The sequence below is a fragment of the Eutrema salsugineum genome, unplaced genomic scaffold (assembly GCF_000478725.1).
Source record: "Eutrema salsugineum unplaced genomic scaffold, Eutsalg1_0 scaffold_7, whole genome shotgun sequence".
NCBI classification, from domain to species: domain Eukaryota; kingdom Viridiplantae; phylum Streptophyta; class Magnoliopsida; order Brassicales; family Brassicaceae; genus Eutrema; species Eutrema salsugineum.
Window position 1 is genome coordinate 10,016,561 of NW_006256486.1, and position 123,811 is coordinate 10,140,371.

The 123,811-nt window shown below is 38.7% G+C and overlaps 5 protein-coding genes, 1 long non-coding RNA gene, 1 other non-coding gene and 2 pseudogenes across 7 annotated transcripts; 3 read left to right on the forward strand and 6 right to left on the reverse strand.

The window, feature by feature from the left end:
* The first annotated feature begins 4,609 nt into the window (after window positions 1-4,609).
* On the forward strand, window positions 4,610-7,884 carry LOC18010953. The gene is made up of 5 exons (XM_024150807.1): window positions 4,610-5,452; window positions 5,684-6,180; window positions 6,383-6,836; window positions 6,954-6,992; window positions 7,168-7,884. Exons 1-5 carry the CDS (start codon window positions 4,610-4,612, stop codon window positions 7,882-7,884), a joined length of 2,550 nt encoding a protein of 849 aa, XP_024006575.1.
* A 2,036-nt stretch (window positions 7,885-9,920) lies between these two features.
* Window positions 9,921-11,736, reverse strand: LOC112083081. The gene is made up of 4 exons (XM_024150808.1): window positions 11,518-11,736; window positions 11,158-11,367; window positions 10,584-11,112; window positions 9,921-10,453 (listed from the first exon to the last, which is right to left on the reverse strand). Exons 1-4 carry the CDS (start codon window positions 11,734-11,736, stop codon window positions 9,921-9,923), a joined length of 1,491 nt encoding a protein of 496 aa, XP_024006576.1.
* Window positions 11,737-19,151: 7,415 nt separating this feature from the next.
* LOC112083082 (formin-like protein 2) lies at window positions 19,152-20,577 on the forward strand. Its single transcript, XM_024150809.1, has 4 exons — window positions 19,152-19,453; window positions 19,545-19,671; window positions 19,772-20,029; window positions 20,470-20,577. Exons 1-4 carry the CDS (start codon window positions 19,152-19,154, stop codon window positions 20,575-20,577), a joined length of 795 nt encoding a protein of 264 aa, XP_024006577.1.
* Window positions 20,578-28,992: 8,415 nt separating this feature from the next.
* LOC18010799 lies at window positions 28,993-32,254 on the forward strand. Its single transcript, XM_024150393.1, has 7 exons — window positions 28,993-29,634; window positions 30,020-30,098; window positions 30,211-30,300; window positions 30,377-31,009; window positions 31,126-31,453; window positions 31,542-31,623; window positions 31,765-32,254. The coding sequence occupies exons 1-7, from the start codon at window positions 29,437-29,439 to the stop codon at window positions 31,972-31,974; spliced, it is 1,620 nt and encodes a 539-aa protein (XP_024006161.1). The 5' UTR covers window positions 28,993-29,436; the 3' UTR covers window positions 31,975-32,254.
* Window positions 32,255-32,736: 482 nt separating this feature from the next.
* On the reverse strand, window positions 32,737-80,414 carry LOC112083083 (annotated as a pseudogene).
* A 4,296-nt stretch (window positions 80,415-84,710) lies between these two features.
* On the reverse strand, window positions 84,711-86,560 carry LOC112082876. The gene is made up of 5 exons (XR_002897400.1): window positions 86,390-86,560; window positions 86,236-86,305; window positions 85,269-85,346; window positions 85,119-85,176; window positions 84,711-85,027 (listed from the first exon to the last, which is right to left on the reverse strand). It is a non-coding gene; the product is annotated as an uncharacterized LOC112082876 (long non-coding RNA).
* A 4,176-nt stretch (window positions 86,561-90,736) lies between these two features.
* Window positions 90,737-90,843, reverse strand: LOC112083268. Its single transcript, XR_002897557.1, has one exon. It is a non-coding gene; the product is annotated as a small nucleolar RNA R71 (small nucleolar RNA).
* Window positions 90,844-104,958: 14,115 nt separating this feature from the next.
* Window positions 104,959-109,643, reverse strand: LOC18010687 (annotated as a pseudogene).
* Window positions 109,644-111,689: 2,046 nt separating this feature from the next.
* On the reverse strand, window positions 111,690-116,745 carry LOC18010688. The gene is made up of 6 exons (XM_006393595.2): window positions 116,364-116,745; window positions 115,779-115,972; window positions 115,415-115,448; window positions 113,363-113,498; window positions 112,807-113,278; window positions 111,690-112,267 (listed from the first exon to the last, which is right to left on the reverse strand). The coding sequence occupies exons 1-6, from the start codon at window positions 116,680-116,682 to the stop codon at window positions 111,983-111,985; spliced, it is 1,440 nt and encodes a 479-aa protein (XP_006393657.1). The 5' UTR covers window positions 116,683-116,745; the 3' UTR covers window positions 111,690-111,982.
* Between the last annotated feature and the right edge of the window lie 7,066 nt (window positions 116,746-123,811).

The window sequence follows — 123,811 nt, forward strand, 5'->3', positions numbered from 1 at the left end:
ATAGCACGATAGGTGAGTTGATCACTCATGGGATAATTACCGTAGGATTTGTTTAGTCTCAACAAAATCTAGCTGATCACTTGACAAAAGTATAACCTAGGGACTTCGTGATCAAGTCGGTTAAAGGGATGAGATTAAAGCCCATTTAAAATCTTCAATGATAGGATTCCTAATTCTCTTTTGATACAACGTTAGAGGCTGAATTCAATGTGGAAAGCAAATATCATCCCAAAATAAGTGCTTAGACCTGCAAGAAAGAATTATGATGAAGGTTTCTTATTAAAAGATCGTTTGAAAAACTGCATTTTTTAAGGTGCAAGATTAAAAGTATCTACCTATATAAGTGTGAAGTGTTGCCACTTCAAGAAGTAAGTTAGGACTTGGCTTTGTATATGCTCATCAATGGATATGGACATATGACTTATAATAGTGTCAAGTATAAACACTTAGAGTAGTGTGGAAATTTGTTTGTGTAATATCATCGTGTGTCCAAAATGGGTTGAAAGGATTCAATCCATAGGAATCCTGATTCTCGGGCATTTGGAATGTGTAATATCCACTAAGATGAATTCAATCATAACGACATTTTCATTTATGCATGAATTTGTTATATGTGTTGTTTATTTAGTGAATCTATGATTATACTTAAACGAGGAAGGAATGTTGGAGTTTTAAGTGATACACTTATTTTAGTAAATCATTCTAACTCTTGATATTATAGTTATTTTACTAAACATTGCAATTTTTTAGATTATGTTTATTTTACCAACCATTGCAACTCTTGAATTTATGGTTATTTACTAAACATTGCAAACTCTTGAGTTTATGGTTATTTTACCAACCATTGCAAGTCTTGAATTTATGGTTATTAAACCATTGCAACTATTGGGATTATGGTTATTCTAAACCATTGCAACTATTTTTTTGTACCCCTTGGAATTCTATAAAAGGTTGAAAAATCTTTGGAAAGAAAAAAAATATAAGAGAAAGTAATTGCAAACAACAACCAGAAAAAAAAACATAATAACAAACACAGAAAACTCAATTTGTATTTTTTGTATTTTAGCATTTAACAAGAGGTAAACTTTGATTGTATTATCATACAATTATCATACAAGAGATTTCTTATAACCAAATGCTTCATAAAAGTTAAACTACTCTTTAAGGAAAGTGTCTCGTTACATGATTCAATCATTATCCAATTTCACAATTTATTAAGATCTTGGTTCAGCCACAACATTTTTTATTAATAATAACAATAGGAAAAATAGATAAACGATTGAGAAATTCTATAAAACAATAACAAACACAAAAAACTCTATTTGTATCTAAGTTATATTAGCCTAGAACAAGAGAAAATTTTTGATTTCTTATCCTACAAGGGATTTTCTGTAACCCAAGGCTTCATAAGGTCAAAATACTCTTTAAGGTAAATGTTTTGTAGACGATTCAATCATTATCCAAGTTCACATTTTTTTTTTAAATCTCGGTACAACCACAACATTTTCTATTTCCATTTGTTCATTCATTAATTTTAATTATATTTAGCACACAAATTCTAAGTCTCCATAATGTACTATTAATATCACACAATTAAGAATAATATGTTAAATGCTATATAATATTATAATTTTATGACAATTTTAAGTTTTTGAAAGATAATGTTGACTTTAAATGTATCAAAACTAATTCTAATAGTTTAAAATCCAAGTATTTTCCAAAATTTTTACAGATCATAACAACTTTGATTTTTGTTTCTCTACAAAATTTTTCACTAGAATTTTACTCTCTTTATTTGGAGATTCTAACATTTCATATCATGATAATTTTTTTTAACTTCTCATTGTAAAAATATATCTATCAATGATTGAGTTCTATCAATAAAATTGATCATGTTGGTTATAATTGTTGTTTAACTTTTTCTCAAGATTAATTATATAGTTATCTTTTATATGGATGCATATGTTGAGTTATACATTGTTACATTAATTGTAAACAATGAACTCAATTAGAAATGTGTATTAATTTTTTTGTACGACTTCATTCATCTTTGTATTATTATATTTTTGAAAGTCATATTTATTTATTTTTTATAATAGTAGTTGTTTTTTAAAGAAACTGAAGATTCACATCTAGATATCATCACCTTTTGTTATATATATATTTAAAATAATCAAGAGTTTCAAATACTTGATTTCTCCTGCGATTTCGCGGAGGTTTGAGATCCAGTATATATAGAACTAGTTAAAATCTGTGTGATACATGGATAGAAAATAAAATATTTAAATTCAGAAATTTTATAATTTGTGCTATTCTGAGACACATATTTAGTTCTTATATCAAGACCTGCATTTAGTTGTTAAGAAACTGGTTTTGTTAACCTCAGTTGAAAAAAAAAATACAAAATATATACAAGTTACCCATAAACCCAAGAAATAATGCCTCTAAATAAAAGAGAGAGTTTAAAAAATATGTTTGAAATCTTATATAATTTAAAACTGAATATAATTGAAAATTAATTATCAGATTTTTTCAAAAAAAAAAAGATAATATCTTCTAAAACTAAATCTGAATTGTTATGACATGTTTGATATTTTTTTATGTATAATTTAATTGTGAAAATTCAGACATGTAAACTTCAAATTTGAATTCTTAACATATGATAACAAATTGATATTATTCTAATATCATATACCATAAATCTTATATAGATTTTAGATTTTTTTTTTTTTTTATAGTTTCTATTTTTTCTTACTTTATGTTTTTTAGATTTTATTGTTTTTGTTGGGGTAGACATTTCCCCTTAGAAAAGGTGAATCACGTCACAGATTAGAATGCAGCCACTAGACCTAAAGATATACCACTAAGAAGGAATGCATTTATCAGGCTAAGTAGTCGAAACATAGGACATCTTAGGACATGTTATATGCGGCCATCTTTTCTCAAATCTAGTGGCTTTAACCGAAAGAGTGAAAAATATATAAGAGATGAGTGCTCCAGGAGCGCTTTGTGCTAATTGTTCTGTCTTTGTATTTTTTTTTAGTGTAAATAGAAAATAAAAAGAAAACTTATTTGCTCCTCTTGATTTCTTTCAAAGGGGTTTTTGCTAAAAATAACCCAAAACTTGACTTTGAATACAAAAGTAAACCCCTGAAAAAACATTTGGCAGAAATAACCTAAAGGGGTAGTGAAAAGACCATTTAATCATGTATGAGTAAACAAAAAACGGATGTCCTAATTACCGTTTACTTCCTGACGAAGTCTACTAAAGTGAAAATGAAGTCTATTAGTAGACTTTATTTTATCGAAATGAAGTCTACTAAGTAATTAAATCTGTAAATTTAATTTTAAAATTTTTAAAAAATTATTTTGGTATCAAAGTTACCATCATAAATTCCGTAATCGTAACCCAAATGTACAGAAATTATTTTTTCATATTGGTAAATGGAAATATATGTTTTTAAATTAAGTAAAAGTAAATTTATTATTTAGGTTTTAAAAGTTGTAGACTTCAATATAGAAGTCTACTAAACCGAATAAATTAATCTAACGGAAATTTAAACCGAAATTAAACCGGGAATAACTTCCCTTAACCAAGAGAAACTGCCTTTAACCGGGTAAATTTACCTAGACCCTGGAAAATTAGTAACCTTAACCGAAAAAAACTTACCCGAACCGTACGGAATTACCAGACTATATATACGAATTTAACAGATCCCGTTAAAAAAAAACCGTCGAAAGTTCGTGTAAAAAAAAAAGTCGAAGGCGATTTCTGTTTCTCTGCTCCGGCGCTGCTAACATACAGAACCGCCACCGATAAACTCGTTCAGGCAAGTTTTCTTTCTCCAACCACACCCCCATGCTTCCCTACTCCTCCGTATTCATCACCTTTCCGTTTTCGTAACCCCCAGTTTCCAGATCGGAGATTAGGGTTTTGTTTTTTTTTTTTTGCAGATCTGCTTTCGCCGTTGGAGGTTAACGTCATTTCCTGCCTCAAAACGGTTAGTAGATGTTGTTCCGAAGTTATATACTTAGCAATTCTTAAATTTCTTCTATCTTCCTGTAATTTTTTCCGTCAGGTTTGACTTAGGTTTTTTTCCCAGATCTGGTTGTATTTTCTCGATGCCAGCTTCATCTAATAAAGGCGGTTAACACTATAAACTTTGTAGATTCCATTTCGATGATTTGTTTTAGTAGACTTCATATACAGTATTTATCATGTATTGATTGCTTCGGTTGGGTTCTGTAGACTTCAGATGCAGTATTTATGATGTTTTGATTGCTTCATATACTGTTTTTTTGATGTTAAGATTGCTTCGGTTGGCTTCAGTAGACTTCTCGACTCGGATTGTACTTAGAATGTGAAAGTAGACTTCATTTTGTGAAAGTAGACTTCTTTTTGTGAAAGTAGACTTCATTTTGGGAAAGTAGACTTCATTTTGATAAAGTAAACTTCATTTTGATAAAGTAGACTTCACTTTGATAAAGTAGACTTCATTTTGATAAAGTAGACTTCATTTTGAAAATGTAGACTTCATTCGTGTATAGTTTCAAACCGTTTTTCTCATTAGAGCTTTGTTACCGTTGATGCAGGAATCTTTGTTGGATAATGGTGGCCTCTGAATTCCCCAGAAGACTTTACACCAAAGGGTTTGAGCCAGCCCCGGATAAAAGCATCGGCTATTACGCTGATGATTATAGGCTGGTCCCTGCACTAAAGTCAGCTCTAGAAGAGGATGAATGGGAAGAGATTTACGAGTCACCGTTGGGTGTCTTTTTAAAGTTCCACGAGTTGGATTTTGGTTGGGCTTCTAGGCTGGTGCACCACATGCTGACCTTTCAGATAGTTTGCAAGCAGAGGTACGAGATATGGAGCCTGATTGGTACCACTCCAGTTCGGTTTTCATTGCATGAGTTTGAGGAGATCACCGGACTCAACTGCGGGTACGTGGATGACTTGGCTTTAACTGATCTTGCGCTTGTCGATGACATGCGTGCATTTTGGGAGCTAATGGGGGTCGATGCCGAGTCGGGCCCAAGCACTACCAAAATTATCGAAGCCTGTTCCAACTGCTCATCATGGTCTCGTGATGATAGGCTGCGGTTGGGTTATCTTGGGATCTACGCTGGTTTCATAGTGGCAACGAGACCCGGCTCATCCACAAATGTCAACCATGCCAGACTAGTGATGGATCTCGAAGGTTTTAAGGAGTTTCCATGGGGAAGAATTGCTTTTCAGCATTTGATCAAGTCTGCTAAGGAGAAAGATCTCAGCAAAAACATTCATATAGAAGGATTTGTGCAAGCTCTTCAAGTGTGGGTGTACTATGCTCTACCGGATTTTGCTGCTGAATTTGGCAAACCATTGCCAAATGTTACTGAAGAACCTCTTTTGCTGGCTTACAAAGGATCCAGAGGACGAAAGAACGTCAAAGCCAACATGCTAAAACAGGTACTGTATTAGTGTAGTAGACTTTTATGTAGTAATGAGTTTTCAATGTAGACTTCAGAAGTAGACTTCATGTGTAGACTTCTATATGTATCATTAATGACATTCAGGAGTAGACTTCTGTGTTAGACTTCAGGAGTAGACTTCTATGTTAGACTTCAGGAGTAGACTTCATACGCAGTTTTCCGAGGCTTCATATGGCTCTAAATCCATTTTTTAATTGTGTTTTTCCAGGCTCGCATACAGTCCTGCATGGCTAAGGACTTGGAGGATATGTTTCCCGTGTGGGATGATGACAAACAGGATCCAGATATTGTCAAGATTGTCAATGCACTCCATGACCCCAATTTCAAGTTCTCAAAAAATCATTGGCCTTTGGAAGGTGTTTTGGGTGCACACATCGTCAAGTCAGAAGCCGGAAAGAGGAGCCTTCCCTCAGATGAATCAAGTCGCAAGAGACCCTGCACAGCCTCTGCATCTGCCGCATCATTCGTTGGTGATGAAGGGGTCGGAGTTGTCGCTACTATGAAAGCGCACTTCGACCAATGCTTCAAAAGCTTTTCAACCAAGATGCTGAATGGTCTTGGTAGCTGTGAAAAGCAGATCAAACGTCTCACCGAGAAGGTTGAATCTGTAGAGCGTGCGGTAGAAGAGTTGACTACAGGGTCGGCGAAGCACACTGAGAAGAGCCAACCCAGCAGCAGGGCACTGGATCCAAGAAACATGAAGGGGTTAGTACCAAAAACCCTCCGCATATACGAAAACATTACATGCGAACAAGATCACACAAAGTTAGGAACACTTAATACTAATGTCATTTGAATTTGAACATGTTTACTACTGTTATGTACCATGTGAGATTATTTACTTATGTTTTCAAAACTAGTTGTTTACAATTTTCAGACTATGATAAAACATGTTACTAAATTACAGCATTGGTGTGCTCATTTGTATATTCATGTCTGTTTCTGACAATAAACTGCAGAGTAATTCAGACAAAGATGATGCTCCGATGAAAGATAATGTCAACATTGGTGCATGTGAGAGTGTTAACGCCCCCGGGGATGCAAAAAGAAAGAAGGCTGCCGTGAAGGAAGAAGAGACCCCAGAGATGAAGGAAGAAGAGGCCCCAGAGCCTAGTTTTTGTGAAATTGACTCGAAGACGTGTGATGTTGACTTCGACGCGGTTGCACTAGCCAAAAATGCCAAAGCCAGAGAAGCGGCTCAGATAGTTTCCCGAGCAACGAGTGCCAGACACCGCCAGCTGGCTGCGACACAGAAGAGTCCGTTCTTAGGAAACAGCACCGCAAAGGCCATCATTCCATCGTCGGCATCTCACTCCGGCCGTGTCCGTGGATATGATCCTTTTGATCAAACCGGTGTCAAGGTGAAGCATACCGCTCTAATGAACTTTATCAGATCAAACCCGTAAGTAGACTTCTATACGTATGTAAGTAGACTTCCTCATAGTATTATTTCTTATCTAACTCTTTCACTTATACAGTGCCTATCCAAAACGCCCAAGACACTCTTCGATCGAGTGGTATTACATTCTCCGGACACCGACGAAATGGCTAGCTGATACGATTAGTGTTTTACTTTCTTATATTAGACTTCATTTTTAGACTTCATACGTAGACTTCTATAATAGACTTCGTTTACAGGATTTAGACTTCGTTTGCAGACTTCACTCATGTCTTATTTTCACCAATGTGCAGCACATGGAAGCTTACATCAACCTACTCAGGCTGCGATTATCCAAGCATCCGGAGTGGTTTGTATCCGACCGGATTTGCTTCCTCAACTCCATGTTTGCTACTGTTTGGAGGCGTGACTACAAAGACTTCAAAAAGTCTGAGCGGAATGCAGATGGATCTGGAAAACTTCTGCCGCCTGGAGCATATTCGTACTACACTGGCGAATTACCTATCTACTGCCAGACTAAGAAGACGTGGGCATATGATGTCGACTATTTGTACTCCATGTTGCACATTAGGGAGGACCATTGGGTAGCAATATGGGTCTCATTTGTGACGAAGCATATCACGATATGGGATAGCCATGCGGCCACCAAATATGCATCTGACGAGCAAATTGCCGAAGCTGTGGAGCCTCTTGCGCTTATGATACCCTACCTTCTTCAGACCTGTGCACCTGACGATGACAAGTGGAGATTCCCCTACACGTCGTTCACCCATTCGCGAGTACCAGGTACGGAGATACCTCAAAACATTCAGAGTGGTGATTGTGGAGTGTATTGTCTGAAGTACATCGAGTGTCATGCATTGGATTTGCCATTTCCTCCGGAACTTTGCGATAAAAACATTCAAAAAATCAGGGAGAAAATGGCTGCAGAGCTCTTTGACGAAACAGGTTGTAGGGGTCATGATAAGCTAGATGCAATCGGGCTGGATGTCTATGATAGGAAAGCTTAGTGTTTCCGTTCTTAAAACTAACTTTAATTTTTTTGACAACTTTTGGGCTACTTGCACAAATGACCTTCAATGTGATTGGAGGTCATTTTAGCAATTGGTAGATGATGGGTGTGGAAGTTTTTTGGCCACCTATCTTATAATTAACTTGCCAAATATGTTGTATTTTCGTTTAGGATATTGTACTCAAACTGAAGTCTATGACTGAAGTCTTTGACTGAAGTCTACTAATTTGTAATCGTAATTGTACTGAAGTCTACTAAGTCTATTAACATGTTAGTATTTCTAATTTTCGATTTCACCCTTACAACTGATTAAGTTCTGTAAAATATCATTGAGCATGTGGAAAAGAGTATACGGAAAAGTGTATACGGAAAAAGTGTACACCGATAGTGTACACGGAAAAAGATTTACAAACGAAGTGTACACGGAAAAGTGTACACGGAAAAAGATTTATTAAAATAAGAATTATTAGTCTACAAACGAAGTCTACAAACGAAGTCTACCATAGTCATGTAAACATATAAGTAAACCCAAAAAACATAAAACATGGAGTCAAATAATTTCACCGCGGCCATTCATTTGCAAATCCAGGAATTATTTTCCAGAATAAGGCACAATTCCAACTTCCAGAAGCAAGGACTGCAGAGTTTGTCACCATATGAGTCCACGAGGCGTTCATCATCCATCCAGTGCTGGTTTGGCAGATTCATACAGGCACAACTCCTTGATTGTGCATTATCAAAAACATGGAAGACCGGTTCGTGAAACGCGTCAGGCTTCTTATAAGTGGTCGGACACCTGTTTATGTGCTGCATAGTCTTCCTCATCTTCGTTGCCTCTGCCGGAACTATACCTCGAATGTGGTTAAATACATCATGGCTACCATCCATGGTTAAAGAGAACATAACCATGGAGTAAGTAGCCATGAGGCATCCTCCATTTGATGACACCTTTATTAACTCAAATCCTTCTTGGATGCTATCTTCATAGAAGATTAGAGAAACGGCTCGTAGGTATTGCGCTGTAGGATTTCTACACTCCAAACAGCGCCGAAAGAAAGCGTCAACCCTCCCATGTTGATCCCAGACCCATGGAATCGTCAAAGTTATTAGATCACCGGCTCTTAAAAAACCCTCTTCATTAGAAATCTCATTTAGATGTTTGGAGGAAACCCTTGCTCTACAGAGCCCACCGTAGGAACGAGAAGTGATTTTTAAGAGGATATCCCACAGAATGTCGGAAGGGAGAGAGTTGAAGTTTATCTTGTTCGACATCTTCAAGGGGTCTGGAATGAAACTGTAATTCGTCTAAACCCGAGAATTTATAAGCAAAAATACAGTACACAAACAGGTACAACGGTTATAGGCACCGTTAAAGTCGTTAAAGCAGCTACATATATGAAGTCGTTTCAAACATAACCGTCAACAAAATATCACATACACAGTAGACTTCGACAGTAGACTTCCCCAATAGACTTCTATAGTTGACTTCCTTGGCAGACTTCGTTGAGAACAATAGATGCTTTGTCTTCCTATTCCGGAGCCTTCTTGTTATTTTCTTGGTGAATCTTCGACGGCTAAGTATATTAAAAAAAAATTTCAACTTTGTTAGATGAGTTTAGCTCAACTTACACAATTCGGTAGGGTATGACCAGGTTGCTTGCATTGGGAGCAGCTTTATACTTTGTGCAGCTTCCTTGGCGTCTTGCTTTTCCTCCTAGCAATTTCTAGCCATGATTGCCACCGAGACTTCTTCCGTCTGCCTGGTGCACGGCGAATGTCTGGTGGCAGACATATTGATGTTGGGCCTCCTTGGACCTCTGCAATTTGGGGATATATGTTGGCAGAGTATGCGGCAAACAAGTAGTTTTTTGAGTAAGTCAGACATACTAGGGAATCCACAGCTATCCCACCGGCTAATGCAGCTGCAATAGCATGTGAACATGGGATCTTCTCGATATAAAACACACCACATTCACACATTCTATGTTCCAAATCAACAATACAATTCCTGGTTCCTCCTTTCACATAGTATCTCTAAGTGTCAATTCGGTCCACCTCCATTGCATCTGCATAATGTCCACGAATCGCCAGCAAATACTCCACTCCCCGAGTATTATGTGTTGTGAGACTCAAAGCATCCTCTCTGCTTTTTAAAAACCACCGACCGAGCTTCTCTCGTATGAAATCCAAGAGGAATGAAATGGGATAGCCACGGGCCTTCTTAAGTGCAGCATTTATAAACTCTGCAACATTGCTAGTCTTAATATTGTATCTGTCTCCAACAAAATGAACTCGGGACCAAAGAGAGACATCGGCTTCTTCCAAATAGTCAGCAAGGTCAGGCTTGATCTGTCTCAGCTCCGCCATGTACCGGTTGTAGTCATAGAGGTTGTAAGCATAAGCCACACGTTTAACCAAGTACAGCAACTGCTTCCCCCTAAACTTTGTTACTATGTTATGTTGTAGATGGTAGTAGCAGATCCCTCGTTTTGCCCATGGGAAAATAGTTTCACAAGCTTTCTTAATAGAAATATGTCTGTCAGAAACTATCACCAAAGGATAACCATCTGGGACACATTCACACAGTTTAGAAAAAAAACCATTCCCATGAAGCATCATCTTCACCATCAACAATTTCAAATGCCAAAGGAAAAATCTGAAAATTTCCATCTTGTGCGGTGGCAACCAACAAAGTACCCTCGTATTTCCCTGTTAGATGACATCCATCAACCACAATAACTCTTCTCATGTACTGAAAACCAGCAATCGATGCTCCAAATGCGAGAAATAGATATTTGAATTTGTTATTCGAATCTACATGAAGAGCTGATACAGTTCCCGGATTGGCTTTGTTCACTGAATGTAGGTAAGCTGGGAGACTCGCATATCCATCTTCAGCTGTTCCCCTGACCAATTGTTGGGCATATATCAAAGATCTGTAAGAGGTAGTGTAATCCATCTTGATGCCAAACATATGCTTCATTGAAACCCTGACATGTTCTGGTGTAAGTCCATCAATGATGCCGAAATGGCTTATAAACAGCTTGCCAATATACTTAGGAGTAGACTTCCCACGGTGAGCCATTCGATGGGCTATTGAACATGTGTGGTCTTTCACATATTTTGTCACCCAAAAAGTGGATGCATCATTCTTCACGCTTGCTCTAACCATCCATGCACATCCTTCCACTCGACATTTAGCCACAAACAGGGTCTTGGTAGACTTCTGTGTTTTGAAAGCAAATTTTAACATTATGGCAGTCAGTCTAACCTCTGATAACAGCTTCTCTTTTGTAGGGAAACTTGCCCTAACATATATATTATCAGACCATGACATGGGCGTGCTCCCTGTTTCACCATATCGGTTTCTGACCTTTTCAATACAGACTTCATCTTCATCATCATCTTCATCTTTCACTTTACCGTAGACACTGTAATCTTCTCCGTCAGAGTAAGCTGCATCGTCGACATCTTCTCCATCCTAGTTCACATCAGAACTGTCTGCCTCATCATCGGTAGAATGTTCTGAATTTTCCTCAGACTCCTCACCTAAATCTTCATCTGATCCTTCTTGGTTCTCCTCAGTATCCATCTCCACTCGACAGGACACACAAAGGCATAACATATGTACTCTGCTTAACGAAATCAAACTTGAAACTTGTCTATCATTGGTGACATGCATTGGAGGTGTATCTGGAGCCATAGATTGCAACATTGAGACTGGTAGTGCGTAGGTTAACTCGATGATCTCAGTCTTCTTGCCCAAGTTATAATCATCTCGCACCATTTCAGTAAGCTGCCCAAAGGTGCAACCATCGTTCAAAAACCAAATTCTTCCACCTTTGCCCATGTCAACAACAAAATGCCATGAATTCTCCTTAATCTTCCACTCACCGTACACAACTGGAATTTGAGCTATTCTCTGAAAAATAACCACATAAACCGTATTAGCAAACACTGCATAGAGACTTTTTGTATCAAAGTAGACTTCACGCCGATGTCTACTTTGATAAGCTAAGTACCTTAAAAATCTAAACTTCTGATTTAACAATAAATATCCAATGAAACAAAATAAAAATCACTAGGTATTTCAATCACTAACTAAGAAAAAAATATAAACCAAAAAAATTGAAAAATATTTTACGAATTTCCTTAAAACGCGTTTTTACAAAAACGTCAAAACGTAGACTTCTAATGCAGACGTCGATTGTAGACTTCACGACGAAGTCTACTTTTATAAGCTAAGTACCTTAAAAATCGAAACCTCTGATTCAACAATAAATATCCAAATGAGATAAAATTCACTGGGTAGTTCAATCACTTACTAAGAAGCAATTCTGAACCAAAAAATTTGAAAAATAGTTTATACATTTGCTTAAAACGCGTTTTTAATAAAACATAGTAAAGTAGACTTCTAAATTAGACTTCAAATGTAGACTGGAGGAGAAGTCTACTTTTTCATTGAGAAGTCTACTAATGAAGTCTACTAAAAAAAAGGTCATTTTTGCCATTGACCAATCTGTTGACTTTTCCTTCAGTAGACATCAGGAGTAGACTTCAGGCAAAAAAGGTTACTTTAGCATTTGACCAATGCATTGACTAACATAGTAGACTTCTATTGTAGACTTCATGTAAGAGTAGACTTCTCTGACAGTCTACTTTTGAAGTCTACTTTTTAAATAGAAGTCTACGGATCAAAATAGGTTATTTTTGCAATTGAATTTTTTTAGTAGACTTCACAATGAACTCTACTCAAAAAAAGATTCCTTCTAAGTTTGACCGAACACAATAAGTAGACTTCACAAAGAAGTCTACCAACTGTAGACGTCTTTGTGAAGTCTACTGAAGCTTTTTGGAATTTTTTAAATTTCTTAATTTTTGAAAAACAGAAGTCAAACACAAAAATGACCTATACGTTTTTGGTCAAACTACAAAAGTAACTTGAAAGTAGACTTCGTATGCAGACGTAAACAGTAGACTTCAGACGGAAGTCTAAATTCAAAAGTCAAAATACGGTCAACTACAAAAATAGCCTCTTTTTCGTAGACTTCTTAAGCCTTCAAATGAAGTCTACTATGCTTTTTTTTGTTTTCAAAGGATATCGAGTAGACTTCTCGTGAGGTTTAATGAAGTCTACTTTTTAAAAGTCAATTGCAAAAATAACCTTTTGTTGACTCATAGACTTCAGTATAGTTCACGAGAAGTCTACTTTCGCGATATAAAAACTGAAATGTGGAGAAATTGAAGTGCGAGGATTACCTTAACAAAATTGAACTCCCCTAAGTTTCTCTTATCCACCCAGAACTTAGGATTTCACCGAAATTAAACAACCCAGGTGTCGAGTAACCAGAATTCACCGAAAAAGCATGGTGCGAAGCATTGTAATTGTGCCCAGATGTTTTGGAGAAGAATTATGGTAGAATGAGCAAGGTTATGAGTGAATGAGCTCAGATATTTGTTTTATTACAGCTTTAAAATTGGTTGATAAGCATTTACTCCATTTTCATGGTTGTTCATGGTGGTTGAAGGTATTGAAGACGATGGCATTCTCGTAATTAAAAAGTCTTTAGAAGGTTCAAGAAGACTTTAGCCAATTAAAGAAAAATCAAATTATTAGATGTATAATGGCATTTTCGTTAATAGTTTAAGTGGGAAGGATAAAATTGTGAGAAAATGACAAAAGTTGGAGAGAGAAAAAAAAAGAGGTTAGTTTGGTGTTTGACTTTAAAATATGGGTTAAATCTGAAACTCTCTCTCTTTCAAATGTAGTAAGAATGCAAGCTATTTTCTAGTATAGACACCGTCTTTAGCAACTAAAAACAATCTGTTACAAAAGATGACACCGTGTAATGCAATCATTCAGTGTAGTGCCCAAATAAGTTATTTTAGTTCAATGTGTAAACTAAAATGACTTCTATGAATAACGTTCCATCAGCATACAATGCCCATCCTAACACTACAAGAAAGAGGGGCTTTTCCGTCGAATTATTTACGACGATTTATTTACGACGATTTGTAGTCGTCGTAAATTACGACGACATTACATTGTATTTACGACGATCAAAAATTTCGTCGTAAATTCGACGTAAAATATTACCCTCGTGAAATCGTCGTAATGTTACGACGATATTACGACGAATAAAGAACGAATTTTATTTCATCGTAATGTTGTCATAAAATTTACATCGATAATACGACGAATTGTCCTCTATCTTTTAATTGACGTAAAATCGATGTAAATGTGATGTAAATTTTATTTCGACGTAAATTTGATGTAAATATGCAATGGTAATATGTTGGTAACCAAACAAAAAATTCTATATATACCCTTTCTTCTCTCATTATTCCATCAACCCAAAAAAACATATGAAGACACAAATTTTTTGAGTCTTTGAATGTTTAAGTAAAATTTTTTAGTAGTTGAAATTTATATCATATTTCAAAAACAAAAAGTCAAATATTTGTTTTTGAAATGTCTATATACGATCTACGAAAGTGGATGTATACGCCCAAAAATTGTGATGGGTCGTTGACTGAAGACTTCAAAAACGGATTGGAAATATTCATGTACCAAGCCGGCCTTATGCAAACTGTAATTGAAAGCGGCAAAATGTATTGTCCTTGTGTGAAATGCAATAATAGGAAACATATTCCTATTGACACTGTCTGGCAGCATTTATTGAATAGAGGGTTCATGCCCCAATACTTTATTTGGTATCAGCATGGAGAGGGATATGGTCAAAGTAGTGGTCAGATGGCTGCACGGAGTAGTAGTAATCATCAAGAACATGGGGATTTTGAAGCGTCAAATGATTATCAGAGTAGTCAAGTTCAGGGTGAAGATCGTGATAGGATGCATGAAATGGTTACTGATGCATTTCATGAAACACATGCTGATACTGTTGAGGAGCCCAATGCAGATGCGAAACGCTTTTATGATATGTTTTTGTTTGGTTACCAACATATTACCATTGCATATTTACATCAAATTTACGTCGAAATAAAATTTACATCATATTTACATCGATTTTACGTCAACTATATTAAAGAGTATTTGCCAGATGATAATTTGGCTGCTGAAACGTATTACGAAATTCAAAAGCTAGTTTTTAGTCTTGGATTGCCTTCTGAGATGATTGATGTTTGTGTTGATAATTGTATGCTTTTTTGGAGAGATGATGAGAAGCTTGAAGAATGTCGTTTCTGCCAAAAGCCAAGATATAGACCGCAAATTGCTGGGCGTAAGAAGATTCCTTACCAACGAATGTGGTATCTTCCTATCACTGATAGGTTAAAAAGACTATATCAATCTGAACGGACAGCTGCGTCGATGAGATGGCATGCAGAACATTCACAAACAGATGACAAAATGACTCACCCGTCTGACGGGAAATCTTGGAAACATTTTAACACCGTACATCCAGACTTTGCTAGGTCTAAGCGAAATGTTTATCTTGGTCTTTGCACTGACGGGTTTAGTCCATTTGGTATGTCTGGTAGGCAATATTCATTATGGCCTGTGATTCTTACGCCATATAACCTTCCTCCAGATATGTGCATGCAAAAAGAGTTTTTGTTTCTAAGTATATTAGTCCCTGGTCCAAATCACCCGAAGCGGGCCCTTGATGTGTTTTTGCAACCACTCATACATGAGTTAAACCAGTTGTGGCATGTTGGAGTGCGAACATATGACTGTTCGAGTGGTAAAAATTTTACGATGCGAGCGGTGCTTATGTGGACAATAAGCGATTTCCCGGCATACGGAATGCTATCAGGTTGGACAACGCATGGGAGGTTATCATGTCCTTATTGTCTTCATAGGACTGATGCATTTCAGCTTAAACATGGTAGGAAAACCTGTTGGTTTGATTGTCACCGTCGGTTTTTACCACCAAACCATCAATATAGAAGAAATAGGCGTTTGTTTATAAAGAACAAATTGGTTCGTCTCCCTCCACCAGTGTACCTAACTGGAGTAGAGCTTGAAGCGCAAATAGATCATTGGGGTGGACTTGAAACGGTCCCCCGAGGAGGAAATTGGCACACTCCTGCGAATATGCCTGAAGGATATGGGGTTCATCATAATTGGCACAAGAAAAGTATATTTTGGGATCTGCCTTACTGGAAAGATCATTTGCTTAGACATAATCTTGATGTTATGCACATTGAGAAGAATTTTTTCGATAACATCATGCATACTGTTTTGAACGTCCAAGGAAGAACCAAAGACAGCGTTAAATCACGGATGGACTTACCCAATATATGTAACAGAATTGAGTTGCATATGGTGAGTAATGGGAAAGCACCAGTTCCTGTATTTCGGTTGGGTGCTAAACAAAAAACAGCATTGTTTAATTGGGTATCATCAGCCATGAAATTTCCTGATGGATATGTATCTAATCTGGCTAAATCTGTGGATAAAGGACAAAAGTTTTCAGGGATGAAAAGTCATGATTGTCATGTGTTTATGCAACGATTACTTCCTTTTGCGTTTGCTGAACTCCTACCGGGACATGTCCATGAGGCACTAGGAGGCATTGGAGCTTTCTTTCGTGATCTAAGTACAAGGACATTATCAGAAGATGTAGTTGCACAACTGTCTACAAATATTCCAATATTGTTGTGCAATTTAGAGAAAATATTCCCACCTGCTTTCTTCGATGTTATGGAACATTTACCTATACACCTCCCTCATGAAGCAGAGTTGGGAGGACCTGTTCAGTTTAGGTGGATGTATCCGTTTGAACGATTTATGAAGCATTTAAAGGGTAAGGCCAAAAACTTAGCAAAAGTTGAAGGGTCTATCGTGGCGGGAAGTTTGACAGAAGAAACTTCTCATTTCACGTCTTATTATTTTGCTCCAAAGGTTCGTACACGTAAACGGGCTCCAAGACGTTACGACGATGGGGGTGTAGGACAAAGTTACGCAGTAGAAGGTATGCCTGATATATTCTCACCAATTGGACGTCTAAGTGGGAAACTAAAAGAAACTTGTTGGTCAAACGAACAGGACTACCACAGCGCACATACATATATACTTCTGAATTGCGAGGAATTGGCACCTTACGAGAGGTACATATATACAAATAAGCATGCATGATTATATTTTGATTGAATAGACGAAATTTCCTTAACAATGTTATCAAATTTCAGCACTTTCGTCAGTCAAGTCCGAGAATGCATCGACGGTGTTTCAGAAGATGCAATTAACAAGCGGAAAGACCAACATTATGCATTGTGGTTAAAAGGTCAAGTCGAGCATGATGACATGACATATGCAGTATGGTTTCATGAGTTGCTCCTAGGTCCTATTTCGAAGATAACTACTGCAGCTATGTATTTCACACGTGGCTATGTTTTTCATACTTATAGTCATGGCACTCAACGGGCAACTACAAACTATGGAGTTTGTGTACGAGGTGAAGTAGACTTTTATGGGATCATCAAAGAGATAATTGAAGTGGAATACCCCGGATTAGTAAGAATGAAAACTGTTCTATTCAAATGTGATTGGTTTGATCCTACGGTAGGTCGTGGAGTGCGTATTAAAAAATTCGGAGTGGTAGATGTAAACGCCTTTCGGCGATACAATAAATTCGAGCCTTTTATACTTGCATCTCAAGCAGAACAAGTCACCTTTGTTCCATATCCTCGAGTTCGGAGTACGGGAATTTCATGGCTTGCGGTTGTCAAAGTTGCTCCAAAGGGTATAATTGATGGTGTAGATCTCCCGCCAATGCAACAAGATGATTGTGTCGACATTACAAAACCTGATGTTGAAGAAAATGTTCTTTTAATTGATCCACGTAATCGACAAGTTGAAGATCTACATGGGGACGAAACTGAAGAAGGTGCTGACGAATTTCAAACAAGCAGTGATGATGACGATGATGATGAGGACAACGAGGAAAATGTTGAAGACTAATTAAATATGTTGACATTTAATTGCATGCTTTGAACGTTTAAATGTAACATTTGTCAAATTTGATAAATTTGTTTAAATTTAAATGTTTTAAAAATGAAAGACAATTAATGAAAAAAAATTTGTTTAAGTGTTGACTTGGACATATGTTGACTATTACGACGAATTTACGACGATTATTTTAGAAATCGTCGTAAATTCGTCGTAAAATGCAAACCCTAAACCCTATAGGGTTTAGCTTTCCCAACTTACAGAATGGTTTTTGGGTGCATTTTCCTGAGTAAACTGATGTATATATAAGGTTTTGTAGTATAAGATTTAAGAACTTGTAGATATGTGGTTTATGTTACGACGACTTTACGACGAATGGGTGTGATTCGTCGTAAAATCGTCGTAACATACCATCGAGTTTACGACGAAATGTAACCCCTAAATCTTATAATCAATCTTTTCTGGGGTTCATGGGGGATTTAGATGAAGAGAATGATATGGCTTACCATCTCATAAGGTAAAACAACTTTCTAAAAAAAAAAAAAAAAAAAATTCAAAATTTGACATATATGTGTTTATCAAGTAATCTTAAGATGTTTTATACATTTAGAGAAGATGTAAGGATTTATCTTAGATCTTACCAAATTCTTCATTAAGTTATGTAAACATGCTAGAAAGTTATACAGACCACATTTATCATGTATAGACATGCTTGTATGTGCTTATGGATGTTTCAATTTTTGAATTTCATCAGTTTTGGTATAATCTATCGTAAAATCGTCGTAATATTACGACGATTTTACGACGATAAGTGGATATACAGCCGTTATAATTTTTATGATTTATACGGTTCGTCGTAAAATCGTCGTAACATTACGACGATTTTACGACGAATAACAATGATCATCGTAAAGTCGTCGCAAAGCCCAGATACAGCCACGTGTGTTTGTTTTATTCGCTTTGTTGTACGGTGGGACCTCTGCGACGAATTTACGACGGATTCGTCGTAAAATCGTCGTAACGTTTACGTCGAATTTACGACGAATATAAATTCTATATATATGAACGCACCCCTTCCTCATTTCGTCGCTCATTACTCTCCTTCCTCTCTCTGCTTCCTCCTCCCTTTGACGCAACCTTCCTCCCTTTGACGCAAAAAACTAAGGTAATTTTTTTTTAATTACTTAATATTAAATTATTTTTAAATAGTTTAGAAATTCAAACGGTTTAGGTCGGAAATTAGTTCAGGCTCGGAATTTGTTAGATTTAGGATCAGAATTTGTTAGATTTAGGATCGTAATTAAAAATTAATATGTAATTTGAAAAATAAAATTTTATCGGTTTTGCAGACGATGACTCGACGGAGGACGCACTACATCAATTTCATGGCGGACAGACACTCTTCCCGGGCGTCTGCCTCGGGAAACACCGGGACCGATGTCCCTTCATCTTCCGGAGCCTCCCAGGTTCCGAATACCGTTGCGGAGCAGTCTCCACCACCGCCTCCACCACCACCTCCACCGTCGGCTGCCGAACCGGTACCCCACCCTCTTCATCCGTATGCCCAATTTACGGTTGAGGACTTACTAGCCCTACCGGGACGGGGGGCTTTACGACGTCTGGTTCCCGGAAAAGCGGAACCAGGCTCTTATTGGTAAGTAAAATTTTTTGTTTTTATATTTTTTTAAATTAATGCTTTAATTTACTTAAATATTAATGTAATATGTTTTTTTTTTGTTTCATAGGTTTAACTTGGATAATTGTGTCGGTCGGAGCGTTTCCGACACAATTAAGAGTCATTTCGTTGAGCCGCACTACAATTGGAGCAAGGTGTCGCAAGAGACGTTCGACACCTGGTACAAGTGCTTCGCGGTAATGTTTTTTAAATCTTATTTATATCATTTCAAATTATTTTAAATTTATTTAATCTTACTTCTATATTGTTTATATAATTTTTTTGTTTTCTTTGCAGCAACGGTGGAACTGGGACGTCGGGATCAACGAGACGGTCCGCGAAGCTTTCCGGCTGAAGGCGCAGAAACGCCTAGTCAACACCGTTTCCGATTGGAAGCGGAAGTGGGAGACCGATGGCGACGACGCAAAGCCGAGCTCCATGTCCACTTTCTGTTGGAATGGGTTGAAGGCGTATTGGCTGGACCCGCATGCCCAAACCACTGCTGCTAAGTGTTCGGCTGTCCGAAACCGGATCGGTCCTAACGGTCAGAAGTTAGTGACCCTGCACACTTCTGGCCAAATATCATTTGCGGGAAGACGTCTCATGATGGTAAGTAATTAAATATACATTATTTCATTATTATTTCATTTTTAATTATTGCTATAATTTATTAAATATTTTTGACTAATGTTTATTAATTGGTAGGCCGAAGAGAACAGAGGAGAACTTCCTCCAATGACGAAGCTCTTCGAGACCACTCACCGGAAGAGGGATGGGAGCTTTGTCGACGCTCGGTCAGAGGAGATCTACAATGCCGCTATTCAGCGGATCGCCGAGCGGGAGACCCAAGCCACACCTGACGGTACTATCCAAGTACCGTTGACCGTCGCTGAGCAAGACCAGATTTTCGAGGAGGTATGATCTATTTCAAATATTTTAAAATTTATTATATTTATTACTTAATAAATAATTAACGTTTTTATTTCCATTTGTAGGTTGCTCCGAAGAAGAAAGGCCGAACCGTCAGAAGAGGAGTTAATCGAATCACGATGACTGCCTCTAGGTTCCTTTGGATTATCAAACGTTTGAAAGGAGAAGAATAAGGAAAGATAGGTAGAAAAGAATACGGTTTCCCCTTTTTTTTTTTGACTTTTGAAATTCCTCTTTTTTTTTTTTTTTTTTAAGAATGGACTTTTCGATTTCCTTTTTTTTTTTTTTTTAACGGAAATATCAGAAGAAAAGGGATGAGAAAAGGCGGAAGTTAAAGAGATAGATAGACACTACCAATTAAGCAAGTGGGCTCTGATACCACTTGATACGATCCTCCCAAGGATTTGCACTTGCTCGTTTGGTAGAGGTTGATAAACTCGGCCAGATCGGTTTGATCGGAGAAGTGCTAAGGGGTGAGGGATTGCCTCGAAGGTCCTTAGGCCCAACTCGCGAGAAACAGAACTGATCAAGGGATGAAAACACCAAGTGTTGATCTCGCGGGTCAAGGATGAACAGGCGTGAGGTTTTTTTGTAAAAAACAATATGTATTTAATTTTTTCGTTTATTTATAAATTATTTTCGAATTTAAATTTTAATTTAAAATGTTTTTTTCTATTTTTAATTTTTGATTATTTTAAAATTTCATTAATTAAATTAAAATCGAATTAAATAATTAATTTATAAATTGACGTAAATTCGTCGTACATTTACGTCGATTTAACGTCGAACATTTAACGACGAATTTACGTCAAATAACGTTTACGTCGAATCTACGTCGAAACTTTACGACGAATTAACATCGATGTTTAAAAAATTAATTTCCCTTAATTGAAATAGTTCGTCTCCTAATCGTTGTTAAATCGATGTAATTTTACATCGATTTTACGTCGTTCTTATGATGGACGTGTTTCGTTGTACTTTCGTTGGAAAATTTACATCGACTTTATGACGAATAGTTTCCGACGATATTACGACGATTTCCCTGGATTGGTAATTTTACGACGATTTTACGACGAATTCTATTTTACGACGATTGTTTTACGACGATTTTTCATTCGTCGCTAATTCGACGTAAATGCCCTTTTACATCGATTTTACGTCGATATCTGCCGACGTAAAACCCGATCTTTCTTGTAGTGTAATCTCAAGTGTCAATCTTGTTCCATGAACTATCTGCATAACACTAAACCCTTCATAAACCAGAAGTACCATAGGAGTAACAATATTTTTGGGAGTATTTTGATCAATATATTGTGACTGAGTCCCATAAAGTTGTTGCCGCAATCTAAACAATGTCTTGTAGAGCTCTATACATATTATAAAAAAAAAAACTTTATCAAATATCTTCAAATATACCAAATTAGGCAAGGTATTCGCCAAAATAGATAATAAAAATTTAAGAAAACCGATGATGTTAGAAATCCCTCCAAAGACGATGATATAACTCAAGTTTTAAAAATTGGAGGACACTCAAATAAAATATGATTTATTGTTTCTTACCATTCAAGATCATTGTGTATAGTTTCCACGTTAACGTTATCATTTACAAAATCAATTCTTTTTTATTATTACATTAACATATATCATTATCCAACCTAACAATATCATATAATTTTTGGTGAGTTAAAATTATCTTATGTGTGTTGTAGTTACGTTAAGTGCATTGAACATTATATAATAACTTTGTTCCTCTATCTAACAAAAGAGATATTTGGGAAACTCTCAATTTCTATGTGCGGCAAAAAAACTTGGTTTTTCATTTAAAAACAATTATTTTTTGTTGAATAACATTCATTTCAAAAGAAAAAAAAATCAATTTTTTCAAGAATTCGAAGACTAAATGTAATATGGTATCAGAATCTCGACTCATGTTATGATTGAATGAATCATTGTTTATGAATGATTGTTGTGAATGTTCTGGAAAACGATCCCTTACTCATGTCAATTTCAAATCCAAATCCTCAAACCATCGATTCTCCGTTTTCAATTTCCACTTTACCAAAATCAAAAAGCCGTTCTTCCTCATCTAGTATCAATTCTCTCTACGAAATTGAATACGTCCCTGGAGATCAGCTACCCGAAACCACACTCCCTCTTGTTAATCCATATGAATACTTTGCCAAAAAGCCTAGTGCTTTCTCGGTTAAAGGTGTTCGAGAACTCATCAAGCCATCTTCCAATCGAAAAGTCATGGAATATGTCCAGTCCAGCAAATTCTCATCCTGTCAAATCCCAGCAACCGAAGAAGAACAATTCATCTCGCTCAACATACCGGAGAACCTTCCTAGGTTATGGCAACAACAAGGGTATACTCACCTCCACTTTGGTGTAGTCCGGATCGGTTTGACCCTACATGCTCGAAAAGGTCTACCTGTTGTAGCAAGAATCGCCTTGGTCGATTCAAGACTGAAATCCTACCAACAAGCTTGCATCGGAACAGTCCAAACAACATTAAACGCCGGAACAGTATTCGTGACACTGTTTCCAAACTTTAATGTCTCTCTACAAGATCCAAATCTTCTGAAGACACTCAAAGTCCAACTTCAGCTCACCGGAGCTCCTATGCAAGAGAAAAGTGTCGTCGCGACCCTTCATCATCAGATAGTCTATCGAATCCAAGATCATGCCTTAGATCTTGTACTACCCTCTTCTGATGAAGCACTTTACCTAGAAGTCACTTCAGCATCTCAAGCACCGAACTCCATCCAGATCCCTCGTCAAATATCTCGCGAAGAGCTGCTCCGCCGACTACCAGAATCATGGATCACCAGCTACGAGAAGCTGCACCAAGCGGTTCAAACACCGATTCAATCCTCCAAAGTCAGCTTTCACTCACGAAATGATGGTACAACCGAAATCAAGTTTGAAAAACCAAGATCATCGTCATTCCGCAAACAACTGTTCACTCAATTTGCTATTCAAATTGACGAACGCAAATTCTATAGTCCAGCAAAAGAACAAAATCCTAAACCAATCTCTTTTGGACAAAACGGATCGGTACTATATCCTTTCAAAGATGAAGATGGACATCAATATTTCGATATCTGTTCCTGCTCAGCATGTGAAGAATCTGATAACGAGATTCGCACAAGGAGAAGAAAGAAGAAGGATCCGCTCTACAAAAGATATTTAGAAGGAGATCCCACCGTCGGTCCTCTCGGTGAAGGAAACGGGCGATACGACTTTATAGTCCAATATTCGGAAAAGAAAGATGAAAATCAAATCATGATGATCAACAACGAAGACTTCCCTCCTTCAAGCGACTTTACCAAGGACAACATCGCACATAGCCCAAAGATACTCACTCGAGCAATCAACTCTTCTGGACCAGATCAACTAAGCCAAGGAGAAAAAGTCCTCAACTGGCAAACTGAGAATGCCATCGCTCAAAATCAACTCCTCAAAACAATAAATTACAAGGTTGATCAGCTGACGGAAAATTACATCAAAAGGCAAACTAGCCTTCAGAGCTCAATAACAGAGATCCATGGCCGGCTTAACAATCTTCATCACGAAATGATGGCTATGGCACAAAACATGATGGTCAATACAGCACAATTCCGTCATAAAGAAGCAGAGACAGCCAGTCTCAAAGCCCAGCTAAAAGATCTTCAAAGAAGCCTCGAGAGTATGATTTACAATCAGAATCCTGCGAGTTCTTATTCCAATCCTTTTGGTGGAATGCCTATGTACCAAGGCACCTACTCCCCAGGATTTCTCTCCGGCTATACAAATCAAAGACCAAGAACACCTGCCCCCGGATTCCTATCATCTGACGAAGCCTTTACGTCAAGATATGGCATGACCTCAGCTAGCAAGCCAAAGGTGTCAAAATCAAAACCAAGACGACAGAAGGATTCTGAGTTTATGGTCAATCCTACCAAACGACCAACACTTACTTCTTCGTCAAGCCATGAATCAGTGGAAGATTCAAAAAGAGTAGGAAAAGAAATTGGTATAATTGAATTCTCTATGGCTAGTCTGTTAGATACTATTGGACAGACTTCTACTGCTCAAACAGCCACGGAGATGCCGCATACACAGCCTTCTCAACAAATTGCAACTCCAAATGCAAATATCGGTCATCATTCGGAGACTAATTCTAACAGTTCCTAATCAACTTCGGATGAAGAATCTCTCCCAAACCAATTTGCCATAGGCGACGAAAGAGGCGAAACATCGACTCCAAAACGAGAACCTGATATTCATGAAATCTATTCAAGCGATGAAGATATGGAGTACAGACCTCCCAGGCAGCAAGAAATACCAACAAGACCATTTGCCTCTAAAGTCATGGTCTTCACGTTTGATGACATTCCTTTCGAAAAATGGAATGATCGTCTCGATGAATTTCATGCATGGATGAATTCTGAAGCAATCACGTCTCCCTTAGAGCTTGTAATTCAGCAGTTTACGGCCCGACTATCTGGAGCACTCAAAGAATGGTGGAATTCACTTGGTGAATACAGACAGCAGCAAGTCTATCAAACGACAATACCGCTACTTCTCGGAGAAATTCATAGAGAATTTATCGGTACACCCACACATTTGAAAGAACAGCTTCAAGAAGAATTCTTTACTGCGAAATGCTGCTCATTGAAGAAAAGAGACCTAGCTAAGCATTTTGAGCGACAGACGCGACGTTAGTACGCTCTTAATGGTCTCAACAATCCAAGCCTTAAGCAAGTGCATCTCTCTTCGATTGATGACTACCTCAGTCAACAAACAAAGCTATACATCAGAGATCAAGGCCAGACAGTGGAAGATATTTCCATTGGCCAAATACAGCAATATGTCTTCCGAACACTAGACAAACTCTGCAAGCAAAAAGAGTTTTGGATGGAATTCATGGATAAATCAAAGCAACTATCCAGGATCTGTGCAAGACCAGACCTATCCATCAAATGTTCAAAATCCAAGAAGACATGTTCGTGTGAAGATCGTAGCAAATCACGGAGATTCAGAAAAACGTCTCACAAGCGTTTCAACAAATTCAGACGTAAGCGATTTTTCAGAAAGAAACGAAGCTTCAAGAAAACAACGAAGTGTTTCCTATGTCGCAAAGAAGGCCACTTCGCAAAAAACTGCCCAAACAAGTCGAAGAAAAAGAAGCAGTACTTAATCAGCTCAATCTCGAAGATCGCACCAGACCTCGATTTCAACAACCACGATCTAGAATCAGTACTATCCTATGATAGTGATGAACAAGATGCCATATGTGACTACTCGGATTATGACTACTCATCCGACTCCTCAGAAGAAGAAGAAGTCAATAACGACTGCTGTTTTAAAATCACTCGTATGCCGCAAAAAGAAGAAATTCAAACACCACATCTGCCAGTTACGATCTTTGATCCATCACAAAAGGAGAAGCCAGTTCATGCAATTGCATTCATCGACACAGGGGCATATACGACAATAATGAACCCTAAAATTCTTCCGACTTCTATGTGGCTACCACATCAACAAGAATTTCGAGTAGCAAACTCGGGTTCATTGACGGTCAAACTCAAGTCCAAACCAGTGACGATCGAACTTTTCCCAGGCTGTCAAATTACAACAGAAGTGCTTGGATCCTCAGCACCAGGAAAAGATTTGATATTAGGATGGGATTCCTATCACACCTTCAAGAAGAATTTTGACATATCTATTGAGACACGAGGAATGAGATGGAAGGCTTTCTACAAAACTTTCACAACAATCCCACGTCTATTCACGGTCGAAGGAGTCATAACTCAAGATTTCAAGAAAATCAAAGAAGAGATCGCAATAGTCTCATGTGCAGACTCTCACACAGACTTCCTTCAGAAATGTGACAAACCGTTATGGCTGAATTCAGAATTCTTCGTCTCTCTACCTTTCAAGAAGAATGTCCATACCACTCCGACAAAAGCAAGTCACGCAGGCATGCCACCAACATTATTGACACAAGCAAATGAAGAATGTGACCAACTAGTAAAACAAGGAGTTGTCTCATCAACAAATTCACCTTGGGCATGTAAAGCATTCTATGTGAACAACCGGGCAGAACAAGCAAGAGGAAAACTCAGACTGGTAATTGATTACAAACCACTGAACCAATATCTACAAGACGTCAAGTTTCCTCTACCAAACAAGAAGGCACTCCTTCAACACCTACAAGGAGCCACCATATTCTCCAAGTTTGATTTAAAGTCTGGATTCTGGCAACTTGGTGTTCATCCTGATGAAAGATACAAAACAGCTTTCTGCCTACCCAACAGACATCTCCAATGGAATGTTCTACCCTTCGGATTAAAGACAGCGCCATCGCTATTTCAGCAAGCGATGCTTCGTATATTTAAGCCTCTTCTCCACACGGCTTTAATATACATCGACGATATTCTGTTATTCTCAACAAGCAAAGAAGATCACATTCGGTCTCTCCGACAATTTCAAGGCATAGTTGAAGAATATGGAATCATGCTCTCGGCCCGAAAGATGATAGTAGCCCAGCCCAACATCGACTTCCTTGGAATGCAAATCACAGAAGGAAAATTCACACCGCAAGCCCATTTAGCTACAGCACTCCTCGATTTTCCCGATGAAAATCTCACGCGGAGACAAGTCCAACAATTCCTTGGAGTAATTAATTACATCAGCGACTTTATTCCGCAACTTTCGCAAATGACTAGACCACTCCAGAAGATGCTGACAAAGAATCCACCCACGTGGGCCACCAAACAAACCGAAGCAGTCAAAAGCCTAAAAAAGGAGATACAGAAGCTACCACCTTTAAAGATTCCCTCTACAGGCCTACGAATACTGCAGACTGACGCAAGTGACAAATATTGGGGAGCCATTTTATTCGAAGAAATAAATGGTAAACGTCAAATCTGTGGATACAAAAGCGGACGCTTTAAATATTCCGAGATGCATTATCACTCTACATTCAAAGAAATCCTAGCGGTCAAGAAGGCTATCGAAAAGTTCGAGTTTCATCTGATAGGACATAAATTTCGCATCGAAATGGATATGTCTTCTTTTCCGAAGATGTTACAATTCAAGCAGAAGATGGTCCCACATCAACAATTATTGCGCTGGAGCGAATGGTTTTCGAAGTACGACTTCGAATCTTTCTATTTAAAGGGTGCGAAGAACACTCTTGCTGACATGCTCAGTAGAAACCCTCCTAAAGAAGTTCATATGATGACAAACGCCTCAGCTTCCTCGAGTTCGGAAAACCAATACTATGACTTCGACGCAAACATGCCTCTCGACGCTCACCAGCTCGTCGACAAAAGGACTCTGCATGAGCATCTTCAACACAGGATTTTCAAATACCAGTCCATCATCCTGTCCAAATACGGAATCTACGGCCACTTCATTGCACCAATGGGTATTCACCCTGATCACCCGTTCGCACATCTCTATAGAATCGAGAATACAGCAATGCCGGAAGAAGTTCTGTGTTTCCTCTGGTACCTCTGCTCAGTCTACACCATCGGAATCACCTTTGATATCAAATGGCTTTACCAGTACGTCAACGCTGTACAAAACCGAAGAGATTGTTTCTCCACATTCTTGGCATGGTTCGCACCACTGATTGTTTGGAGCGGAAAACTAAGAAAATCAGCAAAAGCAACAGGCCTACCATTCAAGAAACTAAAGAGACAATGAGGTCTCAATCCGTTCTTCAATCCTCACACGATCTACTTCTTCCATCGTCCTGTTCAGATCAACCCCAAATCCAGCAAAATTCATACATTACCCACTCTTATCCATCACAATGACTATCAGAGAGGAGTTCGTCCAGATTTCAACCTCACCGACGTTAAAGCCTACGAAGACTTTCAAACACATGCATTCCGCCTCAACAATGCCAGACCTTCCCAGTTCCTTTCATTCCAAATTGGTCGTACTATCCGATCGATTACCAGATGAGTCTAGACGAAGACGTTATGTTTTCCATGTCTAAACGAATTATAGAAGACATACCAGTTACTAAGGAGATCAAGAAAGAAAAGGAACCGCTGTCCCAAGACTGTCCACCAGAATATTTCCAGGACGCTCAGCTACCGGATGACGCGATGAATATCGATGAAATTGGAAAAATGTTCAACATTGAAATCAATGAAGAGTCACAGACTGACTACGAAGAGCCTACACCAGGTTATGACTGCCCAGGAGAATACTATGGATGCTGCGACAAACATATCATCGAGTTCGAGATCGACCACTAAAGTACTTATTTTAAAGGTACTTAATTATGTTTAATTATGAGTGTGCTTAAAACCATGTAAAATAAATAATAATTTAAGTGTGATGTAAGCGATGATGTAATCGCAAGAGAATGATGTAAGCGCTTATGTCAGCGCGCACTATCTCCCACCTATAAATATGTGTGCACCTCCTTGTAAAAAAATCATCTCAGAATTTCTAATAAAACCTCTCTCTAGAATTCTCTCTAGAATGAGTTTTTAAATACTCTCTAGTTTTCCAAACTTCTTGACATCTTCATAAGTCTTGGTTTCTTTTTTTCATTCATGAGTTGCTAAATTGTAGTTTCCGGTACATCATTTCTCCACCAGAATCTAGCCATTATGGACACTACCTTCTCGGTTAAGATCTTGAGCAGCTTGAAACAGATTGTTTGTACCCTTTCGTATGACAAAATTTTCTACACTATCATTTCTTATTATCATAGTTTATTTTCAATTTCTTATATAAAAGTAAATAATCGTTGGGAAAAAAACACCAAACAACACTTTAATTCATTAAAATCGCATCAACTACGCTCCAAAAGATAGATGAAAATTAGCGTAAAAAGAATAGTGTAATAAAATTCGTCATTTTTCGCTCAAAAAGTCAAAGACACACATTATTATCAAACTTTTCTTGCAGAGTCTATATGAGTCACGAAACCAGATTCCCACGAGCCTTCTCTCTCTTCTCTTCTCTCTCTCTCTAGCTAAGAGCTCAGAGAACTGGTGCAAGCACTTCATAGGATTCAAATGCCGTCGGAGATCCAACGACCGTTGAGATCTGCGGCGTGTAAAGGAGGATATCGGCGAGACTTCAGCCCCGACTCTTTGATCTTCACACCGGAATCAAATCTCAGCCTCTTTTCCTCCGCCTCCGTTAGCGTTGATCGCTGCTCTTCCACCTCCGACGCTCACGACCGCGACTCTCTCGTCTCTGCTCCTTCACTGGTACTTCCACATTGTCGAGCTCATGCTAGATTTTTTTTTTTTGGGGGACTTTGGAGTGTAAAATCTGAATCTGAGTTCTCAACGACATTATGATTTGACTGAGTCAAACTTCCGAAAAATCATGCAACTTTTGTTTTTCTTAATTCGTCTATTTCCACTGTTCATCATTCATTATGTCAAATTTTTCTGTCTTCTCAATTGTTACTGAACAGTATAGATTCATGTTAAATGCCAATAAACAAATTTGCGAGTAGTGATGGAAATTTTTTCATAAACACAACTCTGAATGTTTCTAAGAAATAGACATTCCTTGTAAAATTACTAGATCTTGCTTTTTTTTTTTGAATTCCGAGTAATTATTTTTGGTAATGATTTGAGATGACAGGAGCGAGATCAAGATCAAGACAAGCGTGGAACAGGGTGGAAGCAAAGTCGCAACTCTAGAAAATCAAATAAAGTGAAAGGTAAATTGATAAATGTTGCAAGAAAAGCGACAAAAACAGTCCAAAAAGAGATTCAATTATACATTTGGAACTTTTTCTTATTTACTTTTCTCTTGTTTTTCAACTGAAAAAGCCGCTTGGAAAGAAGAGTTTGAGGTTAATAAAGAAGATGAAATCCAGAATCTTGATTCAGCTAGGAGCTCTTTCTCTATAGCTCTACGAGGTGAGAGCTACTTATTGAAATAAAGTTTGAATCTCTTTTCCTAACTTTTGCGTTCTAATCTTAACTCTTTATATAGAATGCCAGGAAAGAAAATCAAGATCTGAAGCTTTAGCAAAGAAGCTAGACTACCAAAGAACTGCTTCACTGGATCTAAGTAATGTAACCTCTTCATCTCCGCGAGTAGTAACCGTTAAGAGAGCTTCAGTTTCAACTAATAAATCCAGCGTGTTTCCTAGTCCTGGAACTCCGACTTATCTGCATAGTATGCAAAAAGGTTGGAGCTCAGAGCGTGTAGCCTTACGTTCAAACGGTGGAAGAAGCCCACCCAATGCTGGTTTCTTACCTTTATATAATGGAAGAACGGTTCCTTCTAAGTGGGAAGATGCAGAGAGATGGATACTTAGTCCTCTTGCTAGAGAAGGAGCTGCTCGGACTTCATTTGGAGCATCACATGAAAGGCGGCCTAAAGCAAAGAGCGGCCCATTGGGGCCTCCTGGAGTCGCTTATTATTCGTTGTTTTCTCCTGCTGTTCCTATGGTTCACGGTGGTAACATGAGCTGCTTATCAGCTAGCTCTCCGTTTTCATCAGCTGGTGTGTTGCCAGAAAATGGTAGTTCTAGAGGTTCCGCTCAAAGAACCGATCATTGTATGGCTAGATCAGTTAGCATGCATGGCTGCTCTGAAACTCTTGTACCCTCGTTATCACAAGGTATAGACAGATCAACTCTGTATAAACTAAGTTTCTGTGTCTTGTCACTCTCTTTTACCTGTTTCGTGAGTGTACAGAGGACTCATACATATAGGATTTGGTATCTATATGTACAGATGACATACATGAGAGTATTAAGGATGCTGCGACTGATGCTCGAGCTGTCTCAAGAAGGGATATGGCGACACAGATGAGTCCAGAGGGAAGCATCCGGTTATCTCCTGAGAGACAGTGTTCGTTCTCTCCTTCCTCTCCATCAGCACTCAGTATTGTGGAAATACTGAATGGTCGTTCCAACCGAGCAGAAGTCAAGGACTTACAGGTTGATGAGAAGGTAACTGTAACTCGCTGGTCAAAGAGGCACAAAGCTCTATACCATGGAGATAGCTCAAAAATGCGAGACCACTTACATGGACAAGCTAGGGATCCTCAAGGTTTGACATGGTATGTTCTACTTCTACGTTGAAACCACTTCACTGATATGGAGTGAACTAGATTTGGAGTTGTGATTGAAAGTTTCATATTTCTGTAGGGCAAAGACCGAGGAAGCCAGAATCATATCTTGGGAAAATCTGCAGAAAGCTAAGGCCGAGGCAGAAATACGAAAGCTAGAGGTTCTTTCCTCTCATCCTGTTTCTGTACTTTTTTTCTTCCTGAAGCATAAAAATAATTGCAATTGGTATTTTGGTATCAATAGCTTCTAAGAAATAATGAATAGTATCACTCACATTGTCAAGAAATATTTTTTTTTGCAGATGAAGTTGGAAAAGAAAAGATCTTCGTCCATGGAAAAAATAATGAGGAAAGTGAAAACAGCAGAGAAGAAAGCAGAAGAGATGAGGAGGTCGGTTTTAGACGATCGGGTTTCAAGTGCACCCCGAGGCAAGGCTTTATTATCTTTCAGAAGAAATGGGAAGAAGAAAATGGCCTCACTTAGTGGTTGCTTCACCTGCAATGCATGCTAGTTACTGGTAAAACAACTCTTTCGATCTATGTGGTTTTCTTATTCCCTGCTTGTAACACCTTTGATAGTATGTAGCTGTTTGATTTTTCAATTCATGTGGTTACATTTGTGTAGTTAGTTGAGTAAATTCAAGGGATGAGTCTACCCCTTTCCACCTTTGTGGCTCTTTGGGTTGTTAGAGGTGAATTGATCCCTTGAGAGGACCAAATCTCTTTTACTTACTGATCCATGCATCATCGTCTGATCGATTTTAATGTTCTAAATTCTCTAGTTTCTTGGTTCCTGACAAAATGTCTGTAATTATGATTCCTACATTCTACATTCTACTAGTCAGATGAAATTATATGCATATAATAACGACCTGTTCAGATTTAGCCCTTTTTTCCCATGCTGAATATGTAACTTCTGCTCAAAAACTAATTAAACAGAAGAATTCGAAATTCTGTCGAGAATTTTTTTTACTGAAGATAGTGTAGATATAATGATATGGTTCAGATAAGCATTATAGTATAAAATCCGTAAAATTCTCAAGGTCAACGTCCCTAGGGCCGTTCTCTGTTATCTGCTCGTTCCCTTCTTTGCTCTCTCTTTCTTGCAGCCGATCTGATTGTCTCGATAAGAGGAGCGTCATCGTCTACATAATCTCCCTTATCGTCTTTGTCCGAGCCGCTACTGATAGATTCCTCCTCGCCACTTCCGCTTTGCTCATCAAACAGTCTCTTTCGCTCTGTTTCAGGACGTTTTCTTGGCCGTCCCCTGCTTCTCACAGCTGCACCTTCCTTGTCGTCGGTGAGAAATCCCAAAACAATAAAAGCCTCGTCATAACAATCCATTGTTTAAGAAGATAGAGCTCAAGTTTTATAAACAAAATAATCTCGACTAAAGATGACACATTCGCTTTCTCAACCATGTTACTCAGAAGCTGTGGATAATCCTTCATCATCGCACCCGTTATGTCTATCTTATTGTTATCAAACATTTCTCGTTGAGCTTTGCTCTGATACATCAGCTTCTTTCCATTATCCGTTGAAGAGATAATCTTCTCACTGATCGCCTTATTGACCGAGGCAAACAGAAGTCTGATCAAGTTTGTTGAATCCTAGTCATTCATAGACCCAGTCCGATAATACTGATCCAAAAGCATAGTGTTGATACAGTTCCAGTCCTTCATGGCCTTCATGCACTCCCAAACATCATCAATCACATAAACGCTTAAAAATGGATCGTTGGAGTAGTCCCGTAATATTTTTAACATTCTCAAGATATGGATCTCAGAGAATGAATCATCACAAACTTTCTTGCGTTCGAGTGGTCATGCACTAACCCTCCTATAGCATTAGCAATTGCACGTCTGATTTCTTGAGGTTAACTCGTACAAATGTTCTAGGTCATGATCATCAGGTACTGGTGTCTTAGCAGCTGCTTTATAAGCCATCTATATAGCACATACAGCTACAGGGATATCAACATCATAAGCCATCTCGATTATTCGACCGGAGAATAATAATGACCAAGAGTGGGGACATTTTCATCATTCTCATAAAGTTTTCGCAATGCCATGAGAGAAGCTTTCCCCACTCCAGCAGATTTTCACTACGCATCCATCCAAGATACTTCAAGTACCGATCTTGCAAGAAAAGACAAGGATAAGACGACATCCAAATGCCTAGAGACTGAATGCATGACATCCTAATATCTGGGTAGACTTTTTATATCGGTGTACAACAACCCGATCAAGATCTTCCGCATCATGTCCTGTAATGTAGTTATTTGTTCATGAGTAACAGACAACCTTTTGTTGAGCAACTCCACAAGAGCTTTTTCTTGCTTTTAGCCTTCAATTGCCTTTGGGTGGTTTCTCGCAGAGAACCGAGTGTGTTTGCAATGAGATAAATGATGTGACTAGCTGGAGGCCCTTTGAGTTTAGTCATATATATTTTAGATATATTTAATTACATAATTAATATATATATATATATATATATATAGGTTTAGAATGTGACTGATGTTTATTAAAAAAGATTACACACGATTATTTAGAGATATAGGGGAGTAACTAGGTTAATCTAATTATGGAAGTAGTCCTTTGTATGTATAACTTATATCTTTTACACACCCCCTCAAGATGGAGAGATTTCTGTGACTCCAATCTTGGACCTTGCAATGTGAAAACTGGATCTCGTTAATGCGTCGACCAGTTGATCCTTAGTCGATACATGTGACACTCAAAGACACCCAGATTGAATTTGATTGCGAAAAAAATGGTAGTCCAAGACAATATGTTTCATCCTTGAATGAAAAACTGGATTGGCACTCAAATATGTAGCACCAATGTTATCACAGTATACCACCAGTGCTCCTGCGAGTTTGATCTGGAGTTCAGATAAGAGATTGCAGATCCAGCGGATTTCTTGTGCTGTATTGGTGATGGCTCTGTATTCTGCTTCGGTGGAGGATCTGGCGACTCCTTTTTGTTTTCTTAGGTAGATAATGTATGCGTTGCTAGAGACAAAATTATCCAAGTCTCCTGTCCAATCCGCATCAGAAAAACTATGTAAGGAGAGAGTGTTCGTTTTTGGAAGAAAAATCCAGCCAGGTAGCGTAGAACACGTTTTACAGCTTGCCAATGGTCCGATGTTGGCATGTGCATAAACAGGGAGAGTCTGTTGACTGCAAAAGAAATGTCAGGCCGCGTGAATGCTAGATATTGGAGACTTTCCACGACCATTCGATATTCTGATGCATCTTCAAGGGCTGTTCTTGCACTGAGAGTGAGTTTCAAAGATGCTTCAAGTGTTGAGGCTACGCCTCAAGCATATTGGTCTTCGCCAGGAGATCCAGAATGTATTTTCTCTGCATAAGACGAAGCCCATCTGGTGATCTCGTTACTTTGATTCCCAGAAAATAGTTGACATCACCTAAATATTTAATCGAGAATCTGTCTGCAAGAGAGCTTAATACACAGGAGACAGCATTGGTGTTGTGTCTGATAACACTATATTTGTACCAATTTTTATCATTGATTTCAAATGATTTTTCAAAGATTTTAATCAGTTTTAGGAACTTTTATTATGATTTCTCTATATTTGTAGTTTCAAGACTCTTTTCACTAAACTTAGGGAAAAAGATGACAAAATGGAAGAAATCCACATTTTCAGCTCAGAGTCAGACCGTCAGAAGTTCAACCTCAAATGAAGATTTTCTAACCGTCTGATCGAGCTCAAATTTGGAGACATCCAAGAGGAGACAACCAGCTTTCCATGGCACTTAACATTAGGAATATCCAACGGTGCAATCAAAAGATACATGGAGAACAAGTTGACCTAATTAACCAGTTCCGGAAAACTCTCACCCGCGGCAAACAAGCATTTTACCTGCCCGGGAAGACTCTCACCCCTGGTGGACCTAATGCCGAACCGCAGGGCCCAACATCAAAGCCTCATTTCTCTTCTGAGAAACCTTAAATGAGACCTGTAAGACCTTAGGATCTATAAATACATTTTTTCGCAGCCCTAAACTGGTGTGTGCCCTTGTAATGAGTTTTTGATCCACCAAACTCTGTTTTTTTAGGGTTAGGCGATGGAGAAGGGGATTTTTCCCTGGATATTGTTCTATCTCCTGTTTATCTAATTAGCTTTTCTGTTTCATCGTATGCATTCTTTCATGTCTTTTATCATTCCTTGCATCATGTAGATTTGTCCCAGAGAGTCAACTTTCTAAAGAGTCATCGATAGGGATACATGTTCGATTAGGATTTCTAAGCTTCTAAACCATATTCTGGATCTCATCTCTTCTAAGTTGTTGATACTGCATGAGAGTAGATTCATGACCAATTCTCTGAGCCTAAGATTGATCAGAGCGACGAGATGCTGTATCATATCATCCATACCTTGCTTCAGAAGAACATAGTCGCTACAGGAGTTGAGAGCTACATGTAGAGAAGATGTGAGCAAACAAATTCAATAGTTAATGTATGATCTTATTCCTGGCATGAGAACGAGAGTTAATTGTCAGATTTAAGTGATTAGTTAATTTAGATGGCGAGAGTTGGTTAATCATACACATGTCTATTCCAGTTCCATGCAGATCCCAGAAGATAGATAAGGATAACTCGCCCGGAAACTAATTGGAAATGCTTTGATATCGATTAGAGTAAACCGGAGAAGTTTAAATTGCCCACTATGAGTCTAGATTCTATAGTTTGAGTCGAACACCCTTGAGATATTCTTTTAGAAACTCATTTGCATTGCATTTTATTTCCCGTAAATATTAGATAGGTTTAGTTTAGGATCCATAACCAAAAACTCCAAACCCCCATGAGTTTCTGACTTTGCTTACTATCCTAGTTTGGTGTTTCCTAGACATCTTCCCTGTAGATCAACATCTTAAGTCCTACAACGTACATCTGTGCACTTTCAGACTTTAGAGTTTTATAAATTTAAAACTCTGGACCAATGGGCTTGCAAAAGAACTGCGACCATGAGACCCATCAAAGTTTTTGGCGCTGTTGCCAGAGAAGATTTTAGGTGCTGGAGGTCTAAACCAAGAAGGTTGAAGCCGCAGAAGACTATATATATCAAGTTTCTGCCAAAACACCATAGGAAGTAAACCAAACTCATAAACACCCTAACTTTTTTCTTTTTTTCTGCTTATTTTTCTTCTGCTTGCCCTAGTTTCAGAATCCTTAAAGCATGGATCATCCCAGAAGAAACTCTAATCCCGAGCAAAGGTTTTGCAACCTGTGTGAAGCTCCCTGCGCATGTGAATCACCATTCAGGCGTGATTCTGATCATCTGGTTCAGCCAAGTCATCCGAAGCACCACTTTGGAGACTCGCGAACTCCAGACCACCGAGATGAACCCTATTCACCACACCTGGTGAACCGACGACCATCTCAGCCGTCTTAATTTTACGACGATTTGTGGATACACAGCCGTCTTAATTTTTATGATTTATACGATTCGTCGTAAAATCGTCGTAATGTTACGACGATTTTACGACGAATAACACGGATCATCGTAAAATCGTCGTAAAGCCCAGATACAGCCACGTGTGTTTGTCTTATTCGCTTTGTTATACGGTGGGACCTTTACGACGAATTTACGACGAATCCGTCGTAAATTCGTCGTAATCGTTACGTCGAATTTACGACGAATATAAATTCTATATATAGGACCTCACCCCTTCCTCATTTCGTCGCTTATCTCTCCTTCCTCCTCTCTTGCATTCCTCCTCTTTTTGACGCAAAAAAAGGTAATTATTTTTTTTTAATTACTTTAAATTATTTTATTATTAAATAGTTTAGAAATTCAAACGGTTTAGGTCGGGAATTAGTTTAGGCTCGGAATTTGTTAGATTTAGGATCGGAATTTCTTAGATTTAGGATCGTAATTAAAAATTAATTGTAATTAACTTGAAAAATAAAATTTTATCGGTTTTGCAGACGATGACTCGACGGAGGACGCATTACATCAATTTCATGGCGGACGGACACTCTTCCCGGGCGTCTGCCTCGGGAAACACCGGGACCGATGTCCCTTCATCTTCCGGAGCCTCCCAGGTTCCGAATACCGCGGAGCCGTCTCCACCACCGCCTCCACCATCGCCTCCACCACCACCTCCACCGCCGGCTGCCGAACCGGTACCCGCCCCTCCTCATCCGTATGCCCAGTTTACGGTTGAGGATTTACTAGCCCTACCGGGACGGGGGGCTTTACGACGTCTGGTTCTCGGAAAAGCGGAACCAGGCTCTTATTGGTAAGTAAACTTTTTAGTTTTTTATGTTTTTTTAAATTAATGGTTTAATTTACTTAAATATTAATGTAATAAGTTTTTTTTTGTTTCATAGGTTTAGTTTGGATAATTGTGTCGGTCGGAGCGTTTCCGACACAATTAAGAGTCATTTCGTGGAGCCGCACTACAATTGGAGCAAGGTGTCGCAAGAGACGTTCGACACCTGGTACAAGTGTTTTGCGGTAATATTTTTTAAATATTATTTATATCATTTTAAATTGTAGTAAAATTCAATTAATCTTACTTTTATATTATTTATCTAATTTTTTGTTTTCTTTTGCAGCAACGGTGGAACTGGGACATCGGGATCAACGAGACGGTCCGCGAAGCTTTCCGGCTGAAGGCGCAGAAACGCCTAGTCAACACCGTTTCCGATTGGAAGCGGAAATGGGAGACCGACGGCGACGACGCAAAGCCGAGCTCCATGTCCACTACCTGTTGGAACGGGTTGAAGGCGTACTGGCTGGACCCGCATGCCCAAACCACCGCTGCTAAGTGTTCGACCGTCCGAAACCGGGTCGATCCGGTGACTGGTGAGAAGTTAGTGACCCCGCACACTTTTGGCCAAATATCTTTTGCGGGAAGACGTCTCATGATGGTAAGTAATTATTATTTTATTTTAATTTTATTTATTGCTATAATTTATTAAATATTTTTGACTAATGTTTACTAATTCGTAGGCCGAGGAGAACGGAGGAGAACTACCTCCAATGACGAAGCTCTTCGAGACCACTCACCGGAAGAGGGACGGGAGCTTTGTCGACGCTCGGTCCGAGGAGATCTACAATGCCGCTATGCAGCGGATCGCCGAGCGGGAGACCCAGGCCACACCTGACGGTACTATCCAACTACCGTTGACCGTCGCTGAGCAAGACCAGATTTTCGAAGAGGTATGATCTATTTCAATTTTTTTAAAATTTATTATATTTATTACTTAATAAATAATTAACGTTTTTATTTTCCATTTGTAGGTTGCTCCGAAGAAGAAGGGCCAAACCTTAGGGATGGGCTCTATTAGAGACTGTCCTGCTGCCTCGGCTTCCGGATTCCGCACGCAGGAGGATCCGAGTCAGCTTCGCCAGGAGCTTGCTACGGCCAATGCTGAGATCACCACTCTCAGGCATGAGCAAGTGGCCCAGAAGCAGGAGCTCACCGAGATACATGATCTCTTCGACATCGTTGCGGAAGCGGTTCCGCAGTTGGCCACCGCAATCCGAGCGAGGCAACAGCGAGCACGAAGGGTTTTTGAGACCGGTGGTACTTCCGGTACTGGACCATCGGACCAGCAGACGCAGGGCGGTCAGTCTTCGGCTCCGGTAGTGCAGACGGGAAACGACGGCCCAGCAGCGACGGGCGTCCGACAAGCTGTTTTCAGAACCTGAACCAAGCAAATAATTTTTGAGCTCCAAATACAGGCTCTCGGGACTTGTTTGAGGCTATATATGGCTTTGTTTAGGCGGCACACATGGTGTGGGTGATCTGCATCGACAAATCCTAGAGGCTGCGACATGTAGACTTCCTCTGTTAGCGTTCCCTGAAGAAAAGCATGATTAAAATCAAGTTGTCAAAGACGCCAAGAGTGGCTGCCAGCATGACCCAGAACCAATCTGATTGAAGTGGATTTGATGGCTGGGCTAAAAGTTTCTTTGTAGTCGAGTCCATACTCCTGATAATATCCTTTAGCAACCAGTCTCGTTTTGTACTTGTCAAAGGTACCCGTGGCCAGATATTTCGTCTTGTATATCCATTTGCAGCAAATTACGTTCTGATGTGGGGCTGGTGGTACCAGATCCCAAGTGTGTTCTTGGACATGATTGTTATACTCAACAGACATAGAATGACGCCATTTCTCATCCTTCATAGCTTGAGTATAAGAAGATGGTTCTGGTTCGATGTGTTTGGCAAGTGCAACAGTTGAGCTGTGTTTTTGTTTTCTTTTGGTGATATTATTTTTGGAACGAGTAGTCAAGGTGGTATTGGGTGGGATTCTAAGGTGGTTATAGGATTTGGTGGTGGATTTCTGTTGCCGGTTGAAGGTTGTGGATTGTGTTCGACGACTTGTGAAATTGTAGAAGGTCTGGTAGTGGTAGTATTGATGGTTATATGGGCTTGCTCTGGGTCAGTGGACCTTTTGGTGGTGGAGGTTGTATTGTGTATAATAGGCTTATTTTTGGTTTGGCCAGTGGGTCTGGGAGTAGTAGAGATAATACCTGAGGCGGCGATGGTGGTGCCGATAGTGATGTTGGAGCTGAATTTTGCGATGGTTGTGTTGTCGTCGGCTGAAGTGAGGCAGACCGGTGAGGACTTGATCTTGGGGGCATCTGAGGTAGAACAGGAGAAGTGAATGAATGCTGAACTGGTGTAATTACTGGTGTCGAAGCAGTTTCTGGGAGAGCTAAAATCTGCAATGGTGATGACGGCGAGCCACTGAATGGGAATTGACTCTCGTCAAATTTCACATGACGTGAATTATATACCCGGCCTGTGCTTTTGTCGAGAACAAAAGTACGCACTTTGAGTAAGTGAATAGACGATGAATACACAAGGCTTTGATCGGTCATCCAGTTTGTGTTTGGTGTACGGCCTTAACCACGGGAAGCAGAGGCAGCCGTAAATCCGCAGCTTCTCATAGTTTGGAGGAACACCACAGAGCTTTTGATACGAGGATTTATGCGCAAGTACCGGAGTTGGGATTCTATTGATGAGGTAGAATGCTGTTTGAAAAGCTGAAGGCCAATGCTCTTTGGGAAGAGATGCTGTCGACAAGAGAGTGAGACCCATTTCAACTATGAGCCGGTGCTTGCATTCTGAGATTCCATTGTGCTCGGGTACATAGGGTGGTGTCGTGAGATGGGACACTCCATGTTGAACAAGGAAGCTTCGTAGTGCAACGTACTCCCCACCATTATCGGTGTTCAAGGTACCATTTTTTGTGTGGAAATGATTCTCAACTAGAGTTTTAAAGTGGATATATGTTTCTTTGACCTGAGATTTTTGTTTTAGTGGGTAGAATCAAGTGTATCAAGTGAAATGGTCTACAAAAATGAGGTATTATTTGAAATTTTCAGTATTGAGGATTGGAGACGTCAAAACATCACTAAATAGATAGGCCAAGGGTCGATCTGAAACCATGGAAGTTTGAGCAAAAGAAAGTTCGTGGCTTTTATTGATATGGGAGTTGGAGCAAAACAAATCTTTTTGTGACAAATTGGAATCATGTGAGAAAATTTTGAAAGAATAGAGTGTAAGTTTGGTGGTGAGAGATGGCCTAGTCGAGAATGCCACGAAGCCAATGACGTCTTTGGATGCACATAAGCGAGTAACACCATTGTTTTTTCTGTAACCAGCCATTCATAGAGATCATCCCTTGTTCTTCCTTGAAGAAGAGGCACTCCCATGCTGAGGTCCTTCACCTGAAAGTGGGCAGGAAAAAATTCCACTTAAACTCTATTAGTGTTGCATAAGCGATACACTGAGATCAAGTTTTTGTAGATATTTAAAACATAAAGCACTTTGTTGAGAGCAAGGTTTTTAGAGAGAGAGGACAGAAAAGTTGAACCCGTATGTGAGAGCAAGGATCCATCACCAATGATCACATCATCTCCACCTGAGTATGGTTGGTGAAATGAGAGGTTATTGAGATCGTTGGTGATATGATGTGTTGCGCCATTGTCGACGAGCCAATTGTTTGCTTTGAATGGTGTGGAGGATACAAACTTGTCTTTGGGTTGCCAGGAAGTAAACAGAATGGCGGAAACAGCACCAGATGCCATCGACTGGAGCTGTGGACAGCGACGTTCACTGTGTCCTTGGATGCTACAAAGCTGACACTTACCAAGGTAAGGTCGAGGCTGATGCTGGCCGTTAGGATTGTGGTATGGCAACTGCTGTGGGCGCTGTTGTGATGGTTGGCTCACATGATTTCATGCTTTTGCATTCTTCTATGTCTTTCATCATTTATTGCATCATGTAGATTAGTCCCACAGAGTCAAGTTGTTTGAAGATATCGACAAGCATATATATATATATATATATATATCGATTAGGATTTCTATTGTTCTAGACCATATTCTGGATCTCATCTCTTCTAAGTTGTTCATAAAGCATGAGAGTAGGTTCATGACCTATTCTCTGAGCCTAGGATTGATCATAGCCACGAGAGTGTTGTATCAGATCATCCGTACCTAGCTTCAGAAGAACATAGTCGATATAGGAGTCGAAAGCTACCTATAGAGAAGATGTTAGCAGACGAATTCAATGTCTAATGCATGATCTTAAGTTTAGCATGAGAGCGAGAGTTAATTGCTAGATCTAAGAAATTAGTTGATTAAGGTGACGAGAGTTAGTTAATCATACATATGTCTATTCTAGTTCCATGCAGATTCCCAGAAACAAATGTAGATAAATCGCCTGGAAGCTAATTGGAAATGCCATCACACATCGATTAGAGTAAACCGAAGAAGTCAAAGTCGCCACCTATGAATTTAAGAGTCTTTAGTTTGAGTCCATATACTTGAGATATTCTTTTAACAATTCCTCCTGCATTGCATTTTATTTCTTGTGAATATTAGATTAGGTTTAGTTTAGGACTTTTAACAAAAAACACCAAAACTTTATTGGTTTATGACTTTGCTTACTTTCCAGTTTGGACTTTCTCACAGATTAGGCATTCTCCCTGTGGATCGACACCCTAAGTCCTACAACGTACATCTGTGCACTTGCAGACACTAGGGTTTTATAAATTTAAAACTTTTGGAGGACCAACGGGCTTGTTAAAAAAAACCTCCAGGCCCGCAAGCCCATCAAGTTTTTAGGGCCGTTGCCGGAGAGGTTTTTAGTCTCTGGAGGTCTAAACCTGGGATGTTGAAGCCACATAAGACTATATATATGTCGAGTGTCTGCCAAAGCAACATAGGAAGTAAACCAAATTCATACACACCCTAACTATTTTTTTCTGCTTATTTTTTCTTCTGTTTGCCCTAGTTTCAGAAACCTTTGAAGCATGGATCATCCAAGAAGAAACCCTAACCCCGAGCGAAGGTCCTGCGACCTGTGTGAAGCTCCCTGCGCATGTGAATCACCCTCCAGGCATGATTTTGATCATCATTTTTGGAACCTTAATCCGAACCACCACCATGGAGACTCGCAACCTCCACACCATCGAGATGAGCCCTATTCGCCATACCTGGTGAATCGTCGACCATCTCATCCTCTTCCTCATCATATTCTGCACCAGAACTATGAGAACAATCGACTTAATATCCTGATTAATCGACTGGAAGCCAAGCTGAATCAGTTCCTTGCCTCCCAAGCTCTCATCGATGCTGCCCTGCGAACAAGGACATATAATATGACCATCGGCCTTAACAAAAGGTTTGATGACCTCTCTGAGCATGTGAAGACACTGGAGGATCAGAGAACCAAAGCTAATGACGTGTTGGATCAGAGAATAGAGTCTGTCAGGGAAGAACAAGACAAAAACAAGTTCAACATTCGGCAAAACGAAAGGGAGCTGCAAACCCTAACCTTCAAGATCGATGATTTGGATAAAGAGCTGAATAAGAGCAAAAATCAGATCTACGACTACACATTGGAGCTGTGGCAAGGTGTAGCAAAGGTTGAAAACAAGACAGAAGAGCTTGATGCTACTTTGGACAAAGATGTCTATGCTTTAGATGAAGTAGTGATACCACCGTATTTTGACCACTTTTATGGATCGTTTTAAAATACTTTTTCTATGTTTTTAATTGCTTTTAAGTACTTTTCTTATGTTTTTCTAGTATTTGTAGTTCTAAGATTCTTTTCAGGTAACTTAGGGAAAAGCTTAACAAAATGGATAGAAAACCAGTTTTCAGCTCAGAGTCAAACCATCAGAAGTTCACCCCCGATTGAAAGCCTTCTCACCGTCTGGTCCAGCTCAAATTTGGAGACCTTAAAGATGGAAGTATCAGCTTTCCAGCACACTTTACAGCTTGGCAATCCAACTGTTCAATCAAAAGATACGCGAAGAGCAAGATGTCCCGTAAACCAGCCGCCAAGCGTTTCCACCCGCGGCCAACAGAGCATTTCCCGCGGTCAGAAGCACCGCGACCGCGGCCAGCCACCCATTTCCCGCGGTCGCATTCATCCCGACCGCGGCCAGCTAACTCCGAGACCGAAGGCCCATTTCTGAAACCCGTATCATTTTCCCAGCCTCAATTGCGGAACCCTAGACACCAGAGAGTATTGGAGACTATAAATACATGTCATTTAGGTCGTTTTTAAAAAAAGAGAAGAGGAGAGACGAAATACTTTACAGAAATTTTACTATAAGCTTTGTTTTTAGGTTTTAAGGAGAGAGAGATTTGTCTCTTGAACCCTTGGTCTTTCTTTTTCAATTTCGGTTTCTATTCTACTTTTTAATACTATGTTTTTGATTTCGTTCATCATGTCTGAGTACTTTTACTGTTGGGATTAAGGGATTTTCGATGGGGATTTATATGTTCGGTGAGGATTCCATGAGCTTTTGAGTCGAATCTTAGAACTTTATCTTCTGAATTCGTTTTTACTGCATGAGAGTAGCGTCATGAACTACAATCTGATCCAGATGCTTGGTGAGACGAAAGTGTTCCTCCGGTGTCAGATCTAGTTTGGGAGAGCAAAACAAACATAGGAGTGGAAACCTACCTATGGGCGATTTGTGAATGCTGACGAGTCTTAAACATAATGCATCTCTTCTTTTACAGGGCCAGAGTGGAAACCTACTAGTTAGGGTTGAGAGAGATAATTGTCTATGATCACGACAGTGGCGTATTCATACGTCCGTGACTCCAGTTCGAAAAGTTTAAGCTAAGATCTTATCAAATTTACTCTCTAGCAATGTTTTGAATCGTTCGTACCCCTGAGAAAACTTCCCTGAAGCCCAACACTTTCTTTCTTATAGATATACACCAATTTATTTCAAGCTTTAGTTCAATATTTTCATTCCTTTTCAATCGATTTTCATTTAAGCAATTAGGTTAGCCGTTTTTTCCTGTTTTTACTGTTTTCGTTAAGTTTAGTTATTAGGTCATTTTAATTCCCGTATTTTCTCTTTAGGATTCGTTTTTACATTTTAAACACACCACCAAAACCCCCACAAAACTGTTTGGTTCTAGACTTCCTTACTTTATATTTCTTTCGAAGGCTTTTGCAGGAAAGATCCTTCTTCCCTGTGGATTCGATCCCTAAGTACTACAATCGATCAGCTGTGCACTTGCGCCTATTGATTTCATTTAGGGTAAAACTTGACAACCCTCACGACAGCACACATCAAGTTTTTGGCGCCATTGCCGGGGAAGGCACGCGTTTTATTTTCCGCAAAACCCCATGAAAGGTTAGTAAATCGACTCTAGAACCCCTTTTTCTGCATATTTCCATTTTTCAGTTATTTTTTTTCCATTTCAGAAGATATGGATCCTATAAATCGAAAGACACACTATGAGGAAGGTTTCTATAACACTCCTTAAGCCACTAGACGCAGAGAAGAACAACAAGCCCGAAATCTTAGCTTCATGGATCGATACAGCCAGCCAAATCACCCATACCACCATCGCAGAGAGTCTGTTCAACGCCAGGAAGATCCTTATGGTCCACCTCCGACCTACTTCGAGCCACACGCCTATAATCCTCCACTGCAGAACCCTAATCAGCAAGAGGACAACTTTAGGATCAGCAGACGTTTGGGACGCCTCTAAGGAATGATAAATCAGTTCCTTGATCAGCAGATTCTCACCGAAAACACCCTGCTCAAGAGAATTGATTCAATCTCTGAAGAGTTCAACAGAAAATTCGATGATATGTCCAATCATGTTCGAGTTCTGGAAGAGCAAACCCACAAGGACGCACAAACACTAGCTGGGATGATCCACCAAGTCGCAACAGAGCAGACGAGACAAGGGTATGACATCATACAGAAATCAAGTGATATTGTCGAATCAAAGCAGGATATTAAAGAAGTCAGAGAATCCGCATCCTGGTATAGAGAGAAGACAGATGAAGAGTTGCAAGAGATTGAGCACAGGCTAAAAAAACTCGAGCTCAAAGCACGGGAGATTGATGCAAGGGTGGAGCAGATGCCCAACATTGAGCAAGTTGAGAGATTTTCTAAGAAATCTCCCAAAAATCCTGATGAAGATGACCAACAACGCCCTGGTATGAGTTCATATGATGCTGGTCTACCCAATAAAGAAGCTGGAGAAGTTCGTGTCAAGTACAAGAAGGAAGAAATGGACTATGAGCAAGTTATATTCGGAGCCGCGGGTCCGAGCATCCTGACTGCGGCCAAGGGCACTTTTCCCGCGGTCGCGACGCCTCTGACCGCGGGAGTTAGATGCACCTCCGGGTTTTGAGAGAAAAATAATACATCTTCTGTCCCAACTTCAACCTTCAGCACCTAAAAAAGCAACTCAGGGAGAAGAAAACCAAGTTTCAGATGAAGAAACAGATTGGCAAGAATCATTACCTTGTATGATGGCAAGGGAATGTGTTGAAGATTCAGCTGACTCATCAATCCAGGAAGACCCGATATGCAGCAAGATAAAGATGCCATACATTGATTCAATCATTGATTACGACGCTGCAGCTTTCTTTTGTGAATCTTATTCTGCATTTGAAACACCAGCCAACACCTATAGAGAAAGGCAAGTTCGAATTCCCCATAAGGTCAAGACTACAGGTCAGTTTCTTATCTCTGGTTCTATTTGAGGAAAAATGTTTAAAAACGTGCTTTGTGATTCTGGAGCTTGTCTTAACATGATGTCCAAGGCAATTGTTTGAGACTTGGCATTAAACACCTGCGCAGGACTAGAGCAAAGATTAGTCTAGCTGATGATTCCAATGCAACTCCTCAAGGAATAGCTCATGAAATTCCTTTGAGAATAGGAGATTGCATAGTGCCTGTCGACTTCTACATTGTCGAGACAAGAGATGCAACATATCCAGTGATTCTCGGAAAGTCTTTTCTAGCAACTTCCGGAGCTATAATGGACTGGCCAAACCAGAGGATTTCATTTGCTAATATCGACAAAGATGTCTTCACAGAAGATGTCCCATACAATAGCAAAGCAGGAAAACGTTCTGAAACAGAAGAGTTTGAAGAAGAACTTTGGAGTGACGAAGAACCTGCTAGGCAAAGCAAGAAGATGTCGAAAAAGACTTGTCTCAGGACAAGGTCTTCCTCATTGGACTAAGCCACGTCCAACACCAAAAGTCGAGCTAAACGACTTAAAACAGAAGCGCTTAATGGGAGGCAACCTATTTAGGTATTGTTTTCTTTAGGATTTTTCTTTCTTTTTCTATTGATCTTTTTCTTTTTCTTAGTTTTAGGTGTTTCTTATAAAATAAAAAAGCCAAAAAAATCAAAAAACCCAAAAAAACCAAAAAGAAGGATGGTCCCTGACTGCTCGGCCCAGCATGAACCAAGGAGAAGCAGGAAGAGGCCGCGAAATAAGCCCCCGAGGTCGCAGACGTTCTGACCGCGGGAAACACCCCTTCGACCGTGGTCGCGTCTTTTTGACAGCGGCCGAGCACTGGTTTGCCGCGGTCGCGTGGCTCCTGACCGCTGCAAATGGTCGTTGAGATCAAACCCGACCCCAAACCACCCACTTCACCTCATTCCACCTCACCAATCCCCACTCCACCTCATTCATCACCCTCTACCACCTTCATCACCACCAATCACCTTCCCAAACCTCTTCGAATGAATCCGGTTCATCTCCGCCAGCATCCCGGATCCAGGTAGTTCTCTTTGGCCTTACCAATTCGATTATCTATGCATTTTTTTCATCCAATCTCGACTTGTTTCACACTGAGGACAGTGTGATTTAAGTCTGGGGGAGGATTTCATCCCTTACTAACCACTTTTCTTTCATGAGTCTTGCATTATCTACACTTTTTGCATTTTCCTTAAAGTTTTTCAAAATCGGTTTTCAAAACAAAATACGTTTTAAAAGGGAATGGTGAACATGAATCAATGATAGTTGACTGTGTGCTTTAGACTGTTCCTAGTGACATGCTCATTCATGATTTAGGACTAGACTAGGCGGTAGCTAAGCACATTTGAAACGAAGTACCCTAGAGGAATTTGAATGATTTCGATTTAGATGAAGGGATACACTAGCTCTGTTTTATTTGGACTTAATTTGGACTTAACTTTCTCATTGAAGCATTAGACCAGGGAAACGAATCATACATTCAGGACTCATTTATCCTTTTACCACTCTATGTTGATCCTGAATGGCTAGTTCATCTTTAGCTAGTTCCCCACCTTAACCAGTCCTCTTTCAAACCACATGCACTCTTGTTTTCTATTGTCTTATATGCAGATAAGTGTAAAAACATTGGAGAGAAAGAGGAATGACGCAGTTTTCAGTCACCAAAGAAAGAGACCTGCGATTTGCCGGAAAAGTTCCCGGAAGGATTCAACACAAGAGGAAGCTCAGTTTGCCTTAGAAAAATCTCAAATTTTGGTACAATCTCGTCCTCTAGTCTCTCTCTCTTTAAAAGACATTTCCTTTTCAAAAAAAAAAAAAATCCAAAAATAAGAAAAGAAGGAAATAAAGCCTTAGATAGTCTAGAGATGTCGAATTTTAAGTCCCAAGGCAACTGAGTTTTATTTTATGGAGTTTTGGAGATCATTTTCTGATTCCCGGAAAGAATCTAAGTCTGGGGGAATAGCTGTTCACAACAAAGGAGGAAGGATTATGCAACAACATTTGGCAAGAAGAAGTGACTGAAAATTGCGGTCATCAATAGATCCTTATCTCTCTTGCGATTTTGCATATTATCTAGCATCCAGGTAACCCGAAACACTTTAACTCCACCACTTAAATAGCCCTTTAATGCCAAACGCCGTCTACCCTGGATGATGTCTTTAATGAGAATTCACTATTGCACTTAATGAATGTAGAGAGCTAGTTGACTGGAATTAAGGTTTAGATTATTTAAGTTTTGCATGATGGAAAACATGGACTAGTATCTTTTGTATCCTAGTGAGAATTTTCTAGACTAAGTTGTGGATTCATGCACGATCTTTGGTCCTAGTTTAGGAGTTCATGTCTCTGAGATTTGTGCATTTCCTATTTTTGTTTTCACTTAACTAGTTTAAACTTTTGCTTTGTTTGAGGACAAACGAAGGTTTAAGTTTGGGGGAGTTGATGACACCGTATTTTGACCACTTTTATTGATGGTTTTAAAATACTTTTTTTATATTTTTAATTCCTTTTAAGTACTTTTATCACGTCTTTCTAGTATTTGTAGTTCCAAGACTCTTTTCAGGAAACTTAGGGAAAAGCTTTACAAAATGGATAGAAGACCAGATTTCAGCTCAGAGTCAAACCTTCTCACCGTCTGATCCAGCTCAAATTTGGAGACCTTAAAGATGGAAGTATCAGCTTTCCAGCACACTTTACAGCTTGGCAATCCAACGGTTCAATCAAAAGATACGCGAATAGCAAGATGTCCCGTAAACCAGCCAGCAAGCGTTTCCACTCGCGGCCAACAGAGCATTTCCCGCGGTCAGAAGCACCGCGACCACGGCCAGCCACCCATTTCCTGCGGTCGCACTCATCCCGACCGCGGCCAGCTAACTCCGAGACCGAAGGCCCATTTCTGAAGCCCGTATCATTTTTCCAGCCTCAATTCCGGAACCCTAGACACTAGAGAGTATTGGAGACTATAATTACATGTCATTTTGGTCGTTTTTAAAAAAAGAGAAGAGGAGAGACGAAATACTTTACAGAAATTTTACTTTAAGCTTTGTTTTTAGGTTTTAGGGAGAGAGAGATTTGTCTCTTGAACCCTTGTTCTTTCTTTTTCAATTTCGGTTTCTATTCTACGTTTTAATACTATGTTTTTGATTTTGTTCATCATGTCTGAGTACTTTTACTGTTGGTATTAAGGGATTTTCGATGGGGATTTATATGTTCGGTGAGGATTCCATGAGCTTTTGAGTCGAATCTTAGAACTTTTTCTTCTGAATTCGTTTTTACTGCATGAGAGTAGCGTCATGAACTACAATCTGATCCAGATGCTTGGTGACACGAAAGTGTTCATCCGGTGTCAGATCTAGTTTGGGAGAGCAAAACAAACATAGGAGTGGAAACCTACCTATGGGCGATTTGTGAATGCTGACGAGTCTTAAACATAATGCATCTCTTCTTTTACAGGGCCAGAGTGGAAACCTACTGGTCAGGGTTGAGAGAGATAGTTGTCTATGATCACGACAGTGGCGTATTCATACGTCCGTGACTCCAGTTCGAAAAGTTTAAGCTAAGATCTTATCAAATTTACTCTCTAGCAATGTTTTGAATCGTTCATACCCCTGAGAAAACTTCCCTGAAGCCCAGCACTTTCTTTCTTATAGATTTACACCGTTTTATTTCAAGCTTTAGTTCAATATTTTCATTCCTTTTCAATCGATTTTCATTTAAACAATTAGGTTAGCCGTTTTTTCCTGTTTTTATCCATTTTCGTTAAGTTTAGTTCTTAGGTCATTTTAATTCCCGTATTTTCTTTTTAAGATTCGTTTTTACATTTTAAACACACCACCAAAACCCCCACAAAACCGTTTGGTTCTAGACTTCCTTACTTTATATTTCTTTCGAAGGCTTTTGCAGGAAAGATCCTCCTTCCCTGTGGATTCGATACCTAAGTACTACAATCGATCAGCTGTGCACTTGCGGCTATTGATTTCATTTAGGGTAAAAATTGACAACCCTCACGACGGCACACATCAAGTAGAAGAGAAAGTTGAAAAACTTTCTAAAGATCATAAGGAGTATGATCTGAACTCTGGAATCAATAATTTGGATACCCAAGACGTGCCTGACAACCACTGGAAGCAAGAGAACAACAGTGGAGAAGAAGAGATTGAAGAAGCAAGCATGGAGAGCCGGAGGAAGCTGACCACGGCTGCGAGTATTTCACCCATGGCCAGAGTCACTTCCACCGCAGCTCCGAGTTCCTCACCCGCGGTGGAGCATGATTTCTCAGATTGAGAGAACTTCCAACCTCTTTCTGAAACCTGTTCAACTGAAGACCGACCTCATGTGACCAGATCTAGGCTGTTTGATCAAGCTGTCTTCTCAATCAATGCACAAGCATCAAAGGAAAATGAGGAATCCAACACTTATGCATCTTGCAACATGGTTTACACTTGTGACAATGAGCTTCAAGAGCAATTCTCAGAAGATGAAGAGTATGGGTTTTTGTAAAATATCCAAACCCTGGGGACGATTCATTTGATGAAAACCAGAACCAATTACCAAGAGCATATCTAGAGAGAGACTGATCGAATTCAACAATTTTGTGAAGTCCATTCCTCTCTACCATGGGTTCGACGACATCTGGAAGCAAGGCTGCCTTCAAGTTTTCTTCAGATACAGCAAGGAGACCTGAGAGAACATCTCTACATATTTCAGAAGAGCCAGGTATCTATCTTTTCCTAGATCATCACCTGATGCAGCTGTTTATAGGATCCATCTCAAAGATCCCCAAAAAGCCAGTGACTACACAAACAAGATCAGCAAAGAAGCACTTGAAGAGTTCAATCAAGTAGTTCAGACTCTGCCTAAAGGAAATTTGTTTGCCAAATCATGCAGAGTCCACATGATAGGCCACTTCTTTTGTGATAGCAAAGAATCAATCCAAGAGATGAAAGACTTGTTTACACACGCCCAAGAAGGTAGACCAGTTCGAACTCTGCACAAAGTTCAAGACAAAGGTCAATTTCTTATCTCTTGGGACATTAGAGGTGAAAGATTCCTTAATATTGTTTGTGATTCTGGAGCTTGCACTAACATGATGTCCAAAGCAACTGCTTTGAGACTTGGCATTAAGCACATTTCAAGTACCAGGACAAAGATTAGCTTAGCAGATGATTCAAGTGCAATACCAAGAGGGAAAGGCCAAGACATTCCTCTAACGATTGGAGATTGCATTGCACCTGTCGATCTATACATAGTGAAAACCAAATATGACTTTTATCCAGTTATTCTTGGATGGCCTTTCTTAGCAACTGCTGGAGCCATCAGAGATTGGCCCAACAGGAGAGTTTATTTTGCGAATATCGACAAGGACATCTTCTATGAAGCTACACCACTTAAGAGCCAAAGAGGAGAGCATAAAGCCCATGCATTTGAACCAGAAAAACTTTGGAGTGATGAAGAACCTGCAAGACAAAATAGGAGGATTTCAAAAAATGACTTGTCTTAGGACAAGATCCTATTTGAACTAAGTCTTTTTCTTTGCAAAGTCTAGCTAAGGACTATAAACCAAAGCGCTGGATGGGAAGCAACCCATTTTAGATACTTATTTGCTTTTGTTTAGCTTTCTTTTTCTATTGAAGTTTTGTTTTTCTTATTTTAGACAGGCCTTAGTATGCCACAAAAAAAAAGAAGCTGACTGCGTCCAAAGGAGGTTCAGCCGCGGCCAGCAAGCATTTTGCCACGGCCACGAGGCTTTGAACCGCGGCCAGCATGCAGCCAGCACGCGTCCTACCGCGGCCGGGACATCTTGATCCGCGGCCAGCACCATTCGGCCACCCTTGGCCATTTCCACCTCCACCTTGATCAAACTTGGATTGATTTGGATCCCTAGCATCAAGTTTGATCAAGCACCACTCCACACCATCCACCATCCACCGTTCAACATCCTACCACCACCAAAACCACCTCACAATCCATCACCAACACCAGGTAAGTTTTCTTTTCCTTAATCTTTTTAAATTTTCACATACTCTATTTCTCATCCTTGCCTGATTTATTTTACATTGGGGACAGTGTGATTTAAGTCTGGGAGATGATTTCATCCCTTTCTAACCACCTTTTCTTGCATGAACCTTTGCATTCTGTATTTTTCTTTAAAAATTTTCAATTTTTTTGGGTTTTTCTTAAAACTTTTCAAAAGTCTTTTGAGTTTCAAAAAGGGTTTTCAAAGGTCAAATACATTTTTAGGGAATAATGACAAAATCGATGATGATAATCAACCTGTTTGCTTCTACACCAATCACTCATGAAAGCTCTTTCAAGGTTTAGTACTAGACTAGGCGGCAGCTAGAGTACTTACACTACGAAATCCCACCAGAGGACTTCTATTCATGGAGATCTTTTCTGACACGATATACTAGCTCATTTTACTTGGACTTAATCTTGACATCTAATTTTCTCATCAATGATTCTAAAAAGGCATCATGATATACATCTAGGACATCTTTACCTTATTGTTACCACTCTTTGTTGTCCTAGATGGCCAGTTCATCTTTAGCTGGTACCACACCTTTAACCCAAACCTTCATGTTCAAACCTCATGCATTCTCTCTTAAGTTTATATCGACAGATATGTGCAAAAACGCCGGAGAGGGAGGAACAACATAGTTTTCAGTCACTTAAGAGAAAGACTGAAAAGAGACCAGAAGGGGGTGTGCTAGAAATCTTATGATGCCTCGGAAAAGCTCATTCTAAAAGGTAAATTTCGTGCTCCCTAAGACTCTAAGACAAAAGGTAGTTTCCCCTTTCCTAAAAAAAAAAAAAAAAAAAAAACAAAAAACAAAAATGAGAAAAAGAAAGAAAGTAAAGGAAACAAAAGCTAAAAGAGTCTTAGAAGCCGAAATCACATGAGCCAAGGCATTAGGTATTCACTTAAGGAGTTATGGATTCACAACCTAGACAAAATTCCAAGTCTGGGAGAACTATAAGGAGAACCTGAAGAAAGAATATCAGAAATCTTGAAGCAAGGAGAATGTGACTAAAACTGTGGGGGCATTTACAGTTCCATCATCTTTTGCTGTTTTGCATAATGTCATGTCTCCCCAGAAAAAGGTAACCCTAAACACATCAAGCCTTACCATTAAAAAGCCTTTTGATACCTAACCTTAAATGCCTTGTTTAATATCATTTTGATGAGAACCACTGAAACATTTAATAAATGTTAAGAGCTAGTTGACTGGAAGTTAGTTCTAAGTGTGTGGATTTTTGCATGACGGATTAACGGACTAGTTATGTTTGTATTTCGGTGAGAATTTTCTAGACTTGATCTGATTGATGCATTGTCCATAATTAAGGTCTAGAAGTATGCTTGCTGATATTTTTTGAGTTCTGTTGGTGGTGTACTCCGCACCCCCGATTTAGCCCGGTATGAACCAAGATTGGCCCAATTAATCCCGATTTATGATGGTTCACCCGCAGAATATTTCCTGATCTTATCCGGAAAAAGGAAATATTCTCAGAAGATAATTCCTCAAGGAAAAAGGAAGTTGTTCTTATCTGCTCTAAGAAATAAGGAAATCTGCATTATCAAGTCAAGAAAGAAAAGGAAAATCGACCGGCTTCAACCTCTATAAATAAAGAGCTCCTCGTTCATTCAAGGAGGGATTCATTCATTATTCAGAAACCAGAAGACCTAGAACACATTTTATTTTTATTCTCTTTGTAATATGAACTATGAATGGCTTGATCCCTTCTCAAGAGTACGTAGGCAGCTCATCTTGAGTTCAGCTATAACATTAATAAAAACTCTTTGTGTGATACTCGGTATCAACAATTGGCGCGCCAGGTAGGGGATTGGGCTTTTAGTCTTCACATCAATTTGGGCCAGCTGTCAGGCCTATTATTTCATAATATCAGATGGGTCAAAAACCTAATTAAGCCCAATAGAGAAGAGAATCTGATTTCCAATGACAGCTTGGGTTGTTGCAGGAATGGCTTGACGGCGGAGCTCTGGAAATCTCGAATCGGTGACGGACTTCTGATCATGGTCGTGGCCGTGATAAGATATGAGAACGGAGATGGCGTTGAGCTCTCCCCTTATTTCTTTTTTGCTTTGCTTTTTTTTTGTAAATCGCAAGTCAATGGTGTAGATGTTGACGTCGGAGAAGATGAGTGAACCAGGGTGTGACGCGGAGACGACGAAAAATGATGGGCTTCATCGTGAGGTGTCTCCTAGCCTCTACTCCCTCCTTTTTTTTTTTTTGGAAAACAAACGAGCTTGGCTGCTTCCTTCTTATTTATGTTGAGCTTGATGTCTTGTTGAGGCATTGATGTCTGATGAGTTCAAAATGAGTTCGTGAAATGCCCTTTAAAGATTGGATTCAGAATCTGTGAAACCGTTCTCCATATGGGTTTGAGCTTGCTCTTGAATAGAACTTGTTCATGGGCGAACAAGTTAAACCGTAGGCTGGGGTACTTCATTTTTTGGTCTTTTTATCATCTCCAGGGCATAACAACACTTAGGTGATCATGGCGGTGGAATGACTTTGCTCTGTTTCTTGAATCGGTGAATTGGTGGAGGTGTTGAAGATTGATGAACTGAGATAGAGCTGCGGGAGCTCGTTTTTGCAAATGCCGAGCTGACGAGCACAAGCGAGGCCGACGAACTCGAGCAGAGTTTGCGAAGCGAGCTGACTTGTTGACCTTTTCTTGTTGGGTACAATTGTGTCCGTAAATTGATGATAGCATAATCTGGGTGATAGCTTTGGTAGAGATTTGACATCTGCGGTCGAAGCCTTTGTGAATATCCTTTTTTTCTTTTTGGAGAGTTTGATCTGGTGAAGAAATTGTATACGACCTCTCCTTTTTTTTTTGAGTGTTTGATTTGGAGAAGAAGCTGTGAACGATCTCCCTTTCTTATTTGTTGCTTTGTATGTGATGTTGGAGGAGTTGCGGAAGAAACTGTCATCAAGGAAGAAACGTGAAAAGAGGACCATATAATTTGATTTGATATTTTTTTTTTTTTTTTTTTTGCTGACTTGGTTTAACATTGAATTGTACCAATTGGTTATTGCAAACCGAAAATAAATTAAACATGAGTAAGGAAAACTTAGCTTTAGCTTTTTGTGACGGAGTCGTTTCTCGGTGGTATTGTCGAAGACCCATGGTTGTGATTGGAGAATGGAAACATCGATTATGTAGGTTGATTTCGACTTTTGTGAAGTCCTCTTCTTTTTGTTGTCATAAATAGTGTCTGCTAAGACTGCTATATTGTACGGCTATAAAAAACCCTAAGACTCCTTATTCCCTTGTTTCTTCTTTATCAAGTAACGCTAAACACCATGTCTTGTATTTTTTCTTGATAAATTTGATTGGAGAACATCTTGAAGAGGACGATGTGATTTTGACGAGATTATAAGTCGGAGATACTGCCAACGTTTTTTTGTTTAGAATCTTCGATCCCCTTCCTGGCGCGCCAATTGTTGATACCGAGTACACCACCAAGTTCCCTCTCACTTTTGTTGAATGATATTTTTCCAGATTTGATATTGTTTTGTTTGAGGACAAACAAAGTCATAAGTCTGGGGGAGTTGATAACACCTGATTTTGACCACTTTTCACCATTGATTTCAAATGTTTCTTCAAAGGTTTTAATCAGTTTTAGGAAATTTTATTACAATTTCCATGTATTTGTAGTTTCAAGGCTCTTTTCAGGAAACTTAGGGAAAATGATGACAAAATGGAAGAAATCCACTTTTTCAGCTCAGAGTCAGACCGTTGGAAGTTTGGTAACAAATGGAGGCCTTTCCACCGTCGGATCCAGCTCAAATTTGAAGACAATCAAGAAGAGACAACCAGCTTTCTATACCACTTTACATCACAAAGATCCAACGGTGCAATCAAAAGATACATGGAGAACAAGTTGACCTAGTTCACCAGTCCCAGAAGACTCACCCATGGGAAACACATGTTTTACCTGTCCTGGAAGACTCTCACCCCCAGTGGACCTTAGGACGAGCCACAAGGCCCAACATCAAAGCCCACTTCGCCATTCCTCTTCAGAGAAGCCCTAAATGAGACCTGGAAGACCTTAGGACCTAAACGGGTGTGTGCTCATGTAATGAGATTTTGAGCCACCAAACTCTGTTTTCTAGGATTACACGATGAAGATGGGAATTCTTCCCCAGATCCATTGTTCTTTCTCCTTTTTATCTTATTAACTTTTCTGTTTCATTCTTTTGCATTCTTCTATGTCTTTCATCATTCATTGCATCATGTAGATTAGTCCCAGAGAGTCAAGTTGTTTGAAGATATCGACAAGCATATATATATCGATTAGGATTTCTATTGTTCTAGACCATATTCTGGATCTCATCTCTTCTAAGTTGTTCATAAAGCATGAGAGTAGGTTCATGACCTATTCTCTGAGCTTAGGATTGATCATAGCCACGAGAGTGTTGTATCATATCATCTGTACCTAACTTCAGAAGAACATAGTCGCTATAGGAGTCGAAAGCTACCTATAGAGAAGATGTGAGCAGACGAATTCAATGTCTAATGCATGATCTTAAGTTTAGCATGAGAACGAGAGTTAATTGCTAGATCTAAGAGATTAGTTGATTAAGGTGACAAGAGTTGGTTAATCATACATATGTCTATTCTAGTTCCATGCAGATTCCCAGAAACAGATGAAGATAAATCGCCCGGAAACTAATTGGAAATGCCATCATACATCGATTAGAGTAAACCGGAGAAGTCTAAGTCGCCACCTATGAGTTTAAGAGTCTTTAGTTTGGGTCCATATGCTTGAGATATTCTTATAACAATTCATCCTGCATTACATTTTATTTCTTGTGAATATTAGATTAGGTTTAGTTTAAGACTTTTAACCAAAAACCCCAAAACTTTTATTGGTTTATGACTTTTCTTACTTCTCAGTTTGTTGTTTCTCGCAGATTAGACATCCTCCCTGTGGATCGACACCCTAAGTCCTACAACGTACATCTGTGCACTAGCAGACACTAGGGTTTTATAAATTTAAATCTTTTGGAGGACCAACGGGCTTGTTAAAAAACAACCCTAGGCCCGCAAGCCCATCATTCATTAAGAAAGATTACACACGATTATATAGGAATATAGGGGAGTAACTTAGTTAATCTAATTATGAAAGTAGTCCTTAGTATGTACAACTTATCTCCTTTACAATAAATATTCAGGTTAATTGTGTTAAAGGTTGTGTGTGAAGAGTTGACTTATATCAAGAATAGGTAGTTATAGTTTAAGAGTCATAATTAGGAAGAGACACAACTCTTGAACTTGTGTTGCTTCAAAAATTATAAAAGTTGTTGTTGTTGTAATGAAAAAATGAAGTTTTCAGATTTACTTATTTTCTCTTATCAAGTTTTCCAGAGTTTCTTCTCTTTCTTTTCTCTTAGGAAACGTGATTTATGTTTCTTTTTTTGTGCACTAATTAAGTGAAACCCATCTTTATCCTCTATACAAGAAGTAACAATTTCTAATAGTATCAGAGCTTTATTGATTCAATAAAGATCAACACTAGCACAAAGAGAAGCAAAATTTCTGCAAAAAGAAGTTCAAGCAAAATTTCTGCAAAAAGAAGTTCAAGCAAAATCAGAGAAGATAACAACGACATCGTATCAAGTAATTCCGATATTTGATGGAGAAAATTATGATTTCTGGCGTATTAAGATGAAGACCATCATAAAAACAAGAGAATTGTGGGCTGTTGTGGAAAATGGTGTTCGAAATCAACCGACACAACCGGAGGAGACACCTAAAGTTACGACTGAAAAATCAATGGAAGGAAGAATCAATGAAAGACATGATGGCACTGAAACTCTTTCAAACTGCTGTGACAGATTTGATATTTCCATGTATTGCACCGGAAATCTATTCGAAGGGTGCTTAGGATGCATTGGAGTCTAAGTTTCAAGGAACTGCACATGTACGATTGATCAAACTGCAATCGTTAAGAAGAGAATATGAAAATCTGAAAATGAATGAATGTGAAATGTGAAAACATCAAGGTTTTCGTAGGAAAGTTGATTGATTGGAAAATCAATTAAGGTTTCATTATGAAGAGAAGACGGACTACCAAATTGTCCAAAAAAATCTCATATCTCTCCCAGCAAGGTTTGACAGTATTGTGGCGGTGATGGAGCAAACAAAGGATTTAACCACACTGTCTGTGACAGAGTTAATAGGAACTCTGCAAGCACATGAAAATTGTCTCTTCACGAAATGAGAACACGCCGCAAAGTGCGTTCATTGTTAGACCAAGAGGAGAAAGTTCTGGTTTTAAACCAGGAAATAGCAAAAAGCTTGTGGTGTTTGTGAGAAAAACAACTACATAGAAGCCGACTGTTGGAAGAAATGGAGTACGTCTGAGCCGACGATCTGATCTGAGTAGTTATGGTAGCGCTTAGCAAAAAGTTGTGTGGTGTTTGTAAGGAAAACAACCACAAGGAAGCCGACTGTTGGAAGAGAAAGAGTACAGCTGATTGGCAAAAAGGTTCAAAAAACAAGAAAGTATGTTACAACTGTGGAAAATTTGGATATTTCTCAAGAGAGTGTCATTCAGAAAAATACGAACAAGCAGATATGGGTTTTAAAGATGAATATGTTGCAGATCACATGCTTTTTAGTGTAAGTGAAAAATCACCGAAAACCATAAAAGAAGATAAATGGTTGGTGGATAGTGGCTACACTAATCACATGATTAAAGAAGTAAAACATTTCACAAAACTTGATAGAGGTATCAAAGTTCCAATAAAAGTTGGAAATTGAAAAGTCATAATGATGAGGACACAAAGCCAAACCGACGAGTGTCTACACGAACCTGAATTCCAAACCACAAGTATGGTCAATAACCGATTTTCAATTGGTTAATCTTTATGTTTATTCCGCATGTTTAGGAAACCACTCTCCCATTTCCCCATTTTCTGTTTTGTAGGAGTTATGACTCCAACGTTGTTATTCTGATTTCTATTTAAATGAATGAAAACCCAAAAAGAGGCAATATCAATTGCCCAAAAGAAATCTCTTGTTCTTATTTTCTATGCAACTTCATTACTCTGTTCTATTCTAAAGCTTTGGCAAAAACCATCGCTACCAATTGGTATCAGAGCATTGTGCTCAGTCCAAAATTTTATTTTCCTATTCGTTCATCTCTAAACCATTCCACCTAAAAAAGAAAAACACAAAAAAATTTTGTAGTCTTGACGCATCTGAGTCAATGGTTAATACAAAAAAACAGACTTGATGAGCTAGAAAAAGGGTTGGGGTTAGTTACTGATGACCTGCACAAAATGCAGAATGGCATCACTGACAAACTCTGTGGCATGGAAGCAGCTAGCGACGACAAATTTAAGAAACTAAGGAATCGAACAAATCATTGGAGGAGCCCATGCGGAAGCTAATGGCGTTGATGTCAAACAACTAGGTGGGCACTTCAAACGCTCCAGTGGAACACCATCCACCTGCAATTGCTCCACCAGTGGCTCGAAGAGAGGACGGACGCAGAGACGAAGTGGTGAATACGCTCTGTCCGTTAATCTTAATCGCCACATATGACTCGACTGCCCAAGCTTCAACAGAGGAGATCCTACTGAATGGCTGACCAAATTCAAACAATATTTCGCTTTCCACGAAATACGGCGCAGAGAGTTAGGTTTGCATCATATCATCATACGGCTGAAGCGAATGCGTGGTGGCAAGCCACATATAAGGCATTGCGGCTCGATCCAAATACCGCAACCTCAGAGACGTTTGAGCAGGAGTTATGGGTGCGTTTTGGACCATCAGAGGGTGAAAATTTTCACGAAGCATTATCCAAAATACGACAAACAGAAACACTCAGGGATTATCAAAAGGAGTTTGACCGCTTGATAAACAAGGTGGAGAATTGGTCTGAAGACGCTCTTGTTGGGACTTATCTTGGAGGATTGAAGGACTCCATTGCAGATCACGTTCGTATGTTTTCTCCTACGTCGTTGAGGTCAGTTATCAAGCTGGCCAGACTTGGCGACGAACAGCTACAAAAACAGCAAAGGGCTTTCACACCACGATCACTCACCCCTTCGCAAAATCACCAAAGTTCAAACAACAATTCACCAGTTCCAAAGAAGCTGAGTTGGAAGAGATGAGGCACAAGCGAAGCTTGGGGTTATGCTTCAGCTGCGATGAGCGATATGTACCGGGCTACAAATGTAAGACATCACAACTCTTACTGATGATGGGGGAAGATGTTGAGGAAGACGACGGAGAAGAAATCTTCCACGATACAGATGAACCGGAAATCACACTCCAATCTCTCACGGGGTGGGATTCACCTACGACGATGCATGTGGAAGTCTTGATCAATCATCGCTATCTTATTGCTCTGATCGATAGCAGAGCCACGCACAATTTCATCAGCGACAAGGCCACCAATCGTTTGAACCTCAAATTGTCACCAACAACACCATTTCACGTCCGTATTGCCGACGGACATCCCCTCTGGTGTAGAGGTGCTTATCAAAACACGACAATGGCTGCCGGGGGAGTGGCTTTCACCGTCGATCTCTATACGCTACCATTATCGGGACTTGACATCGTCTTGGGCATACAGTGGCTCGAACAGTTGGGCCAAACTATGTGTGATTGGAAGGCCCAATCCCTGAAGTTCAAGTGGGCTGGGGCAGAAGTACATCTTCATGGGCTCAAACATCAGGCCATATCACAAGCCCATATTGAGGAAGTGGCCTGCAAAGCTAAGTTGGGCCAGACTTGTTTTGCAGTAACGATACATACAAAAAACGACGACGTTCCGGAGCTAGCCGTCGATATGCTTCATCTTATCCAGAAGTTCGATGCGGTGTTTCAGCCACCAACTCAACTTCCGCCATCCAGAGACATCGAGCATCATATCACACTCAAAGAAGGAGTTGATCCGATAAATGTCAGACTATACCGTTACGCACACTTTCAAAAGGAGTAAATAGAGAAACAAGTTTGATATGATCATGGCCAGCAATAAAGAAATGGAGCTTGCACCAGGACCTGAACCAGAGCTTTTACCAGTGGATGAGCTAGAGAATGAGGCATTGTTTGATCCAGATGGTACTAAGACCCAAGTTAATGCCGAGAAGTTCAAGGAAACAAATGGAGGAATACTTGTTCAAAACTATATTCGGCCAAGAAACTTGGACCAGGAGGAAGAAGATGTGTTTAGAACTACTCTGGTTGTAAAAGAAGCCCAAGAAGATCAACAAATGGCTAAGTGTCCCAGTTGTACTCTTTTTCCCTTACCTTTGGTTTGGTCCCAATAGGTTTTCTAAAGGAAGGTTTTTAAGGAGGCAATGGTGATCACTTCTCTACAGGCCCAGTTTGTTGATTCAAGACTTAAGCCCAGCCAGAAGAACAAGCAAATTTCGTCCAAAGGAAGCTTAAAGGTCATGGCAAGTGGAGATGAAAAGTTATTCAACCTTAGTCATTATTTCTAGTCTTTGCACTTTAATGCTTTGAGAATTTTGTGCCTTGCTTTGTTTTTGGCACTTTTATTTCTTTATAAACTCATATAAGATCCCAGAAATAATCATCCTGAACTGGATCACCAAAATTAATCAATAAAAATCTTTTCTTTTATCAAAACTTGAAGAAATTTTTCTTTGTCCTTTGAGAGTGATTCGCTGCTTTGTGCAGCATCTTTATCATTTTTTATCTATCTGTGAGAGTGACTCGTTGCTTTGTGCAACATCTTTATCCTCTCTTATCTCTCTTTTGTGATCGATTCGTTTCTTAGCAATATCTTTATCGATTCATCTTTCACAGCAGAAGCCAATTACGTACCTTCTGTTTCTATTTTATCTCTTTTCCAAGCCTCTTTGTGCCGATCTTTGAGAAGATTACATCAAGTCGTATCAGAGCACACATAGAAGCTTGGGTAATATCTTTCCATCTCTTCATCTATTCAAATCTGTTTATCAAAATTTCACTTGTGTTTTGTGTCTGTTCATCTCCTTATTGGTGTCGATTCTATTCTAGTTTCTATCTGCCTCTTTCGCATATAGATCAGTGTGTTTGGGTGTGAGAATCTGGCTGATCTTAATCTGATCACTTTTGCCTTTTCATCTTCTCTCATCAGACCTGTTTACAGAATTGTCTTTTCAAATTTGGATCTGTCTTTTAGATCGATCGCTAGGGTTTATCTTTGATAGTTTTTTTTGTGAAGCAAGATACTAGTGATATTTTTGTGTGTTTGCTGAAGGTCAAAGATGGATGATCATCAAGATGAAACCGGCAGCAGCAACGATAACAACAAACTCCTGATGGAAGCATTGGCGGATCGGTTGGAGCAGATGATGAAAACTCAAGTAGAAGAGATACATCAACGGATTTATCAACTACAAGGAGAGCCTAATCCAAGAAGAATTCAAGAAGGAAATGCAAATGGAGTGCCAGTCCAGCAGAGACAGCCTAGAAACGATGTTGGTGATGATATTTCTTCACAAGGCAGTCCAAGACGTGGGAGAGGAGCAAGGGAACGTGATGATGATGACATGAGAAGCATGAAATTGAAAGTTCCCCCTTTTTACGGCAAGAATGATCCAGACGCTTACTTGGAATGGGAGAAGAAGGTCGAGATGATCTATGATTGTCAAGAGTATTCAGATCTCAAGATAGTGAAGCTAGCTGCTACAGAGTTTTATGGCTATGCTATAAACTGGTGGGATAAGATCACAACAAGCCGCAAAACGCAATAGAGATCCGCCTGTTGTTACTTGGGATGAGTTGAAAGCACTCATGAGGAAACGCTTTGTCCCTAGTCACTATCACCGGGAGCTACACCAAATACTTAGGCGCTTGACTCAAGGGAACAGCAGTGTAGAAGATTATTTTCAAGAAATGGAATCTCTGATGATCAAGGCTGGTATTGAAGAAGATCAAGAAGCAACCATCGCTAGATTTTTGAGTGAGCTAAACCGAGAGGTTCAAGACAGAGTGGAGATGCAAAGCTATGCTGATCTAGAGGAGATATATCACAAAGCTATTTTGGTTGAACAACAACTTAAGCGGAGAGGATCTAGATCAACTTTTGGAGCTAATTCATCTACGGCTAGACCAAGCTTTTCCAAAAAAGAAAAACCAAGTGCTGATTCTGCGGTGTCTGCTAAATCATTCCCTGCTAAACCAGACTTCAAGGTCAAAACTGAAGCCTCCACTATTCGAGCTCGTGAAATAGTGTGCTTCAAGTGTCAGGGAAGAGGACACATTGCTAGTGAATGTCCTAACAAGAGAGTTCTGGTTATCTTAGACAATGGTGAGTACGAATTGGCAGATGAGAAAGATATCTCTGATTCAGTGGAAGAGCATGAGGAGTATGCTGCTACAGGAGATCTTTTGATGATGAAAAAGATACTAAACGTGCAAGCTAAGGCAGAGGAAGGAGCACAAAGACTGAACCTGTTTTACACAAGATGTCATGTGCAAGGTAAGGTGTGCAATCTCATCATCGATGGAGGAAACTGCACCAATGTAGCAAGTGAATACATGGTTAATAAGCTTGGCTTGACCGTGAAGAAGTACCCCAAGCCGTACAATCTGCATTGGCTCAATGATAAAGGTGCAATGCGAGTGAACAGCCAAGTAACGGTTTCTCTAACCCTTGGAAAGTATGAGGACAAAGTTCTGTGTGATATTCTACCTATGGAAACAAGTCACATCCTGTTGGGAAGGCCATGGCAGTATGATAGACGAGTGATTCATGATGGCTCCACCAACAAGTATTCTTTTGAGTTCAAAGGCAGGAAGCACACTCTGGTTCCAATGACACCCTTCGAAATTTATCAAGATCAAAAGAAGAAAGGGAAACAGGTTTAGGAAAACATCCACAAGCAATCCAACTTCCTTGCTAAATCTGATAATGTCCAAAGAACTCTAATCTCTCCATCACTTGGTCATAAGCCTACTTACAAAGAAACGCTTTTGAGTTATGATGCATTGGAGCTGCCGAGTGGAAGATCTCTTGTTGTACAGGACTATGAGGACCATCTTCTCAAACCCGCTAAGCCTTTGGAAGAGAGTGGGTGGAACAGGATTCAGTTTGGGCAAATAGATTGCATCTTTCCTATGAAGAACCCATCAGAAGGTCTTATCTTCACCAATAAGAGTCTTGCACTAAAGGAGTTCCGAAATAATCAAGCCACTACTGCAAAAGATGGTCCTGATTCGAGGACAAATCCTTTTCAACTGGGGAAGGATGATATGATCATGGCCAGCAATAAAGAAATGGAGCCTTCACCAGGACCTGAACCAGAGCTTGTACCAGTGGATGAGCTAGAGAATGAGGCATTGTTTGATCCAGATGGTACTAAGACCTGAGTTAATGCCGAGAAGCTCAAAGAAACAAATGGAGGAATACTTGTTCAAAACTATATTCGGCCAAGACACTTGGACCAGGAGGAAGAAGAGGTGTTTACAACTACTCTGGTTGTAAAAGAAGCCCAAGAAGATCAACAAATGGCTAAGTGTCCCAGTTGTACTCTTTTTCCCTTACCTTTGGTTTTGTTCCAATGAGTTTTTCCAAAGGAAGGTTTTTAAAGGAGGCAATGGTGATCACTTCTCTACAGGCCCAGTTTGTTGATTCAAGACTTAAGTCCAGCCAGAAGAACAAGCAAATTTCATCCAAAAGAAGCCTAAAGGTCATGGCAAGTGGAGATGAAAAGTTATGCAACCTTAGTCATTATTTCTAGTCTTTGCACTTTAATGCTTTGAGAATTTCGTGTCTTTCTTTGTTTTTGGCACTTTTATTTCTTTATAAACTCATGTAAGATCTCATAAATAATCATCCTGGAATGGATCACCAAAATTAATCAATAAAACTCTTTTCTCTTATCAAAACTTGAAGAAACTTTTCTTTGTCCTTTGAGAGTAATTCTCTGCTTTGTGCAGCATCTTTATCATTCCTCATCTATCTGTGAGAGTGACTCGTTGCTTTGTGCAACATCTTTATCCTCTCTTATCTCTCTTTTGTGATCGATTCGTTTCTTAGCAATATCTTTATCGATTCATCTTTCAGAGCAGAAACCTATTTCCGCACTTTCTGTTTCTATTCTATCTCTTTTCCAAGCCTCTTTGTGCCGATCTTTGGGAAGATCACATCAAAGTTCGAGATATGTTGCAGGCTGGTCTTATTCGGCCAAGCTCAAGCCCTTTTTCGTCGCCGGTGCTGTTGGTGAAGAAAAAAGATGGGTCCTGGAGATTCTGCACTGATTATCGCGCATTGAACACAGCAACAGTCAAGGATCGATTCCCCATTCCAACTGTTGAGGACATGTTAGATGAGCTGCACGCTGCAACGATCTTCACCAAACTCGATCTCACCGCCGGCTATCACCAAGTGCGGATGCACCCTCCTGACAACCACAAGACCGCTTTTCGGACGCATAACGGGCATTACGAATATCTCGTCATGCCTTTCGGGTTACGCAATGCGCCCTCCACATTTCGGAATCTGATGAACTCAATTTTCAGGGAGCATCTGCAGAAATTTGTGCTTGTTATACTCGTCTACAGCTGCTCTTGGATAGACCATCTGAGCCATGTTCAGAACGTCCTCCAAATACTGAAAAATCATCGCTTGGTTGTGAAGATGAAGAAATGTGAGTTTGGAAAGGCAGAATTGGAATACTTGGGGCACATCATTTCAGGAAATGAGTGATGGTGGATCAAAATAAGATTTGTGCATGACAGAATGGCTAGCACCAACCATTATCACTGATTTATGCGGATTTTTGGGCCTCATTGGCTACTACCAGAAGTTCGTCAAAGATTACGGTATTATTGCTCGATCCTTGATGAATCTTCTAAAAAAAAAGGCAAATTCGAATGGACAGATACTGCGGAGCTTGCTTTTGAGGCGCTTAAGAAAGCAATTACCACGACACCTATCCTCGCCTTGCCGGATTTCTCAGCTCATTTTGTGATCTAAACAAATGCTTCAGGGGAAGGAATTGAAGCAATTCTATCGCAATATGGGAGACCAATTGCATATATGAGTTGATCCCTAGGAGTGGCAAAACGGACATGGTCCACTTACGCAAGAGAGATGTTAGCAATAGTTGTAGCCATTCGTACATGGAGACCTTATCTTCTGGGAGGCGTTTCACGATCCAAATTGATCACCAAAGTCTGCGTTTCATTTTGGAGCAGTGAATACTTACTCCAGAGCAACAAAAATGGATGGGAAAGCTTGTTGGGTATGACTATGACATCACATTCAAACTGGGATCTGCAAAAACCACCGCTGACGCTTTATCTTGACGACCTGAGAGTCCATGCCTTTATGCTGTGAGTAGCCACCAGGCGAGTGTCTGGGATGAATTGCGCCTGATGCAATCCACTAATGCATATCTGCTACGACTGGAGAAGCTTGCTGATGTTGATCCCAGTCACCCCTATGCGCGACACAACGGCCTCCTCTATTTCCATAATCGAGTTGTAATACCTCCTGACTCTTCCCTCATTCTCTCTTTACTTTGTGAAGACCACGATACACCAGCAGGAGGTCATTATGGGGTTCTGCGCACCTTCAAGCGATTGTCACAGCAGTTTTATTGGTCGTCGATGCATAAATCAGTTCGCAATTACGTCGCTGCTTGTGATACCTATCAACGGGCTAAATCAGAAATGTTGTCACCAGCAGGTCTCCTCCAGCCTCTTCCCCTTCCGAATAAAGTGTGGGAAGACCTTTCCATGGACTTCAGCGATGGTCTTCCACGTTCTGACAACCATACGTCCATCATGATCGTCGTGGATCGCTTCACAAAATCAGCTCACTTGATTCCTCTTTGCCATCCGTATACAGCCAAGTCAGTTGCTGCTAAATTCATTGCCAACATTGTCAAGCTTCACGGTATTCCCAAATCCATTTTAAGTGATCGCGATCCTGTGTTTGTCAGTGCTTTTTGGAGAGATTTATGGCGTTTCTCGCCAACATACCATTTTCAAACGTTTCTGCCGTAAGCTCTCCACTAGGTACTATGGGCCGTTTCAGATAGAGGCACGCATTGGACCAGTCGCGTATTGCTGAAGCTACCAGAAGGTACTAAAGTTCACCCTGTCTTTCATGTATCCCTTCTCAAGAAACGGGTTGGTTCGGACACACCTACATTAGGTTCGTTGCCACCAGTCCGCGCCAATGGGTTTTTGCGATTGATTCCTGACCGCTTCTCTCGCGTTCGTGACATTGACGGGAAACCGACGAAGGAATCTCTAGTGTTGTCACAACATCTTCCGCGTGACGATGCTACTTGGGAAAATGAGGAGCAGATAAAGCTCAGTTTTCCTCACGTGAATCTTGAGGACAAGATTCAATTGGGAGGGAGGAGTAATGATGAGGACACAAAGCCAAACCGACGAGTGTCTACACGAACCAGAATTCCAAACCACAAGTATGTTCAATAACCGATTTTCAATTAGTTAATCTTTATGTTTATTCAGTCTTTGCTTCAGTTGTAATAAGAGAAATGGTCATCCGCATGTTTAGGAAACCACTCTCCCATTTCTGAAGATGCAAACAAGGCTGGAGCAGCGCGTGTAGCAGTCCGATTAGCTCTGGAACTGACACGGGAAGACTTGCGTAGCAATCTACACACGTGGAGGTGAGCTGGAAGCTGAGCTGGAGCTGCAGGACGTGCTGGACACTTCAAGAGACGAGAAGCTGACGTGGATAGGAAGCTTGGAGTATCTTGGGGGATCTATGAAGACAATATCGAGTTTCCTCTATCTTAGGAGAAGATAAGGAAGGTGAAGATTCTCATGAAGATTTGGTGTAATCCGAAGGAGAATCTAGGCGAGGATCAGCCGCAAGTCCTATTGAGTATAAATAGGCGTGTTAGAGCTAAGTAGGGTTTTTAACACAACTGAGAGAATACTTAGCAAAGGGTGAGCGAAAATCTGTGAGAGTTTTTGTGAGCTAGTGTGCTAAGGGATTTGGGTGAGAGGTTCTTGAATCACGTATCGATTCAAGAACAAGTGAGACTAGTGTAGCAAATCAAGGCGTGTCTTGTGGTTGCTCTAAATCGGGTTCTGTATACTTGTAAGTTACAAAAAGATTTACTAGTGAAGTATCTTTGAAGAGAAAAATCCCTGTGTTGTGTTCTGTGTTAGTTCCCGTATTACTACTCTTACATTTTCATTTGGTATCAGAACGGTCATCTGTGTGTATTACAAACAGGTGAGATCCTGCGGAGAAAATGGAGAGCTATAAGGAAATGGTGAACAACTCCAGGATCATCCTGGATGATGGGAACTACGGGTTTTGGAAAGCTAGGATCAGATCCATGATCAAAGGGATCGATCCATTGGCATGGAAGGCAGTAACTGATAAATGGGAAGTACCACTGGTAGCTGATGCCAACGGAGTCTTTCATCCAAAACCAGAAGAAAGTTGGACTGAAGAAGAGTCAAAAAGAGCAAAGTACAATTCAAGGGCGTTGACTACCATTCACACCAACATTTCAAGGAAGACTTTTGAGCTGATTCAAGGTGTTGAGACTGCCAAAGAAGCATGGGACATACTTCAGATGCAGTACGAAGGAACAACAAAGGTTCAAAACTCCAGAAAGGACATGCTTGCTTCTCGCTTTGAGAATCTAAAGATGGAGGAGGATGAAACCATCTCTGAATTCAGTTCGAAACTGAGTGCTCTGGCACAAGAAGCTGCGGTGTTAGGCAAGAAATACAAGGACAAGAAGATGGTGAAGAAATTCTTGAGGTGTCTGCCATCGAGGTTTATGGGGTACAAATCAGCACTCAGTGTGTCCAGTAACACGGAGAACATGCCATTCAGTGAACTCGTGGGCATGCTGAAAGCTCATGAGATGGAGCTAGACAGTCTGAAGAAGCCTAAAAGTTTGGCTGTAAAGTGTGAAAACCGTAGCACTGAAGATGAGGAAGACGATCCCATAAGTCTTCTGGTTCGGAGGTTTGATCGTGCTTTGCGGAAAACTGGGAAATCTCAGAAGAAGGTTGCTTCTTTCAAGAAGACAACTGAAGGGGACAAGCCTAACAGAAAGAGTGAGGCACAGTGTCATGAGTGCAAGGGATATGGACATTTCAAGAATGATCGCCCAACTATCAAGCGACGGGAGATTCAGTGCTATGGCTGCAAAGGATTTGGATACACTCAGCTGGAATGTGTCAACGATCAAAATCGCAGGAAGGACAAGTCCATGTTGGCTGAGGAAGAATCAGATGATGATTCAGAAGATGACTCAGTCGAAGAGACAAACAACTTCGTGTCATTTATCGGGATTGCTGAAATTGAGGAGGGACAGCAGTCAGAGTCAAAGCCTGAAGAAGAAAAGGAGGATGATCTCATGAGCAGCTACAAGGAAGTACGACATTTCCTGGTTAGTCTCAACCAAGAAAACAATGAGTTGAAGAAAGAAAACCAGAGACTGTCTGAACTAGTAGACAAGCTCAGCAAAGATCTCGAAGCAGCATATGCACTTGGCCAGGGAAGTGTCAATCTGATCAAGGAGAAGCTCGAGTTAGCCAACAAAGCTGAAGGTCTGAGGCAGCATTTAAAGGTTGAAAAGCGGATATCGGAGAATCTGGAGTCAGAACTAGATCAGCTAAAGAAGCAGATTCAGATGTTCGCAGGAACCAAGCAACTGGACAAGATCCTGAGCTACGGATGCCACGGCAATACGAAGCATGGATTGGGGTACAATGGAAAGGAACAGAAGAGCTCAGATGAAATCAAGTTTGTTTCATCAGGGTACAACCGGCCTGAAGATCAAAGACCTGTCACCAAACAGCGAAAAGGACGAGAGTGCTATTATTGTGGCAAGATCGGACATATCAAGGCATACTGCTACAGCAGATGGAACAGGGTTCAGAAACTAATGAAGCAACGGAAGTTCAGCTGGAATGGACCCACAAATCAAGTCTGGCTCAGGAAAGAGGACTTGAGGTTCGAGCCTAAGGGACAACAGAAGAAGAATTCTTTCAAGCCAAGAGAATTCACTGTCAAGAGATCCTTCAGGGATGATCCAATGTCAATGCTGTGGCATGGATTCAAGTGCAACATGGCTCAAGTTGAGAGCGACGAAGACGAGTCAGACCCTTGGTACTTCGATAGTGGCTGCTCACGGCACATGACTGGGAACCGGAGCTACCTCCAAAATTTTAAGAAGATTAAGGGAGGAAGAGTCACGTTTGGTGATGGAAGTGTCGGTGCTATACAAGGAAAAGGCATTACAAAAGACGAAGGTCAGTCTGATCTAGTCAATGTATACCTAGTACAAGGACTTAAGGCGAATCTTATCAGCATAAGTCAACTGTGTGATGAAGGGCTGATTGTGATATTCACCAACAAAGGATGCAGAGCAGTGAATGATGATGGACAAATTATCCTAGCTGGAGAAAGATCGGGCAACAACTGCTACATGTGGAACAAGTCAGGGTCGGTTATGAGCTGTTTTACTGCCTGTGATAATCTGCAGCTGTGGCATCAGCGACTCGGCCACATGAACATCAGGAATCTCAATGATCTCATCTCAAAGGAGAGCATTAGAGGAGTTCCAAAGATCAAGGGAGGAGATAAGTTTGTGTGTGGAGCATGCAACCAAGGCAAGCATGTGAAAGTCCAACACAAACGAGTACCTGATGTACAATCCAAGGCACCACTTGATCTAGTTCATATGGATCTGATGGGGCCAGTTCAGACAGAGAGTTTGGGAGGTAAAAAGTATGTATTTGTGCTGGTTGACGACTTCACAAGATTCACATGGGTTAGATTTCTCCGAGAAAAGTCTGACACGGCAGATAGCTTCAGAATCTGGGCTTTACAACTCATGAATGAACGAAGCTCAATAAAACGAGTCAGGAGTGATCATGGGGGAGAGTTTCAGAACGAGTTCATGAAGTTGTTCTGTGAAAGTCATGGAATAGCACATCAGTTTGCTGCACCCAGAACTCCACAACAAAACGGTGTAGTAGAGCGGAAGAATAGGACACTTCAGGAGATGGCTCGTGCGATGATTTATGGGAATCAAGTTCCAAAACGTTTTTGGGCAGAAGCAGTCAGCACAGCATGTTACATAATTAATCGAGTGTACATGCGAAAGGGAACATCGAAAACTCCTTATGAACTGTGGAAAGGAAAGACGCCTAACGTAAGTTACTTTCATGTCTTTGGATGCAGGTGCTACATCTTGAATGACAAGGATCATCTTGGGAAGTTTGATTCAAGGAGTGATGAAGGAATCTTTCTGGGTTACTCAGGTCATAGCTCAGCCTTTCGCGTGTTCAACATGAGGACAAAAGTTCTGGTTGAGTCAGTGAATGTGGTGTTCGATGACTACGCTCAGATGGAATGGGAGAAGCCTCTGATTGGGAGTGATTCTGAAGGTGACGAAGGTGATCGGGTAACACAGACAGCAGAGGCAATGCAACAGCCATCTTTGTCAACCGAAGAACCTCAGATCGTGACTCAGGAGAACACAAAGCAAGTTCATCGGAATCATTCAGCCTCAGATGTCATCGGTGAGGTGAATGAAGGGAGGAAGACTTGTGCCATCCAACTGGATTTCAAGAAGATGGTTGGGAAGTTCTCTGAGATGGTGTTATATTCCTGCTTTGTGTCAGTAATTGAACCAAAAGATCACAGACAAGCGTTGCAGGATGAGTTCTGGATTGTTGCCATGGAACAAAAGCTCGAGCAGTTTGTTCGAAATGACGTATGGGAACTAGTGCCACGACCGATGGATTGCAACATTGTGGGAACCAAGTGGATTTTCAAGAATAAAATTGATGAAAATGGAGCAGTGGTTCGGAACAAAGCTCGTCTAGTGGCTCAGGGATACTCTCAAGTGGAAGGTGTGGATTTTGAAGAGACATTTGCACCTGTGGCACGGCTTGAGTCAATCAGACTCTTTCTGGGAATGGCATGCATACTCAACTTCAGGGTATATCAGATGGATGTCAAGAGTGCTTTTCTGAATGGTCTGATTCAGGAGGAGGTTTATGTCGAGCAGCTGAAAGGGTTCGAAGATGCAGGCAACCCAACTCACGTTTACAAGCTCAAAAAAGCGTTGTATGGTCTGAAGCAGGCACCCAGAGCCTGGTACGAACGATTGACGAGCTTTCTAGTTCACGAAGGCTACATGGGAGGCAGTGTGGACAAAACCTTGTTCATACTAGAGAAGAAAGATAAGATTATGGTCGTTCAGATTTATGTGGACGACATAATTTTTGGAGAGACCTCTCAGGAGCTAGTTGATGCTTTTGTTGCAAGCATGACGAGTGAGTTTGAGATGAGCATGGTGGGAGAGCTCAAGTACTTTTTGGGACTCCAGATCACACAATCTGAGGAAGGTGTTTTCATATCACAAAGCACCTATGCCAGAAATCTCTTGAAGAGATTCAAGCTTGATGCAGCCAAAGAAGCAAAGACCCCAATGAGCACAACCACCAGCCTCACGCGAGATGATGAGGGAGCAAGTGTCGATCCAACCCTGTATAGAGGAATGATTGAGAGTCTTCTCTATCTCACGGCAAGCAGACCAGATCTGTGCCTGAGTGTTGGCATCTGTGCTAGGTACCAAGCTAAACCTAAGCAATCGCATCTTGAGGCGGTAAAGAGGATCATCAAGTATGTCAAGGGCACAGTTGAGTTAGGCATCTGGTACTCAAAAGGATCGAATCAGAACCTAGTGGGTTACTGTGATGCAGATTGGACAGGAAGTGCTGATGACAGGAAAAGCACCAGTGGTGGGTGTTTCTTTCTCGGAAACAACCTCATCTCGTGGCTCAGCAAAAAGCAAAACTCGGTGTCCCTCTCCACTGCTGAAGCAGAATACATTGCCATGGGGAGCTGTTGTAGCCAACTACTGTGGATGAAGCAGATGTCCGCTGACTATGGAATGGATTCAGGTCCACTTCTTGTGTATTGTGACAACAAGAGTGCTATAAGCATTTCCAAGAACCCAGTACAACACTCAAGGACCAAGCACATCGACATAAGACACCACTTTATCCGTGAGTTAGTGGAAGGAAAACAGGTAGTGATCGAGCATGTTGTCACTGAATCTCAACTGGCTGATTTATTCACAAAACCACTGGACTTTAATCGTTTTGTCACCTTAAGAAATGCAATTGGTGTTTGTGGAATGTAACAAGTGTTTTGAGATGTGCAGAACTGATACAGGTCCAGGCTCAGGATGATCATAACGTTTCGATTCAGCCTTGAGGGTTAAAGGTCGGAGAAAAAGAGCTACCTATCTTGTCGTCATGACTTGACATCAGTACAGGTTTCACAGAGAGAACCAAACAGCCTGAAAGCAATGTAAGTCGGTCTTTGAGAAATCACAATGATAAGACTGAGCTACAGGTTGATCAATAGGTCAGAGACAGGTCTTACATCAAAAAGAAGACCTGTCCAAATCTCAAAGGAAAAAACCAAGGCAGAAAAAGAAAGGAAGCTGCCAAGTCACAGTGTACCCAATAAAAAATACACTGTGACAAGTACCTAAGGTTCTCTCTTGCTGAATAAAGGTTGAAAACTGGTGAAGAGCATGATAAAGACAAGGTAGTGTGAAAGCTAGTCTCAGTATCAAATCTGTCAAGGCACAAAGAATCAAGAAGAAGCGGAGTGATCATTCGAGTCATGTGCTGAATCAGCTTTTGTGTCATCTGTGAATCTGGGTGAATAAGCAAAAAAAAACTGTTTTCAAAAGCTAGTTGAGGTGTGATGAGGTGAACGATTACTATTTTCTGTTAGCCATCACAAAATTCTTCGGTTTAAATGTGTCAATGACTGTCGTGTTCCTTGTGATGTACTAATGAATGTTCTTGTGCTAGAAAAAGACTTGTCATGATTAAACAGGAAGTGGGCCGTGGACAAATGATGCTCATGTAGACAGGCCCAACAGCAGCCCATGAGGAAAAAGGAAAATCAAATAAGGAGAGGGAAATCGAAGCGATGTTGCTGTATTTGCGGGAGAGGAAGAGGAAGAGACGCTACATCAAACTGTTCAAAAACCCTAGGTGTAGAGAACTTGTGTGACTCAATTCGAAGCATCTCAGTCTAGATCCGCATATAAAATGGTGTCTGCAACACGAAGAGGGCTCATCGGAAAGAAATCAAAGTCAAAGATGGCACATGCAACAGGTGATGCTTCGTCTCCTCACCTAATCGATGGATCAAGTGGTGAAGAACAGAATCCACCGGTGATTCAGAGCGAAGAGAAGTCCGGAACAGGAAAGGGGACCGGCAGCGAGAGCGAATCCTTCGCCACTGCAGACGAAGGCGGAGACTCAGCAGCCAAATCACCGGAGGATCTTGGAGAAGAATTTCATCTTCCCGTGGAAGCTCAGGTTGAATCGATGGCACAAGAAGAGGAACACGAGGGTGTGAATGAGCCCGAGGCAGAAAACAAAGAAAGCCCTCGAGCAGAAACTGAAACACAAGGTGCCGATCAACTGAGGGAGGATAAAGAAGCCACATCGGAGACCCGAATAGAGGCTGAGTCTGATGACAATGATAAGGTGGTGCCTGAGAATGAAGAAGAGAGAGGTCAGCCATCTGAGACAGACGAGCGGCCAGAGGAGATGTCGGTTCAGGAGCAAATCGACGAGGTCAAAAGGAAGAGGAGTTTGGCGATGGTGACTGTCCCAGCTGCCAAGCGAGCTCGGAAAGAAAAGAAGAGAACCACATCCGCTGAAACCTCAGGACCAGGAGCTGAATCAACCCCTGCCGCTCCCTGTCCAGAACCTGAATCGAGTCATGTCAAGCAGAAAAAGAAGAAGTCCAACCTCAGGAGCAAAAAGAGGGTGGCGTCTGATGAACGATTCCAGGTGTTCAAGGATCGTCATATCTAGAGTGAACGAGTTGTAGATGTGGACGAAGAGGATGAATGGAAGTACCTTGAGGTACTTCGTGAGAGCGGAATGCGGTGGACGGTGACAGAACTCGAGCCATACATGAGCAAGGTGGTGCGTGAGTTCTATGCAGGGCTACCTCCAGAGTCACCGAGTGATCCATCTCAGGTGTTTGTGGTGAGAATCAGGGGAGCCAAAGTCAGAATTTCTCCAGGGATCATCAATGAGACCTTACGCCGCGAGCCTCTTACTGAAGCTGAGAGGAAAGAGGAGGCTGAGGCAGATCTTGTGCCAATCTCTGAGGTATCAAGATACCTGTCACAAGGGCATCAGTCTACATGGGCTGAGTTAACCTCGAGAGATTTTCCTCCACGGATAGCTGCATTGATGGTCATCGCATCCTACAATTGGGTCCCTTCGACGAATAAGCACCACATTTCTGAGGAACGGGCGAAGTTGGTGTATAAGCTGGCGCACGGGATCAACGTTGACATTGGGCGAATGATTTTCCAGCAGATGCTTGATCTGAGCAAGGTCATCAAGGGGGATAGACGGTGGTTGATGTTTCCCTGTCTCATCAGCAAGGTCATCAAGAGGCAGCTCATCCTGCAGCTCGAAGAAGGTGAAATGTGGATCTTTCCGACCAAATACAAGAAGGATCCACGAAGTGGGGAAACATTTCTCAAAAAGGAAGCTGCTGCTGCTGTCACCGAGGAAAAGGCCAAGGAGAAACGAAAGAAAGAGGCAAGAAAGAGGACTGGAGTTGCCTCGACATCGCATCCCTCAACCTCGAGTCCGCGTCCATCAACTGCTGCCCAGTCGAACACGCCAACTGGAGGAGTCAACAACGTGACTCTGGGAGTGATTCGAGTGCCTGAAGCACCAGCTGATGCAGAGGGAATCAGGACAGCTCTTGAAGATGTGGCAACAGTTCTTGAGCAACTCGGGGTAGTAACGACCATGCTGCGCACTGCAGTCACAGGTAAACCCACTTAGACCCTATTTGAACCTTCGAATTATGTTTGCTCATCGATTATTTTTTAACATCTGTGCTCACAAGCAGGGGGAGAAGATTGAAATCGGTGGATGCATGAACTATGGGGGAGTTTTTGGGTTTTTATTTTGGGGGTTTAGAATTCTGGGGGAGTAAGGAGAGTTTTATTTAAGACATTGTGTTTTATTTCTTAACTCCTTGAACTCGTTTATGTTAAGACTTAACACTCCATTGGTTTCTTGGAGTTTCTTTTGGTTAATCGGAATCTTTTGGAATCATTCCCAGAATTGTGTGGCTTGTGGTGTGTTGGTTGTTGCTTGTTTGGTCTCGATTTCCTGAACAGGTACTTGTGGAGCACATATGCTAAAAAGGGGGAGATTGAAGATGCAAACAAGGCTGGAGCAGCGCGTGTAGCAGTCCGATTAGCTCTGAACTGACACGGGAAGACTTGCGTAGCAATCTACACACGTGGAGGTGAGCTGGAAGCTGAGCTGGAGCTGCAGGACGTGTTGGACACTTCAAGAGACGAGAAGCTGACGTGGATAGGAAGCTTGGAGTATCTTGGAGGATCTATGAAGACAATATCGAGTTTCCTCTATCTTAGGAGAAGATAAGGAAGGTGAAGATTCTCATGAAGATTTGGTGTAATCCGAAGGAGAATCTAGGCGAGGATCAGCCGCAAATCCTATTGAGTATAAATAGGCGTGTTAGAGCTAGGTAGGGTTTTTAACACAACTGAGAGAATACTTAGCAAAGGGTGAGCGAAAATCTGTGAGAGTTTTTGTGAGCTAGTGTGCTAAGGGATTTGGGTGAGAGGTTCTTGAATCACGTATCGATTCAAGAACAAGTGAGACTAGTGTAGCAAATCAAGGCGTGTCTTGAGGTTGCTCTAAATCGGGTTCTGTATACTTGTAAGTTACAAACAGATTTACTAGTGAAGTATCTTTGAAGAGAAAAATCCATGTGTTGTGTTCTATGTTAGTTCCCGTATTACTACTCTTACATTTTCAATTTCCCCATTTCCTGTTTTGTAGGAGTTATGACTCCAACATTGTTATTGTAAATTTCTATTTAAATGAATGAAAAGCCAAAAAGAGGCAATATCAATTGCCCAAAAGAAATCTCTTGTTCTTATTTTCTCTGCAACTTCATTACTCTGTTCTATTCTCAAGCTTTGGCAAAAACCATCGCTACCACATAATGACGACTAGGAAATAAAACGTTAATTTCTTGCCAAGTAGAGGAAAAAAGAATCATAAGTGATGTATTTTTGGTTCCAGGATTGGAGAGAAATCTGCTTCGTGTTTCACAAATCATATCAAGTGGATATCATATCTTGTTTGAGAACAAGCAATAAATAATCTTGGATCCTGTGGGGAAGAAGATTATGGAGACAAAAATAATTCAGAAAACTTTTTCAGTCAAGTGGAACTCTTCTCAAGAAAGTGCAACAATTACCTATAAGGAAGAAGAAGTGCTGAATGTGGAAGACGTGGCATTTGAAGAAGACGTGAAGTCATCTCAAGGTTTGAAGAACTAAGAAAAAAGCTTGGAGTGAGGCCGAAACTCAATTAAAGGGGACTGGTAGTTTCTAATTGAGTTTGGTCATAGATTTTAGATATATTAAATTACATAATTAAAATATATATATATATATATATATATATATATTCAGGTTAATTGTGTTAAAGGTTGTGTGGTAAGAGTTGTGACTTATATCAAGAATATGTAGTTATAGTTAAAGAGTCACAATTAGGAAGAGACACAATTCTTCAACATGTGTTGTTTTAAAACTTATATAAGTTGTTGTTGTAATTAAAAAATTAAGGTTTTCAGATTTACTTCTTTTTTCTAGTCAAATTTTTCAAATTTTCTTTTATTTCTTTTCTCTTAAAAAACGTGATCTACGTTTCTTTTTGATGCACTAAATGAAATACATCTTTTTATCCTCTGTACAAAAAGTAACAACTTCTAACAGGCCTATTAGCGTCGTGGAGGTATGGCGTTGAATTCTCGGCGTACATGACAGTGCGATTCTGTAGTCCATGCACTTGTCAAACAAGAGGTTATCAAACAATGGTCCGTTGTAACTGTAAGAACTGGATTTCGCATATCTCATAGATAGTCGAAATCAGTTTGGATTTAGGAGATTTTCTCATCAAAGAAGTGAGATCTAGGTTGTTTCCTTAAAAAGGGATCAAACCATTCGTAATTCGTGGGAATTAAAGAGATTAGACGTCAGAGACAAGCTAACCCAGAGAAGAAGAAGCCAATTAGGTCTTTTATTCAAGTTGTGAATGAATGTGAATGAGGAGGAGTATCCTCTATTTATAAGGAAATCAGTGTCTCTTGATGATATCTTTTTCCTGTTTGAATTTGGATTCGGAAATATTTTTCTTTTCCTGGATAAGATTAGGAAATATTTCATAAATTTCTGATATTAGTGTCGATATTGTAAATCGGGTTTTAGAGGTCTAGAGGCTATTAATAGATCGGTTATTCTTTGGATATGAACCATCGTAAACCGGGATCAATTGGGACGATCTCGGTTCATACCGGGCTAAGCCGAAGGTGCGGAGTACACACCAACAGTAACTTAACTGTCCCAGAATGGAACAAGATTTTCTTTGAGTTTCTTGATTCTTGAAATTTATAACCTTATAACTTCCCCATCTCTACCAAGCTTAACAAGTGCAACGACAACATCATCGATGTTGGTCTCAACAAGCAGTTCTCTCAAAATTCTATTTTGCTAAACCCATATCTTTCATGGCAAAGGACTTCCTCAGCTGCTTCTTCAACTCTTGAATTCTGCTCAAGTTCCTGCCCACAATCAACATTTCATCAACATACAGCAACAAGATAATAAAATCATCATAACCAAACACCTGCAAGAACACACAATGATCAGAAGTAATCTCTTTATAACCATGCTCCCCCAAAACCGACTTAAACTTCATGTACCACTGTCTCAATGCCTGTTTCAATCCATAAAGACTTTTCTTTAAGCGGCAAAGTAAATTCTCTTTGCCCTTTTTCACAAATCCTTCCGGTCGTACCATGTAATTTTTTTCCTCCAAATTACCATGAGGAAAGCCGTCTTTACATCCATTTGCTCAACCTCTAGATCAAGACTCGCGGCCAATCCAAGTACAACCGAATGGATGTCATCTTCACAACGGGAGAAAAGATTTCATCATAATAAACTCCCTTCTTTTGGCTGAATCCTTTCACAACCAATCTCGTCTTGTATCGAGGCTGCAAACTATTCATGCTTAATCTGATACACCCACTTATTAAGCAATGCCTTCTTACCCTTAGGCAACTTCACAAAATCCAATGTGTCATTCATCAAAAGACACCATTTCATCTTCCATGGCGTTTAACCATTTATCCTTGTGCTCATCCTCCATCGTTTCGTCAAAGCTCTCAGGTTCTCCCCATTAGTAAGTAGCACATACTCACTAGGATCATACTTTGTCGACGGCTTTCGAACTCTCTCTGATCTTCTAACAACAGGTGGGTTCTCGGTAGTTGGTGTTTCATCATGATCGTCACCATTATCACAATTACCATCATCATTATCATGTGTGGGAGCATCTACACAAGGTGTATCAACATTAACCCCACCGATGCAGAAGGAGTAAGCTCTGAATCAATCAAACTCTCAGAACTCTGAGCTGATTTTCTGGGCTTTATTAATCGTTTGACCTTCCATGACACAACATCTTTGCTTCTAATGAGCTTCTTCTCAACGGGCTCATAAAACCTGTATCCAAACCTTTGAAATAACATAAGAAATCTATAGTGAAAATGAATACAAATACGATATTATCAGAGCTCTAACCAGAAGATCAGAGCCCGTCCTCAACGAGCCAAGTCTTGTCTTGTACAAACCATAGCATACATCAAGCTACCAACTGCAGAGGCATATGAAACCCGCACCAAATCCTCTTTCTCTGAATCTGTACTCAGACTCTGTTGACGACTCAATTGAGAATGTGAAGCAAAAGGAATGCTAACAACTTTAGACTTATCCATGTGAAACCTCTGAAGCACCTTCTAAATGTACTACTATTAAGACAAGTGAATCAACCTCTCACCTCTATCTCTGACAATTCTTACTCAACCGCCATCATACTATGATGGATAAGAGAAAAGTTAGGGTCTTTTCTCCTTCCGGGTTGATTTGAGAAAAAAAAGGAATAATTATGTCCTTGGAGCTAACTAAAAGATTAACATTTTTGTAATAACTCGAACGCTCACCCCAACCATAAAAGTTTTATCCATATCATATATAAACCGGTCTTTACTTATAGTACTCTTTTCAATAGGAGCAAAACTATCCATTGCTTTACTTAGCTCGCCTCTATATTCCAATTCTCCCTTAGAAAACACTGTTGGTACAGTTAGTCTTTTTCTTTCCAATCCTGGAAGAGAAAATTGAAATGTTGTGAAGTGGATTTTGAGATATCTTCGAGGGACTTCTAGTTTGAAGATTACCTTTGGAGGTGAGCCACTGCTGATTAGTTATACTGATTCTGATATGGCTGGGGATATTGATTCTAGGAAATCTACTTCGAGTTACTTGGTAACATTTGCAGGGGGAGCTGTGATATGGCATTCAAGGTTACAAGAGCATGTTGCTCTTTCTACCACTGAAGCAGAGTTTATAGCCGCAACGAAGCTTGTAAAGAGTTGTTGTGGATGAACAATTTTCTTGAGGAGATTGGTTTCAAGCAAGATAAGTATGTGTTGCTTTGCGATAGTCAGAGTGTTATTTGTCTCGAAAGAATTCCACATTTCATTCGCATTCGAAGCACATTGATAGGAGGTATCATTGGATATGTGATGTGGTTGCTTCTATAGACGTGAAACCTTCGAAAGTTCATACGGATAATAATGGAGCTTATATGATGATGGTATGATGATGGAATCATTGCCGAGAGGGAAGCTTGAAATTTTTTGGGAGATAGCCGGAATGGCTGTTTCCTCCACCTAGTCGGAGGGGGAGTTTGTTGATTTTCCTCCTAGTTGGGAAACCAAATGGGTTTGGATAAAAGAGAACCAAACCTGGACCACATATTTTAATCCATGAGATTATTAGTGAGCTTAAGATTATGTGGACATTTAACAGGTTCTCTTAATCTAGTTGTTAAAGACAACCGTGAGAGATTAAGACAAGAGAGCAGTGATTTTTGGAGACCAGAGAGGAAGATAAACCATTTTTGTCAGGTTCAGGGAAACGTTTTGAGACTTTTCAGTGCTCCGATCTGGCTGAAATTTTGAGAGAAGCTTTGTGACAGTTATCCTGAGATTCACCGGAGGGATTTGCGTTCCAATGGTTGTTTTGGGAGTTCTCTAGATTTTAGCGTGGCTGTTTGCATCAGCGGTGATTTCAGATTTCAACAGGTGCTGTCTTGAGTGTTTGAGATATGCGACGATGAATTCTTCTCGGTTTGAGCTGAAATTTTTCAGAGGTGTTTTTTACTCATTTGTCTAGGGTTTTTATGATGGAAAACTGATTTAGTGGCCGGAATCCTAGTAAACTTAGAGTGGTTTGGGTCTGCTTATTTCTAAGTTTTTGTATTGCCCTCTAGTGGTGTTTTGTATTGGAGATTGTTCTTTGGAGCCTTAGTTTCTGGAAGAAGTGGTTGTAACTCATATTCATTGGTGATAGTGGATTTTTGAGTGAACTACGGTCATGTGGTTTTTACTCCTCGCATTGAAGAGGTTTTCCACGTAAGAATTTGTTGTCTCATTTACTTTATACTATGCTTCTATATTTTTCTCACAAGTTTACACAAGTGTGGGAAGAACTGTATTCCGCTGCACCATTGTGCGTTTGTTTTTTCCAACAATCAGGCCTTGGATCTTTTAAGCAAAGTTGTAGGCAGTCGGGCTACCTTTCCAATGGAGTTGGAATCAAGTCATTCTGAGCTGTGGTCAGGAAGTTACATATAATTGAACATAAACATATCTCTCAGAAAAAAAATCGAATCTAGCCAATGTGTCTACAAGATCAAGCAGAAAAGAAGGCTTACACACCGATCCAGCCTTGGAGTTATTTATGATAGTTTCTGAAAATTGAGCTGCCTTTGCAATGGAGGTAGTCTTGTGTCATTTTGACCAGTGGCACGAACGTTATAACTGAATGAGCATGAACATATCCGCTTTTTGGTTACTTCCCACGATCACCTACCTCGGCCTAGAAAGAACCCAGTGCAGCTTGCCACGGTTTCTTGACACGCCCTCACTTTGCCTGGTGCATCAGGAAACAACAACCTTGGAGCTTGCCACGGCCACCTGCCTTGGCCAAGAATCCACTCGGTGCAAAATCTCCACACTTTCACCGATCACTTCCCATGGGGTGAAGATCAAGCTGTGGCAGCCTGTGAAGTCTTCAAGAATGTGCCACGTTCTGGTGCCACAGGAAGAGAAGAGGTCGTGGCAGACATCCTTGACCCAGCTTTGACCGGGTCAGTACCCGGTTTGTTCTAGGTTGATCCGGTCTGACGACCCTTTGATTATATAAAACTTTGATCTAATTTTTCTTGGACATTTTGTTTTCTCTAAAGAAACATTTCCAGGTTGATCCGGTCTGACGAGCCTTTGTATTGATTTTTTTTAAAAGTTTATGCAATTTAGATTTCTGTTTTATATTCATTTCATCTTTTTTTAATTTTTAATTATGATTAATATTTCATCTTGCAAAAGATTAAGAGTGTTCTTTATGATTAGTGATTAGTCTTTTTAGAGTTTTTGGATGAGGTAGATTAGGGGTTTTCTACGATTGATTCATGATGTCTAGGGCTTAGTTTATTATTTCCTTCTGTTCTTTAGTGATCCTAATGCAAGATTTGCTTGAGAAAATTTATCTAGATAAAAGGGAATTTCACACCCAAAAATTGTTTGATGAAATTCTCCAATAAACTAGATATGAGATTTTACTTGCTTAGCCTATGAGAATAGATGTTTAAGGAGTATTATGGCTAATAAATTTGATTAAAAAGATTGCAATTACCTTTTTCACTAATGAGAATTAGATCTTGATTAGGGTAGTTAACAAAGTGATTAATGCCATGAGAATGGATTAGTCTTGTTTCTTCTAAGACATCTTAGGTTAATCATAACCTCATCCAAGATTTTGCTTTTGTCATTGCTTTATCTTGCTTAGTTGTTAAATTGCTTTTTTCATTTGAATTCGCTAGGTCATTAGTGGCAACACCAATCTTGTTGCTTAACACATTGAGTTCTATGGATTTATACTGTCTAATTCATCTTATTTGGATTGATCCTGAAGTTCTACAATGATATGAGTAGACTTTGGTAATTGATTTAGATCCCAAAAAGTCCTACATCAGTATACTGTTTATAAACTCATTTTTTCTCTCAAAATAAAATAACATTGGAGAGGAATTTCCCTCATTTTTGACATTTCCCTCAAATTTAGGGACCATTGGAGATAGTTTTAGAAACAACATATCCAGCGTAATCTTGGGCACAAGCATGTTTCATCTGTAAAAGAGATACCATATCATCGATATAAAAGATCCACGTCTGAAGTTGTATAGATTTAGCCCCAGTTTGGCATGAAGATTGTAAAAAGATCATGAAATCGGCCAAACATGCTTGTGCCGAAAATCATGTTAGTGAATTTAATCAGCCAAAAGTATAATCGTTTGTTCTTATGGATTGATTTATTATTACTTTGTTTAGTTTAGTATTGTAAACACGAAATGAAGCTTTTTTTATGAGCTTATCCTATAAGGTATATGAACTTCTAACATCTACCATATTTGAACTTTTAATAGAATGATTTGACATAATTCATAGTCTATTTTGTTTAAATAAACTGATTTTTTTATCCGAAAATTGTTTGGACCAATAATGATAGAGAAATCACTAAGGAAAAGTTAATTTATTACATAGATGATAAGAAGTTGATCAATTTTGTTTTTAAAATTAAAATGTATTTGTAAATTTTCAAAATCCATGTTGGTGTAATTGTACTTTTACTTTAAAAAAGCTAGTTTTCAAAAATTTGAAAACAGAGATTAGTTTTCAAAATATATATAAAATTTTTGGATATTAAATCAAATTTCCAATTTGTATATATGTAGTTGCATTTTTTATTTAACAAAAAATGAACAATATATGATGAATATTGCATCTATGTCTCGACGATGAAACTAACAGCTCCAAAAAAATATACCAGTCTCCCTAAAACCAAGTAATCCCCAATTTGAGACCAACAATGATCCCAACCTGACGCCATTTAGTTCGTTTTGGACATGATAAATTGATAATTCATCTGATTGTAAATCACATATCAAATGATGAATAGTACTTAGATATTTCAGTGCCCTTCAATACATTATCAATCTACAGAATCGCAAGAAGGAGATTCTATATTAATAATAACATGATTCTATAGTTGCGTTACATTTGAACACAAACCAAAGCCAAATTATTTATTTCTGGTTCCTACACAATGGCTAGTTTCTCTTGGAATAAAATTTATTATTTATGAATTGATAAAACACTATTTCCCCATCTTTGTAATCATAATAATCCAGAGTCAGTTCTCTTTCCGAAATATCGAACTTCCAACTCTATTCCCTTCAATTGTTTCCCCTCCTTGGCTGCAATTTCTAAAACACACAGACAACAGAAGATGAGACAAAGAACCAAAATAAAAGAAGCAATGGTGGTAACAAGTGATTCTTAATTTTTGCTTTTTACCTTGAGCCACCTCGAAGTCGTGGTCCATCTTCTCAATTTCCTTTCTCGTATTATTTTACTTCCCGGAAAAGAAAAAAGAAAAAAACAGAAGCTGATTAATTCGTCGGAAAACCAAAAAAGGGAAGAAAATCTGTGTCTATTTTTACATACCAATTTCATATCCCACACATGATACTGTTAAAAAAAAGATAAGAATCCGAGAACTTTCACTCTTTGCCCCCTTCAACTCTGCAATCAAAGGAACAATCACAATCCGAGTATACAAATTTCATAGATTTTGGCCGGATAAACCGGAGACACGACCGGAAAGGTTAATGGGAGACAAAGCTGGCGGAAAAAAAATGTTTACCAGAGACAAAACGCCCAAAAAGAGAGGCAAAGAATAACACAAAGAGCATAAACTTTAAAAACTATACAAGGTAACTCCGAATTGAATTCCAATAGTCATGGCTTAATGTTAAAGAACCTGATCGAGGATAAAATTGACCAAAGAGCTATATCCTAGCAATAGCTTCAAGGCAAGATTCAAACATGTTTTGGTACTCGTATCTACTGGTTTTTGATGAGTAACAGCAACAAAAGGAATCAACTTCAAAACTTAAAACAAGCCATAAAGATCGAAGGGGAAAACGGAAAAAAATCAGCCTGACTAGTACCAAGAAAAGGCAAATGGAGCTGCTTCAAAAGGTAACGGTAAAGCAACAGCAACAAAAGGTGAAGGAAGCTGCTTCACAACTCGAAAACACTTGTCCAATAACCAGATTCACGATTGGCCAAAGAGGAAAAAACAAGCAACAGCAACAAAGAAACAAACTTTTTTTTTCAAAGAAACAAACTTTTATTAGCAGAAATTTAAAACAAGCCATAAAGTGCGACAAAAACGAAAAACAGCCAGACTAGTGCCGACAAAGCATCTCCGGGAGCAAAAGCCACACAGTGACCGATTCGATCCAAATCTAACAACTCAGAACGATTTTTCCGAAAACTTACGACAAACATGGCAATCAAAGAAGAGGACCTGATTCCGGCGGCGGCGAAGAGAGCAAGCCAACCGCCGGAATCAACAGATCTGGTTTTAGAGAGAAAGGAGGAGAAAGGAGAAAAGAACGATTGTTACCATTGTTGCTAGACTGTGAGGAGAAAGCGCGAGGCTGGAGATACTTAATCGATCTCCCTCCATTGAAACACTGTAAATTCATTCTTTCATCAATGGATCGATCACACAAAGTATGAAAAAAAGAAAACAAAAACTATCAGATTCTCCGACTAACCTGAGCAACGACGGTTCTCAAAGCATGACCGGGGAACTTTGGGGTTTCTTACTTAAATAAATTAACAAGATATATTTAAATAAATTATATTCCCGGGTCCTTTCTCTCTAAAACCAGATATATTTTTTTTTCTAGATGGTGAGAGCTAGATTTCTCACAATTGAGTCTGGCCTACAAAACCTAGAAAAAAAATATATTTAAATAAATTATACTTTAAATAATTGAATAATAATATCAGACCAAAATGCAGGATTCAGCGCACTAATCCATTCACAGACCAACTAAGTATCGCCTCGAACGTGTGAACTAAGCGAACTCCAAACTCTGATATATTCGATCAAAGTCAAAAATATTCCTCTAACAATTCAAAATCGTTGCAGAGATCATGGAAACAGTGTAACACGAAATGACCCAAAATACATGATGGTAGTTCGAATTCCGAAGAAAAGTATAAAAAGAGCTTGCAAGCATACAAAGAACACAATCTTTTCCTCCGAAAAAAACTTAAAATTATAGTTATCTTTTTGTATTCCTTCTCTTCAAGAAATCCTGAATTCATCTCCGATAATTCAATAAAAGTCCAATTTTTTCAATACATTTCTATACTCGATCGATTCAAAAATAAATCTGGTCCATCGTTATAATCTTCCCTAAAACTATATACAAATTTCTGAGTGTGGATTTTCGCAACCACACAAATGAGCTTGGGCCTGATATTTTGTTTGTGGGCCTCCCTTGATGCTTGAAGTATTATCATCACAAAGTTGTCGTGAGCAAGCTAACAAGTAACAAGTTGTTAGTAAATTCCAAAACAAAGTACAGGTTCAGCCTTGAAAGAGTTTATTATGATAGAAAATGAAAAGTGAAATAGGTCATGAGGAGCTTTTTTTTTCTTTTTATTGATCACAAACTGTAGGAGTTCTGGGTTTTCGGCACATAATCTCACCTAGTATTCGGAGTCATCATTTATATTAGCTCTATATTATTGGTTTAGTTTGGTTAAGCTTCCTTTCACTTAACCATACTAATATATAAAATATAAATGACACACTTTACAGAATTAATGAGAAAATTACTTTCTCTCTTTAAAGTATTAATATGGTATCAGAGCGAAGTGAGAGAAACTTTTCCGGTTAACAACCTTTTTTCATTTGAGCTTTAATGGCGTTTTTTTCTTCGATCTCTTAGCTTTGATTTATTCTCCTCTATGATCTCAAATGCTTATAATGAGTGCTTCGAAGATTAAGCTCTTTTTCTCTTCGTTGCAAACCTCCTTTCACATTTTCTTGATTTCTTTCTGTCTTTTATCACCTTGATTTTCATCAAAGTGAGCTTCGATTGTTGCTGATTCTCTCATTCCCAGCACATTCGATTCTTATTCTTGTTCGTTTTTGCATTGAATCGTTCGAATTTCATCTCCAATTTCTTCGCATATTGCGATGACTCCAGTTACTCAAACTTCGTCGACGGACCATTATGAGAATCCGTACTTTCTCCAAAGTTTGGATCATGCCGGACTTGTTCTCGTCTCCGATCGTCTCACCACCGGTGCAGAATTTCACTCCTGGCGTCGATCCATTCGAATGGCGCTCAATGTTCAGAACAAGCTGGGGTTTATCGACATATCAATCAAGAAACCTGAAGAAGGTCACCGTGACTCCGGATCTTGTTCAAGATGCAATGATATGGTTGCGACTTGGCTCATGAAGTCTGTTTCCAAGAACATTGGACAGAATCTTCAATTCATCAATACTGCCGAAGGTATCTGGAAAAATATCGCTTCTCGTTTAAGCAAGATGATGCTCCTAGGGTGTATGAAATTGAACAACGTCTGAGTTTTATCCATCAAGGTTCTTTAGATGTTAGTTCTTATTACACAGAATTGGTAACACTCTGGGAAGAATATAAAAATTATGTAGATCTCCCTGTTTGCACTTGTGGAAAGTTTGAATATAATGCAGCTCAGCTATGGGAACAACTGCAAGATCGTAGCCGTGTTACCAAGTTTCTAATGGGATTAAATCAGTCATATGAAGCAACTCATTGTCATATTCTGATTTTGAAGCCTATAACGATTATTGAAGATGCATTGAACATGGTTGCTCAAGATGAACGTCAAAAGAGTCTTAAGCCACCAACTTCTTCAGAGAATGTTGTTTTTCAGAGTTCCGATTCTTCAACGATTTCTCAAGAGTCTACATATGAAATGGATCCAGCTGCTTATGCTATCCAGAACACTTACAGGCCTAAGACTCGACCTGTTTGTACACATTGTGGCCAAATGGGTCATGTCATCCAGAAATGCTTCAAACTTCATGGATATCCCCTGGATACATTCCTGGATTCAAGAGTGCTCAATCTTGTTATGATCAACATCAACGACCATAAAAATTCCAGTCTCCATCTACATTTCAACCTAGAGGATCTTCTCAGAGTGGTTTTCCACCTCAGAATGATTTTCAGTCTCGTGGAAGGCTTGAAAATCCTTCTCAACCTCTTGCTGTTGCGAATGTAATGGCTAACTTGATATATCATGGTTTTTAACCATGGTATAGGTCTTATTTATAGAGTCTTTCTAGTGTTTTTCGAGTCTTTACAGGTTTTAGGTACGTTTGGAGCTTAACTGGAAAATTTGGAGCACTTTGGAGCTTAATCAGGATCAAGTTCGTGAAGAATGAATTATGTGCTTTAGTGTCGCTCGACACCATGGAGAGTGACGCTCGACACCGATCGAAGAAATAAGGAAAACGCGATTTTGTCTCCTATTTGAAGAAGGAGTTGGGCCCAGAAGTTTCCAAATATTTCCTAAAAAGCCCAAAACGTGTTTTTAAGTTATAAATAGGGTTTTTAGCCACCTTATATCGATACCTTAGATTTTCTTAGAGAGAACTTTTGTTTTTGAGAGCTTTTGGGGAGACAAGTCTAAAACTCTGTTCCGGAGAGAGAAGATTTCAAACCCCTGTTTATTAATCTATTTACTGTTTTCTGCAATCTATTCATACATGTTCATTGTTTCAATTTCCATGTCTGAGTAGTTTTCTTGTTAGGGTTAGGGTTCTCATAAAGGATTTCTTTGGATGTTAGATTGATTGGTTAATTAGGGTTCATAATCTATTTAGTTCTTCACCATAGGTTGTTCTTAAAGCTAATTCTGGACTGGCCACCTAGAATTTAGATCTTAGGTTAATTGATTGACACGGAAGTGTAATTGAATAACTAGAAAGAACCTAGGGTGAGCAAAGTAGCTATTCGCAAAGGAATTTGGTTTAGATACTTTGTGAACATATCGAACTTGAGCATTAAATCTGGTTTAAATCTTTAGGGTTTGCAAAGGAATTTGGAATTCTAAGATTTAGACTTAGATAATTCTCGCAACGGAAGTTGGTTAATTATAATTTCGTGATTTGAGTTCAAGAACCGTGCTTAACCCTGAACCCTGATTTATCGATTAATCTGCATTCTCTGATTTCCTGAGAAATACCCTGAGCCTAATTCTTTTCCATCGAGTTTAAAACCGTTTTGCTTTCATTGTTGCTTTTAATTCCATTGGGTTTTCTTAGCGTAATTCAAGCCTATAGAGTTTATTGAGCGAATCTCTCGTCTCTGTGGTTCGACCCCTATTATACTACAACTGACATATGTGCTCTTGCAGAGTACCTTAGGGATTAAAATTTGAGCAGATCAAGTTTTGGCTCCGTTGCCGGGGACTTGATTTTCGCCATTAGACTTTAATTCTTGAGTTTTGACTAGGTTTTCTTAGTGTCGAGCGACACCAGCAGTGGTGTCGCGCGACACCCGTTGTTTTTCTTAATTTTATTTTTACTTTATTACTTACATTGTTCTTTCTCTTTGTCTCAGAAACTAGCAAAGATGGAGAACGCACTGGCATTGGTTCGTGATGATGCTGGAGTCTGGAGAGACCAAGAAGGTCATGTGTGTAATGAGAGAGGCCAGCGACTTGATGGAGAGGGTAACATCATCAGAACGCTGGGTGACTACAACAGGCCTGAGCAATTCTATGCAAATCGGTCCGTGATTCGCGCTCCTGCGTTTCAGAGGAACGATTTTGAGCTCAAACCTGTGTATTACACTCTTTTGGGTCAGCATCCTTTCCATGGTTTTTCTCATGAGCACCCGATGGATCATATTGAGAGGTTTGAGGACTTGGTCACCAGCATCAAGTACAATGGAGTGTCCAATGATTTCCTCTTCTGTAAGCTGTTTCCATACTCTCTTGCTGGAGAAGCAGCTAACTGGTTGAAGTAGTTGGAACCTGGTTCGCTGACTACTTGGGAGGAGACCAGGAACGCCTTCCTGCATAACTTCTATGATGATGCCAAGTCTGAGGAACTGAGACTCAAAATCTCAACGTTTTCTCAAGGACCAACTGAAGCATTCAAGGCTGCTTGGGTGAGATTCAAGTCGTACCAGCGAGATTGCCCCCATCATGGTTTCAGTGATGTTCAGCTGTTGGGTGTTTTCTTCAGAGGTGTTGATTGGAGGTATCAGATGGGTCTTGATGCTGCAAGCAATGGGAACTTCAACACCAGATACCCTGAAGACGCTGTTGTGCTTATTGAAAATTTGGCATCTAGCAATAGTACCAAGAATGCAGACTATCAGCGAAGGAAGCAGGCTGAAAACATGGATGGATCGCAGATTGCTGAGGTGAAGGCTAAGCTAGACTCTGTGCATAGCCTTCTTGTGGGTAAGAAATCTGTCAGATTCCCTGCAGAAGTTAAGAATTTCGAACCAGATGAAGCACTTGAGGAAGATTATGTTAACTTCATCAATGGAGCTGGATTTCAAGGTCAGAGATTTGGTACTCAGCAAGGGAACACAAATTGCAATGGAAATAATCAGAGGAGTACATTCACAGGTAATCAGAACTCTTCTAGTTACAGCTCCAAACCTCAGTACCAGACATCCTACTCCAACAACAGTTTTTCAAGGAACTATGGTTCTCCTCCTACGCAAACTCCTGATAATGAGGTGAAGTCTATGCTGGAACAGATCCTAGAAGGTCAGCAGAAGATGACTGTGGACTTTAATGGGAAAATTGATGCTTTGTATCTGGATCTGAATGAAAAAATTGAAGTTCTGAACACTCATATCAAGAAGCTTGATACTCAGGTTGCTCAGACTGCAGAGTCTGTAAAAAGGCAAGAAGGATTCTTTCCTGGCAAGACTGATGCCAATCCTAGGCATTACTGCAGTGCCATCTCGTTAAGGAGTGATAAAAAGTTGACTCATGTGCTTAAAAAGGGTGTTTCTGAGGATGAAATCGTGGAGTTTGACGAATCTGAAGAAAATTTCAAAACTGCAGAGCCAGTGTCAAGCGACACCACCACTAGTGTCGCGCGAAACCAATCGCAGAGCGAAGCTGAAGTTTTCAGAATCCAAAACCAATAGAGGAAAAGGTTTACAAACCTAAGATTCCTTACCCAAGGAATCCTAAGAAGTCTAAGCAGGAGTTAGATGATGCTAGATGCAAGACTTTGATGGAGAAGCTTGTGATTGAGATTCCTTTGGTTGATGCTGTGAAGATTGCTCCTACTCTCAGACACTATGTGAAGAAGATGGTGACTAATAGTCTGAGTCATGAGCAAGGAATGATGATGATTTTTGAACAGGTCAGTGTTGTGATTCAGAATAAGATTCCAGAGAAACTCTCAGACCCAGGAAGCTTTGTTTTGGACTGCTCTATCTTCTCAGAGAGGTTCAAGAGATTGCTGTGTGATCTTGTTTCGAGTGTTAACCTCATGCCATACTATGTAGCTGTTAACCTTGGGATGACTGACTTCAAGCCAACTAAGATCTCTTTGATCCTAGCAGATCGATTTAAAAGAATCCCAAAATGTGTCTTGGAGGATGTTCCGATTAAAGTTGGTGTTTGCATAATTCCTACAGATTTTGTGGTTCTAGAATATGGAGAGGAACCTAAAGATCCTCTTATCCTGGGAAGATCGTTTTTAGCTACAGCTGGAGCAGTAATTGATGTCAAGCATGGTAACCTTGATCTCCACTTGGGAGATACCATCATGACTTTCAAGATGGAGAAGCTGAAGAATTCAACCATAGATGGTCAGACATTCCAAATTAGTGCAATACCTGAAGTGATAGTTGGAGATCAGAACGTGCTTGGTGTTGAAAAGGTGATAGATCAACCTGAGTTGACTAAGACGTCTACAGAACCAGTAGCTACTACTGAGCAGAAAGCTCAAAACATCTCAGTCCATTCATCTCCACCAAAGCAAAGAGCACTTGGTTTTTCGATTGATGATATTGCAGGGAATAGGTCAAGGCCACACAAACACAGATCCCACCCTGGTGCTATTTCTGCATTCCTTGGACGACCTCATGCGCAAAACGCTTACGCACCACCATGGATGAGACAACTTTCACAGAGGCATTCTATGCCATTGTCTGAACCACCAGATGCATAATCTATCCATAGTCAAGCTAATGACTTAAACAAGCGCTTGGTGGAAGGCAATCCACTAGTAAGTCTATACATAAGTCCTTTTGTCTCGTTTTTTGTTTTCGTGTTTTAGGTGAAGTAGATGTTGGTGTCAAGCGACACCATTATCGGTGTCGCTTGTCACTTGCTTCTGTCAAAAAAATAATTAAGAATTAGGTTAACAGGAAATCCAGAACCGGAGTGGAATCGGGAGTCGGATCGAGCACAAGGAGATTAAGTTCACGACGTACAAGTGTCGCGCGACACTACCTTTGGTGTCGCGCGACACTACCTTTGGTGTCGCTCGTCACTAACAAACAGGTAAGTTCTCCGTTTTTACTGTGTTTTTCTGTTTCCTTTCTTTTGTTTGACCACCTTCGGACTAGATAACACTGGGGACAGTGTTGTTCAAGTCTGGGGGAGGTAGTTGCTGACATTGTGTTTGTTTCTCTTAAGAGTCAGTCGTGTCAAAACGTTTTTGAGTCAAAACTTGTTGGAGATTATGATGCTTTTCCTGGAATTATTGTGCTGACCTTTCATCTAAGTGACCACTGCTGCAGATTCAGTCTAGATCCGACTAATAAAAATCCAAAGGCTGACCAGTTGACTAGAGGCATCCACGTTTTCAACAGAGTCCACTAACTTGAGCTAATTTCTGAACTTTTTCTTTTACCTCATTGATGTGACTGATGTTCATAGAGCTTGATTCCTCGTTCATACTTGACAAATGAAAGCCTGTGTGAAATCTAATGTTGGTGCTTCTCTCCCTGTGACGAGCTTAAAGAAAAAAAAATGAAGAAAGAAAGTAAAAAGCAAAAAGATTAAGATGATTTTCGCTTAGGAGTGAAGGGCTAGGAAAATTTTCAAGGATCCCATTATTTCACTTCTAAGTAGGAATGATCACACAAAGGAAGGAATCGAGGGGTAGGAAAGTTTCCTATGACCCCACTATTAGCTGAAAACCTTTGATACAAGATAAGGGGACAAATCGGGGACTCGATGGCAAACACCATCAGTACTCGCAGCTTTAACCTTATCGTGTATATGCCATAAAAAAAGGATGATGAGTGTGCAAAAAGAATAAGTCTGGGGGAGAGAAAATTACTAAAGTGTGTATGGCTGATTTGTCAAAGTATAGTACGGGAAAGAGTCTAGAAGGTTCTTGGCATCTGAATCATCAGTGAGACCCAGCGATGAGGGTTTATGGACAATGTTGTGAAATTTTGAACTTAATCTGGGAAGCTGTGAATGTCTGCGGAGAAGTACATGGTGGTTCGATATGGAGTAATGAAGCAGTATTTGAGTTGCAGGGTGATCGGTCAAAGCAATGTTTCAGTGAAAGGTTGAGTCTCCGTGTTTTCAAACCTTTTTCTATTATTTGGTATTCTGTTTGCTTGAGGGCAAGCAAATGCTAAGTCTGGGAGAGTTGATATATCATGGTTTTTATGGTTTTTAACCATGGTATAGGTCTTATTTATAGATTCTTTCTAGTGTTTTTCGAGTCTTTTGGAGTCTTTACAGGTCTTAGGTACGTTTGGAGCTTAACTAGAGATTTTGGAGCACTTTGGAGCTTAATCAGGATCAAATTCGTGAAGGATGAATTATGTGCTTTAGTGTCACTCGACACCATGGAGAGTGACGCTCGACACCGATAGAAGAAATAAGAAAAACGCGATTTTATCTCCTATTTGAAGAAGGAGTTGGGCCCAGAAGTTTCCAAATATTCCCTAAAAAGCCCAAAACGTGTTTTTAAGTTATAAATAGGGTTTTTAGCCACCTTACCTTAGATTTTCTTAGAGAGAACTTTTGTTTTTGAGAGCTTTTGGGGAGACAAATCTGAAAATCTGTTCCGGAGAGAGAAGATTTCAAACCCCTGTTTATTAATCTATTTACTGTTTTCTGCAATCTATTCATACATGTTCGTTGTTTCAATTTCCATGTTTGAGTAGTTTGTTTGTTAGGTTTAGGGTTCTCATAAAGGATTTCTTTGGATGTTAGATTAATTGGTTGATTAGGGTTCATAATCTATTTAGTTCTTCACCATAGGTTGTTCTTAAAGCTAATTCTGGGCTGGCCACATAGAATTTAGATCTTAGGTTAATTGATTCACACGGAAGTGTAATTGAATAACTAGAAAGAACCTAGGGTGAGCAAAGTAGCTATTCGCAAAGGAATTTGGTTTAGATACTTTGTGAACATATCGAACTTGAGCATTTAAGCTGGTTTAAATCTTTAGGGTTTGCAAAGGAAATTGGAATTCTAAGATTTAGACTTAGATAATTCTCGCAACGGAAGTTGGTTAATTATAATTTCGTGATTTGAGTTCAAGAACCATGCTTAACCCTGAACCCTGATTTATCGATTAATCTGCATTCTCTGATTTCCTGAGAAATACCCTGAGCCTAATTCTTTTCCATCGAGTTTAAAACCGTTTTGCTTTCATTGTTGCTTTTAATTCCATTGTGTTTGCTTAGCGTAATTCAAGCCTATAGAGTTTATTGAGCGAATCTCTCGTCTCTGTGGTTCGACCCCTATTATACTACAACTGCACATTTGTGCTCTTGCAGAGTAGCTTAGGGATTAAACTTTGAGCAGATCATAACTCTCCATACATGCCACCTCCAGCTCAACATGCTATGAATTTGGACATTAGCCAAATGACTTCAGAAAAAGTTCAGTCTTTTATTCAGCAATTGTGTTTCCATACTCCTACCTTGGAATCACCATCATTTGAATCTACAACTCATGTCAATGATAGTATCACAGATCATGGAGCTATGCCTGCACAGTTCTCTTCTGGTAATATTTCTTTCCCATCATCTTCATTGAGATTTGAAAATGGTAGATTGACATTTCAGCATCATTTCCTTTCCACTTTATACAATAATTTTTCCCCTGGTTCTTGGATAATCGATAATGGTGCTACGAGTCATGTGTGTTCTGACTTAGAATTGTTTAGTGAAACTACAATAGCCTCTGGAAAAACTGTATCTTTACCTAATGGCACTAGAGTTGAGATCACACACACTGGCACAATACATCTTTCATCATCTTTAGTTTTGCATAATTCTTCATGTGCCATTATTTCGATTCAACCTGTTCTCGGTTAGTAGCCTACTGAAATCGACTCCTTGTTCTGCACATTTTGATGTTGATTTCTGTCTCATTCAGGAGTCTATTCGGAGCTTGATGATTGGTAGAGGACAAGTCATTCACAACCTTTACATGTTACAACTTGATGCATCTCAACATTCTACTTCATTCATTGGATCTTTGATGGTTGTTGGAGATCTTTGGCATCAACGCCTCAGACACCCGTCGGCTACCAAGTTAACTTAGCTATTTTCAGTCTTTCCTGTGTCCAAGTCTAGTGTTTCTACTGTGTCTCCATGTCCTGTATGTCCATTAGCTAAACAAAAACGATTATCTTTTTAGTGTAATAATCATTTGTCTTCTTCTCCATTTGATCTCATTCATTTAGATGTTTGGGGTACGGTCCTTTCTCTACAGAGTCTGTTGAAGGTTATAGATTTTTTCTTACCATAGTGGATGATTGTACTCGTGTGACTTGGGTTTACTTGATGAAATATAAAAGTGAAGTTTCCAAAATATTATCCATGTTCATTAAGCCCATTCACACACAGTACAATGCTATTATCAAAACCATTCGAACTGACAATGCACCTGAAATGGCTTTTACTGATATTGTTAGACAACATGGCATTTCACATCAACTTTCTTGTGGATACACACCTCAGAAGAACTCAGTAGTTAAACGTAAACATCAGCACTTACTCAATGTGGCTCGTGCATTACTTTTTCAATCTAACTTGCCATTGATCTACTGGAGCGATTGCATCCTTATTTCTGTTTTCTTAATCAATCGTTTGCCTTCTGTTGTTTTGAAAAACAAATCACCATATGAACTTTTTCTTAAGAAAACACTGAATTACTCGTTTCTTCGAACATTTGGTTGCTTATGTTATGTTTCAACATTGCGGAAAATAGACATAAGTTTAGTTCGTGCAGATAAATGTGTTTTTCTTGGTTATTCTACTGGTTACAAAGGCTATTAAGTGTTGCATTTAGATTCATCCTTGGTATCCATATCACGTAATGTTGTTTTTCATGAAACAGTGTTTCCTTTTAATGACATTCAACATCCATCTTCATCTCATGATATATTCAAAAAGTCCATTTTACCATTACCGATTCCTGCTGTTTTACATGAGGTGGTTTCTCCACATATATATGCATCTCATCCTGCACCTACATCATCCCATTCCACCTCTATATCACCACCACATTCATCACCTGCATCACGATCTCAACCTAGTGTTCCGATGTCTATTTCTAACCCAATTGTCACAGAGAACACTATGGTTTTACTTGCCAATTCTCGGCCAAAACGCACGACTAAAACACCGAGTTACTTATCCAATTACCATTGCTCTATTGCCCATGACCAAATCTCATCCTCTTCCACTAACCTCAATACTCCATATCCCATCTCCTCTTACTTTTCATATTCCGAATTCAAAGTCCCTTATCAATCTATTGTTCTTTCATTCTCAATGGAGAGGGATCCTAAAACCTTCAAGGAGGCCATTAAATCCAAGGAGTGGACTGATGCTTGCAACCTTGAACTCAATGCTATGGAATCCACCAAATACTTGGACTGTTGAGTCATTGCCTCCAGGGAAGAATGTGGTAGGCTGTAAGTGGGTTTTTACGATAAAGTACAAGGCTGAGGGCAGTATAGAACAAGGCTAGGTTGGTAGCCAAAGGTTTCACACAGCAGGAAGGTGTGGACTACTTTGACACGTTTTCACCAGTTGCAAAGCTTACTAGTGTCAAACTCATTCTCGGATTAGCAGCTCGAATGGGTTGGAGTTTGACACAGATGTATGTCACTAATGCATTTCTGCATAGTGACATGGAAGAAGATATTTATATGAGCTTACCTCAGGGTTATACTTCGGCTTCCGGTCAACTACCTCCTAACGCTGTTTGTCGTTTACAAAAGTCTATATACGGCTTAAAGCAAGCTTTACGCCAATGGTACAAGTGTTTCTCTAATGCCTTGCTTGAAGTGTGTTTTGTGCAGTCTGCTGCAGACAATACACCCTTCGTCAAACTGTGAGGTACATCTTTTATTGCTCTCTGATAACATCGTATTGTACCCATTTTCACCATTGATTTCAAATGATTTTTCAAAGGTTTTAATCAGTTTTAAGAACTTTTATTATGATTTCTATGTATTTGTAGTTTCAAGGCTCTTTTCAGGAAACTTAGAGAAAATGATGGCAAAATGGAAGAAATCAACATTTTCAGCTCAGAGTCAGACCGTCAGAAGTTCAGCCTCAAATGAAGACTTTTACACCGTCTGATCCAGCTCAAATTTGGAGACAATCAAGAGGAGACAATCAAGAGGAGACAATCAGCTTTTCATAGCATTTTACATCACGAAGATCCAACGGTGAAATCAAAAGATACATGGAGAACAAGTTGACCAAATTCACCAGTCTCAGAAGATTCTCACCGGCGGCAAAACTATGTTTTACCGGTCCTGGAAGACTCTCACCCCCAGTGGACCTAATGATGAGCCACAAGGCCCAATATCAAAGCCCACTTCGCCATTCCTCTTCAGAGAAGTCCTAAATGAGACCTGGAAGACTCTAGTACCTATAAATACATTTTTTAGCCCTAAACGGGTGTGTGCTCTTGTAATGAGATTTTGAGCTACCAAATTATGTTTTTCTAGGGTTAGGCGATGGAGATAGGGATTCTTCCCCAAATTCATTGTTCTTTCTCATTTCTATATAATTAACTTTTCTGTTTCATCTTTTTCATTCTTTCATGTCTTTTATTATTCCTTGCATCATGTAGATTTGTCCTAGAGAGTCAAGTTGTTTGAAGAAGTTTTTGATAGGCATACATATCGATTAGGATCTCTAAGTTTCTAGACCATATTCTGGATCTCATCTCTTCTAAGTTGTTCATATTGCATGAGAGTAGATTCATGACCTATTCTCTGAGCGTAGTATCGATCAGAGCCACGAGAGTGCTGTATCAGATCATCCATACCTAGCTTCAGAAGAACATAGTCGTTATAGGAGTAGAGATCTACCTGTAGAGAAGATGTGAGCAGACGAATTCAATTTCTAATGCAAGATCTTATTTCTGGCATGAGAGCGAGAGTTAATTGTCAGATCTGAGTGATTAGTTGATTAAGATGGCGAGAGTTAGTTAATCATATACATGTCTATTCTAGTTCCATGCAGATCGCAGAAACAGATGAAGATAAATCGCCCGGAAGCTAATTGGAAATGCCACGAAACATCGATTAGAGTAAACCGGAGAAGTTTAAATCGCCACCAATGAGTTTAGAGTCTATAGTTTGAGTCGATATGCTTGAGATATTCTTTAAACAATTCATATGCATTGCATTTAGTTTTCTGTGAATATTAGATTAGGTTTAGTTTATGACTCTTAACCAAAAATCCCAAAATCCGATGAGTTTATGACTTTGCTTACTTTCCCAGTTTGTTGTTTCTCGTAGATTAGACATCCTCCCTGTGGATCGCACCCTAAGTCCTACAACGTACATCTGTGCACTTACAGACACTAGGGTTTTATAAATTTAAAACTTTTTGAGGACCAACGGGCTTGTTAAAAAACAACCCTAGGCCTGCAAGCCCATCATTCATTAAGAAAGATTACACACGATTATATAGGGATACAGGGGAGTAACTTGGTTAATCTAATTATGAAAGTAGTCCTTAGTATGTACAACTTATATCCTTTACAATAAATATTCAGGTTAATTGTGTTAAAGGTTGTGTGTGAAGAGTTGACTTATATCATGAATAGGTAGTTATAGTTTAAGAGTCACAATTAGGAAGAGACACAACTCTTCAACTTGTGTTGCTTCAAAACTTATAAAAGTTGTTGTTGTTGTGGGGCATGTTTTTCTTTGCAAAGCCACTTCCAACTTATGTGGCCAGAGCCACTTCCGCCGCGGCTCCGAGCTCCTCACCCGCGGTGGGGCATGTTTTTTCAGACTGGGAGAACTTTAAACCTCATTCTGAAACCTGTTCAACTGAAGACCAACCCCTTGTGACCAGATCTAGGTTGTTTGATCAAGCTGTCTTCTCAATCACTGCACAAGCATCAAAGGAAAAGGACGAATCCAATACTTATGCATCTTGCAACATGGTTTATACTTGTGACAATGAGCTTCAAGAGCAATTCTCAGAAGATGAAGAGTATGGTTTGTTTGTTGAAGATCCAAACCCTGGGGACAATTCATCTGATGACAACTCAGAACCAATTACCAAGAGCATATATAGAGAGAGACTTATCGAATTCAACAAATTTGTGAAGTCCATTTCTCTCTACCATGGATTCGGTGACATCTAGAAGCAAGACTGCCTTCAAGTTTTCTTCAGATACAGCAAGGAGACTAGGGAGAACATCTACACTTATTTCAGAAGAGCCAGGTATCTATCTTTTCCTAGATCATTACCTGATGCAGCTGTTTACAGGATCCATCTCAAAGATCCCTAAGAAGCCAGTGACTACACAAACAATATCAGCAAAGAAGTTTTTGAAGAGTTCAATCAAGTAGTTCAAACTCTGCCCAAAGGAATTTCATTTGCCAAAGCATGTAGAGACTACATGATCGGCCACTTCTTCTGTGACAGCAAAGAATCTATCCAATAGATGAAAGATTTTTTCACACACGCCCAAGAAGGTCGACCAGTTCGAAATCTGCACAAAGTTCAAGACAAAGGTCAATTTCTTATCTCTTGTGACATTAGAGGTGAAAGATTCCTCAATATTCTTTGTGATTCTGGAGCTTGCATTAATATGATGTCTAAAGCTACAGCTTTGAGACTTGGCATTAATCATATTTCAAGTACCAAGACAAAGATTAGCTTAGCAGACGATTCAAGTGCAGTACAAAGAGGGATAACACGAGATATTCCTCTAAGGATTGGAGATTGCATAGCACCTGTCGATTTATACATAGTGAGACCAAGATGACTCATATCTAGTTATCCTTGGATGGCCCTTTCCTTAGCAACCTGCTGGATCCATCATGGGATTGCCCAACCGGAGAGTTTCTTTTGAAATATCAATAAGGACATCTTCTATGAAGCTACACCACTGAAGAGCAAATGAGGAAAGCATAAAGCTCAGGCATTTGAACCAGAATAACTCTGGAGTGATGAAGAACCTGCAAGAGAGAAAAAGAGGATTTCGAAAAAGACTTGTCTTAGGAAAAGATCCTATTTGAACTAAGTCTTTTTCTTTGCAAAGTCTAGCTAAGGACTATAAACCAAATCGATTGATGGGAGACAACCCATTTAAGCCTTAGTATGCATCTAAAAAAAAAAAAAGGAGCTGACCGCGGCCGAGGATACTTAAGCCGCGGCCAGAAGGAGTTTTACCGCGGCCAAAAGAGGTTCAACCGCGGCCAGCATGTATTTCACCGCAGCCGCGACATCCTGACCCGTGGCCAGCAAGCATTTCACCGCGGCCAGCATGTATTTCACCGCAGCCGCGACATCCTGACCCGTGGCCAGCAAGCATTTCACCGCGGCCACCCTTGGCCACTTCCATCTCCACCTTTATTCAAACCAGTCCAAGTTTGATCAAGCACCACTCCACATCATCCACCATCCACCATTCAACATCCTACCACCTCCACAACCACCTCACAATCCATCACCAACACCAGGTAAGTTTTCTTTTCCTTAATCTTTTCAAATTTTCACATACTTTATTTCTCATCCTTGCTTGATTTATTTCACAATGGGGGTAGTGTGATTTAAGTCTGGGGGAAGATTTCATCCCTTTTTAACCATCTTTTCTTGTATGAGCCTTTGCATTCTGCATTTTTCTTTAAAATCTTTCAATTTTTTTTCGGTTTTTCTGAAAAATTTTCAAAAGTCTTTTGAGTTCCAAAAAATGTTTTCAAATGTCAAATACATTTTAAGGGAATAATGACAAATTCAATGATGATAACCAACCTGTTTGCTTCTACACTAATCATTCATAAAAAGCTCTTTCAAGGATTAATACTAGACTAAGCAGTGACTAAAGTACTTACACTATGAAATCCCACCAGATGACTTCTATTCACGGAGATCTTTTCTGACAGGATATACTAGCTCATTTTACTTGGACATAATCTTGACATCTAATTTTCTCATCAATGGTTTTAAGAAGGCATCATGATATACATCTAGGACATCTTTACCTTTTTGTTATCACTCTGTGTTGTCCTAGATGACTATTTCATCTTTAGCTGGTACCTCGCCCTTAACCCAAACCTTGTTTAAACCTCATGCATTCTCTCTTAAGTTTATATCGACAGATATGTGCAAAAACGCCGGAGAGAGAGGAACAACATAGTTTTCAGTCACACAATAGAAGGACTGAATAAAACCGGGAAGGAAGTGTACCATGCAATCTCAGCAAGCCTCATGATGTCTCCAAAAGCTCATTATTAAAGGTAATTTTCGTACTCCCTAAGACTCTAAGCAAATGGCTGTTTCCCCTTTCCAAAAAAAAAACGAAAAAAGAGAAAAACAAAAGAAAGAAAAGGAAACCAAGAGCCTAAAGAGTCTTAGAAGCCGAAATCATTTGAGCCAAGGCAATAGGTATTCATATTGCATGAGATTAGATTCATGACCTATTCTCTAAACCTATGATCGATCAGAGCCACGAGAGTGCTGTATCAGATCATCCATACCTAGCTTCAGAAGAACATAGTCGCTATAGGAGTCGAGAGCTACCTGTAGAGAAGATGTGAGCAGACGAATTCAATGTCTAATGCATGATCTTATTTCTGGCATGAGAGCGAGAGTTAATTGTCAGATCTGAGTGATTAGTTGATTAAGATGACGAAAGTTGGTTAATCATATACATGTCTATTCTAGTTCCATGCAGATTGCAGAAACAGATGAAGATAAATCGCCCGGAAGCTAATTGGAAATGCCACCAAACATCGATTAGAGTAAATCGGAGAAGTCTAAATCGCCACCTATGAGTTTAGAGTCTATAGTTTGAGTCGATATGCTTGAGATATTCTTTTAACAATTCATATGCATTGTATTTAGTTTGCTGTGAATATTAGATTAAGTTTAGTTTAGGACTCTTAACCAAAAACCCCAAAATCCCATGAGTTTATGACTTTGCTTATTTTCCCAGTTTGTTTTTTCTCGCAGATTAGACATCCTCCCTGTGAATCGATACCCTAAGTCCTACAACGTACATCTGTGTACTTGCAGACACTAGGGTTTAACAAATTTAAAACTTTTTGAGGACCAACATGCTTGTTAGAAAATAAACCCTAGGCCCGCAAGCCCATCACTCTCCTTGTTTATGTCAATGATGACATTCTTATTGTGAGCAAATGATGACGAGGCTGTTACTTCTGTTAAGACCCATCTCTCTACGAGATTCAAGACGAAGGACTTAGGTCCTGCTCGGTTCTGCTTCCTTGGCCTTGAGATTATTCGGAAATCAAGTGGCATTTCTATCTCTCAACGGAAATATTACTTGAATTTGCTAGAAGATTCGGGTCTTCTTGGCTGTAAGCCGAAGTCTGTACCGATGAATCCCAAGGTCCCTTTGAGCAAAGAAACAGGGACTCCTCTTCCTGATGCGAGACCATATCGTGAATTTATTGGCCGGCTTCTTTATCTCTGCATCACAGGACCTGATATTACTTTTTCCGTACATAGGTTGATTCAGTTCCTGTACTTGCCCTACGGATATCCATATGCAGGCTGCTCACTATGTTTTGAAGTATCTGAAGAACAACCCTGGTCAAGGACAGTTCTATTCTGCTACTACTGAGCTCTGCTTGAATGGTTTCTCCGATGCAAATTGGACTACTTGCCTTAAAACACGCTGTTCTGTAACTGGTGTATGTGTATTCCTTGGTACTTCATTGATCTCCTGGAAGTCGAAAAAGCTGGAACCTGTGAGCAGAAGCAGCACGGAAACTGAATACATGAGCATGGCTGAGACAACAGGTGAGCTGCTTTGGAGCACCCAACTGTTGACTGATCTTCACATTCCAGTTACTACTCAGGCGAAGCTGTTTTGTGACAACAAATTGGCGATGAACATCGCTAATAACCCGATCTTCCATGAGAGAATTAAACATGTTGAGGTCGATTGTCACACGACTCGTGATCAAGTTAAAAGCGGTTTCTTGAAGGTGTTTCATGTGTCTAATTCAAACCAGCTTGCGGATATATTGACAAAGCCATTTTATCCGGGTCCTTTCCATTCATTGCTTGGGCGTATGTCTGTATCAAGCCTTTATCTACCTTCAATTGATCCGGCTTGAGAAATGTGTATTAGCTCTGTATTATTGGTTTAATTTGGTTAAGCTTCCTTTCACTTAACCATACTAATATATAAAATGTAAATGACACATTGAGAAAATTACTTTCCCTCTCTAAAATGTTAATAATTTAGATATTTTGATCTAAAAAATAACATTACGTCCCAAAAAGAAATTGGACCCGGACACAAAAGAACCAATTTCTTTGTGTTACCACTAAAGTACCACCTCTTCGATCATGAGGAGATTTATTCTGCAACAAAATAAAAGAAAGGGAGAAGTTAATTTAGGAACACCAATATCAAGATTTAGATTGATGTATATGGAAAAAAAAAATTGCTTTGTAGCAACTCTTAACGTATACAAATAAAGTTTTCATAAGAAGGATATGTATACTAATCTAATCTAGTTGCAAATAATCCTAAACACATAGGCTTCGTTAGGTTTGTTGCCTTATAGTGGGCTCGTGTATAAGGATGGTTTAATGACAAAGACGTAGAGATTGAACAGAATGTGAGAAATGTTTTTTTAAAATGTGAAATATTTCAATATTGGGACGTACTAGTGGTCGAATTAGGCAAATCAGTTATGCGTGTACAGATGTACAATTGATGACTCAAGGTAATGAATGTAAATGTTTTAGATGAGTGTTTGGTTTTTGGGATTTTCTTTTTAACTTTCTAAACGACCGAATCTATAAAATGTAGGAAAACCAATAAATGGAAATAAACTTTACTAACATACACAAGATAAAAGTCACACACACAACACACTGTAACAGAAGATAAAAGCTCAAGCCTCAAGTACAGTTTATTCAACCAAACAAAAAACATATAAAAAGTGGATACGATTACTAAGAAATTGACTGTTGTTTTATATTTCAAGCAATAAGGGCAAGTTTATCCTCAGGACTAGTTGTAGCTGATGGTCGAGCCAAGACTCCCAAACGCGTGGAGTTGACATAATCAAGTGGGAAATGATTAGTGACGCCAGGGAATATTATTCCCAAAACCCTAACAGACTTCATTATCCAATTCTCTTTGTACTCTTTGCCTTTCCAAAACTGTATTATAAAGCTCCTTATAAACTCCCACGCACCATTCAACACTTTCGGTATTAACCACACCAAGCTGAAGTAGTTCGCATTCGGTGCATCTTCTTTTACCTTCAAATTCATATATAATCATTTGGTAGTAAATAAAAAAGTAGATATCATAAAAGAATTATAAAACTGCTCAAAATTATAAATTGAAAGATATAAAATTTGAAATATAGATTATTATTTGTTATGTCAATTTTTCTGTGAAAAGTGACAATTCTATATAAAGGCCAAAATAAAAGTCTCTTCTTTCCCTTTAAAATTTTCTACTCTCTTTTGTTTTTCGTGTTTTTTAAATAATTTTTTTTTTAAATAATCTAGCAAGGCAAACATATAATGGAATACATAATGCTTTAATTTACCTTTCCTTTGTAGAGACTGTTGAAGTAAATGCAAGATCCATAGTGCTTGAATGAGAATAGAGCCTTGTCATCAAAGGGTATTCTAGGCACAATATCATTGTTATAAACAAACCTCTCATACTGGATTCCATGCTTTCTCACCACTTCCTTCATAAACTCTCCAAACTCCTCATCCCCTACACGTGGCTGTCCAAATGTGTAGACTCCCTCTAGCTTCTCTAGCAGCTCATCCTCACCGTGAATGGCCAGAACCATCGGGAAAAGAGCAGCTAGTGCGCCACCGAGGCTGTGACCCGTTAGAATGAACTTAAGGTTCTTATCTTTGGCAAGCATGTCCCTAAGCTTCTGTCTTATAGTGTAGTAAGCATATTGTTGTCCGAGAGGTAAAATTTCTTTTGGCCATCCGTTTTTTTGGAGGCCTAGAGCTCTCGAGAATCCAGCGTGGACTTTGCCAACGTTCTTCAACTCGTACCTATTTAAAAGTTTGATAAATGATATATGAATTAAGAAGAGTGATTATATTGATATCTATATATATATATATATCTATATGTATGTATAACGTATATACGCACCAAGAGATGTCGAGATCAGTGCACCAATCATCAGCGTCGAAAGGATCGGTTCCTCTAAAGCTAACGACGATGAGGTTTGGATTTGTGCTCGACGCCTTGAACACGAAGGCTAGCGTTAGGTTTCTTTCTTGGAACGCTGACCAAAGATATAAAAACTTAGAAATTTAGATATCTTTGTTTCAAATATTATTTAGATTTGTTTCAATTTATATAGTTTCAGACACCTATATAAAATTTATTTTTAGAAGCATATTTGTTGATGTAAAAATAATAATTTAAAAACATAGGAACTCATAATATATATATATATTTTTGTTTTTTTGTTCTAGATCGAGAAATCCACACTAATCTCAAACATTGGCTTCAATCCGAGAAACAAATCATTCATCATTCTAATTCAATACTCTAAATAGTTTTTTTTTTCAAATTTCTTAAACAAAAAAAAATATTTATATCTTTTTTCTTAGACAATAAATTTAGAACTGAGCATTATATGCGAATTGTTGTCAAAACAAGATCATTGCTTGATGATTATATTACCTCCTTATATCATAATTTTGATATTTCATCGTTTAATACAAGAAGATAGTATACTCAATTTTTTCCCAATTAAACCATCTACTATCATGCAGTTTTTGATTTTAAAAATCTTGGGTGACTTCTTCTTTTGAGTGAATGATTAAAAATGGTTAAAGAAAAAGGAGAACCAACATATTGAAATTTTAGTTGGGAAATAAGCATACGGACGCACCAAATTTACATAGAAATCATAAACTTAGTTTTAAAATAATATGCTAAAGTAAAGTCTTTTACGCGTGTTTTCTATATATGCAATCGTAAAATTTACAAAAGCAAAAATATACAACTTAATGTATTAAAAATGTAAATTTCTTTTTCAAATCTCTAGCTGAAATTTATTAATTTTAAAATTCTTTCAGAATATATAGTATCGCCATCAAGTGTAATTGTGAATGAGACATATCTTAAATATAAAAATATCTATTCACATTTAAATTCTCATAAAAGTTAGAATTTGGAATTAATTAAAAACTGAAATATCTCTAAAATATGATATGTGTAGTGACTCTCTAATGTTAGTAACATTTCTTATCCTATACTTTAACAGAATTCGAACAAATTAGCATAGTAAAATATATTTTTCCATATTGCATTAATATATATTATTGATATTTAAAATAATTTAGATTATATTGCCATATTTAAAATGGAATCTAAAATTTTTCGATCATTAAAACTGAAGACATTTTACACTCGTTATTCGTATTTAGACTTAATATTCATCAAAGTACGCTTCTATGATAAACTATATCCATGAGACGACACATTTAAAATTAGTAGGGTCCCTTTGCTTAGATGCATTTATTTCCACACGATATTGATTTAGAGTTCTATTGGCCTTTATTTTTCATCTATTTTTGTCAACGACCTAGTTGGCATCTATATCTCTTTATATCATCATGAGTGATCATGACCTTGTAGACCTATCTTTGTAGTCAAAAATGAAAGACATTTATATTTATTTATTCACTGGTAAAAACTTCTTCCATTTTTTATTACTATCACCATTAATATGCTCTTTTTTGGATCAAATTATCACTAATATGCGTTATGGTTATGTTTTTTGTATTCATCTTTCAAAAGCTTTAAGACTTTTGAAGCTTTATTTATGACTTTTCTTGTATTGATCTTTCAAATTCTTTATGCACTAAAATGGGAAATGAAACACATTTCCCTAAAAGGAACGAAGCGTAGTATTTAACTTACCGTTGTAAAAGTCGTAGAAACCCACGAAGTCCATCTGTATCACAGGATGGATAGTCATACAGAGAGAGTGTGACAAGTAAAATAAACACTAAAGATATATATATATATATATATATGTATCTATAAAGACACGAAAACAATCTTACTGCTTATTAAAGATACAAACCTAATCAATTCGTATCCTATAGACTAAGCAAAAATTATAATACATTAGTACAAAATCAGTGGTCTATTACATGTATATCTCTTGTGATCTTTTAGATTAGTTAGTTAGATTATTTTATAGTAGTGTAAAATTGTATGATCAATATCTTTAAATAACACACAGAAATGGCTTGATCTTTTGTGCCTCTTTGAATCTTATCTCTGCTTATAGAGATCTAGTCATCTAGTATATTATAGAGTTAAAATTTATTATTAGCAGTCAAACGCCAAAGATATACACGATAAAAAATTACTAAAAAATTCCAGTCTTCTAGTAGCTAGTTTTTTCATTTTTTCAACAATAAGCAAAATTATTTGTATGATTATATTTATACAATATAACTAAAGAGAGATGAAAAAACCTTCCAAGTGTTCTTGACGACGGAACTGATGAAAGATTTGTTTTCATAAGCGATCTTAGAAGCCATTATTGACAACATCGACTTGTATTCGATGGTACCAACATTTATCTTCTCGTCAAGTTCTACTCTTCGATCTGTGCATCCTGTAAAAGATGTAAATGCCGCGGACGATTCCTCAGGCTTCACCAACTTTCCTGTAACAAATCCAGACTTTGTGTTAGTCCTGTGAAAAATACTTGATCAACACCATCCAGAAAATGATCTAAAATAGTCTTATCAATTTTTTCAAAAAGTTTTCCAAACCTAGATGATTTTTTTTTTATCAAACGAAGCTTCATTAAGTAGTTTATTTTGATGTGTGTGCTATAGCGTCTTACATATATAGTAATCCTTGTTCTGTCTCAAATCCGTTTGAAGTGTGATAAAGTATCACATTAGTCAAGTCCAAAAGTCCGTGGGGGTTGTTATATATTTGCTTGTTTGAGATTTTTAAAATGGTCCTTGAGAGGTTTGATTTTCTCGGGATACTATATCATATGTAAAAGAAAGGAAACAGCTTCAACCATCAAGTTCAAGAATTAATGTGGTAATAGAAATACATTGAGATAGTGAATAAAAGTATTCTATCGTTAGATTTCTTACCTGTCAAAAGATGAAGTATCAACTTGAAGAAGCCTCCATTTGCCGTAAGAATGTTAGGCCAATAGGTGAGCAAAGCACCTACGAATGCAAAGGGTTTTCTTATGAGTATTAATATCTTTTGAAGCAAAATGGCAAGGGCAACGATCAATCGGCTCGCGAAACTTCTCCGGATGCTTTTGAGCGTATCCGGTGGTGAATCTATGAATCGTGTGCTGGTAAAGTTGCGGGAAAACAAAAGGATAAGGAGATCAAGAACACTTGCTTTGGTCGGATCGAGCAGAAAATAACTACTACAGAATTTCATGTCGGTTCCGGACATTATCACAATATGAAAAGAAGAACAAACTTTGCCCAAAAATAAGAAGAAAGAAGTGATTTTGGTTTATTTGTGAGTCATACAACCTAGAGCGAGGCTACGTATTTATAGTGTTAGTAATAATTGAGATCGTAATTTTTTAGTTATTTATTTAACAATATACTGTAGTTTTAAAGACAATCATCAAACTAAAAACCCTCGTTATTCACGTGCAAAATAATATTTCAAAATGAAACTATTGGTTGACATTCTAACCTAAACGACCTTGCAAATCTCGAGTTCTTTTGTTTTAATTAACGTGGAAAACCAGGCATAAATATAATATGTTTCCTTGTTTCTTACTTTTAAAAACATATATTTAGATAAGTGAATTAGTAATCCCGGAAGTTGGAAATATAATCTTAAACCAATTCCGTTCATCTCTCAAATTTTCATTTTCTCTTCTTCCACTGTCATCATTCCTCATTTTCTCCAAAGGTTGTATATTCCAATATATACTGTAGTGGGTTTACTTTTGAGTCACCAGTTTCAGTAAAGATTTATATATGTTTTAATACAGAAAGATAGTATATGCTTTTGAGTCACTCGTTTTACTCTTATTATATTTGTTGTCTTAAGAATATTTAATACTGAAATATGACTAAATTAGATCTCAGATCTATAGACTTTAAAATTGACAGACTATATTATTTTTTTGGTGAAAACTGTTTTTTTTTTACGAAAAAAAATTATATAAATAAGAAATAGATATATTGGTAAATTTTATTTAATTTTGATGAGAAATATAAATTTTTATTTAGATTTTTATTATAATTAAATGTATCCTTGACTTTTGGTTTTCAAATTCAATAGCTAAATGCAGATTTTAAAGTGTTTAAACGAACAATATTGGAACATAAATTTACATCTAGATGTAGCGTTTGGACACAAAACAAACATAACCTTAGTGAATTAATAGTCCAAGAAGTTAAATATATAATACTAAATCAATTAAGTTCATCTCTCAAATTTTCGTTTTTTGTTTTCCACAGTCAACATTTCTCCAAAGTTGGTATATTCCAATATATCTTGTAGTGGGTATGTATATGATGATATTCTATACGGTAATTATTTTTTTACTAAAAAGTTAAGGGTTTTGCGGTTATAGAAATCATTTTTTAATCTCTACTTTGGTCTTGAAAATAATTTGATTTCCATATTTTCTGTAATGGAATATGAAGGCGTTGTCAGACTTATATATTCGACTACGCATTGAAAGATCTTTCCCGTCGTGATGCATGTTCCGCTCCCTTCAAACATGATAGGAAGGTTGATCCCACCAAATGGTGAAGGAAACACCGACAAGACCTCAGGTTGTGCATCTCCAGCTTAGTTCGATAAAGAGGCATTATGAAAACAAGATGATTATGGTTGTGGATGCTAACATCCGTTATTCTAAATGGGTATTCAGGAGTACGTTGAATAATGAGTTCAATGCTAAGTTTCTTTTGGTAATCTCCGGAAATTAGGCTGGACAAAGTCTAATAACATTCAAAGATGATGGAATATATTTCTATTTAAGGTTTATAGATAACATGGGTCAATTTTGGATTTATTTGATTGTGGTTTATACAACGTAATATTTGGATAAATGTGGATCTTAATCTAAAATCTATTTATACAGATCATTATTATACGATAATTAATATTAAACATCTAAATATTATTTACTTGCATAAGGCATGCATATCCTAATATTAAGAGAACACGTTTGTTTTTTTAATAACCTTTTATTTAATAATATCAATGTGGTAAAATCAAAATAAGGGTTTCCATATTATGACATATATGACTGATTGGTATATGTTACACTATAACGAAAGCAATAAGTTGATAAATTAGAATCAAAGTTGTCATATATCAAATTGATTATATCTATCAGATAGACTTAAAAAAAGATATAATTTAATTTTTGTGTTTCAATGTTTGGTATGTGAATTAGGTGGTCCGAGTCAATGTAACTTGGTTGGGCTTTCTTTGGTGAAAATATATATGAAAATTAACTATTTTGATACCAAATGACAGGTCTCAATCAAAACAAATGATCAGAATTGCAAGTATCATTTTTGGAAAGAAAGTCTTTTTGCCTTTATTTGTTTTGTTCCCGTCTTTATGTAAATAAATTATAACCTTTTGATCCTTACAAATAGAAGACAACAACTGAAGTGGGAATAAACAACTGGGTATTTTTCTCTCTCTCTTTTTAAGCAAATAAGGGAAATAAAAAACAAGTACCAAATGAAATCATCCATTATTTAGTCTGAAGACTTAGTACATATATCGAGAATTGGGTTTCCTCAACAAGCCTTGGTCTTTCTTCTGCATAACTTGAGTGTGACTGCTCTTCATATCATTACATATTGAATGGATTTGAATTTATTTCAAGCAATGAGGGCAAGTTTATCATCAGGAGGAGTAGTAGTAACAGGTCGAGCCAAGCCTCCCAAACGCGTGGAGTTGACATAATCACGTGGGAAATGGTCAGATGCACCAGGGACTAGTATTCCCACAATCCTCATAGACCTCATCGTCCAGTTCTCTTTGTACTCACTGCCTTTCCAAAACTGTATTATGAAACTCCTTATAAACTCCCACACACCATTCAACAGTTTCGGTATTAGCCACAACAAACTCATGTAGTTCGCATTCGGTGCATCTTCTGTTACCTTTCAAATCCATAAACATGTAATAATGAATATAACAAAAGGCTTATATATTCGGTAAATAACCAAACGCATACACAGAAATTTTAAGAAAGTCACGGACTCACGGTGCATTTTGATGTATTTTATCGTATGAGTTCGATAAGAACTAATATTAGGTAAAATAACATGCCTTCAGATAAATAAAGAAGACATATGCACGCAAAATTCATGCTTTTTTTTTCTTCTAGATTCACGGGTGACAAATGAACCACCCCATATCTCCAAAAATGTCATTCACCTATTTTGTAAATAAATATAGTGGTATTACTTTATGAAAAGGACTAGTATGACTTCTAAATATAAGTTGCCCTTTTATCTTCTGTTCAAAAAACGTTACCCTTTTATCTATCATGCTAATTTCATCAGAAAATTGACAGTTTTCCTTAAGGAAAACTTAGAGTTTCTTCATGCCACTTTAAAACTCCACATTTTTGTTCTCTTTAAAAAATAATGCAACAAGATAAAAAAAAAATTAATTTGATAGAGATGCTTTAATTTACCTTTCCTATGTAGAAACTGTTGAAGTAATTGCAAGATCCATAGTGCTTGTATAAGCATAAAACCTTGTCATCAAAGGGTACTCTAGTCACCATATCGTTGTTATAAACGAACCTTTCATACTCTATTCCATGCTTTCTCACAACTTCCTTCATGAACTCCGCAAACTCCTCATCCCCTATACGTGGCTGTCCAAATGTGTAGATTCCTTCTATCTTATCAAGTAGCTCATCCTCACCGTGAAATGCAAGAATCGCCGGAAACAGAGCAGCAAGTGCGCCACCAAGGCTATGACCTGTTAATATAAACTTAAGATTCTTGTCTCTGCCAAGCATGTCCCGAAGCTTCTGTCTGATAGTGTAGTAAGCATATTGGTGTGTGAGGCTTATAACTTCTTTGGGCCATCCGTTCTTTTGGAGACCAAGAGCTCTCGAGAACCCAGCGTGGACTTTGCCAACGTTCTTCATTTCATACCTAATCAAAATTTGGGAATATATGAGCCAAGAAAAGTAATTATATTTATGTAGATATATAAAACATATATAAGTAGTTACGTACCAAGAGAGGTCGAGATCAGTACACCAATCATCAGAGCTGAAAAGTTCGGTTCCTCTGAAGCTGACGACGATGAGGTTCGGATTTGTGCTTGACGCCTTGAACATAAAGGCTTGCGTCAGATTTCCTTCTTGGAACGCTGACCACAGATATAAAAACTAAGAAATTAGTGATCCTTTTTCCAAATGTTGTCTAGATATGTGCCAAACTATTTCAAGGTTCTTCATTATAAAAAAACGGTTCAATAGAATTTTCAAATATTATAGCTAAAAGCAAATCTGTTGTTGTAAGAATTATAATTTGAAGCAATAGGAACTCTGATAAGTTTTTTAAACAAAAATTTTATATGCCAATTAATCTCCTGCTTATCAAATAATAATACATTTTGATTGATGGTAACCTATACTGTATTTCCTCTGTTACATCGTTTAAGTAAAGATTTGATCAAAAAGGAGGCAAAGATTTACAATTAAAAAGAAAAAAGGTACGTTATTTTATTAATTAGAAACTTAGATTTTGATTTCTTCTAATATTTTTGATGTCTAAAAGATATTTAAATATGACTCAAAATGATGTGATTGCCATGTGACTGAGCTCTGAAGAGAAATACAAGAGAATAAATACGATTCAAAATAAACAATAAAAAAATGCAACAACCATATTGGGAAATTAGCATACAGATGCACCTAACTGAAATTAGCATACAGATATGTGCGTATAAATCATAAACCTAGGTTAAAAAATAATATGTACACTTAAGTTTCTTTACGTGTTAAATTACAAAAATAAATATGTACTATTATTCTTTCACATTTAATATATCTTAAAATCTCATTATTTTGCATAATTTGAATACATCTCCACTTATCGTCAATTAATTTTAAATTGGAAATCCAAAAAACTTAATAATATCTTAAATTTTCACTAGATCAATCTAGTGGCTGTACTAGCATACATTATCATCGTGTCATAAGTTTATGTTTGTAAGACCGAAAAAATGAAACTTAAAATCAGTTCTCATTCATAAGTTAAAGTCTTCAACTAAAATATAAATCTCTTTCAATTTGGTAGAAGAAACTCTATGTCAACTAAAATGTACTTTCTACTCTTTCTCAAATTTACGCCTCCTAATCTTTAACTGAGTACCATCAAATTAAGGTGGTAAAATATATATAATAACATTGAGTCCATTGTCCATATAGCATTAAGGTAAACCAAAATAGTAATTTTTTTTATTATATTATAACCTTTATCCCAAAAAATGCTACTTTACTGCAAAATTTAGTTGGAATCTACAAAAAGTCTGATATATTTGATTAAAGTTACTATTATTATTTCTACTTTCATTTTTTTTTTGACATCTACTGTTAAATTCATTAAAGTACGATTCTATTATATATCCGTCAAACAACACATATAAAATCAGTAGGGTCCGTTGCTCATTTATTTCAACATGATATGGTATACAGACCGATTTGGCATTTATATCATCATGATCTCGTAAACGTATTTACGCAGTATATATGATCATAAAGACATAATGAAAAGCATTTATATAAACTATTCATTGCTAAATAATTTACCCCTTTTAACTATTAGAAGTCTTTAATTCATTGCATCGGACATCTATTTATACCTGCTGCAAAGTTATGTTTGTATATGTATTATAAGAAAACATCCTACTTTCGACAGATAAATCCATAAAAAATACCGTAAAAACAGTTTTTTTTTTACGAATTTACAATGGTTTTTTTTCTCCTAGATCTATTGTGTTGGAAATTTAGGTCTGTTCGAAATTCGTAATAAATAATCAACCGACCAAAAATTTCAACAGATTTCGAAAAAAATAAAAAAACACTGAAAAAATGGTAATCCTTTCTGTCAGAAAACCTGTTAGAGACAGCAGTGTTTATTTGAAATGTTAACTAGACTTTGAAGTCTTTATTTATGTACTCAGAGGAGTTAAACTAATCCAAATCACACGTAATGCCTTAAGCCCCAAATGTTTACATAAAAACATTTCTTAAAAAGAATGAAGCGTAGCATTTAATTTACCGTTGTAAAAGTCGTAGTAACCCACGAAGTCCATCTGCATCACAAGATAGATACGGTCATACAGAGAGAGAGAGAGTGAGAAGTAAACAAACATATAAAAAAAATTATCTTTAAGAGATATCAATTTGCTATTTATTTAAAACTAAAATGTTAATCGAAAAACAAAATAATAGTTAAGAATGCTGGTTGATGTTTTTCTTCTTTTCTGGTATCACGATGATTATAAAGTTGAAAACCCCAGAGACAAGAAGAGCTATTTGTCAGATTACTATTTATCTGACATAATAATTCAAAGGAGAAAGATAAGAACTAATAAAATGCTTTCACAAAAAAAAACTAATAGAAAGAAGAAGAAGAAGGTAACCTTCCAAGTGTTCTTGACGACGGTAGTGATGAAAGATTTGTTTTCATAAGCGATCTTAGAAGCCATTATTGACAGCATCGACTTGTATTCGATGGTACCAACATTAATCTTCTCGTCAAGCTCTACTCTTCGATCTGTGCATCCTATAAACGAAGCATATGTCGCCGACGATTCATTGGGCTTCACCAACTTTCCTGTAACAAAAACAAACAAAGAAAAGAAAATGATATAATGCCCTTAAAGTTCTAGAAGACTAAACGAAGCTCTTGATGCAATATGTCATTACATATTGTCTATTAGTCTTTGTGCTATAGCGTCTTGCATGTAGAATAATCCTTGTTCTCTCACAAATCCGTTTGAAGTGTGATAAGTGTCATTTTGGTCAAGTCCAAGAGTCGAGGGGGTTATTAATATATAATATATGATCCTTAAGATCTTTGAAAGGATCTTATAATAGATTTTTCGGGATACTTATGTCATATGATATAGAAGGATCGATATAACTTAAACCTTCTTCAAGTTCAAGAATTTGGTAATAATGATTAGTAGAGATTGTATATAATGAGTTATAATTAGATTTATCACCTGTCAAAAGGTGAAGTATCAAGTTGAAGAAGCCTCCATTTGCAGTAAGAAGATTGGGCAAATAGGTAAGCAAACGACCTATGAATTCCAGTGGTTTTCTTAAGAATATAAATATTTTTTGAACCAAAATGGCCAATGCAATAATCCATCGACTCGCAAAACTTTTTCGGGCGCTTTTGAGCGTATCCTGTGGAGAATCTATAAATCTTTTGCTGGTCAGATTTGGGGAAAACAAAAGGAGAAGAAGATCAAAGATGCTTGCTTTGGTCGGATCGACCAGAAAATAACTACTGCAGAATTTCATATTGGTTTCGGACATTCTGACAGTCTGAAAAGAAGAGAAAAACTTTTGTTCAAAACAAGATGAAAGAAGTGGTCTTGGTTGATTTGTGAGTCATGGAACCTAGAGCAAGGCTACGTATTTATAGTGCTAGTAATAATTGAGATGGTAACTTTTATTTATTTAACTTTCTAGTTGATACAATCATTTAAGGCCTTGTAGTCATAAAAAATCCCTCCTTGATTTTCACGTGCGATATAATATACTAAACTAAAAATTATTACCGATTCACATTTTAACTTAAACGGTACCTACCGTAAGTATCTTTCAAATATTCTCTGATCATATAATATACAATTTTGTTTATATTTTTGTATCTATATAAGACTATAACGCAGTGAGCTGGAATTATTATCTGGTATCCGGTCTTCGATCCGGTATTCGGTCCTATCCGATCCGTAAAAATCGAATATCTGTGTATTTCGGATCAGGATCCGGATAATGAAATTAAATATTCGGTTATTTTGAATACGGATCCGGATAAAATTTTTTTTTAAATCGGATATCCGTTATCCGTTTATTAAATATTTGTTTATTTTGATAATATTTATTGAAATTCATATTGCATGATAATTTTTTATTTCAGATTGTGATAAAAGAACATGAAAATGGATAACACATAGATATAAAAATAAATTAATTTCTTTATTACTATTTTCTCTTTTGCGATGTAAATTTTTAAACTTTATGTTATTTGAGTGCTACTTAAATGCTTTTTAATTTTTGGTATTTGTAATTTTTGCTATGTTAATACATTTTAATTATATATGTTATCTTATTATAATTTTTAAAAATTGAAGATATTTTTTAAATCAACGAAACCAGATATCCGGTCGGATATCCGTAAATATTCGGTCAAACCGGATATCTGGTCTCCGGATATCCGAAGTTTTCGGATCCGAATCCGAATAGTAAAATTGATTATCCGGCGAATCCGGATCAGGATCCGGATACCTTGAAAAGTCCAGATATCCAGCTCCGTTCTAGCCCTATAACGCACATAGCAATATTCCCAGAACTCGGAAATATATTATTAAGCATTTATGTATTTCGTGGAGATTACGTGTGTTTAATATTATATTTTGTTCTCTCATTTTTTCATTTTTTAATTTTAATTATTTTTAACAATCAACATACAGTATTCGGAGTTTGTATATTTCTAAGGATTATATATTCTGTAGTGAGGATGTATACGATGATATTTAATATGGTATTATGGTATGAAAAGTTTAAAGAGTATGTTTTTTTTACTTAAAATGGTATGGATTTTACGGTGCATCATTTTTAATGTATGGGAGCTTTCATGTTATAATTTCAAATAAGAAAATGTCAGAGTTGTGATTTGTTAACGACATTTTTTTCTTTTTCAAATATTTATCAAAACTACTTGATATCTGGATGAATATTATTCTCTCTCACACGAAAAGTCGGACTGATTTCTTCTTCTTTCCGAAAGCCACTTAAACTTCTGTAGTTTCTATTTAGATGCTTAAACTTGATAGTTTTATAGAGGAAACTTCTGCCAAAAAGCATGTCAATGATACAAGTTTTAAGGAGATGCTCACAAGATTCAAACAACTCGGATATGCAATACGTAGCGGATGATGTATCGAATGGTGGATTACAAAATACCACTCAAACGTATGAAAGCCATTGTGATAAATTTACGAATCTAAATTTCAAAAGGAAAAACACAAAACACCAAGCTTGAAAATAAAATAAAAACTCTGTCTTGTTAACAATTACATGATTATAAGAATGTGGATGATGAGCTTTGTATAGATTCCATAACAGCTAAGACCAAAGCCGGGTCTGAGATTTCTTTGACTATAAGTAAGAGAAAAAATTAGCCCCTTAGTCCTTTATATAAAAAATAATGTAACGAAAAAACATCAGTTTACTTTATTCGATATCAAAAAAGAGTAATATCCATACATTATTTATGAAATATGACTTTTCTTGCATTTTTACTTGCAAACTCATCCATCAAGCTTGTATAATCAAGTTCTTTAACCATAGCCCTTTCGATTGACAATGTTGATATATAGTCCATTCAGTCTTTTTTGTGACATAGTCGATCCTAGATACGATTTTATGAGTTTCAACTTTGAAAAAGTTCTTTCTATATTAGCAACCGAAACTGGAATCGTCATCATTATACAGTATGCAGTCCATGTTGTGGATAACACCTTTCCATTCTTTTCAGAAAATCCAACACCTCAACCAGCTTCTTTATTTCTTTTGGTAAAACATCTCATAGAAGCTTTAATTCCATATATAAATCATTACCATCAACATCAAAATGGACACCATGCGTCAAATAAGCTTCTAGGTTGGCACAAAAACTCATCAAGTTATCCAGTGTTGCTGATTTGAGTTCCTTCAAGTCAAATTGATAACTAAGAGTTTTCAAGGCTCTTTGTAGAGGTTATCAATCCCCTGTCTTGTAGTACAAGGGGTTTATCAATCCATATGTGGTGTTAGACACTAAACTATGTGATCAGGTTCTTAATTCAAGTAAACAAGAGTGATTTTGATTAACTAATGACAACTACAAACTTAAAAACAGGATTAAAGACTAAAGAAGTGATCAAACAAGGAACTAAACAAATGACAAGTGATGAGAATGTATGTATGATGATGAGAAAGGTCTTAGACATGATAGGGGATTAGGGTGCCTTCAGTGATAAACTAGTGAGCTAATGAACCATATGATCAAGCAAACCATTCAACATAAACATCTTTAATTAAGTTAATCCTCTCATGAAGATATTAAATCCTATGCTAAAACAGTTTCTAACCCAATCATCATCAGTGAAACATGAGTTAACAAGCATTAAGAATCAGTTCAATCTGTCATTTAAGCATATAGACAATCATTCTCATGATGAATAACACTTAAACCTCTAACAACCTTGGTTCAGACATTTCATCAAACACTTTTGGTGCATGAAATGCCCAGAATCTAGACCACATATGATTTGTATGGATCTAGCATAGAGAACAAGTTGTAGAGAATGGAATATGCATGATCTAACCCCTAAGCTCACTAATCTACCACTTAAGCACCCTAATCTACATATCTAAGACCTTAATATGGGATTACTCATTAATCATGATCAACACACTAGATCCTTTGCAAGATGTGTTGTTAATCATGATTAGAAGTGTGATTTGATGATAAGAAATGATGAAACAAGATGAAAAATAAACTTCAAATCGATATTAAACTCAAAAGCAAAGTGTAAGCAAGTGGTCTTTCACAAAAAGGGAAAAGAGACTAGAAATGGATCAAAAGTTGTCTCCAAATTAGGTCTAAAAACTATATATAGATGCCTTGGACGAACCGGGTCAACCCGGAACAAACCAGGTACTGACCCGGTCTTGGTAGGTAAAGAAGGGGTTTGCCATGGTCTAGCAAGTTCTGGTCAGCCCGTGGCAAGTGGCCGTGGCAAAGTCTTGTATCTTCATGTTCTTGGATGAATATTGGTGTCACGGTCTAGCAAGTCTGAGTCAATACCCGTGGCAAGTGGTCGTGTCAAACGCCGAATGTATGTAAAAGGTTGCCACGGTCAAGTCCTAGACCGTGGCATTCAGACCGTGTCAATCGCCGAAGGTGTGTAAGATGTTGCCACGGTCAAGTCCTAGACTGTGACATTCAAACCGTGTCAAGTGCCGAATGCTTGTAAAATCCTTCCTGGCCAAATGTTACTTTGCCACAGTCAAGTGTAGACCGTGGCATGAAGATCGTGTCAAACGCCGAAGGATTGCAAATAAGTGCCACGGCCAAGTGTGGACCGTGGCATTCCATCGCGGCATGTTTCACTTAGCTTGCATCATTCAGGGCTGTTTGGACCACTTCGCATTCCGGAGAGTGTAACTTCTGAGATACTTGTCCGAATTGTGTGCTTCCGGTTTCAAAAGACACAGGACTCATATATCTCCAAATTTGGTGAAGAAAGCTTCGGTGCTTGGGAAGTGGAAGGCTTCCTGGAGGGCTCATCTTCGCAATGCAGTTACACGATCAGAGAAGGGCGTCTAGACATGTGTCCATTCCGGAGACCGTATCGTCCTGCTCATAGCTTAGAATTGAATGATCTCGGATGTTCTGGAAAGAGGACTCAAATGTCTCTGATTCCCATGAAGGCCCCGGAAACTGAATCGGCCTGGAAGTGCACCGTGCTTCGCGTTCTTCAAAGCTCATCGGCTTGATCCAAAACGGCAGCGAGACAGGAGTTTATTCCGACGAGTTTAACTTTCTGCTCACGCGTCCGAATTGAATGATTCCACTTGCTCCGGAACCGTAATCCAATCCTCTCCAACTTTGATGAATCACCCGACAACTGAATCGGACCGGAAGGTTCCCTGGACAGGCGATTTTGGAAACATTTCTGCACCCAGAGATTTTGGCCGAGAAATCCATTAGCCAGTACGTGTTTTGGCCGATAAAATCCACCCGCGGTACGCGTTTTGGCTGAGAAAAACCTTCCTGGTGCGCGAGAATGGCCGATAACCTCCAAAAACCCAATTTTACCAATTTTTCAAGCCTTGATTACCATTCCACTTCCTGGAATCATCTTTCCAGCTCCAAAGAGCTCCAAATAGCTCCAAATGCACTTGTTAAACACTCAAAACATGCAAAGACTCATTGGGACCTAATGCATCTCCTAAGTTCTAAAAAAAACCCTAAGGACCTAAAATGCATGAAATAAAACATGATTTGGAATGAAATATGCAACCTAAATGATGCAAATTATGAACATATCAACTCCCCCACACTTGTCCTTTGCTTGTCCTCAAGCAAACAAGAACAAATGAGAGAGAGAGGTTGAATGCATGGGAGTTCACATTTCCTTTTTGAGAGAGGTGATCACAATGAGAATTCAAGTTCATGCTCAATTATGCAATGCAAAGCCATACTCAGATATATATCAACTCAACAAGGAATCTCCACAAGTTCTTCACTCTCTCAACTCTTTCACATTCATTAAGCTTTTATCAGGTGAATCTAATGATGCAATGTTTAAACAAGCTAGCTTGGCCAGGGAGAGGCTATGAGATTAAAATGATCTCATTAGTGTTCAAGTGGGGTTTAATGCAGCAAAGGGATCTCTCTATGAATGATCAAACTTTGGCAGAATGCTAAAGGTAAAAAGCAACCTATGCATACTAGGGCAAAGACTCATCACACCCCACCCTCTACTCAAAGCTTTCTCACTTGCTCACGCTCTCAAGAACCTCACTTTTCACACTTATCTTCCTCTCACTAGGGGACTTACTTTTCACTTTCACTCTCAAGTCTTGGAGTTCAAACTTTACACAGCTCCTTTTCTTTTGCAACCTCTAGCCTCTTTTTTTCTTTCTTTTCAAAACAATTGAGCTCTTTGGCTTCTTTTCTTTTCTTTTTACTTAGAGGCTAGGCTCTTTCCTTTCAACACACCAGAGCTCACTTTCTTTAACTCAAAACTCCAAGACTGATTTCTTTTTCTTTCATTCCCCTAGCTATTTCCACTTTCTCTTTTCCACTCATCTCACCTTTTTCCACTCACCAACAAGTCTTTTCCCCCACACTTATTCCTTGCCAAAACTCTCAGTTCCTTGATGTTGGAACACAGCACTCAATGAGACCTGCCCTTGTCGCTCTAAACCTAACACTTTCTGCTAAGTTTGATCCAAGGTGGCCTTTCAATTCACACACAAACATTGGCTTGAAAGAAGGATGGGTTCAAGGTGAGGGAACTGATCCATGATGCGGATTCAGCTACTTGAGCTAAGGAAAAAGGGTGGTAAAAACAATAGTTATAGCTCAAGTATGTATATCGGTATCTACAAGCTTTTTCAAACGATGCATCACCAGATATTTTCAAGTCAAGTTCAAGGTTCCCACTTAATTAGAGTTGAGTTCAATTCAAACTTGCTTCTCAGATTCAGATCATTTCAGACTTTGCAAGCACATAAAAAGATTCACAAGCATATTCAGTTCAAGTTCTCAAAGTGATGTACTCTCTAGAAAACCTATCATTACTCCCTGCAAGATGCAACCTACATGAACATGCAATCTAGACTTAATCCTAAAAATGAGAATGCAACTACATGATCATTTTTTTGTGAAAATTTTTCTGGTTTTTCCATTTTTTGGTTTTTTTATATGCACTTAGATGAGACTACATGAATATGCAACTAGAATGTGACTCAAGATTCAAAGTGTAAAATAAGAAAAGAAAAAACATGATTAGTAAAGGATGAAACTCCTCCCCCACACTTAAATAACACAGTCCCCTGTGTTATAAAAGCATGAGAAAGGAGTTAAAAACAAAGCAAACAAGTAAAATGAAAAATGGAAAAGAAGAGCTACATGCATATGTATAGAGTTTTGAGTGTTTACCTCAATCACTGAGGTCTGATCCCAGGTAGTGAATGGGTTGGAGGTGGAACATGATGGAGCTGAGTATCTAGGTGGGCTGCTCTCAGGTGAGTCTGGTTGGAACGCTGTGGCCGGGTTCACCCAATCTTCTTTTCCTGGTGGTAACACAAGGTCATGAGCAGCTGAGCTTTCTCCCACATCTTCTCTTGCATCTTGTTTGGGTGAGGTGGCTGGAGCTGTGAGTTTCTTCACCTTGTTCTTTAGTTGCCTAACACAGTCAACTAGCTTGTGGATTGTTTTGTCTTGCCATTTGCACCATTTCTGAAGGCTGTATACAGCTTCTTTGTGTGATAATCAGGCTCACCCCAAAAGTAAGGATCAAAGTGGTACTTCCCTGCTCCCATCCTTCTCTCAAAATCTCTTGGTTCCTCATTCTCACAACCAGCGGTCCTAGTAGTGTCTTCCTCTTCAACTGGCTCTTTGCCCTTGGAACTTGCTGTCCTCTTGCATTTGCGGATTGGAGGGTGAATGGCTGGGTTGTAGAGCTGATCCTTGAGAACAATAAAGGAGACATTGTGCCTTTCTGAGAGAGTGGTGATGGCTGGGTGTGGCAACAGAACTTGAAATTTCTCATCTTGTAAGAGCTTGAAGTTGTACAAGAAGTTTTCACCATTGCTTTCTTCCAAGAACTTAACTTTGGTGAGTGTAGCTTCATCAATCAACTCATGCCTGACCTCAACATCA

Bases quoted from the DNA above. Each gene is read 5' to 3' on its own strand.
- LOC112083082 (XM_024150809.1), top strand. From the start codon at position 19,152: ATGACTCGACGGAGGACGCACTACATCAATTTCATGGCGGACAGACAC. The intron at 19,454-19,544 runs GTAAGTAAAATT...TTTGTTTCATAG, and splicing joins GCGGAACCAGGCTCTTATTG to GTTTAACTTGGATAATTGTG. The intron at 20,030-20,469 runs GTGACCCTGCAC...TTCCATTTGTAG, and splicing joins GTCCTAACGGTCAGAAGTTA to GTTGCTCCGAAGAAGAAAGG.
- LOC18010688 (XM_006393595.2), bottom strand. From the start codon at position 116,682: ATGTCCGAAACCAATATGAAATTCTGCAGTAGTTATTTTCTGGTCGAT. The intron at 115,449-115,778 runs GTTACCTTCTTC...CTTGTGATGCAG, and splicing joins TCGTCAAGAACACTTGGAAG to ATGGACTTCGTGGGTTACTA. The intron at 113,499-115,414 runs GTAAATTAAATG...ATCTGTGGTCAG, and splicing joins TTACTACGACTTTTACAACG to CGTTCCAAGAAGGAAATCTG.
- LOC112083081 (XM_024150808.1), bottom strand. From the start codon at position 11,736: ATGGGCAAAGGTGGAAGAATTTGGTTTTTGAACGATGGTTGCACCTTT. The intron at 11,368-11,517 runs GTACATATGTTA...GATGTGAACTAG, and splicing joins GTTTGATTTCGTTAAGCAGA to GATGGAGAAGATGTCGACGA. The intron at 11,113-11,157 runs GTTAGACTGACT...TTCAAAACACAG, and splicing joins AAGAGAAGCTGTTATCAGAG to AAGTCTACCAAGACCCTGTT.
- LOC18010953 (XM_024150807.1), top strand. From the start codon at position 4,610: ATGGTGGCCTCTGAATTCCCCAGAAGACTTTACACCAAAGGGTTTGAG. The intron at 5,453-5,683 runs GTACTGTATTAG...GTGTTTTTCCAG, and splicing joins AAGCCAACATGCTAAAACAG to GCTCGCATACAGTCCTGCAT. The intron at 6,837-6,953 runs GTGAAGCATACC...TCACTTATACAG, and splicing joins TTGATCAAACCGGTGTCAAG to TGCCTATCCAAAACGCCCAA.
- LOC18010799 (XM_024150393.1), top strand. From the start codon at position 29,437: ATGCCGTCGGAGATCCAACGACCGTTGAGATCTGCGGCGTGTAAAGGA. The intron at 31,454-31,541 runs GTATGTTCTACT...ATATTTCTGTAG, and splicing joins GATCCTCAAGGTTTGACATG to GGCAAAGACCGAGGAAGCCA. The intron at 31,624-31,764 runs GTTCTTTCCTCT...TTTTTTTTGCAG, and splicing joins CAGAAATACGAAAGCTAGAG to ATGAAGTTGGAAAAGAAAAG.